Raw genomic sequence first — 144179 nt, 5'->3', positions numbered from 1 at the left:
GATCAGGAAGACCTATATTTTAAGAGGAATCATATCCGTAAGCTAACGGGACAAAACGTATCAGAGTGCTTTAGCCGTGAAGGGAGTATGCCGCCCAGTGGATATCAAGCGGTCAAGTTCTCACTGCTGAGGACATTTGTCAGAAAGATGGGGGTGGGGAGATGAACGCACAACTCTGTTTCAGAACTGTATCTTAAGCTTGTTAGATAGTCCAAGAGTAGTTGCCGGGTTTCTAAATCTAGCTATTTGTGCGATCCAAAAAAGTAAAGAAGTGACTTCCATTTTCAGCAAGATAATGAACATTATAATGGACATCTAAAAAGGCAGAATGAAATCTAGAGAATTTCCTTTTGAATAATGGATAAACCTACGAACTCTAGGGCTGGAAATAAAGGAGAGAGGCAGGTCATCACTGAAACTGGGAAGACCCTACTGATCTAGAACCGTGTGTGTGTGTGTGTGTGTGTGTGTGTGTGTGTGTGTGTGTGTGTGTGTGTGTGTGTGTGTGTGTGTGTGTGTGTGTGTGTGTGTGTGTGTGTGTGTGTGTGTGTGTGTGTGTGTGTGTGTGTGTGTGTGTGTAGGGGGGCAAGGGGAAATTGGAATGGAGAGCACACCTGAAAAAGTGGGGGCTCGGGAAGGGTTACACTCCTGGAAACGCACTCATCAGGGGCAATGACTTCTTTCCCAAGGCAAACAAGAAGGAGGTTTGTCTTTATCAGCAACATCCTTAGGCATCTGGAAGAAGAAACACATACCTTCCAGGAAGAGTGTTCCTTAACCTGGGCTTCTGATAATACTCACGGATAAAGTGACTGCAAATATGAATGCACAGGCACTTCCAAATAAACCATCATGATCATCTTTAGGAAAAGCAAATAATAGGACCAGACTGACCAAGACTTCAGAGACTGAATCAGACATAGATTATAAAATAAGAATGTTTAACATGTTAAAAGAAGTAGGAGGGCAAAAAAGAGAAAGGAGCAAGAAATGTCACAAAATGATAAGATAGAGTTGAAAAAGAATCAAACAGAACTTAGAGAAATTTAAAAAAAAATTAACAGTGTTTAAATCGTTTTGAACTTCCACATAAAAAAGATGTCCTGGATAGAAAAAACAAACCAAGGTATTCTCATGAACTCCAATACACAAGCATGTAGAGACAAAGCACCCTCAGCCACAAGATCTGTGTGGGTACCAATGTCGATACAGGAGGAAAAAGGAGGAGGTTATGGGTCAGTGGCTGATGACCTAAGAACAGACAATCCCTGAATAGCTAAGTTATTACCAGAACGCACAGCAGGGCCAATTTGAGAACAGCACCTGGGTTTTGCCCGATTCAATAGCATGTGAGTACAAGGGGCCTACAGTAAGAAGGGCTAAAGGGTACTGGAACAGTCTACACCCTGTGAATTCTCAAAACTGACCCACCTGAGTGCGTTTCTAGGCTAGGGTCCTACACTGAGGAGAAATTGCTGGGAGTGGAACCAAAATTGATTTAGACAGGCACAACAGAGACAAAAGAGACGGTCAAGATCAGGGATCCACAGATTCTTCTGTAAAGGACTAGACAGTAAAAATTTTAGGCTTTGAGGACCAGACAGTCTCTGTTACAACTACTCAGCTCTGCAGTTATAGTGCCAAAATAGCCACACATGATATGAATGGATGTGGCTGTGTCCGAATAAAACTTTATTTACAGACACTGAAATATAAACTTCATATAATGTTCATATGTCCAAAATATACTTTTGTTTTTGTTTTATTGCCTTTGATGTTTCAACCATTTATAAGTGTAAAAAACACTCTTAACTCACAGGACATACAAAAATTGGCAGTGGGCAAGATTTACTTTTCCAAGCCCTAGTATCAATCAAAGTAGGGTAGAGGAAAAGACACAAGGAAGTTCATATGCTCCACATGACTAGTCATCATGAAATGCAAATCAAATGTACAATGACATACCACCTCACACCTGATAGGATGGCCTTTACCAAAAAAGACAAAAGATAAAAAATGAGGCAAAGATGTGCAGAAAAGGGAACCCTTATACACCTTATTGGTCGGAATGTGGAATATAAAGTGGTGGAGCCACTATGGAAAACAGTATGGAGGTTCCTCAAAAAATTAAAAATTGACCTACCATATGATCCAGCAATCCCACTCCTGAGTGTATATAGTTGAAGGAGTGGAATCAGTATCTCAAAAAGATACCTGCACCACCATGTTCATTGCAACATTATTCACAATAGCCAATATATGGAAACAACCTCAGTGTTTGTGAGCAAATGAATGGATAAAGAAGATGTGGTATACACATACAATGGAATATTATTCAGCCAGGAGAAAGAAGGAAATCCGACCATTTGTGACAACATGGATGGGCCTTGAAGGTATTATGCTAAGTGAAATAAGTCAGAGAAAGAAATACTGTAAGATGTCCACTTATATGTGGAATCTAAAAAAATCAAACTTGTAAAAGTAAAGAGTAGAATAATGGTTACCAAGAGACAGGAGCTGGAAGAATTAGGGAGATGTTAAGGGTCCAACTTTGCAACTAGTAGATACATAAATTCTAGAGATCTAAGGCACAGCATAGTGATTACAGTCAACAATACTGTATTATATAATTCAAAGTCATAAAAAAACTAGATCTGAATTGTTCTCACCACAAAAAAGAAATGATAATTGTGTGAAATGATAGAGGTGTTAGCTAACACACATTGATCATCATATTGCAATATATAAATGTACCAAATCAACATGTGTACATCTTAAATTTACACAATGTTGTATGTCATTTATATCTCAAAAATAAATACATTTAAAAGAAAAAAAAAGCTCAGAAAGCAAGCCACCTTATTTTTGAAGACTACCAAAAAGCAGCAGTAGAGGGTTCATTTAGAAAAGCCACCTTAAGCCATGCTTCATCCTAAAAGTTCAAACTAATTTCACAAAGAAATAAGATATAGCCAACAGAAAACTAACAAGGTGAAATTCCATACAAAATTATTATAGGAAAAAAGAAGGAATAGTCCTGCACAGACAATAAAAGCATGAACAAAGACATGACCACAAAATAGATCAAGAACTATTATGACTTTAAGAAAATTATGTAAGACATAAAATAACACATAAGTGAGAATTAGAGAAACTCAAAAATGAGGCAACAGAATTCAGGAACGATTTAGAAATAAAGGAAATTAATTTCAGAAGCAAAGCCTAAACTAAAAGGAACACAATAATAAATACAAAAAAAGAAATGAAGAAATATTTTTAAATGTCAGAGAAAGTGACAAATATTAAAGATAGGCAAAGGAGATTAGACACAGGAGCTCTTGAAGAAAAAACAAAAAATCTGAATTAGTACTAAAAACTACAGTTCAAGAACCTTTCTTGAATTAAAAAAAAAAAGATCTGAAGCTATGTATTGAAAAAGTACAGAACATACCTGAGAATACTGACCCAAAATGGTAAAAGTATGAAAGTTTAAAGAAAAAGGAAAAGATCTGTTGGACATCCAAAGAAAAAGGGCATGGTGACTATTAAGAAAAAAGTAGGGCCTCCCTGGTGGCGCAGTGGTTGAGAGTCCGCCTGCCGGTGCAGGGGATACGGGTTCGTGCCCCGGTCTGGGAGGATCCCATATGCCGCGGAGCGGCTGGGCCCGTGAGCCGTGGCCGCTGGGCCTGCGCGTCCGGAGCCTGTGCTCCGCAACGGGAGAGGCCACAACAGTGAGAGGCCCGCATACCACAAAAAGAAAAAAAAAAAAAAAAAAAAAAAAAGAAAAAAGTAGATTATCAAACTTTTTGACAGCACTGCTTTAGGAAAAGAAAATGAAATAACATATTTAAGATACTCAAGGAAGAAATGTATAAGAATTTTATATCCAGCAAAACTGACTTAAGTATAAAAGGCACCAACTGTTACCAACATGCCAGAACTCAGAAAATATATTCATGAGTCTTTCCTGAGTAATCTATTAGAGATCAAGGCTCAGACAACCAAAATGACTAAAGAGATATTGAATTAAGTACAGGTGAGGTGTACATATATAATACACACATGCACACTTACATCACACACACACAAAAATGAAGCTTAAGAGAGAGACAGTATAATATCTACAAGCTCTGACAATGTAGCTATAGTACAACCATTTCAAAAATGGTAGAGGGAGAAAAAAAATGGAGGGAGAATGGGAGAACACATGCCAAAAAAAATGTGTTTTTAGGAATCATATTGGTGGTAGCATTGGTATTATTATTCTGAGACTCCTGTGTATATAATATGGCATAAAACCAGTGAGTTTTTATGGGATATTCTAAGTGTCATCTCCTGTGTCTTTGAGAACTAGGTTCTCAGGTATGAAAGAAAGCAGATACAGCTGTAATTGAGAAGATACTGATTAGAATTGGACTCCTGGGATATTTCACTTTTAATATATGTAGATATTTCTTAGTTCTGTTCACTAAACATCCCTTAGCAGCAAAACCGTGGCCTGGAAATATCATTTCACTTTAAGAAATCAAACCTTCCTGAAGAAATGGCTTATTTCCTGTCTATAAAAGGAAAAGAGTGTGGGACATCTTGTCATACAAAACTGCAAGGAAGACGTCCAAGACTGTTAAGGTGATCTCAAAAGGACCTAGAAGCCAACTAGAAGAGGCTCCCACTGGATGAAGTGAGACACACTGAACTTTAATGAGAATAACTGCAATGGATTAAAGCCCTTCAAAGATGTTTAAATCCATGGGTTCTTAATGCTCTGAAAAATGACAGGAATGAAAAAGAACAAATCTGTTATCTTGAAAACTGATCTTGAAGCAATCAAACATTTATTCTACCACTTCTTTATAAACTGTACCACTTGGTAAACAAAGAATTATGAGGGAAAGTGTATCTTTATAAATATATTCCAAATAATAAAAGAAAAAGTACTGATAGACTTAGAAACTGCCCTTTGCAAACCTCTACGAATGGAAATAGATATTAAGTATCAGTATCGCTGACTGCTAAGATCACAAAATAGACAACCAGGCATTATATTCTTCCAATTGGCTTAACGAAGGCATTGAGCCTGAGTGATCCAGTCAGTGGTTTCAGCTGCCAGTTTTCAGGACATGCACAGGACAGAGGAACATGCTGAATTGCACCATGAGTCTGCAACCACCAAAGTCCACATGGTGGGAAACGGTATATATCAAATGACCTGGGTTCTTCAAAAGAAACTGGCCAAACTGCAAGGGAGTAAAAGGAGGTAAAGGAGGAACATATGGATATTTAAAAGACTTAAAAGTGATGGTGAAAAAAATTAAATGACCAAGGGTAAGAAAAAAAATATTTAAAGGAAGTGTAGTTTTCAAATTAAACACAACTCATGAGAGAATTAGCAAACTGGAAAATAATGTCCAAAGAAATTGCTCAGAATGCCTCACACCATCTTTATCCACTGATGGGCACAAGTTATTTCCATATCTTGGTTACTGCAAATAATGCTGCAATGAATGTGAGGGTGCATATATCTTTTCAAATTAGCATTTCCTTTTGGGGGGGGGATAAGTACCCAGAAGTGGGATTGCTGGATCATATGGCAGTTCTATTTTTAATTTTTTGAGGGACCTCCATACTGTCTTCCATAGTGGCGGCACCAATTTACATTCTTATCAACATCCTCACCAACACATGTCATTTCTTGTCTTTTTCACCTACCATTCTGACAGGTGTGAGGTGATATCTCATGGTTTTGATTTGCATTTCCCTGATCATTAGTGATGTTGAGCATCTTTACATGTACCTGTTGGCCATGAGAACGTATCACAGAAGGACACGTAGAGCATATAAAAGAGAAGTTAGGAAAAAATGAGAAAGTCCAACATAGGTCAATTTCAAGTATCAGAACAAAATGTTACAGTGATGAGAGCACAGAGATATTTAAAGAATATTGAACATACTCCTTAAAAAAATAATGGCCAATCCGGCCAGGTGTCAGGCCTGAGCCTCTGAAGTGGGAGAACTGGGTTCAGGACATTGGTCCACCAGAGACCTCCTGGCCCCTTGTAATATCAAGCGGCAAGAGCTCTCCCAGAGATCTCCATCTTAACACTAAGACCCAGCTCCACTCAACGACCAGCAAGCTTCAGTGCTGGATGCCCCATGCCAAACAACTAGCAAGACAGGAACACAACCCCACCCATTAGCAGAGAGGCCGCCTAAAATCATAATAAGTTCACAGACACCCCAAAATACACCACCAGACAAGGTCCTGCCCACCAGAAAAACAAGATCCAGCCTCATCCATCAGAACACGGGCACCAGTCCCCTCCACCAGGAAGCCTCCCCAACCCACTGAACCAACAACCTTACCCACTGGGGGCAGACACCAAACACAATGGGAATTACGAACCTGCAGCCTGCAAAAAGGAGACCCCAAACACTGTAAGTTAAGCAAAATGAGAAGACAGAGAAACACAGAGCAGATGAAGGAGCAAGGTAAAAATCCAACAGACGAAACAAATGAAGAGGAAATAGGCAGTCTACCTGAAAAAGAATTCAGAATAATGATAGTAAAGATGATCCAAAACCTTGGAAAGAGGATTGAGAAAGTACAAGAAACGTTTAACAAGGACCTAGAAGAACTAAAGAGCAACAAACAATGATAAAAAACACAATAAATGAAATTAAAAGTTCTCTAGAAGTAATCAATAGCAGAATAACTGAGGCAGAAGAACGGATAAGTGACCTGGAAGATAAAATAGTGGAAATAACTACCACAGAGCAGAATAACGAAAAAAGAATGAAAAGAATTGAGGACAGTCTCAGAGACCTCTCGGACAACAGTAAATGCACCAACATTCCAATTATAGGGGTCCCAAAAGAAGAAGAGAGAAAGAAAGGGACTGAGAAAATATTTGAAGACATTATAGTTGAAAACTTCCCTAATATGGGAAAGGAAATAGTCAGTCAAGTCCAGGAAGCACAGAGTCCCATACAGGATAAATCCAAGGAGAAACACGCCAAGACACATATTAATCAAACTATCAAAAGTTAAATACAAAGAAAAAATATTAAAAACAGCAAGGGAAAGCCAACAAATAACATACAAGGGAATCCCCAAAAGGTTAACAGCTGATCTTTCAGCAGAAACTCTGCAAGCCTGAAAGGCGTGGCAGGACATATATAAAGTGATGAAAGGGAAAAACCTACAATCAAGATTACTCTACCCAGCAAGGATCTCATTCATATTCGATGGAAAAATTAAAACCTTTACAGACAAGCAAAAGCTAAGAGAATTCAACACCACCAAACCAGCTTTACAACAAATGCTAAAGGAACTTCTCTAGGCAGGAAACACAACAGAAGGAAAAGACCTACAATAACAAACCCAAAACAATTAAGAAAATGGGAATAGGAACATACATATCAATAATTACCTTAAATGCAAATGCATTAAATGCTCCCACCAAAAGACACAGACTGACTGAATGGATACAAAAACAAGACCCGTATATATGCTGCCTACAAGAGACCTACTTCGGACCTAGGGACACGTACAGACTGAAAGTGAGGGGATGGAAAAAGATATTCTATGCAAATGGAAATCAAAAGAAAGCTGGAGTAGCAATTCTAAAATCAGACAGAATAGACTTTGAAATAAAGACGATTACAAGAGACAAAGAAGGACACTACATAATGATCAAGGGATCAATCCAAGAAGAAGACATAACAATTGTGAATATGTATGCCCCCAACATAGGAGCACCTCAACATACAGGCAAATGCTAACAGCCATAAAAGGGGAAATCGACAGTAACACATGACAGTAGGGGACTTGAACACCCCTCTTTCACCAATGGACAGATCATCCAAAATGAAAATAATAAGGAAACACAAGATTTAAATGACACATTAAACAAGATGGATTTAAATGATATTTATAGGACATTCCATCCAAAAACAACAGAATACATTTTCTTCTCAAGTGCTCATGGAACAACCTCCAGGATAGATCATATCTTGGGTCACCAATCAAGCCTTGGTAAATTTAAGAAAACTGAAGTCGTATCAAGCATCTTTTCCGACCACAACACTATGAGACTAGATATCAATATCAATATTACGGGGAAAAAAACTGTAAAAAATACAAACACGTGGAGGCTAAAAAATATGCTACTGAATAACTAAGAGATCACTGAAGAAATCAAAGAGGAAATCAAAAAATACCTAGAAACAAATGACAATGAGAACACGATGACCCAAGATCTACGGGATGCAGCAAAAGCAGTTCTAAGGGGGAAGTTCAGAGTAATACAAACCTACCTCAAGAAACAAGAAAAATCTCAAATAAACAACCTAACCTTACATCTAAAGCAATCAGAGAAAGAAAAACTGAAAAAAAACCCAAAGTTAGCAGAAGGAAAGAAATCATAAAGATCAGATCAGATATAAACGAAAAAGAAATGAAGGAAACAATTGCAAAGGTCAATAAAACTAAAAGCTGGTTCTTTGAGAAGATAAACAAAGTTGATAAACCATTAGCCAGACTCATCCAGAAAAAGAGAGAAAAGACTTAAATCAATAGAATTAGAAATGAAAAGGGAGAAGTAACAACTGACAGTGCAGAAATACAAAAGATCATGAGAGATTACTACAAGCAACTATATGCCAATAAAATGGACAACCTGGAAGAAATGGACAAATTCTTAGAAAAGCACAACCTTCCAAGACTTAACCAGGAAGAAATATAAAATATAAACAGACCGATCACAAGCACTGAAATTGAAACTGTGATTAAAAATCTTCCAACAAACAAAAACCCAGGACCAGATGGCTTCACAGGTGAATTCTATCAAACATTTAGAGAAGAGCTAACACCTATCCTTCTCAGACTCTTCCAAAATATAGCGGAGGGAGGAACACTCCCAAACTCATTCTACGAGGCCACCATCACTGTGATACCTAAACCAGACAAAGATGTCACAAAAAAGAAAACTAGAGGCCAATATCACTGATGAACATAGATGCAAAAATCCTCAACAAAATACTAGCAAACAGAATCCAACAGCCCATTAAAAGGATCATACAACATGATCAAGTGGGGTTTATCCCAGGAATGCAAGGATTCTTCAATATACGGAAATCAATGTGATAAACCATATTAACAAAACTGAATAAAAACCATATGATCATCTCAATAGATGCAGAAAAAGCTTTCGACAAAATTCAACACCATTTATGATAAAAACCCTCCAGAAAGTAGGCATGGAGGGAACTTACCTCAACATAATAAAGTCCATATATGACAAACCCACAGCCAACATCATTCTCAATGGTGAAAAACTGAAACTATTTCCTCTAAGATCAGGAACAAGACAAGGTTGCCCACTCTCACCACTCTTATTCAACATAGTTTTGGAAGTTTTAGCCACAGCAAGCAGAGAAGAAAAAGAAATAAAAGGAATCCAAATAGGAAGAGAAGAAGTAAAATGGTCACTGTTTGCAGATGACATGATACTACACATAGAGAATCCTAAAGATGCTACCAGAAAGCTAATAGAGCTAGTCAATGAATTTGATAAAGTAGCAGAATACAAAATTAATTCACAGAAATCTCTTGCATACCTATACACTAATGATGAAAAATCTGAAAAAGAAATTAAGGAAACACTCCCATTTACCACTGCAACAAAAAGAATATAATACCTAGGAATAAACGTATCTAAGGAGACAAAATACCTGTATGTAGAAAACTATAAGACACTGATGAAAGAAATTAAAGATGATACAAATAGATGGAGAGATACACCGTGTTCTTGGATTGGAAGAATCAACACTGTGAAAATGACTAAAGTACCCAAAGCAATCTACAGATTCAATGCAATCCCTATGCAACTACCAATGGCATTTTTCACAGAACTAAAACAAAAAATTTCACCATTTGTATGGAAACACAAAAGGCCCTGAATAGCCAAAACAATCTTGAGAAAGAAACATAGAGCTGGAGCAATCAGGCTCCCTGACTTCAGAGTATACAACAAAGCTACAGTAACCAAGACAGTATGGTACTGGCACAAAAACAGAAATATAGATCAATGGAACAAGATAGAAAGCACAGAGATAAACCCACGCACCTATGGTTACCTTATCTTTGATAAAGGATGCAAAATATACAATGGAGAAAAGACAGCCTCTTCAATAAGTGGTGCTGGGAAAACTGGACAGCTACATGTAAAAGAATGAAATGAGAACACTCCCTAACACCATACACAAAAATAAAATCAAAATGGATTAAAGACCTAAATGTAAGGCCAGAAACTATAAAACTCTTAGAGGAAAACATAGGCAGAACACTCTATGACATAAATCACAGCAAGATCTTTTTTGATCCACCTCCTAGAGTAATGGAAATAAAAACAAAAATAAACAAATGGGACCTAATGAAACTTAAAAGCTTTTGCACAGCAAAGGAAACCTTAAACGACGAAAAGACAACCCTCAGAATGGGAGAAAATATTTGCAAATGAAGCAACTGACAAAGGATTAATCTCCAAAATTTACAAGCAGCTCATGCAGCTCAATATCAAAAAAACAAACAACCCAATCCAAAAATGGGCAGAAGACCTAAAGAGACATTTCGCCACAGAAGATAAACAGCTTGGCAACAAACACATGAAAGGATGCTCAACATCACTAATCATTAGAGAAATGCAAATCAAAACTACAATGAGGCGTTTTTTGCATTTTCATCTGGGAAAGAAAATTTATGTATCCATAAATATAAGAAAGATAAAGCAAACTTCAATTCTGACCAAACTAAAAGTGATCTGTGCAGTATATGAATGATGGAGCATGAAGAGTAGATTCCACATACTGTGAAGGTCTAAGGGCTGTAATGAGACCATAAGTAGTGTTTTCCCAGTACAGTATTTGCAAAAACAAACAAACAAACAAACAAACAAACGGGTGCATAGTGTTTCACAGTTAGTGGCACTGTGAGAGAGAAAACCAACACTCTGGTTTTGAACAATGGAATATGTTTACATGTGGAAGCAGGAACTTCACAGAACTCATTTATTATGAAGGAGAATCTACACATGAATGTTTGGATAAGCAATTTACACATGGGCAATGTTAAGAAGAAGCAGACAGTGAATAAGATCAGTGTATGGGGGAGAATCTTCATTGTGAGCACACTTGGAGTTAGTGATATGTGTTGGTTGTGAGAAAAAAATTTGCTTAAAAACTCCACACACAACCTGGTATCATAAAGAGACTATTTGTGTGTGTGTGTTGGGGGGGAGGAATCTTCCCAGCCCCTAGTCCATGTGAAATGCCTGCAAATTTCTAATTCAGGAAAACAAAACAAAACAACTCACACTTCATCCAAGAAAAATACTATACTAAAAAAAAAAAAAAATTCCTGAGACCTGGGCAAAACAGTACAAGAACAAATGAAAAAAGGAAATTTTACATACAAAGAATGTAATTAGTAAAGAAATCATTCATTAGCATGTCACTCATTTTATCTGAGAAAAAGGGATGTTTGGTGTTTTGTGCATGGCACAATGACCAGATGAGTATTGCAATGAAAATATCATTATGGATTCTCCCCCAATTTTAACTTGAAGTGTGTTAAATCTGTAGATATTTTATAAATGTAATAATGAGTCTTGCTTGCTCTTTTACTTAGAGTCACCTACTTTAATATATTCCATATTTAGATCCTCCCCACACACACACCCCGCCCCACCGTGTCTGTGGTGTCTGTCTGTATTTAGTATATATAAAGCATTTATATATACTGGGTTCAGTGGCCTTGTGGATGGGGTGGAGTGCATCAGAAATTGTGCAGGTAGAGGTCATGGGCAGAAGAGAAATTTGCTATTAACTGTATATTATCCAATACTATTAGATTTATTTATTTCCCGTATTTGAAATATTGAACAATTTCAAATATTCTTTTTAATGTGCACAGAAAATAAACTTCATTAAAAGAGGAAAAAAAAACTACAATGAGGTATCACCTCATGCCAGTCAGAATGGCCATCATCAAAAAGTCTACAAATAATAAATGCTGGAGAGGTGTGGAGGAAAGGGAACCCTCTTGCACTGTTGGTGGCAATGTAAATTGATACAGCCACTATGGAAGAACAGCATAGAGGTTCCTTAAAAATCTAAAAATAGAACTACCATATGACCCAGCAATCCCACTACTGGGCATATACCCTGAGGAAACCATAATTGAAAAGGAGTCATGTACCACAATGTTCATTGCAGCACTATTTACAATAGCCAGAACGTGGAAGCAACCTAAGTGTCCATCGACAGATGAATGGATAAAGAAGATGTGGCACATATATACAATGGAATATTACTCAGCCATAAAAAGGAACGAAATTGAGTTTATTGTAGTGAGGTGGATGGACCTAGAGTCAGTCATACAAAGTGAAGTAAGTCAGAAAGAGAAAAACAAATACCCTATGCTAACACATATATATGGAATCTAAAAAAAAAAAAAAAAAAAACGGTTCTGACGAACCTAGGGACAGGACAGGAATAAAGACACAGACGTAGAGAATGGACTTGAGGACACAGGAAGGGGGAAGGGTCAGCTGGGACGAAGTGAGAGAGTGGCATGGACATATATACACTACGAAATGTAAAATAGATAGCTAGTGGGAAGCAGCCCCATAGCACAGGGAGATCAGCTCGGTGCTTTGTGAGCACCTAGAGGGGTGGGATAGGGAGGGTGGGAGGAAGACGCAAGAGGGAGGGGATATGGGGTTATATGTATATGTATAGCTGATTCACTTTGTGATACAGCAGAAACTAACACACCATTGTAAAGCAATTATACTCCAATAAATATGTTAAATAAATAAATAAATAATGGCCAAGGATTTTCCAGAATTGAGGGAGCACCAAAGTATACAAAGCAAAATAAATTCATGCATAGATCTCTCTTAGTGACACTATATACCATCAAAGACAGAGACGAGATTACAAAATCAACCAGATTATCTACCAAAGAGTATCAATTAGGCTGACAACATTTTTTTTGTTTTGTTTGTTTGTTTGTTTTGCCTCTCACTGTTGTGGCCTCTCCCGCTGCAGAGCACAGGCTCTGGACGCGCAGGCTCAGCGGCCATGGCTCACGGGCCCAGCTGCTCCGCGGCATGTGGGATCTTCCCGGACCGGGGCACGAACCCGTGTCCCCTGCATCGGCAGGCGGACTCTCAACCACTGCGCCACCAGGGAAGCCCTGACAACAGTTTTTTTTAATAGCAACAATGGAAGCCAGAAGGAAGTAGAATATCTTCAGTGTGCTAGAAAATCATTATAGATCTAAAGACACTCTCAGAAATTGAGAACGTTTACCCCAAAAAACTCAGGGAAGGAACATACAAAGGTTGTACTTCAGGAAGAGCAAGACAATCCCAGGAAGAAAGTCTAAGATGAAAGATTTGGTAAGTAAACAAAATGGTAAACATATGGGTAAACTTCAACACACATTCAGTTAATGACCACAGTAACCTAGTCAGCAAGGTTAAAACCGGAGAAATATGAAAACATTCAAAACATGGTATCCCCATAGCATAAGGTGGAAGCAGTGGTCAGTGGAACCAAAGCATCTTCAAATCCTTGTACTACTCAGGATGATGGTAAAATAGCCATTAACTTTGGACTGTTAGGTATATATAAAACGTTTCAAAGGTATCCACTAAAAGAATAGAAAAATGCATCTATCTTCCAGAGATGTGAAGAGAAATAAATGAAATGCAAAAGCAGATGAAAAGCTAAAGCTGACAACTGCTTTGAGCAGAGAGAATTTAGAGTTAGTAAATCAACAAGCCTCAAGATTTTCCATGGGGGCTTAGGATAGTATGAGACTATCCAGAAAAAGCAAGTGGCTGCCTTTTTGATAGGCTATAGGGTAAAAAGGAAATGAAAGCAGTGATTCCTTATGCTTTCCTACCGGGAACTATAATTTATAACATTTGGTACATCCCGCATTATTAAAATATTTTAGGTTAATTTTAAAATCTGTACCCAATGTAAAAGCTCCAGCAGGGAAAATGGACTTTAGATGGTTACCTCCTTCTCTCCTTTCAGTCTCCTCAAAAGAGCAGCTGTATCTCCCTCCCTGCAATACCAACTGCGCCCTCACTGCCTGAGCAGCAGCTGTGTAAGGACCTGATGGTGCCCCTGTGCTGGGGAACAGGGGTGCTGGTTTGGCCCGGCTCTGGCATTCACTTCAGATACTGCAGGGAGACTGCTCAGATCTTTTAACAGCAAAAAAACACACAAAAAACAAAAAGATACTTTGTGATTGGACTTGAATGGAGATGATGCCAGAAAAGCATTCCTTCTTTCAGTTGGTAGCATGGGGCAACCCTTCAGCTCTCACAATGAAAACTTTCCTCAACCGTTTTCTCTCCATCCAGCCGGCTGATTCCTTTGTAACTGTTTTAAAATTTAAACCAAATCATCTGTTGTTTTATTCAATTTTACATTGTAATTTTGGCAGACAATTTGTTTTTAACTCCTGGACCAGTGGGTTTTACCACAAGGTTCTTATTTCATCGGTTCTAGAGAAAAACCACAAAACATGGTTGTAAATTTTCAAGTCTTACTGACCAAGCTGTATGCTATCCTTACTGACAGACAGTACCTCCAGACACCTTCTTGAAGTAAAAGCGACTCCGAAGAAATCACCTGAATTTGCATCTTACTAGTTACAAAACGCCAACGGTCCCCAAATTACAGTGTGTTATGAGTTTGTGAGTCAGGTGTTTGGAACTCTACAGAAACACTGTCTTAGCTGGTACTTGCTTCCTGGTCTTACCATTATAGAACTATTATCCATAGCATCATTGAGGTGTTATATATTTACAATAGGAAATGATGCTGTGGAGCATACACTTTTCTTAACCATATTACAATACAGACATAGTCCACAGGACCTGGTCACCTAACCCAGCCTTCAGTTCTGTCTCCTCCGTTCTTTTTTTGTTTTGTTTTTGGCCAGGCAATTTGGATTTTGTCTTCAACTGACCACTGGTCCAAGGAAAGGGTGTGGGAATTGTAGGACCTACTCCAAAAGGGGTGAGCAGTGTTCACAGCGCAGGGAAGGTCTGTGGTCTCCACCGAAGGAAGGGGGCCCTTATCTCTGGAGCTCTCCCCCAGCCTTTAAGAGTGGAAGAGGAAGAGAGCAAGGGGAGCCCCAGTGGCCTGCTGGGCAGTCAGCCAGTGGGCAGACAAAGACTGCCGTAGGGGGCCAGAGCCCTCCCTTCCTGGAGCAGGAAGGAGGCATGTCAATTCCCACGGGGCAATTCCTAGACCCTCCAAGGACATAAAGATTGGGAGCCACCGAACATCTGACTCAGCCCCAACCCTCTGGCCCCCTGTCCAGTGTTCAGAGTCCGCTCACAGTATTCAGTGTTAGCTGAAACCCTTCCTATGTCAGGTGGACTCCGGTTTGGGGCACCCCTGGGATGACACCCCCTATGGGGATTAAGACTTGGGGGGGGACTAAGAAATAGGCCCCTGAGGCTGTGGGAAGAGGAGAGAGCAGAAGAAACGCGTGTGGAGAGGAATGAGGACTTTTGCAGCCAAGTGAAGAGGAGGAAAGCCTTCCAGAGCTGGGGCATTCCTGGTGTCTGGGGGCCCACGGGCAGGCCGTGGACAAGGCGGCCATGGTCAGCCGGGGAGAGGTGTGGGCCTCGGGACCCAGGTAGGGTCTAGCCAGGACGGACGCCTTCACTGGGTTTTCAGGCTGGAGTGGGGGTGGCCCAGAGTTTCTCAGTGCCCCTTCTACAGCCTCCCCAGAGGTAAACTGAGGCTCACGTGGCATGTGAATTGTGCCTGGGCCGAGGGTTCCAGGAGCAGTGCAGCTGTGATGGGGAATGGGTGGGAACGCCAGCGACAGTGACAACTTCCGCCGAAGCAAAGACGACGGGACCACCACAGCCAGGACCTCCCCTCCCACGGCGGGGGGCCTGAGGCTACCAGGAGGCTCCCATGAGGGTACCGGTGACTCAGGCCTAGGAAGAGAAGTGAGAAGGCTGCTGGTCCAGAGCTTCTGCGAGTCCCCAAGTCTGGGCAACTACAGTAATATGGGGAGCCACCCATCAACTTGGCTTTGAGACCCTCCACGTTGCCTCCTCAGAAATGGGCTTTAGGACTTCTGGGGGTGCCCCCGGCGTGGTGGGGAAGCCAGGGAAGGAAAAGGAGTTCCCTGCTCCCAGGGAGGCCCAGAGAAGTAGTGAGGGGTCTGTTAACCCTAGACTCACAGAGTTGGGAGGGGATCTGAAGGTCTTAGTTGGGGCCTCTGTGCTACTCTCTGCATATTTATTTGTGCATGGGGTCCAAGCCTTGAGTGCATCTCTTCAGCTATGTTCATCCCATCTGCCAATGCTCATCAAGTCTAAAATAGTGGTGGGGGGCTCCACATCAGCTCAGAGACATTCTTTGCCTTTTTTTCCGAAGCTTAAATGGATGAAAGGTTATGATGTAAAGCATGTGTGTTTTTCATACACTGTGTCCTTGGTCCTGCATCCTGGCTTCCTAGCAACACCCGTCAGAGAGACAGGGAAGCCCTCGGTGCCTGGTGCACCAGAAGGCACCATACAGATAAAATGGGGAGGAGGGGGATTGAAGACCCAAGGGGAGACTTAGTTCTCCTCTTTCCTCATCTTCTCCCTCTATGGGAAGAAAGGCAAGCTTTGGATCAAGAAGACTAGAACAATCTAGGGAGGGGAACATGGGCTGAATGGAGATTGTAGGCTTGCAGCACTTACTGAACCTAACGATGCCACCTGCAAAGAGGCACCTGATCAAAACTGCAAAATCGGAGTCCTTTTCGGGCCGGCCCCAGTTCCCTTTGTGAGACCTCTCCCGCTGCCACCCCTGGGCAGCTCTGTGGGGACTAAAGTCACCACCCTACTCTGGTTGGCCTGCCATGGCCAGGTTTCTATTCCCTAATCAGATCTTGCATTCCTTGACCAGCTCCATCACTCGCCTGAGTAAAGTAATTCACAGCAAAGTTGAAAAGCCAACTGCTTTTTCAGAGATTGAGGACACAGATGAAAGGGACCCACGTCATAGAAGGAATGTCTGTCCTTGTGGGTGAAACCACCTCCCAAGGGTGCCCACGCCTCAGTGGCAGAAGGGAGATTCCAAAAGCCACATTCTTTCCAAACAAATTTCCAAAGACCAACGATGTGCGAGAACCCTTTCCTTAGGGGTGAAGGGGTCCTTCCCGAACCAGTTACTTCAGGTTCATGGTGCTTTGCCTCCTGTTTCCCCTCCTGCCCGTGAAATAAACGCATGGGATCTGTATTGCAGCCACAGGGCGCTCCCGAGCACCCCAAGGAAATCTCCGTAACAGAGGAATTGCTGGAGGAGGGAACATGGGTTAGCTCAAGAAAAGCACAATCGCAAATCACAAGAGTGCCAGCCCTAAGTGGTTGCTTCAGCAAGGCTGGTGTGCAAGTTCCTTCTTGCAGCGCCTACTTGAGACGCCTTACCAGCAGGCACCAGTTAAACCATGGTAACTAATAACGCTTCTGAAGGAAAAGGGAAAACGGGAGAATTTCAATCAATTCGATACATTCAGTTGTTGGAACGTGAATGTTCTCAAACCAAAATACTAATTTTGAGATGATTTAGAACTAATCAGATAATGCCACCTCTGCCAGACAAGATAAATGATCCCTTGAGGATTAAAAACAACAAAGACAAATAAGTTTATATGATTGCATACTTCCCGTGAAGTGCATGAGATTCTCAAACTCATGAGTATAGGCCAAAAAAAAAAAAAAATCAGACAAGAAAAGTTAAAATCATGTAAAGAAGTAAAGATCCCATCTACATTGAATTATGTTAATATAGTAAAACTAAGCTGTAGAGATTTGGTGAAGGAAGTCGAGTTTCGAATCTCACTTTCACAATTGTAACTCTACAGCCTGCTAAGAAATATGTCCCATTATTTACTGCTTTCAAATGTAATAAATCTTCAGCTAACAGTGATTTTCAGAGACAGGAATGTCATAGTTCTCTGAGTTCCCGGTTAAAGCGGTTAACCAGAAACCCTTTTTGAGTTCAATCCTTCCTCTTGAAAATCTTTCACGTTTTTTCCTCTGTTTTCTTGTCCTAATAAGTACAATGTACTCACCAGAGAATCTTTCTTCCAGAACCTCAGAATTATTGTACCATGCTGTGTTTGTGGAAAGTCTAAGAGACTGGGCTCAATTTGTAACCACCCTGGAAAACAGCCTGTTGCTTTTTTGATAAGTGTCTGGTAGGAATTCATTGAGTTGTGAGTAAACTCTTCCAAGTGACAAAAGTAGGAAGTAAAGCCAAGGGATCTATTTGAAGTTTCACTGAGTTCTGTCTCAACGAACAAAAGTCTCCTCCAGTTTCCCAGGCTGAGCAAACGCACACACGACACCTATTCGAGATGGAGTTTTCAAAAAATAGATAGAATCTTTGCATCGGAGGCAGTCATACACTAGGATAAATATTGATAGTTAAGTCTATCACATAGAGTTGTATTTAAAGTACAGTGAGGATAGGAATTAAGTGGATGCAGGAGGAGGGAGAGCGATAGGCCAGATGGCACTTGAATTAGCCTTGGAAAATGCAAATGGGATTTCTGGACAGAGGGGGGATGGTGTGGAGGCCATTCCAGAAGAAGGAAGCAGCATTGATAAAGGCGTATAGATGGAACTCCATGGCACTTACAGGACACAGTAATGTATCCATCTACATAGACTAGATTGCAGGGTTCAAGATGCAGAAAAGATGATTATGATGCCAGAAACGGAGACTAGATGGAATGAGTGAGTGATACCCTGGGTGTTTCGTGCTAAGTTTGTAATTTAGTAAAAGCACTGGAAAGTCGCCAGAAGTTTTAAAGCAGGAAAACAATGGTGTGATCAAATTTGTGTTTGGGGCAGGTCATTCTGATAGGAGAGTGTTGGATGGCTTGGGTGGGGCTAGACTGGAGGTGAAAACCTGAGAGGTTATTGCTGTGGAAAGATTAGGAGCATCTGAGCTGCTGCAGCGACAGAGAACAGAGAGGAAGGGTGAGATTAGTGAGTCATCTTGAAGGAGGATTGATTGATAGGACCTGTTGATTGCCTGATTTAGATAATCTGGATTCTCAGTGGATAGAAAGATAATTTAGTCCCATAAGCTAGGGAGGATACAAGGATAAAGAGGCTTAGAGGAAAGAACATGAATTTGAACACTAGGTAAATCTGAGGAGCCTGTAGGATGTCTGGATTAAAATCTCTAAGGACCCGTTGGATGGATCCTTACATGATTGAATCCCCCAAAGAGCATCTTAATATCCATGCAAAGTTTCATGACTAGGCAACCCTCGACAGCACAAATACTCGACATTAAACACATAGTCTGCAAACAGACACTGAAGGGCCACAAAACCCATTCACCAAGACCAAGCAAGAAGTCTAAAGATGGATGCTGTGCTGTGTTTGCTATATGGTGCTCAATTTCCCGACCATCCCATGGTGCCATTGAACCTTTAAGTTCGCCCCAGCAGGACCTCATGAAATAACTACCACTCCTGACTCCAAAGGATCGCCCAGGGGAGGCTTAAACTTGGGACTCAAACTCAACAAGGAATCCTTTCTGATTCTATGAAAAATATGGTAGACAAGTGATCATATTCTGTTTAGTGGACAACCTCTCTCTAGCCTCTGCTGACCACGTGCATTTCCCCAAGCGATTCAAGGCCTACAGCTGCATAGCCTCCAACCATGTTCCTTTGTATGACACATGCCTGAATATGGGAAGATTCCGTGTGCTGTGCAAACCACCCCTCTGTATGAGCTAAGACTTTGACTCCAACTCTAAGCCAGGCTTCCGCCATCACTACCCATGACATGTAGCTGTACTGGGTTGCTTGTTGACTCAAAACAAACAAAAAACTGCTTTCTTATCTGAGCACACAAAACAGTTTTGTCACAAATATTTAAGCACCGTGCATAATCAAATTTCCCATATAAAATTAGGGTAGTTTCGGCGCTTCCCTGGTGGCGCAGTGGTTGAGAATCTGCCTGCTAATGCAGGGGACACAGGTTCGAGCCCTGGGCTGGGAGGATCCCACATGCCACGGAGCAACTAGGCCCGTGAGCCACAACTACTGAGCCTGCGCGTCTGGAGCCTGTGCTGTGCAACAAGAGAGGCCGTGACAGTGAGAGGCCCGTGCACTGCGATGAAGAGTGGCCCCCGCTTGCCACAACTGGAGGAAGCCCTCGCACAGAAACGAAGACCCAACACAGCCAAAAATAAAATCATTAATTAATAAACTCCTACCCCCAACATCTTAAAAAAAAAAATTAGGGTAGTTTCATGATTGCTTCAGTGGTATTATTAAATCACTTTGATCTGAGGTACAGTATACAACGTGATGCCATCAAAATCTCTGCCAAAGCAGCCATCAGGGTAGAATACATGAAATATCTATCCAGCATGAAACAAGATTTGTTGGGAGGTTAAACAGAAATGAGGCCAAGGGCCGAAGACTGACAGCCGAATCATTTGTTATCTTGTCATAACGCTAAGGTAGTGAATTTCAACTCTGGCTGTGGCTTGGAGTTACCTGAGATGATTTCCCATCCTCACCCCCCAAAAATACTGGGCCTGGGCTCCAGTCCCAGAGATTCAGAAGCAACCCCCCTCCACCATGTGCACTTTTAAATGATTCCTTCTTGCGGTGTCTTTTATTCATGGTACAAGAAAACTGATGACCTTCCAGAAGAAACTGAAAATGACCATGAATGTGCATTCCCTCAGCCGACGTGCGATACCCAGAGGGTGTCAGGATTGGAGGAACTGGGGAATAAGGCCTGGATGACACGGGGTGTGCGTGTTTCTGAGAGACACCTGGACTCCTTGGGATTTCCCTGGGCGTTTCTGAAGCTGCGACTGGGATCAAGCCTTGGGAGTGCCCCCGTCCTCTCCCCGTCAAAATAATATTACCCAATGTACTCAAAGACACTCGTCAGCCTGCAGCAGGAGAGACGGGAGGTACACCCCCCGACCCTGGGCTAGGGGCCAAGGGAGCTGCTATATAGTAGGTTGGGGGGAGGGTGCGACAGTGCCCAGAGGGTGGCCATCGTCAGGAGGGGTCTGTTTGGTCCCCAGGTCTCTTTCCCCAAAGTTCTGTCATAGTAAATGAAGAATGAGGACCCAGGGACCTTGACTGGCAACGCTTGTAGCTGGGAACTGTGACCCCCAGGCCATCACCAGTGAGCACAGCTGGGATCCAGGTGGAAAGGCACGTGGCTCTCGGACCTCAGCTCGCAGGACCCCAGAACCCCCTCATGGCCCCAGGCCTGCCTTCCCACACCCCTCTGACTCCACCCATTGGCCACCTGGACGCCGCCCCACCGTGACCGAGAATCATCGTGACCAGCCCTGCAGAAGGCCAGCCTGCTCGTGCCGACAGGACGAGGCCGAGTCAAGCAGATGTGAGTGGCCGAGATTCAAGGACAAGGCACGTTATCACAGGCACGGCTCCGTCTACTGAGGATCTGCTCTGCGACGCCTCTGGGTGAGATGCTTTACGTGCATCTCGCATCCAAATACGGAAACAAGACTTAGGTTCAACGCATAGGAAGATCAGATCCTTGGCCCTTCAGGGACACTGCAGCTTCTAGGTGAGATCTTCCACTGGTTCATTAACCCACTTGGACCCTCTTACAATACTCTGATTTGGGGGTGGGCTTGTAGATTTTTTCCTGCACGACGGGTGGAAGGTGTAAGTCGGACGATCCACTGGTCCTCGGGGTTTAGTCCAGTCAAGCAGAGCGACTTCAGAGATGATCTGGCCCAAACCTTCATTTCAAACGAGAGGAAACAGACTTAGAGAGGTGAAAGGATTGTACAGAATCCCTTGGAATTTGATGGCAGAAAAGGGTGAGGACCCCAGGGCCCTGACTTGTCCCCCAGGTTCCCTCTGGTGAATGCAGCATATGTGGTTTCCAGGGAAATCAGTCAAGTCCTCAACAGCATATTATGAGGTTGCTGAGGCTGGGGTCCCAGAGGTGGACACAGAGGAACCACAGTGGCCGCAGGAGACAGATAGAAAGGACAGTGGCACCAGAGGTGGCATAAGGCAGCATGGGGTTAAGTGACAAGTGGACGGCTTAGCAACTACCGCTTTGGGAGTTGAAATTCGATGAGATCACGACGCAGGTGGATGAGAAAGAAGTTATTGGCTAGGTTTATCCTCCAGATGAAAAGGCGTGGATGCGTCAGGGTCCCAGGGAGGTGTTGGCCTTGCTCTTAGGTGATACCAGGATGCGCTGCCTGGGCAACAGGATGGACTTTGATAAAACGTGGCCACGGGAGATGAAATGCTTCCGTGCATTTTGGAAGCCCGATTTTTCTGTCTAAAGTGGTTGACACGAAAGCATATTGGGTTCTACAAAAGTCCTGCTTACAGGTTTGCATTAGGGATGATTAATAAATTCCCAGCTGGGTGGGATTTCGTGTGAGGCGTATGCAAAGGAAGTTGAGGCAGGAACACGACCTTGTTGTTTAGCCACCGCTGTATTAATTCGTTCTAAATTATCTCTAAGATTTGTATCCACAGCCAAAGGTCACATTATGATTGACACAAAGTTTTCCTTTTGGTTGGAAGTTCATTCTTAGCGCTCGAACACCTGGGCAAGGCCTCCCCCCTCAGGCTCCTGACCTGCCCTGGGCCACCCTCTCGTGAGCTCTGGACATTCCACTGCAATAACCTCCTAACTTGTCTTTTTCCTCCAGAAGAACATATTAGGAAAACAACCATCAAGCTCCTAAGGGTCAAGAGAATATACAGTTCATCTTGTGTATGTGCAGATCCTGTGTCACATATTCGAGGCCAGAGTTTGCTGTTACAGTCTGGTGGAATTTCCAGAAACTGGTATTCCTCAGAGGAGTGTTTCAAGTCTGCTGTTTGAAGCTTGGTAATTTTACCTGGCCTTCTTTTTTATTCAGATTAATCAACCAGTGTTGGGAATTCCTTCATAAGCCCACTCTCCTGCCTCCTCTACATTAGATAAGCCCACATACTACAGACAGAATCCAACTTGCACTAAACTAGAAAACACAAGAAAAGCAAATAAGAATCACTTACTCAGGAAAAACATCGCTCTTTTAGATTTAAACAGGTTTTTTTCTCCTTAGTCAAGATATATTTATTGTCATTTCTAGAATTACTCTTGTAAGTATCTGGTTATCATAACCACAAAAAGACAGCTGATTAGTTTCAACTGCTGGATAAAAGCATGCAGCATTTTCAAGATTTCTGGTTTCACCCTTTTAACCCAAAGAATAACTATAAATAGATGGTAGAGTCTGGGATTTCCACAGCTAAGTGCTGCTATAAATAGTTTTAAACATTTTCCCACTTCATGTTTTCTAAAAGAACATTCTCCACTTCCTTTCTTGGATAACCTCTGGGAATAAAGTGAAATCACATTCAGAATTTTATTGAGGGAGTTTAACAAAACTCTTAATGAACCTATTAGCAGTTCTAGACATTCCTCAGATATTGAAAGAACTGAAAATAAAATGATTCTACAAATTCATCAAATAGTCCTGAGGAATGTATTTTTAAAATAAGCTTTTAAATCCTAATCTCTTCTCTGTCGATACTGGGAATTTTCTTTCTAAAAAAAAATTAAGCCAAGACCTGGACCCCTCACTTACCGTTGTGATTTAACTTAAGTGAAATTTATTCTAATTTTCTTGAGAACTTAGCTAGATTGGGAACTGTGGAGGCTACAAAATGAAAATAATTTTTTTTCTTTCAACTTTCTTTACACATAAACATCCAGAAATAAAGATGTGAGTTCACTTCATCTGTTCAGGCATCCAGACTATTTGTCTTCTTGCTTCAAGAATATTCATAAGACACCCTACAGAACACACACACAGATTTTAAATTCTTTGAAAAATCTCTGCCATTAAACACTTTCCCATGGTGCATGTCCATGGCAGTGAGAGCAAAACCAGAGCATCATAGAAGTGCCTCTCCTGAGAGGGATCCCTGCATTCTAGCAGCCTCTGCTGGTGGTGATTTTTGACAGTGGAGAAAGCAAAATTAGCCAGTCTCCTAAATGGCAGGAAAATTAACAAAGAAAGGACAGCAATGAACACAGGTAATGTTAGTAAAACTTATGTTCCTGTTTTATATGTTGGTTAAAGTAAAAAGGGGGGGGGGAGAAATAAGATGCTATAAAATTGTTTTAGAGATTTACAAAAATTAAGACAATTTTTACTTTTAGATTTACAAAAAATATTGAGCAAAAAGTAGAGAGTTCTCATATACCCCCTCACACACCGCCCATTTTCCCCTATTTCTAACATCTTACATTAGTGTTGTACCTTTACGACAACTGATGAACCAATGTGAACATTAACTAAAGGCCACAGTTTATGTTACAGCTCACTTTTCTGCTGTACATTCTATGGGTTTTAACAATTGTATAATGACATGTATCCATCATTAGAGTATCATACAGGATAACAGTTTTACTGGCCTAAAATTTCTCTGTGCTCTCTGTATTCATCCCTTCCTCGCCCCAACCCTGGGCAAGTACTGATTTTTTACTCTCTCCGTAGTTTCGCCTTTTCCAGAATGTCATAAAGTTGGAATCATACAGTATGTAACCTTTTTCAGATTCGTTTCTTTTACTTTATAATATGCATTTAAGGTTCTTCTATGTCTTTTTGTGGATTAATAGCTCATTTCTTTTTATAACTGATTAATATTCCATTGCCTGGATGCAGCATAGTTTATTTATCCTTTTACTAACTGAAGTACATTTTAGTAGCTTCCAAGTGTTGGCAATTAGGAAATAAAAACATGCATGTGCAGGTTTTTTGTGTGGACATAAGTTTTCAGCTCCTTTGGGTAAATACCAAGGAGCGTAATTGCTGGATCACATGGTAAGAGTATGTTTACTGTAGTAAGAAACTACCCGCTGTCTTCCAAAGTGACTACCATTTTGTATTCCCACCAGCAATGAATGAGAGTTCCTATTACCCCACATTCTCACCAGCATTTGGTGGTGTCAGTGTTCCAGATTTTGGCCATTCTAATAGGTGTGTAGTGGTATCTCCTTGTTTGAACTTGCATTTCTCTGATGACATGTGATGTGGTGCGTCTTTTCTTATGCTTATTTGTCATCTGTATGTCTTCTTTGGCAAGGTGTCTATTAAGGTCTTTGGTCCATTTTTTTTAAACTGGGTTATCTGTTTTCTTACTTTTGAGACTTAAGAGTTCTTTGAATATTTTGGATAACAGTTCTTTACCTGATGTGTCTTTTGCAAATATTTTCTCTTAGTCTGTGCCTGGTCTTCGAATTTTCTTGATACTGTCTTTCACAGAGCAGAAGTTTTAAATTTCAGCGCAGGGCAGTTTCTCAATCATGTCTTTCATGGATTGTGTCTTTGGTGTTCTATCTAAAAAGACATCACCATACCCAAGGTCATGTAGGTCTCCTCCTGTTATCTTCTAGAAGTTTTCATAGTTTTACATTTTACATTTAGGTCTGTGATCCATATTGAGTTAATTTTTGTGAAAGGTGTAATTTCTGAGTCTGGGTTTATTTTATTCCAAGTGGATGTCCAGTTGTTCCAGCACCATTTCCCCCGGTTTTATTGGGATTTAATTGACAAATAACACCGTACAGGTTTAAGGTGTTCAATGTAGTGGTTTTATATATGTATCTAATCAGCACCATTTGTTGAAAAGACAATCTTTTCTCCATTGTTTGTCTTCGCTTGTTTGCAAATATCAGTTCCCTTCTGTTATAGGTTGAATTGTGTCCCCCTCAAAAGATATGTTTAAATACTCACCTTAAAAACCTATAAGTGTGACCTTATCTGGAAATAGGGTCTTTGCAGATTATCAAGTTAAGATGAACTCATTAGGGTGGGTCCTAATTCAGTATGGCTGATGTCTTTATGTCAGTACATTTGAGCTGCTATAACAAAAACACCATAGACTGGGTGGCTTAAACAACAGAAATTTATCACAGATCTGGAGGGTGTGTAGTCCAAGATCAAAATGCTGGCTGATTTGGTGCCTGGTCAGAGCCTGCTTCCTGGTTCATAGACAACTGTCTTCTTGCTGTGTCGCACTTGGCAGCAGGGGTCAGGGTGCTGTCTGGGGTCTCCTTTTTAAGGGCATAATTCCATTCATGAGGGCTCTGCCATCATGATCTAATCACCTCCCAAAGGCCCCCACCTCCAAATACCATCACGTTGGGCATCAGAATTTCAACGTATGAATTTTGGAGGGCCACAAATAGTCAGTCTATAGCATCTCACATAAAGGTGAAATTTGAACACAGACATATACAGAGGAAGAAAATATAGACGCACACAGGTAAAAGACAGCCACGTGAATGGACAGCTTTATCTACAAGCCAAAGAACAAGGATTGCCAGCAAACAGCAGAAGCTCGAAGAGGCAAGAAAGGACCCTTCCATAGAATGGTTAAGACTAGCCTCCAGAAGCATGAAGTAACAATTTCTGTTGCTTTACGCCACAAAGTGTTTGGTACTTTGTGCGGCAGTGTTAGAAAACGAATACACTGTCTATTCCTAGTTTGCTGGAAACGTTTGCTTCTGTTTTTTAAATCAGAAATGGATGCTGAACTTCACCAATGCTTTTTCTGCATATATTGATATTACAATATGGCTTTTATTTTTTCTATATGATGAATTACATTGATTTTTAATTTTTTTCCAAATGTTTGTCTTCATCTATTGAGATTACCATTTGGGTTTTCTTTTTTATTCTATTAGTAGGGTGAGTTATATTGACTTTTGAATGTTGAAGTAGTCTTGAGTTCCTAGAAATGAACCTCACTTGGTTGTGATATATTATCCTTTTGACATATTGCCAGATTTGATTTGCTAATATTTTGCTGAGAACTTCATGACTCTGTTCCTGAAGGATATTGGTCTCTCGTTTTCTTCTCTTGTTTTCTCCTTGTATGACTTTTTTTTTTTTTTCTGGACACACCACGCGTGGCATGTGGGATCCTAGCTCCCCAACCAGGGATCGCACCCTCGCACCCTGCATTGGAAGCGTGGAGTTTTAACCACTGAACCACCAGGGAAGTCCCTCTTTATATGACTTTTGCATCAGAATAATACCTTGTAAGATATGCTGGGAAGTTATCTTTCCTCTTCTGTATTCTGGAAGAGATTGATAAAATTCACCAGTAAATCAGGGCATTTAGGCTTGGAGTTCTCCAAATGGGAAATTTTTTTTTAAAGCTATATATCCAGTTTAATAAATATAGAACTATCCAGTTTCTACTTCTTCTAGAACAAGATTTGGTAGCTTGTGCCTTTCAAATAATTGGTCTGTTTAATCTAAATTGTTGAATTTATGAGACTGGAGCTCTTCATAGTGTTCCCTTGTTCTTTTAATGTTTATGGAATCAGTACTGGCATCCCGTCTTTCATTCCTGTTACTGGTAATCTGTGTGTTCTCTCATGTTTTTCTTGGTCAGCCTAGTTGGTTGTTCATTAATTTTACTGATCTTTTCAAAGAACTAGTTTGGGGTTAAATTTCTCTAATGTCTGTTTTGAATTTCATTTATTGTTATTATTTCTTCCTGCTTTGAGTTTGCTTGTTTTTTTTTTATATTCCACAAATATGCCATATTGCATTTTCATTTTTTTTTTTTTTTTTTCTTTTTGCGGTATGTGGGCCTCTCACTGCTGTGGCCTCTCCCGTTGCGGAGCACAGGCTCCGGACGCGCAGGCCCAGCGGCCATGGCTCACGGGCCCAGCCGCTCCGCGGCATGTGGGATCCTCCCAGACCGGGGCACGAACCCGCGTCCCCTGCATCGGCAGGCGGACTCTCAACCACTGCGCCACCAGGGAGGCCCGCATTTTCATTTTTATTCAGTTCAAACTTTATAATTACCCTAGAAAATTCCTCTTTGCCCCACTGACTATTTAGAAGTACACTGTTTAATTTACAAATATTTGGGAATTTTTCAGTTATTGATTTCCAATTTAATTCCATTAGGGTCAGAGAAAACAACTGGAATAATTTCCATTTATGCTTTTAAATTTGTGAAGGTATGTTTTATGGTCCAGAATATGATTTATCTTGGTAAATGTTTCCTATGCACTTGAAAAGAATATGTATTCTACTGTTTTGGGTGAAGTATTTTATAATTATCAATTTTATCACATTGATTGGTAATGTATTTCTGGTCTTCTACATCCTTGCTGATTTTTGGTCTATTTGTTCTATCAGTTACCAAGAGAGAGGTCTTGAGATCTCTAAGTATAATTGCAGACTTACCTCTTTTAAATTCTCGTATTTAAAAACATTTTTAATTGCTTAACGTGGTAAAAACACATATCATAAAGTTTAGCATTTTAACCACTTATAGGTGTACAGCTTAGTGGCATTAAAATATGTTCACAATGTTATCCAGCCATCACCACCATTCATTTCCAGAACTCTTTCATCATGGCAAACAGAAACTCTTTACCCACTAAACACTAACTCTGCAGGTCCCCCTCCCCACAGACCCTGGTAACCTCTGTTCTACTTTCTGTCTCTAGGAAACTGCTTACTCTGGGTACTTCATATTAATGGAATCATACAATATTTGCCATTTTGTGTCTGGCTTATTTCACCTAACATAATGTTTTCAAGGTTTATCTATGTTGTAGCATATATCAAAATTTCATTCCTTTTTAAGAATGAATAATATTCTAATATATATATATGCTATTAAAAAAATCTCTTCATATGTTGATGGATGTTTGGGTTGCTTCCACCTTTTGGCTATTGTGAATAATGCTGCTGTGAACATTGGTGTGCAAGTATTTGAGTCCCTGCTTTCAATTCTTTTGAATATATACCTGGAAGTAGAATTGCTGGATCATATCGTAATTCTGTTCAACTTTTGGAGGAATCAAACATTTTTCCACAGTGGCTACACATTTTACATTCTTATTGGCAGATACTTGTTCATTTTTTTCTTTTTTTTTTTTTTACATAGCCATCCCATTGTGTGTGAACTGGTATCTCACTGTGGTTTTGATTTGCATTTTCCTAATGACTTGTGATGTTGAGTACCATTTTGTGTGCGTTTTAGCCATTTATATACTTTCTTTGGAGAACTGTCTATTTAAGTATTTTGCCCATTTCTGAATTGTGTTGATTTTTGCTGTTGAATTGCAGGGGTTCTTTATATATTCTAACTTATTTTTTTGTTTGTTTGTTTGTTTGTTTTTTTGCGGTAGGCGGGCCTCTCACTGTTGTGGCCTCTCCCCTTGCAGAGCACAGGCTCCGGACGCGCAGGCTCAGCAGCCATGGCTCACGGGCCTAGCTGCTCTGCGGCATGTGGGATCTTCCCAGACCGGGGCACGAACCCGTGTCCCCTGCATCGGCAGGCGGACTCTCAACCACTGCGCCACCAGGGAAGCCCCTAACTTATTTTTTTATCAAATACATGATTTGAAAATATTTTCTCCCATTCTATGTCTATCTTTTCACTTTCTTGATAGTGTCCTTTGATGAATAAAATCTTTCAATTTTGATAAATTCCAATTAATGTATTTTTTTCTATTGCCAGTAGATTTGGGGAGGGATTTTATTGAACCTGTAGATAATGTTGGGGTAGTCTGTCATGTTAGCAATATTAAATCTTCCAATCTATGAACATGCATTCTCTCTCCATTTACTTACGTCTTTAATTTCAGAAATTTTTGTAGTTTTCAGTGTACAAGTCTTTTGTCTCCTTGGTTAAATTTATCCTTAAATATTTTACTCTTTCTGATTCTATCATAAATGATTTTTTCTCTTAATTTCCTTTTTGGATTGTCTGGTGTATTAAAATAAAACCCATTTTTGTGTGTTCATTTTTTATCCTGCAACTTTGAATTGTTTATTAGCTCTAGTAGGGTTTTTTTGGGTTGTTTTTGAAACTTTAGTGTAATTCTATCAGAATTTGCTCCATATATTTTGATACCCTGTAGTCAGGGGCATTCACATTTAAGATTGTTTTGTCTTCTTAATGAATTGACCCCTTTATCATTATGTATTTTGTTTGGGCCACTTCAGCTTTCTTTGGATTAGTGTTTGGATATTACTTTTCCCATAGTTTTACTTTTAAGCTATCACCATATATAAAGTGGGTTTCTTGTAATAATGGAGTCTTGTTTTTATCTAATATGAAAACCTCTGTCGTTTACTGGATGCATTTAGACTTGTCACATTCAATGTTATTGATGTGTTTGAATTTAGGCTGATCATTTTGTTTTCTGTTTGTCCTGGTTTTTGTTGTTGTTCCTATCCTCCCCCTTTCCTGCACTTTTTGAATGTATTATTTGAATGTATTTATTACTATTCCATTTAAATTTAAATTTATCTTTTTTTAAAAAAATACTCCTATTGCGTATTTTTTCCCTCTATTACAACATACATACTTTATAGTCCAGTTACAGTTAATTTCTCTTTTTAAGCAAGACATAGATGACTTACAAGCCTATCAGCCCCTTTAGCCTCATCCCTTTTATATCACTGTCATATGTATCACAACTATGTACATTGGCAGCCTCACTAAGCAAAGTTAGAGTGTTTGCTTTCCATCACACACATTTTAAGCAGCTTAAAGAAAAAAATACTTTATCCAGATATTTAGAATTTCTCTTGCTATTCCTTCATTCCTTAAGTTTCAAGTTTCCCTTAGCCAGGAGAACTTCCTTTAGCATTTCTTTTAGAGCAGAAGGGCTGGTGCCAAATGCTCCTAGCTTTTTTTCATTTGAAAATGTATTTTGTATTTCCAAAGGACATTTTTGGTACCTATAGGATTCTGGGTTGATAGCTTTTTTTTTTTTCTTTCAGCACTTTAAAGATGTTTGACAGTCTTCATGCCACCATGGTTTCAGATGAGAAATCTTCCATCATATGTAATTTTTATCTATTTGTAATGTGCTTTTATCTACTGCTTTCATAGTTTTTCATTTTTTCTTCTTCTCTCTCCCTGTGTTTCTCCTCCTTTTAGTCTCCTTTTCCGCTTCCCCCTTATCTGCTTTCCACTCTATCCTTCTTCCTTTTGCAGTTTGATTATGATGTGTCTTGGCATGGTTTTCTTCAAGTTTTTCCTGATTGAGGTTCGCTGAGGTTTATGTTTTCCCCCAAATTTGGTAAGTTTTAAGCATGCCAATTTTTTTCTAAATATCTTTTCTGCACCAATCTTTTTCTTCTCCTTCTGAGACTCCAATGATATAAATGTCAGATATTATTTTGATAGTGTCCCCACAGGTCCCTGAGGCTGTTAATTTTGTTTTACATCTTTATTTGCTGTGTACTTCAGATTGGATTATTTCAATTAATTATTTTCTAGTGTGTCTCTTTCTGATGTGTCCATTCTATTGAGTCCATCCAGTACATTTTTTAAAAATTTGTATTACATTGTATTTTTCAGTCCTAAAATATTCATCTTGTTCTTTTTAAAAATAGTTTCCCTCTCTGTCGAGAACTTATTTGTACCTTTTGTTTATCTCAAGCCTGGTTATAATAGCCGCTTAAAGACACTGTCCACAGATTCCAACATCTGAGTCATCTCACTGTTGGCATTTGATGGTCTTTTCCCTTGAGAAATGGTCATACTTTCCTTATTTTTTTGTATTAAGTAATTCTGCCTTATATCTTAGATATTAAGTATTTGTGATATGAGACTTGGGTCCTGTTTGAGTGCTTTGCAAATGCTCATTTTGTGTTGTCTGTTTGAGCAGGCCATCAGCCTGGTTAGGTTGAGACTTCAAGACCTTTTTGCCTTCAGTGGGCGGTGTTTTCTATCTCGGTTCAGTTTTCCAAGGCTTTCTATTCTTCACTGGGTCTGTTCTGTGCATTCACAGCTCTGGATGAGCATGGGGCTTGTGCAGATTCCTACACAGACTTGGGGGATGACCTTCTCAAACTCACTTCTCTCTGGGATTTCCCTGACAAAGTCTGACTCTCCAGGGCCTCTTTCCCCAGTTCCTCTGACCATAAAGATAGTTTTCCCTTGGGATTTTAGGTGCCTCTGCAAGATGAGTTAGCTTTATGGCTGAGCCAAGAGAGAAAAAAGGCAAAAAAAAAAAAAAAAAAGAAAAGAAAACAGCTTCGCCATCCCCCCTGCCCCCTTCAGCTCACAGGGTCCCCTTTTCTTAGTTCTCTGGCCAGAAAAATAGGGTTTCTGTTGGAGGTTTTGCTGTCTGCACCTGCTGTGTAGTTCTGCAACTCAGACTGCGCTCAGGTGAAAGTCAGGAGATAAAAGAAAAAAACTCCTGGACACTCACTGGTACTGGTCATTTTTCAAATTCTTATTTCCCCCTCAATGTGCCTGCTGTTGTTTACTTTTCAGTCCTCAGGTAGTTGCTATTGGTATCCTTTATAGAGGTGTTAGCTACAATCAACTAGAGAGTTAAGGAGTAACAAATGTTTGTTAAATGAAAAGGTCTCATCTATCTCTCTTACTGGGCTTTCAGCTCCAGGAAGGCATGGACTGTGTCTCTTCTCCAATGTGATGTGATGTGCCGGATCCAGTGTGGTACATGGTGAGATCAAAATAGGTTTTGAATTAAATAATATGGGGCAAAGATGAATGAGAAAATACTGAAATGGTTAAGAAAAAAGAAATTAACCAAGAACATGTATAGGGTGACTAAATATGAGATAATGATATAAGAATGATGGATCTTTTGCTTAAGACAGGAGATTAATGATTAAAACTGTAGACACACCAGGGTTTTGAAAGATATAAGTAGAGGAATTTTGCTGCTGTAATATTAAATAATCAATAAAGCTCTTGGCAGAGAAGGCAAACCTGAAAGTAATATATTGTTCGGTAAACAACAGAAATTGGCATGGACTTCCAAAAAAGAAAAACCAATCATTTAAAAATCTGGGGTTTAGGTTTTGATAAGAGAAAGAGTAATAGCATGAGGTATAGAAAATAAAGAGAGGAAGACTACTATCCATTCTGAACAATGCCTAATGAAAGGTTTGAAAGCCAGAGACAATGGGAGACGTCCTTTCTAACTGTTCTCTGAGGTGTCAGTGCTCGTCCAAGTGAAGCTTCAGAAAGACACTCAGATGCCGGATAACAAAATGGTCACAGGTCAAGGCAAGTGACCCATATCGAGGGTCATCAGTACAGAAGAAGTAACATTACACAGGATGGCTGCTGACATCCCTTGGCAGATGACAAGGGGAATTATCATGGGATTCTTTAGTAGAACAGAAGAGTGACTGATGTTTAGCCACACATAGCTGTAGGTCGTTCAAATGGGCTGTCTCCAGGGGTAGTGTTTTCTTTACAAAATGAAAGGGAGGGGGGAAAGGAACATTTCCAAAATACGTATCTTTCAACAGAAAAAGAACAATGTGTTTAAATCCCGTAAATTATTATTAGAATAGTACCGATTCAAGAAATGGTATGGTTGAATCTTAACAGTTATTTCTTTCAGAAAATTTGAAGCTATTTATAGGAAAAAAACTTTTAAAAAATAATTTAAATGATTTTCAATGCTTGTTTTAAAACATGAAAGGCCTTAAACACTGAATATAACAATATGGTCACCATTTCTAGGCAATGTGATCATTATTATTGGATTACAGACATACAGAAAAAGAGATTAGTCGGGGAGGTGAGGAAGGAGAAACAGCACTAGCGACACCAGTGATAAACTGTGAACGATGCCCAGTAACTTATGAGGAAAGCTGGGGAGAAACCTCCCGTGCTCTAGTGATCTGACTAATGGAATGACCTTTAAATTTATACTTTTTTGTTTGCAAGTTAATAATAACTTGTAATCAAGTCTAAGTGTGATTTTTGTCCTACTGGATGAGCTATAATAAAATTGAAGTTAAGCTGCAGAGAAAGAAATCAGACTGCTCACTCTAAAGTCCATTTTAGGGACTTCCCTGGGGACACAGTGGTTAAGAATCCACCTGCCAATGCAGGGGACACGGGCTCAACCCATGGTCCAAGAAGATCCCACATGCCTTGGAGCAACTAAGCCCAGGCACCACAACTACTGAGCCTGCGCTCTAGAGCCCGCGAGCCACAACTACTGAAGCCTGCGTGCCTAGAGCCCGTGCTCCACAACAAGAGAAGCCACCGCAACGAGAGGCCCGCGCAACTCAAAGAAGAGTAGCCCCTGCTCGTCGCAACTAGAGAAAGCCCGTGCGCAGCAATGAAGACCTAAAGCAGCCTAAATAAATAAATAAATAAATAATTTTAAAAAAAGACAAAAGCTCTGATAGGGTGTGTCTCTCTCAAGAAGAAAAAAATAAAGTCCATTTTATCTGCCGAGATAAACAGAAGCATATGAAGCCAAACTTAAATCTGCATGAAGAATATTCTTGATTGAGCATGTACATAAACACATAAGCCAAATGCAAATAAAGTATAAGAGTGGGGAGGAATGGGAAGCCCAGGTTATGTAGTGTAGCTTAGTCTCAGCATATACTAGCTGTGTGACCTGGGCAGGCTCAGGATTTCTTAGGCTCAATTTCCTCACCATTAAGATAATAGACACTTCCCTGGTGGTCCAGTGGGTAAGTCTCCATGCTCCCAATGCAGGATGCCTGGGTTCAACCCCTGGTCGGGGAACTAGATCCCACATGCATGCCACAGCTAAGACCTGGCACAGTAAATAAATAAATAAATATTTAAAAAAAAAATAGATAATAGACTAGCTCAACATTCCAGCAGTCCTTCCTGGCTCCTCTTATTGTAAATTTGGATGACTGGGATGCTTCCTCCTTCTAACATACAAAATAGGAGGATGCATATTCCCGACATGCAGATGACATTGTTTATATCACACACTTGGAGACTCCAAATAGATAACTGGCCCTGCAACCTAACTACCATTAGAAACAGAGACAGAGGTCAATTATCCTAAAACAAAACTTGTCATTTTTAGTAGGTACCTCCCAACTTGTAACTGGTTTTTAGGTAATAATAATTATTATTATTAGGTAAAAATAATTATTAGGTAAAAAAAATTATATTAGGTAAAAATAATAAGGCAACTTAATCTGTTATCCACGGATAAGGAACTAGCTCATTCCAGAAAGTATAATAAGTTAGTTTGTTCAAAGCTGAACATTCAAAAATAATTATGAGACTATGTAACTAAAAGCTAATAGAGAAAAATTGGGAAAATTTGGTTAATTAAAAAAAAAAAAGGGCAGGCAAATGCAATGTGGTACTCTGGATTGGACTGTGGAACAGAAAAAGGACATTACTGGAAAAACTGGTGAAATTCAAATAAAGCAAAAAGAGAAAAACAACTTGTTATATACAAAGAGATCCCCATAATCATATTTTTAAGCAGAAACTCTGCAGAATGGGAAGAAATAGCACAATAGATTCAAAGTGCTGAAAAGAAAAAAACTCCCAAACCAAGAATACTCTATCCATCAAAGTTATCATTTAGAATTAAAGGTGAGATAGAGTTTTCTTGACAAAAGTTAAAAGAGTCATCACCACTAAATTGCCCTTACAAGAAATGTTAAAGGGAATTCTTTAAGGGAAAAAGTAAAGGCACTAATTAGTAACAAGAAAACATATGAAAGTATAAATCTCACTGGTAAAGGTAAATATATAGTAAATGTAGTGAATTAATCACCTGTGAAGCTAGTATAAAGATAAAGGCAAAACTTGCAAAGATAACTATAACTACAATAATTAGTTAAGGGACACACAAGATAAAAAGATGTAAAATGTGAATCAGAAACATAAAACGTGGGAGAAGAAGAGTAAAAATGTAGAACTTGTGCATTCAAACTTGTTATCAGCTAAAAAAAAAGACTTATAAAGGTTATTATATGGCAGCCTGATGGTCATCACAAAGCAAAAACCTATAGTAGATATAGGTTTCTGTATATAGTAGATATACAAAAGATAATGGGAAAGGAATATAAGAATACCAATAAATAAAGTCTTCAAACCACAAAAGAATAGAGCAAGAAAGAAGGAACAAAGAGGAACTACAAAAACACCCAGAAAACAATAAAATAGCAATAACCATATACCTATCAATACTTACTTTAAATGTAAATGGACTAAATGCTCCAATCAAAAGAAAGAGTGGCTGAATGGATTAAAAAACAAAACAAACAAAAAAATAAAAAAAATAAGACCCATCTGTATGCTGCTAACGAGACTCACTTTCAGATCAGAGCAAAAATAGAGACTAAAAAACAATAGAAAAGATCGATGAAACTAAGCTGGTTCTTTGAAAAGATAATAGACAAACCTTTAAGCCAGACTCATCAAGAAAAAAGAAAGAGCATAAATGAATGAAATCAGAAATAAAAGAAATTACAAGTAACACAGAAATACAGAGGATCATAAGAGATTACTGTGCACAATTATTGTAGATGCCAACAAATTAGACAACCTAGAATAAATGGATAAATTCCTATGGTATACAACCTACAAAGATTAAATCATGAAATGAGATAGAAAATCTGAACAGACCAATTACTAATAAGGAGATTGAATCAGTAATCAAAAACTTCCCAACAGTGAAAAGTTCAAAACCAGATGGCTTTAATGGTGAATTCTACCAAATACTCAAAGAATATCAATCCTTCTCAAACTCTTCCCAAAAAATGGAAGAAGAGGGAACTCTCCCAAACTCATTTTATAGAGCGAGCATTACCCTGATACCAAAACCAGACAAGGACGACACAAGAAAATTACAGGCCAATGACCCTGGTGAACATAGACGTAAAAATCCTGAACTAAATATTACCAAACTGAATTCAACAATACATTAAGATCATACACATTGTCAAGTGGGATTTATTGCAGAGTTGCAAGGATGGTGTAATATCCACAACCGAGTCAATGTGATACACCACATTAACAAAATGAAGGGAAAAGAAAAACATATGATCATCTTAATAGATGCAGAAAAAGCATTTGAAAAAATACAAAGTCAGTTCATGATAAAAATCCTCAGGAAACTGAGTGTAGAGGGAACATACCTGAACATAACAAAAGCCATGTATGACAAGCTTAGAACTCATAGCATACTCAGTGGTGAAAAACATTTTACAGCTTTTCCTGTAAGATCAGGAACAAGACAAGAACACCCATTCCTGCCATTTTTATTCAACACTGTATTGGAAGTCCCAGCAACAGCAATTAGGTAAGGAAAAAGTGAAAGAAATCCAAATTGGAAAAGAGAAACTAAACTTCATTATTTGCAGATGACATATTATATATAGAAAATCCAAAGACTCCATCAAAAAACTATTAGAACTAAAAAATTCAGTAAAGTTGTGGGTTACAAAATACACAAAAATTTGTTGTTTTTTCTATACACTAATAACAAATATCAGAAATGGAAATTAAGAAAAAAATCCCATTTACAGTTGCAGCAAAAGAATAAAATACTGGGCTTCCCTGGTGGTGCAGTGGTTGAGAGTCCGCCTGCCGATGCAGGGGACATGGGTTCGTGCCCCGGTCTGGGAAGATCCCACATGCCGCGGAGCGGCTGGGCCCGTGAGCCATGGCCACTGAGCCTGCGTGTCTGGAGCCTGTGCTCTGCAATGGGAGAGGCCACAGCAGTGAGAGGCCCACGCACCAGAAAAAAAAAACAAAAAAACAACAAAAAAAAACAAAACAAAAACTTAGAAATAAATTTAACCAAGGAGGTGAATGATCTGTATATTGAAAACAAGACATTAAATAAATTGAAGATGACACAGATAAATGGACACTTCCACGTCCATGGAATGGAAGAATCAATATTGTTAGAATGTCCATACTCCCCAAAGCAATCTACAGATTCAATGCCCTTCCTATCAAAATTCCAATGGCATTTTTGCAGAAACAGAACAATCCTAAAATTTGTATGGAACCATAAAAGGCCCTGAATAGCCAAGCAATCTTGAGAAAGAAGAAGAAAATTGGAGTCATCATGCTCCCAAACTATATTACAAGGCTATAGTAGTTAAAAGAGTAGGTATTAGTAGTTATATAGTAGTTAAAAGAGTAGCCCAGAAATCAACTCACACATATATGGTCAATTAATTTATGACAAAGGAACCAGGAATATACAACAGGAAAAGAACAGTCTCTTCAGTAAATGATGTTGAGAAAACTGTTCAGCCACACGCAAAAGAATGAACTTTAACCACTATCTTACCTTAGACACAAAAATGAACTCAAAATTGATAAAAGACTGAATGTAAGACCTAAAACCATAAAACTCCTAGAAGAAAACATGGATGATAAGCTCCTTGCCATAGATCTTGGTTATGATTTTTCAAATCTGGCAACAAAAGCAACAAAAGTAAACAACTGAGACTACATTTTTCAATTTAAAAAGCTTCTGCACAGCAATGAAAACCATTAACAAAATGAAATGGCAACCTACTTAATGGGATAAAGTATTTGCAAATCATATACCTGACTAGGGGCTAAGGTACAAAATATATAAAGAACTGATAGAACTTAATAGCAAAAAACAGACAATGACTTAAAAATGAGCAAAGGATCTGAATAGACATTTTTCCAAAGAAGATACAAAGATGGCCGACAGGTACATGAAAAGATGCTCAGTAGGGCTTCCCTGGTGGCGCAGTGGTTGAGAGTCCACCTGCCGATGCAGGGGACGCGGGTTCGTGCCCCGGTCCGGGAAGATCCCACATGCCGCGGAGCGGCTGGGCCCGTGAGCCATGGCCGCTGAGCCTGCACGTCCGGAGCCCGTGCTCCGCAACAGGAGAGGCCACAACAGTGAGAGGCCCACAGACCGCAAAGAAAAAAAAAAAAAGAAAAGAAAAGATGCTCAGTATCACTGATTATCAAGGAAATACAAATCAAAACCACAATGAGATATCATCTCACACCTATCAGAATGCCCATTACGAAAAAGACAAAAATAACAAGTGTTGGTGAGGGTGTGGAGGAAAGGGAGCCCTCGCGCCCTCTACTGGTGGGTGTGTATATTGGTGCAGCCACTGTGGAAAACAGTATGGAAGGGCCTCAAAAAATTAAAATTAAAACTACCGTATGATCCAGCCATTTACTTCTGGATATTTATCCAAAGAATATGAAGATGCTAACTCAAAAATATATATGGACCCCCATGTTCATTGCAGCATTATTTACAATAGCCAGATATGGAAACAAAGTGTCCATCAACAGATAGATGGATAAAAGAGATGTGGTATACATACACACAATGGAATATTGTTCAGCCATAAAAAAGAATGAAATCTTGCCATTTGCAACAATACGGATAGACCTCGAGGGCATTATGCTAAGTGATGTAGACTCAGGGAAAGGCAAATACAGAAAGAGCTCTCTCACACGTGAAGTCTTAAAAAAGAAAAAAAAAAAAAGCTCATAGATACCGAGAACAGATTGGTAGTTGCTAGAGGTGGGGATGGCAGAAATGTTTTCTTTTTTAAGTTTAAATAAGTTGAAAAAATAACTTTAAAAAGCTAATCTATAATGTTAGAAGTTAGGATAGTAATTATTGGGTGGAGGCAGTGAATAAGAGGGGTTGGGTGCTGCTAATTCTGCCTTGTTATCTGGGTATTGATTACATGGAATGGGTTAGTTTGTAAAAACTTTCCAGCTGTATGTTTATGATATGTGTACTTTTCTGTATGCATATCATAACTCAATAAAAAAAACTTTGATGTTGAAACACTAGCAAGATCTTTTGGCTGGTGCCCCTAGAAAGGACGTGCTAACTCCACACTCCTTCCCCCATGCCTGGTTTCATGCATCGCTTCCTTATGGGTGCCCCTGAGTTGTATCCTTTGTATTAAGCTCATCCTCTAGCCCAGCTAGAGATACAGTAAGTTCAAGACGTTGCAGTCTAGGCTACCTCCCCTGCCAGGGCAGCACGGATGCTCAGATACAATAACGGGGCCATGAGGGACCTCCTCAGTGCTGGGGGTGCAAAGCCAACGTGAAGCACAGTGACAAAGAAAAAAATTCTCTTTCTCAAAAGCACAGTTTAAATGCTCTTTGCTGGCAAAGACAATAATACTCTTCCTAGAACCTTCTCCCCAGTTCTGGTGCCACTGCAAAGGGAAGTTAAAGAGCTTCAAAATCGCCTAGTAGAGATTTGATGATCCACATGTTTACTAGAAAAAGAAGAAGAAGAAGAAGACTGGTTATGGAGCTGGGAGACAAACCTGTCTGCATCTACAACCTCATGGTGGTGACCGTGAGGCACCAGTTTCAGGTACAAACTTGGACCTGGATGGCATCACCCAGTATCCAGGGAAACATTTTGGGTTCAAGATGGCAAGGTAGGGGGATTCTGAACCCCACTCCTCCCACAAACACACTGAACCTACAGCTACATATGGAACAACTTTTTTCTGTAAAAAAAAAAAAAAAACCCTAGAAAGTAGCTGAGCGATGACTACACATTAAGCAAATGATAAGAAAACCACAATGAAACTAGTAGGAGAGGCTGACACACAGTTACCACAAACCCACCACCAGGCCGGGCCACTGCCAGCTGGGAGGGAACTCACAACCCTGAGCTTCTCCTTGTGGAACAGAGGGTTTCATGCTCACATCAGGTGTTCCAACTTTTAAGACCTGCTCCCGAGAAATAAGCCCCCGAATATCCAGCTTTGAAAACCAAAGGGGCTCCTGTGCCTGAGACCCACAGGCTATAGCAACCTGAGAAACGGCCCTCACCCACTCAGACTCACCTGCCAAAGGGCTCAGCACAGAAGCAGCTAATCACACCCAGACTTCATGTGAAAGAGGCTCACTGGCTAGTCTTAAAGCACCGGCCCGAGTGGCAGGCTTCCAACTTAACATATACCTAGAGGCCTGCAGGGCTACTCACCGGGGGCAGAGGCTGCTAGGGACCACCTACCCCTGCCATCTGTTTTTTCCCCCTAAACCCAGGCCTTCTCCCCGCACCTGATGTTCCCCTCTGCCAAGCTCCAGCATGCTCCATTTTTTTTTTTTTTTTTTTAAACTCCAGGCCTTTGTTTTTGCTTCCCCCGCACCGGCAGCAAGCATCAAGCCCCCCCTCTCCACCTTGCCTGAGGCATCAGGCACCACCTGCTCTCTTCTCCCTGTGCAGCGCTCCAGAGCACAGGTATGTCCCCAGGGGTGGGGGGGACTGTCACCCACATCTGTGGCCCTGATTTTCATGTCTGGTGCTACAGCTTCTGTGGCTGCCACTAAGGAGAAGCGCCTCGACTGCCTGGCTAGGGAGGTCAGGGGGCCTCGCATTCCTGGCACCCAGTGGACTGTGACAATCAGGGAGACAGTTCTTGGCAGCCTACCGCCCCCAAGGGCACTGCACAGGCGGCAGACTGAAACACACCCCTCGTCTTTCTGAGAAAGAGGCCTATTTGTTTGTCTAGGAGCTTTGGGCTGGGGACAGGATTCTGGTTAGACACACATTTAGGGGCCTGTGGAGTTGCTCTTGGGAAATGGGGCCAGTGATGCAATCTTCATGCTCTCCCCTCCAACTTTCCGTATCTATCTCCCTGAAAGGAGCACGATTTTTGTAGCTACCACCAGGGGACACCTGGACATCACCTGGCCCCTGTGGCCAAGGGGCTCGTGCCTGCAAGGTCCCACAGGGCGTAACTGATGGAGAAAGAGTTCTTAAACAGCTACCAGGCTCAGGGCACAGCAAGAGGAAACAGACCCAGGAGTTCAATCTTTCTGTGAAAGAGACCAATTAGTTTACCATCATAGCTGCGGCCTGAGGTGCTGGCTTCTAATTAAACACACATCTAAGGCTGACTGTGACCCTTTCAAGAGACCTCAGCGGTGGCACTGTCTGCTCTCTCTCTACCATGCTCCAGAGCACCAGTATCTCTCAAAGGGGAGCTATTACAGGTTTCTGGTGCCCCAGTTTCTGCAGCTGCCCCCCAGGGGATGTCCCTCGATCGCCTGGTCCTGGTGGCCAGGGAGGTTTGCTCCCAGCTCCCATGAGACTGTAACAGTTGGAGAGACAGTTTTGGGCAGGTGACCACCCTGAGGGCAATGCACAGACAGCAGCAGACTGAAACACACTCCCAAGCTTTCTGTGAAAGAGGCTTATTTGCTTATTCTGGAGCTTCAGACTGAAGGACAGGCTTTAGCTTTAACACACATGCAGGGCCCTGTGAGGAGCTCTCAGGGAACATAGGTTGGTGGACGTCACCTTTGAGCTCTTCCTCTGCTTTGCTACAGCATAGCCCACCGCTATGTCCTAGAATGGAGCTTATACACACCTCTGGAGCCCTGATTTTTGCGACTGCTGCCCAAGGGACACCTCCAGATCACCTGGGTCTGATGACCAAGAGCACAAACACTTGCAGTCCCACAGGACTGTGGATATTTGCCCACTTGAAAAGCTGCTGCCTGTGGGTCTGGCTTCCAATCAGCCTGAATCTAAGTGCTGACTGCAATCTTCCCCTCTGGGACATGGACAGGTCTTCGCACACCCTCAACAAGTAGGAGCTATTACAAACAAAAGAGACCACTTCAACAATAAATAAGGTTTGAGAGACAACCAGGAGGTAGAACATGGTTGAACAAGAGGGTTCCTCTCCTACGTGAGGACACTCCTTCAAAACTGGGAGAGGTGTCTTTCATCTAATGCACAGAAACAAACACAGAGTGTCAAGCAAAATGAAGAAAGAGAAGAGTATGTTCCAAACAAAAGAACATAAAACCATGAAGAGAAAAAAAACCACTTAATGAAATGGAGATAAGTAATTTCCTTGATAAAGAGTTCAATGTCCTGGTCATAAAGGTGCTCAGTAAACTTGGGAGAAGACTGGATGAATAGAGGGAGAACTTCGACAGAGAGAAAATACAAGAATGAATCAAACAGAAGTCACAGAGATGTAAAATACAATAACTGAACTGAACAAAAAATGCCTTAGAGGGGCTTAACAGCAAACTCGATGAAGCAGAAAAAACAATCAGTCAACGTGAAGACAAGGCAGTGGAGCTCACCCAATCAGAGCAGGAAAAAGAATGAAAAAGAGTGAAGATAGAGGACAGTATCAAGCTTACTAACATTCCTATTACAGGGGTCCCAGAAGAAGAAGAGAGGAAAGGAGCAGAAATCTTTTTTGAAAAAATAATGGCTGAAAACTTGTCTAACCTGGGGAAGGGAATAGACATCCATAACCAGTAGGTCTAGAGAGTGGCAACTGAGAGGAACCCGAGGAGACCCACACAAAGACACATCGTAATGAATGTCACAAGTTAAAGACAAAGAGAGAATATTAAAAGTAGTAAGAGAAGAAAAACTTGCTATGCACAAGGAGGTGCCCATAGGACTATAAGCAGATTTTTCAAAAGAAACTTTGAATATATTCACTCCCTTATGGCCTGCAAAGTGCTGAAAGAAAAAAACTTCCAACCAAGAATAGTCTCTCCAGCAAAGGAATCACACATAATTGAAGGTGAGATAAAGGGTTTTCCACACAAGCAAAAGGTAAGAGTTGAACATCACTGGATTGGCCTTACAAGAAATGTTAAAGGACTTCTTTAAGCTAAAAAGAAAGGGCGTTAAAGAGTAACAAGAAAACACATGAATGTATAAATCTCACTGGTAATTGTAAGTATGTAAAGAGGTAGTGGGTTAATCACTTGTAAGGCTAGTCCAAAGATTAAAAGACAAAAGCAGAAAAATAATTTGTTAATGGGGTACACAAGATAAAAACGTAAAATGTGACATCAAAAACAAAATGGGGGATATAAATATAGAAGTATAGACTACATTTAAACGTATGTTGTTATCAACTTAAAATAGGCTCTTAAAAATGTAAGTTGTTATGCGTAAGCCTCATTATAACCACAGGCAAAAACCTATAGTAGATACACAAAAGATAATAAGTATCAATGCAAACCACTAAAGAAGGTCATCAAACCACAAAGGACAAGAGCCAAAGCAAGGAAGTACAAAACAGCCAGGAAAGAATCAAAATGCTGATAAAGTACCTATCAATAATTACTTTAAATGTAAATGGAGTAAATTCTTAGAAGCGTAGCTAAATGGTTAAAAAACAAGACCCATCTATATGCTGCCATCAAGAGATTTACTTTAGTTTTAAGTGTATACACAGAGAGAGAGAGAGAGTGAAGGGATGGGGAAAGGTATTTCATGCAAAGGGAAACCAAAGGAGAGCCGAGTAGCTTTACATATATCAGGCAAAATAGATATTAAAACAGACAGTAATAAGAGACAAAGAAGAGCGCTGCATAATGATAAAGGGATCAACCCAACAAGGGGATATAACATTTGTAAATATTTAGGCAGTCAACAAAGGAGCACCTAAATATATAAAGCCAATATTAACAGAAATAAGGAGAGAAATAGCAGTACAATAATAGTCAGGAGCTTTAATATTCCACATATGTTAATGGATAGATTTTCCAGACAGAAAATCAATAAGAAAGCACTGGCCTTAAATGCTGTGTTAGACCAGACACTGAAACAAAAATATACAGGACATTTCATCCAAAATCAACAGAATACACATTCTTCAAGTGCACATAGAACATTCCCCAGAATAGATCACATGTTCAGCCACAATACAAGTCTTAACAAATTTAAGTAGACTGAAATCATATCAAATATTTTTCTGACCACAACAGTATAAAACTAGAAATTACAATAAGAAAATTGGAAAATTCACAAATATGTGGAGATTACACATGTTATAAACAACCAATGGGTCAATGGAGAAACAAAGGAGAAGTTAAAACCTACCTTGAGACAAATGAAAACGGAAATAAATCATATTAAAACTGATGGGATGATGCTGAAGCAGTTTTAAGAGGAAGTTTATAGCAGTAAATGCTTATATCTAAAAACAAGAAATCTCTAATAAATAACTTAACTTTACAACTCAAAGATCTAGAAGAAGAATAACAAAGAAGGCCCAAAATTAGGAGAAGGGAGGAAATAAAGATAAGAGCATAAATAAATTTTAAAAAGACAAGAGGAAAGATCAATTAAACTAAGAACTTATTCTTTGAAAAGATAAACAAAATTGACAAATCTTTAGCAAGATTCACCAAGAGAAGGGACTCAAAATCAGACGTGAAAGAGGAAACGTTATAACTAATACCAAAGAAATAGAAAGGATTGTAAGAGACTACTATGAATCATTATATACCAATAAATCAGACTACCTAGAATAAATGCATAAATTCCTAGAAACATGAAGAAATTATGTGAATTTGGAGAAAATATAAAATTATGAATTATGAAGAATAGAAAATCTGAACAGACCAATTACAAGTTAGGAGATTCAAGCAGTAACGAAAAAACTCCCAAAAAACAAAAGTCAAGGCCCAAACGGCTTCACTGGTGAATTCTAACATTTAAAGAAGAATTAACACCAATCCTTCTCAGTCTCTTCTGAAATATTTAGGAGGAGGGAATGCTTCCAAACTCATTTTATGAGGCCAGCATTACCTTGATACCAAAACCAGATGAGACACCACTAGGAAAGAAAATTACAGGCCAATATTCCTGACAAACCTAGACCCAAAAATCAACAAAACAGGGCTTCCCTGGTGGCGCAGTGGGTGAGAGTCCGCCTGCCGATGCAGGGGACACGGGTTCGTGCCCCGGTCCGGGAAGATCCCACATGCCGTGGAGCGGCTGGGCCCGTGAGCCATGGCCGCTGAGCCTGCGCGTCCGGAGCCTGTGCTCCGCAACGGGAGAGGCCACAGCAGTGAGAGGCCCGCGTACCACAAAAAAAAAAAAAAAAAAAAATCAACAAAATATTATCAAACTGAATTAACATTAAAAGGATCATACACAATGATCAAGTGGGATTTCTTCCAGGGATTCAAGATGGTTCAACATCTACAAAAATCAATCAATGTGAGATGCCACGTATGACAAAGCCACCGTTATCATACTGAACAACGAAAAGCTGAAAGCTTTCCCTCTAAGATCAGGAACAAGTCGGGATGTCCACCCTTACTACTTTTATTCAACATAGTTGGAAGTCCTAGCAAGAAAAAATAGGTAAGAAAAGGAAATAAAGTCATTCAAATTGGAAAGAAGCAAAATTGTCACTAATTGCAGGTGACATGATGTTGTGTATATAAAACTCTAAAGACTCCACCAAATAACTGTTAGAATAAACAAATTCAGTACAACTGCAGAATACAAAATCAATATACAAATGTGTTGCATTTCAATACACTAATAACGATCAGAAAAGAAGAAAACAATTCCATTTATAATTGCATCAAATAAAATGCCTAGGAATAAATTTAACCAAGGCTGTGAAAGACCTGTACACTGATAAATAAGATATTAATGAAAGAAACTGAAGACACAAATCAATGGAAAGATATTCCTTACTCAGGGATTGGAAGAATATTGTTAGAATATCCATACTACTCAAAACAATAAACAAATATAAGGCTGTCCCTATCAAAATTACAAAGGCATTTCACAGAAATGAAACAAACAATTCTTAAATTTGTATAGAACCACAAAAGACCCCAAACAGCCAAAGCAATCTTGAGAAAGGAGAACAAAGATAGAGGAATCACAGTTCCTGGTTCCAAAGTATATTACAAAGCTAGAGTCATTGTATTGGCATAAAAATAGACACATAGATCAATGGAACCGAATATAGAGTCCAGAAATAAACCCATGCATCTGTGGTCAATTAATTTAAGACAAAAGAGCCGAGAATATCCACTGGGGAAAGGACAGTCTGTTCAATAAATAGTAATGGGAGAACTGGACAGCCACACGCAAAAGAATGAAACTCAATCATAATTTAAACAAACTTTAAACACAAAAATTAACTCAAGGACTTCCCTGGTGGCACAGTGGTTAAGAATCCTCCTGCCAATGCAGGGGACATGGGTTCGAGCTCTGGTCCAGGAAGGTCCCACATGCCGCAGAGCAACTAAGCCCGTGCGCCACAACTACTGAGCCTGCGCTCTAGAGCCCACGAGCCACAACTACTGAAGCCCGTGTGCCACAACTACTGAAGCCCTCGTGCCTAGAGCCCGTGCTCCACAACAAGAGAAGCCACCAGAATGTAAGCCTGTGCACCGCAATGAAGAGTAGCCCCTGCTCGCTGCAACTAGAGAAGCCCACGCGCAGCAACAAAGATCCAACGCAGCCAAAAATAAATGAATAAATAAATAATAATAATAAAAAGATTAACTCAAAATGGATTAATGACTTGAATGTAAGACTTGAAACCATAAAACTTGTAGAAGAAAACATAGGGGATAAGTTTCTTGACGTCAGTCTTGCTAATATTTTTTTTTAAATTGACCCCAAAAGCAAAGGCGACAAAAGCAAAAATAAACAAAAGGGACCACCTCAAACTAAAAAGCTTCTTCACAGCAAAAGAAGACAAGGAAAACAAACATAAACAAAAAGAATAGGCACTCCAAAGAATGGGAGAAAATATTTTCCAATTATATAGCTAATAAGATTAATATCTAAGGTTAATATCTAAGGTATATTAAGAACTCATACAACTCAATAGCAAATAAAAACCCTATTACTATCTATTTTTTAATATATTAAAAAAATGGGCAGAGCCTCATTTTTCTTAAAGATGTACTGATGGCCAAAAAGTAAATGAAAAGATCTTAAACATCATAATCACCAGGGAAATACAAATCAAAACCACCATAAGATATCGTCTGACATCTGTTAGAATGTCTATCATCCAAAAGACAGGAGATAACAAGTGTCGATGAGGAAGTGGAGAAAGGGGACCCCTTGTGCGCTGTTAGCGGGAAGGTAAGTTGGTGCAGCCACTGTGGAGAACAGCATGAAAGATCCTCAAAAAATTAAAAACTGAACTACCATATGATCCAGCAACTCTGGGTATTTATCTGAAGAAAACATCACTAACTGGAAAAGATATATGCACCCCGACATTCATTGTAGCATTATTTATAACAGCAAAGATATGGAAACAATCTTAAGTGTCCACTGACGGATGAAGTCATATATATACATACATACACACACACACACACACACACACACACACACTCAATGGAGTGCTATTCAGCCATAAAAAAGAATGAAATCTTGCCATTTGCAACAATACGGATGGACTTTGAGGGCATTATGCGCTAAGTGAAATAAATCAGGCAAATACCACATGATCTCACTGACTGTGGCAAAAACACTGAACTCATAGAGACAGAAAATAGATTGGTGGTTGCCAGAGGTGGGCGTGAGGCTGGGGTTTGGGAGAAATGGGTGAAGGTGGTCAAAAGGTACAAGCTTACAGTTAATAAACAAGTCATAGGGATGCAATATACAGCAAGGTGACTATTGTTAATAATAATGTATATTTGAAAGTTGCTGAGAGTGGCTCTTAAAAGTTCTCATCCAAAAAAAAAAATTTGTAACTGTATGGTGACAGGTGTTAACTAGACTTATCATGGTGATCATTTTGCAATATATACAAGTATCAAATCATTATATTGTACACCTGAAACTAGTATAAGGTTTTATGACAATTACACCTGAATGAAAAATAAAAGGGTGACTCCAGATTTCCTCTGTGGTGTGTCTCCAGGATGACTCGGGGACCAATGAATCTAGTGCCTTTTACATGTATCCCATCTTTTATTCCCTACTATTTCTTTTTTCAGGTAATCGTTTGTGCACTGGTGACTATGTTTTGTTGTTGTTGTTAAAGATTTTTTTCCCTTGAAAAAAAAATGCATTCTTCATTCTAATTACGTTTACAGCTTGTGCATATCCTCCCACCTCCAGCCCACACAGGTCTGAAGACATTCTCCACATGCACGTAAAGTCCTACTTTAAACATTTGTTAGGCAGTCAGAGCAATAAGTAGAATAACAGTCTCTGTGATTGATTTTAAGCAGAATGATTTAATTTTGAGCCTTATTAACCTCTAATGAACCCTCTATTAACCTATAATCTAAACCATGAACTTTGCTGATGTCCATCTTATAACTGAGCTTCATTCTCCCCTGCTGGGGGTAAATGTTTGCTTTATGTTGTGTTTTTCTGGTGATTTTATGGTATGTGGCAGAAAATCAATTTCCACCAGTGTACTTTGGGGCAAAGGTATCTATCTACACTGGGGGAGGGGAGGGAGACAAGGAATGACCCTTCAGTCGTGCCTTATTTTGAGCCAAGTCCAAATGCAAAAGGTTTTAAAAGGAATGTCAGATGACTCTCCGGGTAGTAAATAATCTATAAATAATGACAAATGGGAGAATGAAAGGAAAACCTTTCTGTGTAATCTGAGCCATCCACTGCAGAAGAAGATATCATGACTTAATATTAAATATTTTAATTTGTCAGTGAATTCAAAGCATAGAAAACATCTTCTATCCAGAAAGTGATGACTGATTTGTATGTCACAGGATACATTGTCACTTAGACTGACAGTCACCCAAGCCCAGGTACAGACCAGGGAATCAGAGAATCTCATTATCATTGTCCTGATATAACATTAACCCATGGCTGTTGGGCACACAGATTTTAAAGCAATGCCGTTACGTATTAAGTGGTAATTGAAAGTTAAAATTATAGATGCTCATTTTTCTAATTGTGATTTAGAGCTACTTGGTGTGTGTGTGTGTGTGTGTGTTCTTGTTGGAATTACTTGAGCCTTTTATCCATGCTATAAAGCCCAATCTGTTTCTAGAATCAAAGATTCCAAATAAATGGGAAATTTTTCTTCTAAAAAAATAGCAAGGTGGTAGACTAAACATCCCAATTAAAAGGGAATTGTCAGAGGGAATTGTTTTTAAAGGCTCAACCATGTACTATTTATAAGAGACCTACATACTCTAAATATAAGGACAGCTTGAAATGAAAAGGTAAGAAAATCAGCAAACATGAAGCAAAAGAAAACTGCTGGGTCTTCATGAATATCAGGTAAAGTATCAATATTTCTAGAGATAGATGTCCCAGTATTTAGAGGAATAAATTCAATGGGAAGATAAAACAGCTTGACTGCAACGAATACTATAACTTTAAGAGATATAAAGCAAAAAGTAATAGAATAAAAAAGAAACAGATACATCAGCAACCATAATTGGAGATTTTAAGACACATCTCTTAGGAAATCATGAATTGAGGAAACAAAAGAATCAGTACGGATATAGAATATTTGACCTGATACTCTAGTTAACCTCACTGACATATACAGAACATGATACCCAACAACCACAGAAAACATGCTATTTTTGCCATTACTTGGAACACTTATCTAAATAGATTACATGTTGCACCACAAAGCAAATCACAACAAATTCAAAAGATCACTATCATACAGAATAATTTACATGACAGTAATTAAATTTGAAATCAACAAAAGAAAATAGCTAGAAATTTTCTGAATGTATGGAAATTAAGTAATGCAATTCTTAATTACCCTTGGTGATGAGTGACGTCACCAAGGTGGCGGAGTAGGAGACCCCCGCCTGTCCTCCCCCAGCAAACTACAATTAGATGCTCTCCGCGAATGAACATGGCCTGGGGAGAGCTCAGGGCTTCACTTAAGAGGCTTCATCAATACAGTGGAGCAAACACCCTGAGAATAATGGCACAAAAAGGGTAAGAACAGTTTCATTAGCTGCATCATCCCCCGCCTCAGGCTGTCACTGCTCAGGGCCACGAGGGCTGCATCATCCCCCCCCTCCTCAGGCTGTCACTGCTCAGGGCCACGAGGGAGCTCACCGGCTGGAAAGGCTTCCCCTCTATGGGAAAGGGCAAGCTGGGTCGGGGACCAGCTTCCCCGCCTTTCAGGGCCCCTCACGAAGGACCTGGTTCAGTGTTGCCACCCAGAGACGGGCATGGCTGAGACGCCTAGAGATGGCTAGGAACAGGGAAAAAGGGCAGGGGTGTCCATTACCAGCCGTGTGGTGTACGTGATGGAGTCCCCAGTGCAGGGCTCTGCAGAAAACCCAGTAGCTTTCACCGCGGAGCAGACCAGGGGCCAGCATAACTGCAGTGGACCCTCTGCAGGGTCCGCTGCTGAGGGCCTCACAGCAGTGCACGTGTGTAGACTCCAGCTGCCTGAGCTGACCCAGCTCGCACCCAGGGGGGCCCCCTGGGTGCGAGGATCCAAGCCAGCAGGCAGCCCTGGCCTCTGGCGGAGTGGAGTGCATGCTTAACAGCGGTCTAGTCCCCTGTGGCTGCCTCACAGCGGTGCACGCACCCGCAGCTCAGCCCTGTGACTGCACGAGCGCACATCAACAGCCCAGGCTCCCGCAGCTGCTAGGGCACCCAGACTCAGCCCGCACCACCACTGGCACATGAACAGAGGCAGGCCCTGCAGTCGCCCGTTTGTAAGCAGCCGCCCTGACGCCTGGCACGGATACCCACAGCTAGCCCTGCAGCTGCTCAAGTGAACGGTCCCAGCAGCTGCCTGTGCACCTGAATCCAGCCCCAGTGACAATCCTGTCACTGGCCTACCCTGCCACGTGTGCCCACAGTTAGGACTTGCGTCTCTGTGCCTGCGGGCAGCAAGCCCCGATTCCCGTCACCACTTCGCACCGTCCCGCACACACCTACACCTAGCTCCTCCAGCTGTGTGAGCGCACACTCCCACAGCTGGCCCCAGGCCTCACCTCTGGACCTGGCCCTCACCACAGCCTGTGTGCCAGCAGCCCTTGCCATGACAAGTCACCTGCGACCTGTCCCCACAGCCGAGCACGTGCACGCTGCTGACTCTGGCCACCAGTGCTGCCTGCCCTGATCCCACACCACTGATCTGGAGGCATCCCTGAAAACCCCAACTGAAGTCACGGGCCCTGGTGGCCTGAGCCAACGCGACACCATGCCCACCCCCCAACGCAGCGCTGTCGCGTGCCCTCACGCTTGGGGTCCTGCACCACTAGACACAGGGCCACAGTATGCTAAAGCACGTCCCCACCCGCAGAAGAAGATCTTTCCTTACTAAACTCAGCCCATAAAGTCTGGAAGAGGTGACTGCTTCTTCAAATGCGCAGATACCCAGGGAGGGTTACAGGGCTCACAGGAGTCACGGAAACACACCACCAAAGAAACACAATAAACTACCAGTGACTGACCGCACCCCCCCCCCAAATGGAGTTGCACAAATTGCCTGATAAAGAGTTCAAAACAATTGATCTAATGAAGCTCAGACAGCTACAGATAACACAGATAAACAATCTAAGTTTTAAACATACAAGAACAAAATAAGTTTGACAAAGAGATAGGAAAAAAAATGACACAAACTTTGGAGACCAAGAAGGCTCCTATTAGAAGGATAAGAAGAGCAGCTACATCTGGACCACGATGCCCCTCCTCCAGGCCGTCGCAGCACTGCCCCGAGAGGGCATCCCTGGGCCTACAGGTTCCCAAGTGGGAAAAAGAAAGCCCAAGTTGGACACCCAGGGTTGTGAGTTGCTTCCCAGGAAGCCCATTCATGCCCACCTCTCAAGGGGAGTCCTGTGAGGCTTGGTGCCTGCAGATCGGATTGTGGTGGAAGGAGATGGGGCTTTACGGCAACTGGCCCTCAGATCTTGACGGAATGATTACCTACTCGCTGTGCCCAAGCAGCCGTGTGTACCAGCGGCTCCGCACATCTACACAGCCCAAGTGGTGCCTCAGTCTGACCAGGGAACTTCAGTCCTGCCTGGTTTAGGACCCCAAAGGGCTAGCCTTGCCAGCCTTGGAGGCTGTTCTGCGGACTTTCCCAGGTAGGGAATCTTAATTCATAGCCCCATCTACTGCTAAGTATATACTCCCTGTCCCACACAACCAGGAAGCCTGGTTGGAGCACCTGAGAAGCTGCGTAACCCAGCGTACTCAAGCTGAGAGCCCGGCCAGCTGTTCTGCAGGGCAGCAAAGCCAAGATGGTGGCCCTGTCTGGCAAGGGAACTCAGCGCACAGTTCTGCCTGATTGGAGACTTTAAACAATGAGCATTGCCAGCCCTGGAGCATGTTCATTGCCACTGCCGCCTTGGGGCCTGTTCTGCCGGCCCGCCCCAGGCAGGAAAGCTCATTCATAGCCCAACTGATTGCTTGCTGCTCTCCCCAGACCTGCCCGATAAGGAGACCTAACCAGTGCACCCAGGAAGCTGAGTCGCCCATCCTCAGCCCCACTTAAAGTGGCAAATGAGCAGGGAGACCAGCCAGCAGCTCTGTCTGTCTGCAGAGCAAAGTCGGTAGCCCCATCTGGCCAGGCAACTCAGTGTGCAGTTCTGCCGGATCTGAGTCCCCAGACAAGGAGCCATGCTGGCCTTAGGGCCCATTCTACCACCCTCCCCCAAACAGTGAGGCTAATTCATACCCACCCAACTGGGAAGCCTGACCAGAGAATCCAGACAATGGCAGGGCCCATCCACATCCTGTGTGTGGGCAGGGAACCAAGCCAGCAGTGCTATCTACCGGTTCTCAGTCAGCCCCATCCACCCCGGCCCCCAGACCTCAGAGCTCAGGCAGCAGCTTCACCTAAAAATAGGTCCCACCAGCAAACGCCACGTGCCCGAGGATGCTACCAGCTGCCCCATTCAAAAACCCAAGCAGAGTGGACTGGTGAAGAACTGTCTCTGCCAAAGTGAACCTGTGAAGTCTGGAAGAGGAGACTGCTTACTCAGATGCTTAGATACCAATGTAAGGAATCAAGAATCACACACACACACACACACACAAAATCAGGTAAAGATGACACCACCAAATGAAACTAACAAAGCTCCCATGACTGACCCTGAAGAAATTGAGATCTATGAACTGCCTAAGAACTCAAAATAATCTTCGTAGTTTAGTAAAATACAAGAACACAGAGACACACAAATAAAAGAAATTAAACAATGCATGAACAAAATGAGAAGTTCAACAAAGAAATAGAAACAAAATCAGAAATTATAGAGCTGAAGAATTCAGTGACTGAACTGAAGAATTCAACGGAGAGCTTCAAAAGAAGATTCAACCACGCAGAAAAAAGAATCAAACTCAGATATTGAATATGTCATGTAAAATTATTCAGTCAGAAGAGCAAAAAGAAAAAAAGAGTGAAGAAAGCCTATGGAACTTTCTGGACACCACACACACACTATATACATATAGTGCCAGTGTGCTGGACTGCAAAAGCCAAAGTAAACAAACAATTCCTTAATGAAGAAAAGTGTTTGCTACATCAAATGTGAAGGCAAAGGCACTATTTCATCAAACATTTTGAAAAATCATGGTATTATGGCATCATAAAAAGAAAATAATTCTACAGCAACTGAACTCAAAGGCACAGAACGTTGAGATCTAACAGATATTCAAAATACCTATCATAAAGAAATGCAACAAGCTACCAGAAACTCAGAAATGCAATTCAATGAACTCAAAAATAAATGTACAGAAGGAGTTCTTTACCAAAGACATTAAAATTATAAAAATAAACCAACAAATTCTGGAGCCGAAGAAATCAATGAATGAGAAGAAGAATTCATTAGACAGCATATGTAATAGGGCAGATCAGATGGAAAAAAGAATAAGAGACTTGGAGGATGTGAAGTTAGAAATGATTCAGCTGAAAGAGAAAAGAGAACTAAGATTTTTTTTAAAGTGAAGAAACCCTATGAGAGTGATGGGATTCAATCAGAAAAGCAAATCTAAGAATAACTGATGTACCAGAAGGAGAAGAGGGCAGAGAGTTTATTTAAAGAAATAATAGCTGAGAACTTCCCAAACCTGGGGAGGGAATTGGACATTCAAATCCACAAAGCTGGTAGAACATCTTATTATCTCCACATAAAAAAGATCATCTGGACAGGTCCAGTTCAAGATGGTGACGTAAGAGGATTCTGAACTCACCCCCTCTCACAAACACACAAAATCTATGGCTACATATTGAACAACTTCCTCTGAAAAAGCCTAACACCTGGCTGAGTGACTCCTACACACTGGACAAATGAGACAGCCCACCCTGAAGCAGGTGAGAGGGGCTGGGACACGATCTCGCCATAAAGCCCCACCTCCAGAGCCAAAACCCACGGTCAGGAGGGAACTCAGCAATCCCTGAGGAGTGGAGGGTTTAAACCCCACATCCGCACTCCAACTTTTAAGACCTGCCTCTGATAGGCAAGCCCCCAAACCCTCTAGCTTTCAAAACCAATGGGGCTTGTGTCCCCAACAAGGCTATAGACAACCTGAGAAACAGCTCTTAAAGGGCATACACACCTGGACTCATGTGCCCTAGGGCCCAGCGTGGAAGTGGCTGATCAAGGGGTGCCCAGACTTTGTGCTGGGGAGACCCATCTGCTTGTCTTGGAGCATCAGCCCAGGGCCGGCTTCTGATCTGACATACACTTGGGGGCTGCCTAAGGACAGAGGATTCTTGGGCGCCATCTCTGGCTCTCCCTCTGCCTTGCTATAGCTGTGGGTGCCATTGTCTTAACTCTAGGCTTTTCTTTCCTGGGGGCACCATCTCTATACTCTTTCTTTGACTTACTCCAGCCAGTGGGCACCATCTTCACAATCACCCTCCATCGTGCACTAGCACTTTTTTCTTTTTTTCATTTTTGTTTCCCAGCAGATGCCATCTTGTTGCTCACCCTCTGCCTTGCTCCACCCAGTGGTATCATCTTTGCACTCTTGCTCTGTTGCACTCCAGAGCACCAGTTACTCCCAGAGGGGACCTTTTACATGAATCTGGTGGACTGGTTTTATGCCTGGTGCCTAGTTTTTGCAGCTGCCACCATAGGACATCTCTATTTTGCCTGGCTCTGATTTGTCAACGGCGCTTACACTCAGGGGTCCCACAGAACTGTAACCAACAGAGAAAGGATTCTTTAAAGGCTACCACTTCTGTGGCATGGCAGGGGTGAATAGCCCCAGGAGCTCAGTTTTTCTGTGAAAGATTATTAGCTTATCATCATAGATGCATTAATTAAATTAATTAAACACACATCTAACTGTAATCCTTCCCAGAGACCAGGTGCTATCTTCACACTCTCTCTGCTGTGCTACAGAATACCAATATCTCCTAAAGAGAAGCATTTACACTAATATGGCGCCCTGGCTTTTACATCTGGTGCCTCAGTCTTTGCAGCTGCTACCCGAGGATGCCCCAGCATCTTTTGGCACTGGTGGCCAGGGAGCCTTGTGATCCTGGGTCCCATGGGACTGTAACAACCTGAAAGATAGTTCTTGGCATGCTACCACCACCAGGGCACTGTATAAAAACAAGACTGAAACACATCCTTGGTCTCTCTTTAAAAGAGGCCTATTTGCTTATCTTGGAGCTTCTGAATATGGGGCAGGCTTCCAGTTTAGCACACATCCAGGGGACTGCAAATGTGCTTTCAGGGGATGCAGACCAGTGCATGCCATCTGTGCACTCTCTCTCACTACAGCTCATTGGTATCCCCAACCAGAGCCCTGATTTTGTGACTGCTGCCCAGGGGACACTTCTAGTTCATCTGGCACTGGTGGCCAGAGTTGTGGTCCCATAGTACTGTATATATTGCATATTTAAAGAACTGCTGCCAGAGGGTCTGGCTTACAATCAGCCTGAATCTAGGTGCTGACTGAGATCCTGGGACACTGACAGGTCTTGGCATAGCCTCAAATAAAAATAAAATAGAGTGAACCATCAGAAATAAAAGAATGCTGGACACTCAAAAGGTTTGAGAGACAACCAAGTGTGAAGGTAGTGTTGAACTATAAGGTGTATCATCTATATGAAGCCACTCTTGCAAGACTGGGAGAGGGAGCTGTTTTATCTAATGCACAGAAACCAAAACAGAGAGTCAAGAAAAAATGAAGAAACACAGGGTGTGTTCCAAGCAAAAGAACATAATAAAATCTCACTTAAAAAAAAAAAAACCTTAATGAAATGGAGAGAAGTAATTTACCTGATAAAGAGTTCAAAGTAATGGTCACAGAGGTGCTCACCAAACTCAGGAGAAGAATGGAGAAACACCATGAGAACTTCAGCAAAGAGAGAGAAAATATAAGAAAGTACCAAATAGATGTCAAAGAGCTGAAGAACACAATAACTGCACTGAAAAATACACTACAGGGGTTTAACAGCAAACTACCCGAGGCAGAAAAAATGATCAGTGAACTCAAAGAGCAGTGGAACTCAGAGCAGCAAAAAGAAGAATGAAAAAAAGTGAGGATGGCTTAGAGGACTTTTGAGACAACATCATGTGGGTCAACATTAGCATCATTGCAGGGATCCCACAAGGAGAAGAGAGAAAGGGCAGAAAACTTATTTGAAAATATAGTTGGTGAAAACTTTCCTAACCTGGAAAAGGAAACATGCATCCAGATCCAGGAAGCCAATGGAATTGAAATAAGATAAACCCCAAGAGACCCACACCAAGACACATTAAAATTAAAATATACCAAAGTGAAAGACAAAGAGAGAATCAAGAAAACAACAGCGTGTCATGTACAAGAGAACGCCCCATAGGACTATCAGCAGGTTTTATAAAATAAACTCTACAGCCCAGAAGGGAGTGGCACAGTATGTTCAACCTGCCAAAAGGAAAAAACACAAAGAAAGAATGCTCTGTCTGAAGAAGTTATTCAGAATTGAAGGAGACAGCAAGTTTTCCAGTCAAGCAAAAGCTAAAGGAGTTCACCACCACTAGGACCAGCCTTGGAAGTTAAAGGGACTTCAAGCTGAATGGAAAGGGTGCTAATTAGTAACAGGAAAACATATGAAATTATAAATCTCACTGGTAAAGGTAAGTATAGTAAATATCAGAATAATCTAATGTAGTAAAGGTGGTAAATTAATGATTTATAAAGCTAGTATGAAGATTAAAAGACAAAAGTAGTAAAAATAACTATAACTACAATAATTTGTTATTGGATAAACAGGATAAAAAGACAAACTGTGACATAAACAAAAGGGGGGAGCGAATAAAAATGTAGAGCTTTACAGAGCATTAAAACTTAAGTTATTATCAACTTAAAATGTACGTTGTTATATGTAAGCCTCATGGTTACCACAAACGAATACCAACGTAGATACAAAAAAGATAAAGGAATTTAAGCATACCACTAAAGAAAATGATCAAATCACAAAGAGAGAGCAAGAGAAGGAGAAACTACAAAACAGCCAGAAAACAATAAAAATGGTAATCAGTACATAACTATGAATAATTACTTTATATGTAAATGGACTAAATTCTATCAATAGACAGAGAGTGGCTGAATGGATTAAAAATAAAAAACAAGACTCTATGCCGCCTACAAGAGACTCACTTCAGATGTAAGAACACACACAAACTGAACATGGAGGGACAGAAAAAGACAGTCCATTCAAATGGAAACCAAAAGAAAGCTGGAGTAGCTATACTTATATCAGACAAAATAGACTTTCAAATAAAGACTGTAATAAGAGACAAAAAAGGGCATTACAAAATAATACAAGGGTCAATCCAACAAGAGGATATAACTGTAAATACTTAGGCACCCAGCAGAGCAGCATCTAAATATATAAAGCAAACATTAACAGACCAGAAGGGAGAAACAGACAGCAACACAATATTAGGTGAGTTTAATGCCCCACTTTCATCAGTGGATAGATTATTCACACAGAATAAGGAAACATTAGCCTTAAATGACACAATAGACTAGACGTAACAGATAGATACAGAACAGTCCATCCAAAAGCAGCATACACATTCTTCTCAAGCGTACATGGAACATTCTCCAGGATAGATCATATATTTGGAGACAAGCCAGTCTTAATACATTTAAGAAGACATATCATATCAAGCATCTTGTCTAACTACAATGGTATAAAACTAGAAATCAATTACAGAAAGAAACAGGAAAATTCACAATATGTGATTATACAACAAGCTCCTTGAAAAATCAGTGGGTCAAAGAAGAAATCAAAAGAATAAAAAAAAATACCTTGGGACAAATGAAATTAGAAATACAGCATTTCGAAACTTTTGTGATGCAACAAAACAAGTTCTAAGATGGAAGTTCATAGCAAAAATACCTACGTCAAGAAACAATTTGAAATTAACTTTATACCTCAGGAACAAGACAAAAAGAAGATTAAACAAAGCCCCAAGTTATAAGGAAGGAAATAACAAAGATCAGAGAGGAAATAAATAAAACAGTGTTTTAAAAGACAATAGAAAAGTTCAATGAAACTGAGAACTGGTTCCTTGAAAAGATAAAATTGACAAATGAGTAGCTGGACTCGCCAAGAAAAATAGAGAGGACTTAAATTAAAAAAACAGACCTAAGAGAGGAGATGTTACTACTGATAACATAAAAATGCAAAAGATTAAGAGACTACTATAAAAAGCATTATACGCCAACAAATTTGGTATTTAGAAGAAATGGGAAAATTCCTAGAAACATATGACTTACAAAGACTGAATTAGAAAGAAATATAAAATATGAACAGGAAGATTACTGGTAAGGAGAATAGAATCAGTAACAAAACCTCCAAAGTTCGGCCTTTACTGGTGAATTCTACCAAACATTAAAAGGAGGATTAATACCAATCAATCCTCTAAAACTCATCCAAAAAATGGAAGAGGAAGGAACACTTCTAAACTCATCTTCAAGGCCAGAATCACCCTGATACCAAAACCAGACAAGGATGACACTAGCAAATTACAGGCCAATATCCCTGATAAACATAGTTGGTAAAATCCTCAACAAAATATTACCAAACTCAACAATACATTAAAAGGATCATACACCATGGTCAGTGTAATTTACTCAAGGGATACAATGATGGTTCAATATCTATGAAATCAAGGTGATATACTTCATTAAAAAAATGAAGGATAAAAATTATATGATCAATATGATTTACAAAATTAATGTAAAATTGGTGCAGTCACTATGGAAAACATAGGGAGTAGGGAGGCTCCTTAAAAAATTAAAAATAGAATTACCATATGATCCAGCAATTCCACTTCTGGATATTTTTCTGAAAAAAAAAACGCAAACACTAATTTGAAAAGGTACATGCACCATTAGGCTCATTGCAGCATTATTTATGATAGCCAAGATACAGAAACAATCTGAAGTGTCCATCAGCAGATGAATGGATAAAGAAGATATGATATATATATTTACGTATATACAATGGGATATTACTCAGCCATAAAAAGCCATTTGCAACAACATGGCTGAATCTGGATGGTATTATGTTAAGTGAAATAAGTCAGAGAGAGAAAGACAAATACTTTATGATTTCACTCACAAGTGGAAACTAAAAAACAAGTAAACAAACATAACAAAACAGAAACAGACTCATAGATACATAGAACAAACAGGCGGTTGCCAGAGGGGAGATGAATGAAATAAGTGAGGGAGATTAGAGATACAAAATAAACGAGTCATGGGGGTGTAATGTACAGTTGTAGGATACATTCAATGATAATGTAATATGTCTGTGTGGTGACAGATGGTAACTAGATTTATGGTGGTGATGATTTTGTAATGTATAGAGCTACCAAATCACTGTTGTGCACCAGAAAAAAAAATCACATGATCATTTTAATAGATGCAGAAAGTCATTTGACAAAATTCAACATACGTTTATAATAACAAGTCTCAACAAGCGGGTATTGAGGGAATGTACCTCGACATAATAAAACCATACATGACAACCCATAGCTAACACCATACTCAATGGAAGGCCGAAAGCTTTTCCTCTAAGATCAGGAACGTGACAATGATGCTCACCCCACCGCTCCTGTTCATTATAGTACCGGAAGCCCTAACCAGAGTAACGAGGTAAAAAAAAAAAAAGAAGAATAATGGGCTTCCCTGGTGGCGCAGTGGTTGAGAGTCCGCCTGCCGATGCAGTGGACATGGGTTCGTGCCCTGGTCCGGGAAGATCCCACATGCCGCGGAGCGGCTGGGCCCGTGAGCCATGGCCGCTGAGCTTGCGCGTCCGGAGCCTGTGCTCCGCAATGGGAGAGGCCACAGCAGTGAAAGGCCCGCGTACCGGGAAAAAAAAAAAAAAATGAAAGGCATAAGAATTGGAAAGAAATAATTTAAGTTTTCTATATTTGATAACATAATTTTATATACATATGCATATATATATATTCATATTCCTGAAGTCTCCAAATCAAAACCAGAATGAGACTTCACCTTCGACCTGCTGAATGACTATATTTTTTGTTTTCATTTTTGGTTTCACCACACGGCATGCAGGAACTCAATTTCCCAACCAGGAATCCAACCTGTGCCCCTGCAGTGGAAGTGCAGAGTCCTAACCACTGGACCGCCAGGGAATTTCCATGAGTGACTATCTTTAAAAAGGTAAAACATAAGAAACGCTAGTAAGGATGTGGAGAAAAGGGAACCCTCGTGCACTGTTTGGGGGGATGTAAATTGGTACAGCCACTATGGAAGACAATATGGAGTTTCCTTGAAAAATTAAGCATAGGTGGATTCTGGTTCAAGATGGTCACATAGGAGACTCCTGAACTCCCTTCCTCCCGGGGACACACTGAATCTACAGCTACAAATGAAAAGAATTTCCTCTGAAAGAAGTCCAGAAATCCCCTGGCACAGTGACATACATTCAGGAGGAACTCACAACTCCCAGCTCCTTTCTGAAGAGTGAAGGGCTCTGAGAGGGACGGAGTAAAGGGACGAAGTAGGTGATTAAATACTTAATCCCATGAGGGGATCATAAGTAGAGAGGGAACTTTGGGAGACCCTGTAATTTAATGATCACTCAAGAAAGCAGGCTTGCTTAACAACAAAACTAACAACAGAGCTGTAAATCAAGGCAATGACACCTGCACCCTGCTGGTTGAGGTCACTCTATGCACAAATAAAAATAAAAATACAGGGGAAAGGGGACATTATACTGAAACCTGAGATGATTTACCATATTTTAGTATACGTTACCACCTTTTTGCTTATTTCCATAGCACCATGAGAGTCCCGGTTGGGCCACATAGGGTCAAAAACTCCCCGACCCAAAGTGTAGGAGGAGTTAATGATGGAAGACTCAAAGAACAAGGAAGAAGGTGGTCTTTTCCCCCTCCCCACTTTTCCTTGGATTATAAAACTGTAGCCCACTAAGTTCTCAGGCCGGTACCCTCTTGCCTGCCCGCCTGTATCTCTCACAAGCATCCTATACTAATAAATGACTTCTGTTGGCTGTCAATTTGCCTCTTGGTGAATTCTTTCTGCACTGAGACAGAAGAACCTGGACTTCATTAAGTCCTGAGTTGAGTTCTGCGGTTTCAGACCAGGTGAATGGTTTTAATTAAAAGACAGTGGTTTTGGGCTTCCCTGGTGGCGCAGTGGTTGAGAGTCTGCCTGCCGATGCAGGGGACACGGGTTCGTGCCCCGGTCCGGGAAGATCCCACATGCCGCGGAGCGGCTGGGCCCGTGAGCCATGGCCGCTGAGCCTGCGCGTCCGGAGCCTGTGCTCCGCAACGGGAGAGGCCACAACAGTGAGAGGCCCACGTACCGCAAAAAAAAAAAAAAAAAAAGACAGTGGTTTTGAGTCCCCTCCTAAGTCAGGGATGGTGGGTTCAAGCCCCAATCTGAGGTGCGGCTGGGTTCAAGTCCCATCCAAGGAGGAGGGTGGGTTCAGTCTGAACTCAAAATTTAGCACCCCAGCTTTTAAATTTCCACCCAAGGAACAAGCCCCCAAATACCTGGCTCTGAAGGCCAATGGGGCTTTGCATCCACAAGACCCACAATGTATAGGAAACCAATGGGCTCGCAGGACTCAGTGGTGATTCCCCCAAATCTCAGCACAGAGGCCGCAGACTGGCACGTCCATCTCACGGTCTTTCCATGATCTAGGCCTATTTATGTATCTTAAAAGACGCAGTCTGATGGTCAGGCTTCTATTTAACACACATGTAGGGGCTGACTGGGACCTTCTCTGCAGACCAGCAAGGCTGACAGCACCATCTTGCTACTCTCCTTCTCCCAAATCCAGGTCCCCAGTGTCTCCCTGAAAGGAGCTTTTGCACATGTCTGATGCCCTGGCTTCTGCAGCTGCCACCCTGGGGTCACGCCCCCTGGCTGTGGTGGCCAAGAGAGCTTACGTTCACCAGTCCCACAGGACTGTAACAAACAACAAAGCAGTTCTTAACTGGGTATTCCCCAGGGCTCAGTCCAGAGGGAGGAGACAGAAAGGCCCACTTCCCGGTCTTTCCCTTAAAGAGGTCTATCTGCGTCCTTTAAAAGCTGCTGCTTGAGGGTCTGGCTTCTCCTTTGGGACGCTTACAGTTCTTCAAAAACCCTCAACTAGGGCTTCCCTGGTGGCGCAGTGGTTGAGAGTCCGCCTGCCGATGCAGGGGACATGGGTTCGTGCCCCGGTCCGGGAAGATCCCACATGCCGCGGAGCGGCTGGGCCCGTGAGCCATGGCCGCTGACCCTGAGCGTCCGGAGCCTGTGCTCCGCAACGGGAGAGGCCACAGCAGTGAGAGGCCCGCGTACCGCAAAAAAAAAAAAAAAAAACCCTCAACTACTGGGAGCCAGAAACAAGAAACAAAGAACGCCCTCTCCCCCCGTGCCCCCAAACACAAAGAAGTAAAGCTTGGTCACTCACACAGGTATGAAGGAATCAAGAGGTAGGGTTGGGAGGAAGGGTAAGTTTCATTTCTTACACAAGACCACTCCCTCAAGACTGAGAGAGGTGGCTGTTCGTCTAACGCACAGAGACTAAAACAGATGGTCAAGAAGGATGAAGAAACAGTGGACTATGTTCCAAACAAAAAGATGAAACTCCAGCACAGACCTTAATGAAACAGATAAGTCATGTACCTGGTAAACAGTTCAAAATTATTGTCCTCACCGAGGTCAGGAGGGGAAAAAATGCGTGAACAAAGTGAGTATTTCAACAAAGAGATAGAAAATACAAGAAAGTACCAAACAGAAATCACAGAATTGAAGAATTCAATAACTGCACTGAAAAATTCCAAAGAGGGATTCAATAGCAGAATAGATGAATCAAAGGAAGCATCAGCAAACTCCAAGAGAGGGCAGTAGAATTTGTCCAAAGAGCAAAAAAAAAAAAAAAAAAAGAAAAAGAAAAACAATGAAGACAGCTTATTCTTACAGGACTTCACCAAGGGCACCCACATTTGCGTTGCAGAGATACCAGAAGCGAAGAGAGAAAGGGATAGAAAGATTATTCTGAGAAATAATGGCTGAAAACTTCTCTAAACTGGGAAAAGAAACAGACATCTACATCCAGGAATTCTAGAGTTCCAAAGAAGATGAATCCAAAGAGACTCATACTGAGACACATTATAATTAAAATGTCAAAAGTTAAAGACAAGGAGAAAAATCTGAAAAGCAGGAAAACAACTTGTTACATATAAGGGGACCTCCGTAAGACCACGAGCAGATTTTTCAGGAGGAACTTTGCAGGCCAGAAGTGAGTGGCACGATGTATTTAAAGTGCTGAAAGAAAAATATTGCCAATCAAGAATACTCCACCTGGCAAAACTGTCCTTCAGAAATGGAGAGAGAAAGTGTTTTCCAGAAAAGCAAAAGCTGAAGGAGTTCATTGCCATTAGACCTGCCTTACAAGAAATGTTAAATGGATTTCTTCAAGCTGCAATTAAAGGTGCCAATTACTATGAAAGTATAAATCTCACAGGTAAAGGCAAATGTACAGTTAAATTCAGAATACTCTAATGTTTTAATGGTAGTAGGTAAATTACTCAAAGTGAGAATAAAAGTTAAAAGATAAAAATGTCTTAAAAATAACTATAAACAACTTGTTAAGGGATACACAATAAAATAAGAGGTAAATTGTGATATCAAAAAGAAAATGGATTAGAGTAAAAATGTAGAGCTCTCGTATGCATTCAAACTTAGGTTGTTAGCTGAAAATATACTATTATAGATATACAATATTTTAAATAAGCCTCATGGTAACCACAAAATAAAAATCCATAATAGATACACAAAAGCTGAACAGAAAGGAATCTAAGCATACCACTACAGAAAATCATCAAAAAGAAAAAGAGAAGGAACAAAGGAATTATAGAACAGCCAGAAAACAATGAACAAAATGGTATTGTATATGTCCACCAGAGGACAAGTATAAGACTGTTCAACTGTATTCATGACAGTTCAAATCTGGACTCAATACAAATGCCCATCCACACAATAGGTAAAAAAATTGTAGTCTATGCATATAATAAGTTACTACACCACAATTAAAAAGAAAGAACTACTGATCCGTAGAATGAGAATGTCCCTACCAGGAGAGCAGTAACATCTGTGTGAAGGGTACTTACTCTGGCCTCTCTCCATCTAATAGCTCTGAGGATGCAGAGAGTGGTTCTCCCCGAGATGTGTGACACCATCTCTCAGGAACCAAAAGACCTCTGATTTAGCCTAAACTTTTATAAAGTCTCTCACTAAAAAGGTTCTTCTAGCTTCTGAGAGAATTCTAACTTTGAGAACTCAACCTCCTCCAAGGTGCCAGGTGGGAAACGTGTCACATCATGCCCCTCCATTGACCGTCATCTTTCACAGTCGCCCACTGGGGGCCATGGACTCCAGCTTCCAGACAACATCCTCTTTTTCTCAGTTAAGATTAGCTTTAGCTGTAATTCTCATACACCCTCACACTCAGCAATGGCCCTAGAAGCTCCAAGATCCCAGCTCTTTCCATCTTACTCCTCTGCCACATGGCCCAAAGTAGCTCTTCAAGCTCCAGCCATCACTTGTTCATTCCACCACCCAGAAGAGAAAAGTGGGAGAGAAAGGAAACACCCCTTTTTTTCTAAGGCCATTTCCCAGTGGTCCCACAAGAACGATGCTTATGTCTCATTGACCAAAATGTAGTCAACGTGGCCACACTTGGCTACAAGTGGAAGTTAGGAAAGGCAGTCATCTAGCTGCATGGCAATCTTCCCAGATTGACTCTGGATTCTTTCTACAAAGAAGAGGAGAACTGATATCAGGGATCTCGGCTACTACCTCTAACCCAAAAATAATGTTTCCAAGCCTATCAGTAGATGCCAGCAATTGTTACTGCAGCTGTGTGTGTGTGTGTGTGTGTGTGTGTGTGTGTGAGAGAGAGAGAGAGAGAGAGAGTGTGTGTGTGTGTGTGTGTGTTTCCTCTTTCTGGGTGTGGGAGAAGAAAAATGGTTGTCTACCTTATCGATGTGTAAGTCACAGTTCAGCTGGCTCAGATGCCTAGTTACAGTAAGTCCCCTACATATGAACACCCTCTCAGAACAGAACTCATTTGTAAGTTCAATTTGTTTGTAAGTCCAACAAAGTTAACCTAGGTACCCAACTAACACAGTTGGATACACGATACGGTACTGTGATAGATTTGTAATACTTTTCACACCTATCATACATAAAAAAACAAACAAAAAATAAAGAAAACACTTTTAATCTAACAGTACAGTACCTTGAAAAGTACAGTAGTACAGTACAACAGCTGATACACAGGGGCTGGCACGCACGTTTGCATCTCTGAAAGTTTGCAACTTGAAGGTTCATCTGTAGGGGACTTACCGTATACCTGGATTTGGCAAGACCATTAAAGAGCCATCTACTCAGTCATCACCCTGTGCTGTGTGTGGTGACCATAAACTGTGTATATCAAGGGCAACTGTTGCTGTGTTACTTATTGCCTATTTATCATTGTCATTCTCTAGGGTTAAACGTAAAGACGACTTGTACTTCTCTGTACTCCTGGCTCCAAAGGCTGAGAGCCTGCTTCAGGATAAAGCTGTTGTCTCACCACGAAGAGGTGTGCAGGGCACCAACCTCATCTTGCTCTCAGGTACCCACCTCTCCTCAGTGTTCTCCTTTTAGTACTTGTTCTGCTTACAGGCATCATCGTAAGTTGCCGCACAGTTTATTTGTAACAGGCTGAAACGTACACACAACTAATGAAAACAAGTTATCACCATATGTCAAGTTTCAATATTTCACTAACAGACAAAATTAGAAAAGTCACGACGGCAGCGTCCCGCCAAAAGCATGAGTCATATCTGAAACGGGGTCCAGGAGAAGCAGGTGGCCGGACGTTAGCGTCTGCAGAAGGGTTGCTGCTAGCAGGGCAGCTGGAAGGTGGCTGTAAGTCAGGCCAGCGCTTGGGTGTAGAGCCAGCGACTTGCACGGTGCTTGGTACAGCTGCAGGGCCAGCGGGGCCAGACTGCGAACGGCCTAGGAGCCCATGAAGAGTGTGGTCTTAACCTCAGAAGAGAGGAGTCACTGAAGGCTTTCCAGAGGGTGAAGAGTGAGATCAGACTGCTTTAGCCAGGTGCCAGGGAGGCAGCACAGCAGTCCAGGTGCGAGGAGGTCAAGGGCTCAGCAAAGTCCCTGCTGCCGGAAGACAGGGGAAATCAAAAGGCACCTCCTGAAAAAGGAACTGGCATAAAGGAAGCCCGCCAGCCAGCTGGATAATATAGAGGGTAGGGTGTGCACGGGTGAAGCTGAGGGAAGATGGAAGGGTGACATCAGGTCTTTTAGCAGCAGACTGAGAGGATTCAGGGAAAAGAGTGGGGTGGTGGTGCTGGAGCTACTTTCTGCTAAGAACGTTTAAAATTCTTGTAGAATTTTTAGGCTCGGATGTCGAGAAAGCAGATTTTTTTTAAATTTTATTTTTGGTTGCGTTGGGTCTTCATTGCTGCGTGTGGGTTTTCTCTAGTTGCGGCGAGCGGGGTCTTCTCTTCATTGTGGTGCGCAGCCTTCTCCTTGCGTTGACTTCTCTCGTTGCAGAGAATGGGTTCTAGGCATGCGGGTTCAGTAGTTGTGGTGCATGGGCTCAGTCGTTGTGGCACACAGGCTCTAGAGCACAGGCTCAGTAGTTGGGGTGCACGGGCTTAGTTGCTCCGCGGCATGTGGGATCTTCCCGGACCAGGGCTTGAACCCGTGTCCCCTGCACTGGCAGGCGGATTCTTAACCACTGGGCTACCAGGGAAGTCCAAGAAAGCAGATTTTAAAAAAAAAAATGTTTGTAGCTCAGGAGAAGTAATCTGTGGATTTGGGGGCCATTAGCAAAGAGTGGATGAGCCAAACCCATAGATGGAAACTCAAGGACGTCTGGGGAACTAGAGTGGTTGAGTGCGGAGAGGCATTTTCAGTAGGCAAAGGCTGATCACAGACAGGCTTAAAAAGGTTGAGGGAAGGACTGAGCATCTGACATGGGGACAATGGTCTGGGTGGAGGCCACAAAGAGGAGGAAGAGATGGCGTCAAAAGCACCTTCTCGGGTAAGAGAAGCACCAATGGGTATTTTGACAAATTGCAATAACTTAGGGTAAGTTCTGTAATAGAAGCACCTTCAAGGGAGTGTTGAAGGTCAAGGGGCATTTACTACGGTCTGGGGGCTCTTTCAGCAGAAAGAAAACTTGAGCTAGGTCCGGATGGGCAAATTAGAGAGGAAGAACATTCCAGCAGAAACAATGGTGCTTACAAAAATGCTAAGATAGGGCTTCCCTGGTGGCGCAATGGTTGAGAGTCCGCCTGCCGATGCAGGGGACACGGGTTCATGCCCCGGTCTGGGAAGATCCCACATGCCATGGAGCGGCTGGGCCCGTGAGCCATGGCCACTGAGCCTGCGCATCCGGAGCCTGTGCTCCGCAACAGGAGAGGCCACAGCAGTGAGAGGCCCGCGTACCGCAAAAAAAAAAAAAAAAAGAATCCTAGGATACCGAACAGCATGGCTATTTTGAACCATGAAAGGGGTCTGTGGGAATGCAGCTTAGTTTAGAAGGCGGCAAGCAATGGTAAACATTGGCAGAAAGGCAGGTCTGGACCAGACTGGGAAGAGCTTTACAGGTGCCCTTAAGAGCACGTACCCCAAAGAGACGTAAGAAGTCTTAGCAGGATTGTTCCTAAACGAACACAAACCTACGCAGAGTGGATTAGGTAAAAGGGAATTTATCGTGAAGAATCAAGGACCTTGCATGAAGCCAGGTGCTGGAAGGCAGCTGGAAATCATAGGAGAGACAGCGGGCAGCTTGCCTTCCTTCTCTCCCCTTCCTTCAGGGCACATGAGCTGCGTGCAACCTGCACTCATATCTCTGCACGTTCATTTGTTCTTCTCCCAAAGCATCAGCATGTGTGTTTGGGGTTTCCATGGCACCAATTATGACTGCAATTCCTCATGACTTCTATGCTCTAGTGTTTAGTCCTGTCTGGCTCATAATCTGTACCTGATGGTCTGTGACTTCATTACCTAGACTCCAACACTGCAGGCTGGAGAGAGGGATTCCCTTGTACAAACCTGATTTTATACATCTGTCTCACTTAGTCGTGCCTCTGGGGAGCACTGCCAAAGAAGGGGGCATGGAGTAGGAAAGCACCCTCCACGTTTCTACGTAGCAGCAGTGTGCTGGGGGTATTCAGTAAATCCTAGAGAAAAAACAGGGCACATCTTCCTGGAGTGCAGATTTCCTGTTTAATTCATCAGCTTTTTATTAATTATTTCTATAGCCTGATCAATGCCTAGTGAATAAAGTAAAAACACAAAGTCCTACCTCTCCAGGAGCCTACCTTATTACAGCAAGGGGGAGACAGATAATGCATACTGTGTCACATAGAAATAAATGCAATATAATATCAAGCGGAGTAAGAAAGATTATATTAGGATCAGATTTGCTGCAAATAACAAAAACCTAAAACAAGCTTAAACAAGTTAAAAGGTTTTTGTTGTTTGGGGGTTTTTTTGCTTTCAAGACCAATGCTGGTATGATGCTCCATAGTGTTAGGAATTCAAGTTATTTTCATATGATTTTTCTGCCATGTGTGCCTGCCAACGTGGCTGACGCTCCAGCCATTACATCCGATTTTACCCAGTAAGAAAGAAGAGTGCACAACGCATCTTATACCTCACATACACCACTTCCTTTTACATTTCATTGGATAGTCAAACCATCTAGGTGGAAGAAAAGCTGGGAAACAGTCTTCATTTTAGGCAGCCATGTACCTAGGTAAAAATTAGGGATCTAACTATTATAAAATGGGAGGTGGATATTGGGGAAAAACTAGCAATGTCTGTTGCAAGGTAAACAAGTAATAACAAAAGGGCACACAGGGTTAAGAGACAGTTTCTTTGATGACATTTAACCGAGACCGGCAAAGAGAGGACAAGCACGTCCATATATGGGGAGGAAAATTCCAGGTTCTGGGAAGGCCTGTCCTGCTCGATGCACAGGAAGAACAGCAAGAGGTCAGGACGGCTGACGCTTTAAAATGACCAGAGGAACTCATGGATCCACTGAAGCCAGTTCCTTACTGCAGTAAAGAATGTCACCCAGATGGGAGAAGAGAGAGCATTTATGGGTGTGGGGGGTCTGGGTTTGAGGAGGGCTCTGTCCTGACGGCCACTGCACAGCTGAAGCTGGGAGTCCGAGGCACAGCTGTGGTGCACACGGTGGGGCGGGTGTTCATGGTAAGGCCTGGAGTCGGGGAAGCATCCCAGGCAGGACTTCATTTGGATTTGACTCCGAGATGGGAGTGCAGTTGACCCTTGAGCAACACAGGTTTGAACTGCAAGGGTCCACTTGTTCTTGGACTTCTTTCAATGGTAAACACTACAGTACTGGAGGAATCACCTTGACGTTATACTCGAAGTTTTGATGGTGTGGAGCCCCAGAGTCCCTAGCCCCAGGTGGTTTAAGGTCAACGACCTTGAGCAGAGAATTAACAGAAAGATGGCCTTGGCTGCTGTTTGTTCGCTCAGGTTGCTCTAACAAAGCTCCACAGACCGAGGGCTTAAACAACAGAAACTGTCCCTCAGTTCTGGGGGCTAGAAATCCAAAAGCAAGATGTTGGCAGGGTTGGTCCCCGCTGAGAGCTGGGAGGAAGGATCTGCCCCAGGCCTCTCTCCTGGGCTTGGAGACGGCCATCTCCTCCCTGGGTTCCATCCCATCATCTTCCCTTTGTGTGTCTGTGTCCCAATTTCCCCTTCTTCCAAGGACGCCAATCATGCTGGATTAAAGCCCACCCTCAGGGCTTCCCTGGTGGCGCAGTGGTTAAGAATCCGCCTGCCAATGCAAGGGACACAGGTTCAAGCCCTGGTCTGGGAAGATCCCACATGCCGCGGAGCAACTAAGCCCGTGAGCCACAACTACTGAAGCCCGCGTGCCTAGAGCCCTTGCTCTGCAACAAGAGAAGCCAGCGCAATGAGAAGCCCCTCTCGCTGCAACTAGAGAAAGCCTGCACACAGCAATGAAGACACAACGCAGCCAAAAAAAAAAAAAATGACTGAGGATTTTAGCCACCAGTAGATTAGAATTGCTGCTTACTGAGCTCCTTCCTTCCTGCCTCAGGACCTTTGCACTTATTTCCTCAGCCTGAAATGCTCTCATCTTCCTTCCTTCTGCTCATCATTCCAGGTTTTTTTTTTTTTTTTTTTTTTTTTGCGGTACGCAGGCCTCTCACTGTTGTGGCCTCTCCCACTGCGGAGCACAGGCTCCGGACGCGCAGGCTCAGAGGCCATGGCTCACAGGCCCAGCCGCTCCGCGGCATGTGGGATCTTCCCGGACCGGGGCACGAACCCGTGTCCCCTGCATTGGCAGGCGGACTCTCAACCACTGCGCCACCAGGGAAGCCCCAGTTTTAACTTAAATGTCTCCTCTGTACAGAGGCATTTCCTGACCTTATGATTTAAAGGAGCTACTTCACAACTCTCTCTCACACCTGCCTATTTTAATTCACTGCTTGCCCTTGTAACTGGATCCATCTCTCACTACTGACACTGAGACAGGGACCTTATCTGACTATATGACCAGGTCCTAGACCAGGGCCTGGTACATAACAAGCACTCAATAATTGATTGAATGAGTGAGCAAATGAATGAATGAACTAGTGCCAATGGGTGTAGCAGGAGAGGAGGAGGGAAACAGAATAACCTCTAGGTTTCCAGCATGGAGGACTGAGTAGATGAGAGATGAAACCACCTCAACCTGGCTTTAATAGAGGCTTCTTTGTTCGTTAACTAGAAGGCTGAGAGATGGGCTGTTGAATCAGGTCAGCTGTGAAACACACCCTAAGGATTTCAAAGCCCTCATGTCCTATTTCTTAGCTCTGCCTTCAGGTTGAAGCCGACTTCCTGGCTGTAGAGTTCCAAGTTTCACCCCAATATTAATTCATGAGCCCATAGACAGGAAGGAACGTTTCTGGTAGCATCTTTGGCAGAATCAACAAGCTTCATTTCCAGAACCCACAATAACCTCCACTTGAGTCTCAGAAGCCCTAAGGGGGTTAGTTCATCCCTAAACAATTTGTTTGTGGAAACAGAAGCAGGGCTACTTTGATTGTCCTGGAGGAGTGGTTCAGGAACCCGTTACCGTTTCTTACCTTGTTTTTTTAAACCCAGGTTATACTTACTGCTATTTACTATAATGGAAATTAAAGTGAAAAGTTTAAAATATTTAGTAAGTCCTTTTAGAGAACAGTAAAGTCCATTGTATGTTAGTATTTATGGAAAAAAATTCAAAGAATTTAGAAGAGTGGCATTGTTTTACATTTTTTGTTAAATCTCTTTAAGGTCTGGCTTAATTGAATACAGCTGGATTCTCTGCATTCAATCTGCTGCCATGATTTTTTGGTTGAGGCATCTGAAGAAAATCCAGCCTCAATCAGATACGTGATTAGAAAAGGGAAGGAGTTTAATAGCCTTCAGATAATGTGAATATTATTTCGTATTATACTAAAACTCAGGAACTGGTCATTTCTTAAAGGCTGTTAGCAATGTGGAATTTGACATATCAAATTTTTGTACCCTGTTACATTAAAATCCATTGGCCTGTCTTGCACTTTGAAATAACCATTTACCCACACATGATTTTTCGAGTCCAATCACTGATTTATAAAATATTGGTTGAGTTATGCAGATCTCCTAAATATTGACATACAATACTGAAAGCACAATAATTAATATCACCACAGAACTAAAGAAGTCCAATTATTGAGAACATGTCAAGTTCATGAGAGCAAATCTAGGTTTTCCAAAATTCTAATGTTCATTGAAAAGCTCGAGTTCATTATCAGCAATACTATCAGTTGTTTTTCCTTGAAAACAGAGCCGGTTTGTTCATTTTTGATAAAATATCTGCCAGAATAACCATAACTTATCTGTTATTCAAGTAGAATTATGTTCTATGAAAAAACTAGCTAGTTGAGCTCACAAATCAATGTTTTTCCTCTAGAGACCTACTGTACATTAGTCAGGGTGCAAACATGCTTCACGTATACTTACCTTTTACTCACACATGTTAAAAGGATGTGTACTCAAGGGTCAGGATTTAATAGAATTAATATTTATTGCTTTGTCAAAGATATTCTTAAGTGAAATGAGTGGTTTTTCACCGAGAGTCCATGGCCATGAACGCATGGCCACCATGCACTTTGGTATCACTGCCTTGATGCCAAGGTGCTAGCAGGTTTACCCACCAACATTACTCCCAATTCAATGCAAATAATGTTTCAGTGTCATTGTGAATATACTTTTGACTTTGGACCACCTGAAGAGGTCTTCAGGAGCTTCAAGGGTTCAATGTCCAGACTTCCAAATGAAAACAAGAAAACCCACAAGAAACCACTGCCTTACATGGATCATGGCCTCTCCTGAGACAGTGGATGGAATCAACTTTCCCCAAAGCACATGAGTTCTGTTGGGGAGCGGTGGATATCTGATCCAAGTGGAAATCTTAGGGCTCTCAAGAGGGGAACAGGGCAGGGCATGCACAAACATCCACTGACAGAAGCACAAGAAAATAACTAGAAAGTTATGTTTATTACAACCATAACCTCTAGGTGAGTAAGTCGGATTCAAGACAGCAGTAAGAACTTCATTTCATTCAATATTCAAAACAGTGTTTAAATCTTTTAGAACAAGAATGCCTTCTCTTGGGCTTCCCTGGTGGCGCAGTGGTTGAGAGTCCGCCTGCCGATGCAGGGGACACGGGTTCGTGCCCCGGTCCGGGAAGATCCCACATGCCGCGGAGCGTCTGGGCCCGTGAGCCATGGCCGCTGAGCCTGCGTGTCCGGAGCCTGTGCTCTGCAACGGGAGAGGCCACGACAGTGAGAGGCCCGCGTACGGCAAAAAAAAAAAAAAAAAAAAAAGAATGCCTTCTTGTTTTAGTTTTACAGATAAAAATAAATGAAAGCTCGAATGGAGGCTGAACAAATACAGGCGGTACTGGGCTACATTCTAAGTTGTTAGTGAAGAGAAGGTACTCTTGTTCCCGTGGTTCCGTTCCTTCACACCGAGACAAGCTTCCCTTTGCTTCTACACTCAGATAGCACCCTGCTGTTCCCACTTAACGGTAGTCAGTTTACAGTACAGCTGATCATGTTACAGCTTTCTTTAATTACATTCCACACCTGAGTTCAGGTAGGATCAATTTGGGTGTTCCAAGGCCCTCAGACACGCTAAGACCTCACAGCATTCAGGGTGAACGTTCGGGGTTTAGAGAGACACAGGTGTATTCAATTCTGCTGTCAGATTGCTCCGTGGAGACGCCAAGATCACGTGAGACTCAATAGTTTGTCTTAGTATCAGGCCAAGTAAAAATCTCCTCCACGTGAAGTTTATAAAACGATTACCCTGTATCTTTTCTAGTATGTTTTTTACTTTTTATTTTAAATTTTTATTTATTTATTTTTGGCTGCGTTGGGTCTTCGTCGCTGCGCGAGGTCTTTCTCTAGTTGCGGCGAGCGGGGGCTACCGTTCGTTGCGGTGCGTGGGCTTCTCACTGCGGTGGCTTCTCTTGTTGCGGAGCACGGGCTCTAGGCGCGTGGGCTTCAGGAGCTGTGGCTCGTGGGCTCTAGAGCGCAGGCTCAGTAGCTGGGGCGCATGGGCTTAGCTGCTCCGCGGCACGGGGGATCTTCCCAGACCAGGGCTCGAACCCGTGTCCCCCGCATTGGCAGGCGGCTTCTTAACCACTGCGCCACCAGGGAAGCCCGTTTTTTTACTTTTTAGATGAATTTTTATGTTTCAATCCTCCCGTCTGGCTTTTATTTGGGTGTAGGTTGTCGAGTTTGTTTATATAACATTTTCCCCAAATGTACAGAGGTACTGGCATTTTTTGACTAATTCATTCTTTTCCCTCAGATTTTAAACGCCACTTTCATGAGACACAATACAAAACACACATACACAGCAGCACCTGTGTCTCCAGACTCGTCCTTTGGCCCCACTGAGCCGTCCGCTTCCTCAATAGCAAGACACTATTACTGTAGCGTTACACTAGGTGCCGGTACCTACCGGAAAAATCCCTCCCCCGGTGCACCCCCTTCCTACTGTTGCTATCAAAAATCACCACCTACTCAGAAACTTAAATAAAACCAACGTATCTTACGGTTTTGAGGTCAGAAGCTCAAAGCAGGCGTCACTGGAGTCGGCAAGGTACCGAGCAGGGCCGTGTCCTCCTGGGGCTCCGGGGGACCGTCCGCACCCGCGTCCCTTCCAGGCTCTGGAGCCCGCCTTCCCTCCCCGGCCCCCTTCCTCCGTCTAGGAAGCCAGCGAGGGCGGGCGAGCCCTGCCCCCAGCACGTTGCTCCGAGCTCCTGAACTGCCCCTCCCACTTTTAAGGCCCCTCGTGACTACATTGGGCCCACCTGGATAACCCGGGATTCGCTCCGTAAGGTCATGCACTGGCAATCCTAAATCCATCTGTGCCCTGAATTCTCCTTTGCCGAGCAAATTCACGTATTCACGGGTTCCAGAAATAACACGGACGTCTCGGGATGGCCACCACTCCGACCGCCATGCTCAGTGGTCCTCCCCTGCAAAGATTTTTGAGTTGTTTCCCTACATGAATTTTCCAATGCGTTTGTCAAGTTCCCACGATATTCTTCTCCTTCGCACCTCCCCCTCTTCACGAAATAAACCTAGTTTTACTGAAAAGGTACTAACGTCATAGTATGAGGTTGAATATCATGCATCCTGACAATGAATGATAAAAACCAAGTTTACGTTTATATTACAAAGGCAATTACTATTCTGTAGAGAAAAGTGCAAAATGGTTTTCACAATCAAAAGAAAGGCATACTTTATCACTGATCTGTGATACAGTTACATAATAAGTTATTTTTCTGAATATTTTATTTTTGTGATGTCAGCTTGTAAAAATTTATATACTTAAAAATTATTTTTCTCATTCGAAATAAATATCCATGTTCAAATCCAATTTTGTATTTGTACACTTGGGTTCTTTTCCTTGAAGTGCTCTCCGCAGCACGGGCTGAGGAAGCTCTATGCTCCGCAGAACCTGTTTCCACTCCTCGTAGGTGAAAGCAGATGCCACCCGGTTACTCAAGCCTTCACCCTCCCTGCCCCTCCTTATCACCAAGGTCAAGACTCCCGTGGATCCCACCTTCTAGTTATCTCCTGCAAAAGTCATCTCTTATTTTTCTCCTTTATTTTTATTCGCCTCTGAAATAAATTAATCCCACGGCCCCACCCCAGGCCGCAAGGGTCATGGCCTCAGGGCCTTTATCTGTTCTCTCTCTTCACCTCTGACACCCAGCATGAAGTGGGATATGGAACACTGGATACATATTTGTTGAATCAATATTTCTTTGTAAAAACTTGAAACAATACAGGAAGTCCAGCTGAACTTCATCTAATCTTACTTCCGCTCCCCTGAGAAAACCACCATCGTCAGTTTTTAGACATTTGCATCTAGAAATATAGTTTTATTTTTTACAGAAATGGGGTAGTAGTGCATGTATTATCCAGCAACTTGCTTTTTGCACTGAATGTGCAGATCATTTGGGTACATTTGGGTCTACTTGGTCTTTTTCTAACTGCTGCATAACATTTCATGTGTCATCTTTGTGTATTCATGCAACCACTCTACTACTGACTGTTCATTTAAGTAGATTTCTTGATTCCAAAGTATCTGTCCATTTGATGTGCCTGAGAAGATTCCCGGAGTACAGACCGCCTTGCATTTCACAACCGTCCTGCCCACTGGCTCCCCAGCCCCCAACCTTACCACACTGTTCTGCAGTGAGGTGGGAAAGGTAATAACTTTAGGACACCAGAGGAGAATTTGCCAATTTCTTTTAATTAAGGTACCATTAAGACAAGCATTTCCAATCAAACTTTACCTTTATTTACAATAATTATCAGATTTTGTGATATACATTAAATTGTATATTGCTAACAACAGCCATAGCTCAATCCAGAAGAAATTTTAACTCTTAGGACCCTGATGACATAGTCTGATCAATAAAGACTTGGAAGCATAGAATATATTCCGTTAAGATAAAATTATGTGGCAGAAGTGGAATGAAAATGTTTTCAAGGAGACAAAGGATCAATGTAAAATTCTAATCGGTAAAAATCTTTTTTACATGGAGAATGGTGGTATTAAATCACTACGGTATTTATAACCCATGGGGTCCACTTAAAAGATTTCTGTAATTTTATTTTAACTAGTTTTTAATTTTGTAATTAATTTTAAAATTTCACTTACAACTCATCAGAACTTATTTCTTTTGTAACTAATTAAACTTATGACAAAAATAGTTTTAGATATTAACTTACAAATGTGTGAGGGAAATACACAGCATACTTCTAGGGGGCATCTGAATTAAAAAAAAGAGAATTACCATGCTGCACACGGGTCTCTTCAGCCTTGAGAAACTGTGGGCTCTTCGCTTCAGTCCTTGAGACTCACTGTCCTCACTTGGAAGGCTCTTTGTCTTCCTTCCCTTCTCTAGCTCTCACCTAACTCCACCCTCAAACTTCATCTCAAATCTCTATCTGAGAAGCCTTCTATGTGCCCCGACTAAATGAGATCTCTTTGGTATACGTCCCCATAGTATCCTGAATATCCCCCTTTACGTAAAGCTCACCCCACACCTAAGTCCCTGCTAAATGCAATCAGTCTTTTCAGTGTTTCAGTGTTGTATCCCAGAGCCACTGTATGCAGGCTGGGTTAGACGCGCTCTTTACAAGGAACCGTTTCAGTAGAGTGGTGGAAAAGAAGTCAGACTGCAAGGGGTTAAAAAATGTACACCGTAAGGAATTAGAGGCAGAGGGTGTGCGCTGAGTACAGCTTAAGAGAGGGGAAGGCAGAAAGGCGGGTAAATCTGTGACCAGAAGGGAGAGAGGAGGCTGAAAAGCACAGGGGATAAGTGAGTGTGTCGGGCTGGGTTTGGATATAAACAGGGGACCAGAGAGGCTCACGTTCTCAGTGTCCCCATGTCAGAACCTGGCACAAAACTCTACAACCAGGTGACTAACAGTAACATGGGGGTAATTCACAGGAAGTAACATACTTACATATCACAACATTTACTGACTGCATGTGTACAGATTGTAACATTAACACTGAACCAGCTTTATCTCTTCATACATTTTCCTAATTGTAGGGATGTCTGGTCTCAGTTAGTTAAAGGAAGCGTGAGCAGCACTGGCTGTGCACAGTATCCATACCCATGACTTTTTCCCTCCGGAATGAGTCTAGTTCTCACAGGGCATTACTTTCCACAGAAAGAGGGGAAACCGCGTTGAAAATCTTTTTAGTGTTTAATGCTTCCTGTTGGCAATATACCTGTCCAAATAATTGTTCCTTGAGCAATCTCTATTCACCTGGATTTGTCCCTCAAGGTCACCATTTACCAATCACGTTACATGATGTCAATCATGTAGAGATAGTCAAATCAAGTAGCCACCGTCCTGGCCCTGATTAGAATTTTCCGTTAAAATGCCTTCCTGCATAAAACTACACCACAGGCTCGCATTCAGGCAAAAAAAAAATTTTTTTTTCACTTAAAGCATTCGGCATTCTTCTGAAGTGCAACTATCCCTGGAAAGGATTACACAGTAAACCACACTCACTGTAGCCAAAGGGCAGTAGAAGGATTCAGAAGGCCTCAGAGTCTGTTTTTACACCACTAAAACGGCTGCCCTGATTTCCTAGATTTTTGTGAAGGTCACAGAAGTATGTTAGTACTTTAGCCCACATATGCACTCAAGTACCTTCAAGAACTACTCAAAAACTGAGGCTCATCATAAACTATCAGAAGTTAAAGAGCCAGGCCTGGGGAAGTGAAGCAAGAGTGAATTTGATAAGGCCTGATAAAATAAAACAGTGTGTCAAGAACCTTGTAAAAAGGCTGTCCAGCTGTGCGTAAACTTGTAGTGATGGGAAGGCAGGGGCCTGACTCAGAAACATGCTGGTGGGCGAGTGATGGGCAGGAGGGCGGGTCCTGTGCACCCGGCTGGGAGAAGAGGAAGAAGCCAGGAAGGCGGAGGGGGTGAGAGCCACCGTGAAGAGGAAGGTGAGCCTGGCCCGATAACCCAGGGATGAAGCCTTGACAGCGCTTATCGCACTGCTGTTACTGCGGGCCTTCCCACAGCAGGCCTGACAAGTCTCTGTTGGCTGCAGGAGTCCTCTTAGACGCCCGAAGCCAAGGTCTGCAGCACCTGCGAGGTACCGCGGGTCACTGGTGCGTCCCTCGGAAGGGGACATCCCGGCTTAAGGGTGCATCCCGGGGTCCAGGGGCCCTCACGTGTGCAAGCAGGAGGTGGGGCGTTCCCTCAAGCCAATCTGCGCCCAGAGCCGGACCAAGGGGCACAAGGCCACCCGGGTCCCTCCTCGGCCGACACGCACCTTCAACCAGCTCCGCCCGGAAGTCGCTGCTTTCCTTTGGGGGGTGGGGGAAAGCAAGCTTTGGAGCATGCGCAGTAGCCAGAGCGGGCAGTCCACGCGTCCGGACGGCAGTAGCGTGTCAACTGTCAGCAGCACTTGGCCAATCGAGAGATGAGTTCTTGCTGCTGAGCCCCGCCCCCGGTGGGGGACTATGGTAACGGGAGGCCAATCAGGAGTCGTGTTGTTGGCGCGGAGCCCCGCCCCCGGCAGGGGCATAGGGTGACGGGCTAGGGTCATGGGGTGTGAGTGATCGTGAGCTCTCGAGCCCCCGAGGGCCGCGGCTTCCCCTTGTCCCGCGGCCGGGAGCAGCGCGCCGGGCCCCTCACTCGCCAGCCCGCCCACCGTCCAGCGGCGGCGCGGCCCATGCGGCTGGGGGCGGAGGCCGGATCCGGCGCGGGCTGGGCGTCTCAGGGGCGGCCGGCGGCCCAGCTAGGTGAGGGGGCGGCGGCGGGGCCCGGCCCAGCCCGGTGATTGGCCGCTGATTGAGGGCCGCCGGGCGGCCGGCGGCGGCGGGGCGGGGAAGAGCCGGCGGAGCCTTCCGCGTGCGGAGCCGGAAAGATGCTGCTGTCCCTGGTGCTCCACATGTACTCGATGTGCTGCGTGCTGCCGGCCGCCGTGCTCCTGGGCACGGCTCCCACCTACGTGCTGGCCTGGGGGGCCTGGCGGCTGCTCTCCGCCTTCCTGCCCTCGCGCTTCTACCAGGCGGTGGACGATCGGCTCTACTGCATCTATCAGAGCATGGTGCTCTTCTTCTTCGAGAACTGCACCGGCGTGCAGGTGAGGCCCCGCCCGCCCTCCGGGCCCGCCCGCCGCACCTGCAGCCCCTCCCTGTGTCTGGGGCCCTGGGGGGTCGCAGGCGCATCCCCCAGCTGCCACCCACCCAGCGTCTGTCCACCTAGGGTAGGCTCGCTCCGCCCTGGCGGGCAGATCCGGCCCCGGGAACACGTGCCATGACGCCGTCCTCCCACCGTGGGGGCAGTTTCAAGTTCTCGCTTAGGGTTTGGCCAGGTGCTTCCTTGCGGGTACTCCAGGATTACTAGGTAGCTGCGGTAACGCTGCTCTGCGGCCCCAAGCGGGATCCACCGCCCGCCCTCCCTCCCCCTCTCTTGCAACTGTCTGTCTTGGTGCTGGGAGAAGTAGGTGCAGATGAACGTTTAAATAGGGCAAGCAGTTGACAGCTTCTGGCGTTTGGTCTAAGAAGATGGTAATGGTGGAAGTCAACAGTGCGCTTCTAAAAATCGAAGACCTTGTCTTGAAACAGATTGATGTTACTGTTTGGGCGAGAAGTACAACTTTGTTTTGCATTCTTCCGCAGTACAAGTGAAAGCTGGGCAAGGAAATTAATCCATGTGTTACTGTAGAAGCCTTACCGGAGATAAAATTCTTGCCAACTTTGACTAGGCTTACATGTGTGGCTAATCTTTTGTCTGCTTACTTTCTGTTATTTTCTTTCTCTGTAGAGATTGGATTTGTAGATTAAATTTGTAAAACAAACAAAAGTAGAAGGCCCTTTTAACTCCATTTAATTATTTGAAGTCTCCTACACAGAAATAACAGTTGTGTTTTCCTTCTGTTCCCCAATTTGAAAAAAAAAAAAAAAAGGAGAGAGCTTAATTCTTGGTTTTCCTTATATTCAGTTAGTCCTCTTCTTTTCTTTTCTTGGTGAGGATGGGTTGGAGTGAATGGGATGGCATTATTTTGTCTTTTCGTCTTTTTTTTTTTTTTTTTCCCCTAGAGTAGCTGCTTTCACCCTTTTGTCCACCAGCTACTATTTTGAATTTGTAGTTGCATTGCTGTTGATTCCTGATGACTCTATGAGTTTGCCCCAGTTGGAGGTTTGGGGGAAGGGAACTAGAAGCCAGGGACTTTGTTTAAATCAGTATCTATAAGTGTTTCCTAGGAAAGAAAGGAAGATCGCTTTTCCAGATACTGGTTTCCTGATAATAGACTTTTTCAATGGGCCACATTTAAAATTTTCACTAATTCAGACCAGTCATTTCCCCACTCTGTTCTTACCTCACCACATTTGTCTAAATGTATGGTTTTATCATGATAAGTATTTAATTTCACATCATATGACAACTGGCCTGGGCTAGGATACAGGATCAGAATATACGACAGTCATTTACTTCTTAGAAAAGTAATTCTACCTATGGCGGGTTTTCAAATTTTCGTTGAAAGCATATAATATGTCCCATGCAATGTAACATATACCATTGAAGTAATTTGTGTTTAGCAAGTTTCTTATTTTAAAAAAATGGCTGTAAAATTTCACAGTATTTCTCAAATTGTATATCTTACCTTATATTTGTTCAGTATAGACCTCCAATTTATTGTTTGAGTTCTCAGCACATGGTTTTTAAAAAGTTTAATCTGATGATGATCAACGGACACTCAGTTCTAGGATTCCTAACAAACTTCATCAAGGGACCTGCGTGAAATAAAATTTTGAATTATAATTGAGGGCCATCAGACATCCTTTTATAAATACATGAAGAACCAGTATTCAGTTATAATCTTCTAAATGTCAGAATTCATTTTTCTTCGTTAATTAAAAAAATGTTTTTTTGTTGCTCTTTCCCCTCCTTCTACTGGAATACACCAAAAGCTGATCATTGATATTTGCAGGCCAGAATATCTAGTGATATTTATTTCTAGGCATATGCAACATGCCTCGTCATTAACACCCTCTAAATATTTTAGTCACCATTTTCTTCCTGCTGAAATCAGTACTTTAAAATATATTTTACACTGATGGCTTCTGTCTGCTAATCCCCACTTCCCCAAGTGCTAACATGATACATTATAACAATCAAAAGTAAAATTTGATATAAAATAAATTTAGTTTTTCAGCTGACGTGCTTCAAGTATAAATTAGTTCAAATAACACTGGAAGAAAAACATATAATTTAAGTCTAAGATTTTAACGTTTTATATATATAATGTGTTCAGCTAGAATACCCTTGACTTCTCTAATAATTCATACATTTACTTGAAAGATTGTTTCAATTTCCTCAGAAACCCTCAAGGCCTTTGTGTCTAGAGGCCATTTATAACTAGTTCTTTCTTTTGGTAGCACTGTGGCCTCAAAAATAGTCCTAAACTCTTAATGAATTAAATTTGTATTCTGTATCTTGTTGTAAAAGCAGCTAAACTATTGTATTTGAATGAAACATGTTTATTTAGGATCAGAGATATTTAGAATCAGAGAAGGGACCTCACAAGTCCAACACTTTTTTTTTTCAAGTCTGGATTCTTTCTGCATTTCTGCTAAAATGTTGCCCAGATTCTCCTCAAATATCAGTAGTTCTAGATAGAATGTAAATTGTTGCTTGTATCCTTAATTTTTTTTTCTCTACCTATTTATCATTCATGTTAAGACCTTTAAAGACCTTCGTACAGTTTAACTGGGAGTAACAGAGCCAGGAAGATCTGGATGTGCTTCTGGGTTTGCTTAAGTAGAATGACACAAACCTTTAAGAGGAAATTAAACATTTCTCAATCAGATATGATTCCAGTCTAACACAATTTAAGTCTGGCCAGGGAATAGACTTACAAGAAAATCTTAGAGAAATGTAATTTGAACCTTGTTTTTATACTTTCTATAAATATAAATCCTGAACTGTGAGCAAGACAGTTATTTTAGTTTGCATTTGTGCACATTTTTTAAAAATACCTTATTTTTCTGTTATGAGTCACAGGTACAATAAAATATTCAAACTGCAAAAATATTTTGAGAAAGTTAAAGTTCCCCTTACCTGCACACACCTTTCCTAGGCCTGCAACAGTTTGGTGTGTAACTTTGGATTTCTGCCAAGAGCTTTTATATAAATGTATGAATTGTGGGAAGACTTCTTCTCCATTAAATTAACTTCTTGGATGGGTTTTATAGTAACCTAAATATACCATAACCTATGGGGACACCTCTGTGCCATTGTTATGAAAAGCAAAAGAAAATATGACTCTATACACAGTTTACTTTCCCTCTTTCGTAAATTTGTCTAATTTTGTAGAACTGAATACACTGAGAGTGGGCTCTTCTTAAATGGAATTATAAGCTAATTTTTCCTTTAATATTTTCTCATTTTATTATGTTTTTTTTTTTTTTCTTTTCTTCTTGTGGTATGCGGGCCTCTCACTGTTGTGGCCTCTCCCGTTGCAGAGCACAGGCTCCGGACGCGCAGGCTCAGCGGCCATGGCTCACGGGCCCAGCCGCTCCGCAGCTTGTGGGATCCTCCCGGACCGGGGCACGAACCCGTGTCCCCTGCATCGGCAGGCGGACTCCCAACCACTGCGCCACCAGAAGCCTTATTATGGTTTTTTAAACAGAGGTTAATATTAGTAGTTAGACAATCCAAAACTAAGTAGTAACGTCTCAGAACCCACTCTTTATTCATTCATCTGATATTGGAGTGTGCCCTGAATTCCAGGTCCTGTGCTGGACTATATGGGATGGAATGAAGAAAAACATAGACAAGATCCCTGCCCTCATGGAACTCACATTCTAGTGGGACACAAAAAATAAGAAGAAAGTTAAAATGCACTGTACTCGGTGACTTTGTTAACCTAGTGCGTAGAGGTTGGGGGTTTGGGAAAATGTCCCTGAGCAAGTCACATATGCGCTGAGCTCTGAAAAGGGCCAGTTTGGGAAGTGTTGTAGTAATCTAGGTGAGAGATTATGGTCCGAGTCGTGGGAAGAGTGGGCACGGAGAGAAAGCAAAGAATCCCGGAAGTATTTGAAGGTAGCTGATGGGGCTTTGTAACTGGATACGGAGTGGAAAGGAGAGGACTGTGTTAGCAGCACACCTAGCATTTAGTGAGCGCCGACTGTGTGCCAGGTACTGGTGTCTTATGTGGGTCATCTCAGCCTTACCAGATAGGCCCTGTTTTCCCCATTTTACAGATGAGAAAACTAAGGCACACAGAGTTCACACTTGCAATGGTCAAGCTAGGATTTAGTCCAAGGCAGCCTAGCTTCAGGGTCCATTTTCCAAAGATGCTTTGCTAGGTGGTGTGGTTATATTTGTTGAGAGAACAGCCCCACTCTCAAGGTGTGCCTTCTAGGAGAAGCACTGGCAAACAGTTACAGGAGAGGATAATACTGAAAGTGGAGTTTTTGTGTTTATGAGCTTTGTGCTACAAAGGGAATGTGACTCTGCTGGGTGATTCAAGGCCATATCAATTGTTACGAACCGCTGTGAGTTTTTACTTCAAGCAGGAGTAGCACGGTGTGTTAAGGGAAAAGAGGTTCTCAGCTGGTAACTGAAGGACACTGAAGACTCCTGAGCACGGCATTCAAGGCTGGCTGAATTCTGCCCTGGCAGCTTTCCCATCCATTGATCTCACTGTAGCCCAGCTACTGCTTCCTCACCAGTCCCTCCCCTAAATGACCAGTGCATGTGCTTTGGGACTCCTCTTCTCTGTACACTTCCTTCCAACTCGGGCAACTTTTCCTCATCTGTCATGATCTCACCCCATCCCCATGTCAGGATCACTTATATGTAATATTAACATAGCATTAGCATATTTTAAGATATATATATTATCCCCTTTACAAGATTGTAGCCCCATGGAGATGGCAGTAAAGTGGAGAGTGACTTGACTTGATTGTGCCCTTTTCACAAAAGGACCAGTGATCTGCGTTTCGGTGGAAATGTGGATGAGAATCTCACGTTTAAGGCATGGGGGCTCTAGACTGGCCCTCTAGTTGACAAGTTTTGATCGAACAGGGTCAGCAGGTGGAGTGAGTCAATTTGCTTTCTTTACTTAATAGATGGGGGAGAAAACATGCGCTCTACCCACAGAAGTAAGACTGAGAATAAGGTCAGAGACCTTATCAAAGAGGGGATTCTGGAACAGCTATAGCAGTGCAGAGAAGCCTTTGTTTACTTGTCAGTAAAAACCTGTACTTTTTGCAATTTTTAAAGGTAAGCAATTCTGTAAGGTTTATTTTGTTTCCTCTGCTTCTTTGCACGGACTAGCAGTGAAAACCCCAAATAAGCAAGTGTTGCAGGGCATTTAGAGGGCTGTATGTGTGTGTAAGTGTAAGTGATAATTGGAAGCAGAAAGAAATGAGGCGGGTGGTACCTGGAAAGGGGAGTTAGCTTAAGTGCTAACCACATGTGAGGCACGAGCGTTTCCATTGATAAATTAGTCTCTACTCTCAGCACACAATTTAGCGGTTAGAAAGAGGTCAGGTTTTTTTTTTTTTAATATTTATTTATTTATTTATTTGGTTGTGCCAGGTCTTAGTTGCGGCAGGTGGGTTCCTTTAGTTGCGGCTCGTGGGCCCCTTTAGTTGTGGCTCGCAGAGCTCCTTAGTTGCGGCACATGGGCTCCTTAGTTGCGGCATGCATGTGGGATCTAGTTCCCTAGCCAGGGATCGAACCCGGGCCCCCGGCATTGGGAGCGCTGAGTCTTAACCATTGTGCCACCAGGGAAGTACCCTTTTTTTTTTTTTTAAACTGAAGGTATAATGAGATGTTAGAAAATGACAAAATGAGCAAAGAGCTGAGGAAGTACAGGAGTACTACAACTGAATGCAAGTTGTTGCTTAACTGAGGGGAGGTGTGTGAATATAAGGAAATGATTCTTCCACGTTAGATGCGATGCACTGAATGCCAGCTCTTTGTGTGGTTACATGTTGCTTTGCTCTCATAATTTGTATTTTTCTGTAGGAAAGTATTTTATGTCAGTTTTTCTCGAGTTTCTTATCTCCTTGTGGTTAATGTTCAAAGTGAAAGAATTACACAAGCTTCTAATTTATGGGAAGCCTCATTTGACATTTTTTATTAGGAACTTTTGCAGATAATAATTTTGTTGTAGTCAAAAGATTTTTGGATCTTGGGTGAGAAACCTGGGTGTAATTCCTAGTTCTTTGCTATTCTCTGTCAGCTTGAATAAATCAACTTTTCAACTCAGCATTCTCATTATTAAATGGAATACTATTGTCATGTTATTTTGTGAAGACTAAATGAGATAATATGTGAAACTGCTGAGCTCAGTGACATCATAGATGCTCAGGAAAAACACACCCTGTAAATGAGGACAATACAGAGAGACAGATATGACGAATGTATAAAAAGAGGTTTGTGATTTGTAAGGTTCCATTTAAATGTTGCATAATAATTATTTTTGTGTACTGATTATTAGACAAATGACTATGTTTATATTTTAACATTGTTTCAGAGGGGTGTCATACTTTTCCTATTCAGGGAAAGGTTTCAAATTGGGCAGAAAAAGACCTTAGTTTTGTGTGTATTACGGTAGAAGTCTTGTACTTGATCTTGAAATGATATATTTCATTGACACAGAAATACATTTAAAAATCATTTCAAATAATTATAAACGTCATAGAGTGTAAATTATATCTGCAAACTTATTTATGCTGCAATTCTTTATGGCTGCATTTGTACGTAATCAGAGCCCTTTTTTTAAGGAAGAGAAATTATATAGGTGTTTCTCCTATCCATTCATCATTTAACACGATTTTGAGTAAACAATCTGACTTTGTTGGATAATGATAATAATTAGAGCAACAGCTAACATTTTGGGGGACAGTTCCTATGATCCAGGAGTTGTGGCAGGTAGCTTACATGGTCTCGTTTATCTCACCACACCTGTGGTGAGCAGTTACCATGATTCCATTCACTCTACAGGTAAGGAAACATAGGCATGGGGAGGTTAGGGACTTGTGCTGCAGTTCACGTAGTTGGTAAGGCGATGGGCTACGGCTCAGGTCCGAGGCTCGGTTTAAGCCCAGTGTTTCTGCCCGGGCCCTTAGTGACTGGTGTGCTGTACACAGAGGAGACAGATCTGTCTGTAGCTGGGCCCGCAGCTCAAAGCGACGCGGCCAGAACCGCAGAAGAGGCACACAGATGTAACGGGCGTTGATGCGTTACACGTAGGTTAATCTTTTACACGCTAGGGTTTTTACCGGCCCCTCTCAGATAAGGGGAAACTAAAAGAGGCAGTTAGAGTCAGCCCAAGGCAGTAACCTGTGGAGGCACAGCTAGGTGTGGGAAAGGTGGGTTTGGGCTCCTAGGGCTGGTAAACTGTGGGGAGGTCCCTAGGAAATGTACGGTAGATAAGGACTGTTAATTAAGTAAGGTTTGCTGACTCATCTCTGTGCTGTCTCTGACCTTCCTGGTCCTCTAGGAAGGAACACCTTTTCGAGTGTTTTTAATGTCACCTGTACAAAAGGAAGTTTAGGCCTCCTTCAGGCGGAAAAGGGGAGGGTAGAGGGCTGTGCGTGCTGCTTCTCAGTGGCCCTCCGCTCAAAATAATCCTCATGTCAAAGCGGCATGTTTTGGGGCGGCGTGTTCTGATCCCCGTCTACAGCATCATCTGTATCTAAGGACAGTGAAAGACGTTTTTTTTAAAAATGGCATTTCAATGTGCATGTGGAAAGGAAATGAATATTATTGAGATAAATAATATCTCAGTTTTTTTTTCTCTTTTTGAAGAGGAAGAATGCTGTCCCTTATGTACCCATGGTGGTGTTGGTTAGGTAGTCCACTGTGTTAGACATGTGATTACTTTAGATGACATTTTACCGCCTCTTTTCAGGATACAAAAGAGGGAGTCTTCAAGTAGTTTATCAAATCATGGGAGCAAATTAAAAACAAGGTGAAGATGAGATCCAGGTGAGAGGACAGTGTCTACATTTAAATCCAAGTCTTCTGAAAGGCGCTTTGTGCAAGATAAACAAGCTTGTTTGACTAAAGCAGAATTGTAACTAGTGTGTCAGTCGCATTGAAGATAATCATTCAAAGAGCATTTTTACTGAATTAATAAAATGAAGAGAGAACACTGTTATTTTTCTCTAGAGGGACTTTACATGAGTGTTTAAAAAATGGAGGAACCCCAACTTGAACAATTATGATGACTTAAAATTACTTAGAGAATGAGGAAGAACCAAAAAGCCATGTTTTTCACATGCCTTGTTTGAAGGCACAAATTACCTGCCGAAAAGTGATTGTAATTTGAAATCCATGTACTAGAAGATTCACAGAATGATGCCTTTAAAAAGTCACTGGTGCATTTAAAGTATTTGTTTATTCCCCGCCTCTTTACTGTTGAAAATGAGGTATAGCTTTATCCACTTGTGAAAAATAAACGTGCAGCTTTTTTTTTTTTTTGCGGTACCCGGGCCTCTCCCTGTTGTGGCCTCTCCCGTTGCGGAGCACAGGCTCCGGATGCGCAGGCTCAGCGGCCATGGCTCACGGGCCCAGCCGCTCCGCGGCATATGGGATCTTCCCGGACCGGGACACGAACCCGTGTCCCCTGCATCGGCAGGCGGACTCCCAACCACTGCGCCACCAGGGAAGCCCACGTGCAGCTCCTTGATTCAGTGAACATTGGTTGAAAAGCATCTGAGTGCTGGGCTCTGGCTAGAACAAGGATGCAGTCCGTGCCCCTGAGGGGCCTGTGGGCCTTGAGGGGGATGTGATGTGAGTCGGAAATAGGGATGCACAGCGTGACCGGCTTCGTTGTCACGCAGAAGGGGGAGAGATGAATTCTGGGGTCTGAGTTAGAAGGCGGGAGGGCTTCGTGAGGAGGTAGACAAGCGGAAAAGCTGATCTAAGACGACTACAGTGAGAGAGCGCAGGGGGCTCTTAGGTCATCAGAGAGTCGTTTAGTCATTTATTTGTGGGGGCATTTTGTAAGTTATTATGAAACTTTAAATTCGGAAAACACTACAGGTATCTTATTAATTATATACTTGTTTGTAAGATAGTGGTAACTGTCTTATTAAGTATTTTGAGAATCTGTACTCTTAAATGAAAACTTTTACTTGCCCTCCATGTTAGTAAATTTAAAAGCAAATAACCTTTTCACTTCAATGAACAGAAGTGTGATAATTTTAAGTTGGAATGAAGTGCTTTTTCTTTGAAGCCTGGGAAATAAATTAAGTGAAGGGCCTTAAAAACTGCATATATGTGGTACATAAACATTGTAATCATGCATTCCTTTCTTTGGATGATCAACATTTATTTGGAGTACTTAATAATTTGCGTCTATTGCAATAAGATTTGCAGTTCATCATTTCACTTACTTTGCTTTTAGAGCTTGTAAATTTTTAAATATGAGGGGCTATTCTTTGTAACTTTTTATTTCTGTTGAATTCCAAACAAGTGACAATGACAAATAAAAAAGAAACAACTTAAGAGGCAATCAATCCAAATATCCACTTTGAGATCCTAAATTATGTTATGTCAGAGGCTTACCATCTTCTTTCACATCTTAATTGGAAATAGCTTTTATTTCAGTGATATGCATACTGAAAAATAAACTTTAATAAGTATGAACTATGTATTTATTATTTTCCCTCCAATGGCTAGGAGTTAAGATTTTGTTCCTTTCACATTTCGCCCATCTGTTTTGCCCGCCAGAATTCATTACTTATCTTACTTTCTCTAGATAACCACTGAAGATCTATTTTTCAACACTGGGCATGTTTAACTTTGTTACTGAGATAAGCTAAATATAGAAAATGTCGATTGTTTGGAAACCATTTAGGGATGGGGAAAATTAGTGAGTCTTACAGGGATTGCAGAGATGGCTTTCCTGCAAAGCTTTTCAGTTCATGTTTGTGTCTATAAACAAAGTGCAAAACTGTGGCATTTTAAGGCCAGCGTGGTATATAGTATAAGGACTAAGCCCAAGTAGTGGAGGTGTGGCATCTTAAACTGGTGGTGCCCGGTAACTGATCATGGGTCACTGAACAAGACAACTTGGCTGTTCTGTGCCTCCGCCTGCTACAGTGTGAACTCAGAGAGCTGGACCAGACAGTGGCCAAACGTTGTTCTGGTGGCAATGGTGTACTGATGATATGCACTGTTGGGAATTGTTGGTCATGACATTAGATGACTGCTTATTTTTGTGGTTTCCTTTTCACCCTCGAGATGCTTGTTTTATTTTAAAGTGGGATATATTGGGTTTTATAGGAGATAAAGTTTGAAGCGCTATGTTTTCTGTATGATTGACACTGTAAATCCTGTGAAACATGCCCATTATTTAAATTTTTTTTAAAATAGATCTTTATTGGAGTAGAATTGCTTCACAGTACTGTGTTAGTTTCTGTTGCACAACAAAGCGAATCAGCCATATGCATACATATGTCCCCATATCCCCTCCCTCTTGAGCCTCCCTCCCATTCTCCATTTCCCACCGTGTAGGTCATCACAAAGCACCGAGCTGATCTCCCTGTGCTATGCGGCTGCTTCCCACCAGCCAAGTATTTTACATTCGGTAGCGTATTTATGTCGATGCTACTCTTGCTTCTCCCCAGCTTCGCCCTCCCACCCCATGTCATCAAGTCCATTTTCTATGTCTACCTCTTTATTCCAGCCCTGCAAGTAGGTTCATCAATACCATCTTTTTTTAGATTCCATATATATGTGTTGGCAGAGGGTATTTGTTTTTCTCTTTCTGACTTGCTTCGCTCTGTATGACAGACTCCGGGTCCATCCACCTCACTACAAATAACTCAATTTCGTTTCTTTTTATGGCTGAGTAATATTCCATTGTATATATGTGCCACATCTTCTTTATCCATTCATCTATCGATGGACACTTAGTTTGTTTCCATGTCCTGGCTGTTGTAAATAGTGCTGCAGTGAACATTGTGGAACATGACTCTTTTTGAATTATGGTTTTCTCAGGGTGTATGCCCAGTAGTGGGATCGCTGGGTCATATGGTAGTTCTATTTTTAGTTTTTTAAGGAACCTCCATACTGTTCTCCATAGTGGCTGTATCAATTTACATTCTCACCAACAGTGCAAGAGGGTTCCCTTTTCTCCACTGTATGTTCTTGCCTCCTTTGTTGTAAATTAGGTGCCCATGTGCGCGTGGGTTTATCTCTGGCCATTCTATCCTGTACCACTGATCTTTATTTCTGTTTTTGTGCTGATATTGTACTGTCTTGATTGCTGTAGCTTTCTGGTATAGTCTGAAGTTGGGGAGCCTGATTCCTCCAGCTCCCTTTTTCTTTCTCAAAATTGCTTTGGCTATTCGGGGCCTTTTGTGTTTCCGTACGAATTGTTAAATTTTTTGTTCTAATTCTGTGAAGAATGCCATTGGTAGTTTGATAGGGATTGCATTGAACCTGTAGATTGCTTTGGGTAGTACAGTCATTTTCACTATATTGATTCTTCCAATCCAAGAGCATGATAAATTTTTCCATCTGTTTATGTCATCTTTGATTTCTTTCATCAGTGTTTTATAGTTTTCTGGCTACAAGTCTTTCGCCTCCTTAGGCAGGTTTATTCCTAGGTATTTTATTCTTTTTGTTGCAGTGGTAAATGGGAGTGTTTCCTTAATTTCTCCTTCTGATTTTTCATTGTTGGTGTATAGGAATGCTAGAGATTTCTGTGCATTAATTTTGTATCCTGCAACCTTACCAAATTCATTGATTAGTTCTAGTAGTTTTCTGGTGGCATCTTTAGGATTTTCTATGTATAGTATCATGTCATAGGCAAACAGTACAGTTTTACTTCTTCTTTTCCAATTTGTATTCCTTTTATTTCTTTTTCTCCTCTGATTGCTGTGGCTAGGACTTCCAGAACTATGTTGAATTAAGTGTGGTGAGAATGGACATCCTTGTCTTGTTCCTGATCTTAGCGGAAATGTTTTCAGTTTTTCACCATTGAGTATGATGCTTGCTGTGGGTTTGTCATATATGGCCTTTATTATTTTGAGGTAGGTTCCCTCTATGCCCATTTTCTGGAGAGTTTGTTTCATAAATGGGTGTTGAATTTTGTCAGAAGTTTTTTTGGGGTTTTTTTTTTTTTGCGGTACGAGGGCCTCTCACTGTTGTGGCCTCTCCCTTTGTGGAGTGCAGGCTCAGTGGCCACGGCTCATGGACCCAGCCGCTCCGCGGCACATGGGATCTTCCCGGACCGGGGCACGAACCCGTGTCCCCTGCATCGGCAGGCGGACTCTCAACCACTGCGCCACCAGGGAAGCCCTGTCAGAAGTTTTTTCTGCATCTATTGAGATGATCATATGGTTTTTATTCCTTAATTTGTTAATATGGTGTATCACATTGATTGATTTGCATATATTGAAGAATCCTTGCATCCCTGGGATAAATCCCACTTGGTCATGGTGTATGATCCTTACAGTGTGCTGCTGATTCTGTTTGCTAGTATTTTGTTCAGGATTTTTGCATCTATGTTCATCAGTGATATTGGTCTATAATTTTCTTTTTTTGTGATATCTTTTCTGGTTTTGGTAGCAGGGTGATGGTGGCTTCGTAAAATGAATTTGGGAGTGTTTCTCCCTTTGCAATTTTTTGGAAGAGTTTGAGAAGGATTGGTGTTAGCTCTTATCTAAATGTTTGATAGAATTCACCTGTGAAGCCATCTGGTCCTGGACTTCTGTTTGTTGGAAGATTTTTAATTACGGTTTCAATTTCATCACTTGTGATAGGTCTGTTTATATTTTCTAATTCTTCCTGGTTCAGTCTTGGAAAGTTGTACCTTTCCAAGAATTTGTCCATTTCTTCGTGGTTGTCCATTTTATTGGCATATAGTCGTTTGTAGTAGTCTCTTATAATCCTTTGTATTTCTGCAGTGTCAGGTGTGATTTCTCTGTTTTCATTTCTAATTTGATTGATTTGCATCCTCTCCCTTTTTTTCTTGATGAGTCTGGCTTTATCTTCTCAAAGAACCAGCTTTTAGTTTTATTGATCATTGCTATTGTTTTCTTCATTTCTATTTCATTTATTTCCGCTCTGATCTTTATGATTTCTTTCCTTCTACTGACTTTGGGTTTTCTTTGTTCTTCTTTTTCTAGTTGTTTTGAGTGTAGGGTTAGATTGTTTCTTTGAGACTTTTCTTGTTTCTTGAGGTGAGATTGTATCGCTATAAACTTCCCTCTTAGAACTGCTTTTGCTGTGTCCCATCAGTTTTGGGTTGTCATGGATTTGTTATTTGTTTCTATGTATTTTTAAATTTCTTCTTTGATTTCTTCAGTGATCTCTCAGTTATTTAGTAGTGCACTGTTTAGCCTCCATGTATTTGTGTTTTTTTACAGTTTTTTCCATGTAATTGATTTCCAGTCTCATAGCCTTGTGGTCAGAAAAGATGCTGGATATGATTTCAATTTTCTTAAATTTTCTGAGGCTTGATTTGTGACCCAGGATGTGATCTATCCTGGAGAATGTTCCATGTGCACTTGAGAAGAAAGTGTATTCTGCCACTTTTGGGTGGAATGTTCTATAAATATCAATTAGATCTATTTGGTCTATTGTGTCATTTAAAGCTTGTGTTTCTTTATTTATTTTCTGTTTGGATGATCTGTCCATTGGTATAAGTGGGGTGTTAAAGTCCCCTACTATTATTGTGTTACTGTCGATTTCTTCTTTCATGGTTGTTAGCACTCGCCTTATGTATTGAGGTGCTCCTATGTTGGGTGCATAAACATTTATAATTGTTATATCTTCTTCTTGGGTTGATCCTTTGATCATTATATAGTGTCCCTCCTTATCTCTTGTAACAGTCTTTATTTTAAAGTCTGTTTTATCTGATATGGCTATTGCTATTCCAGTTTTCTTTTGATTTCCATTTGCATGGAATGTCTTTTTCCATCTCCTCACTTTCAGTCTGTGTGTGTCCCTAGGTCTGAAGTGGGTCTCTTGTACACAGCATATAGATGGGTCTTGTTTTTGTAATCATTCAGCCAGTCTGTGTCTTTTGGTTGGGGCATTTAGTCCATTTACATTCAAGGTTATTTTTGATATGTGTGTTCCTACTACCATTTTCTTAGTTGTTTTGGGTTTGTTTTTGTGGGTCTTTTTCTTCTCTTGTGTTTCCTGCTTAGAGAAGTTTCTTTAGCATTTCTCGTAAAGCTGGTTTGGTGGTGCCGAATTCTCTTAGCTTTTGCTTGTCTGAAAAGCTTTTGACTCCTTCATCGAATCTGAATGAGATCCTTGCTCGGTAGAGTAATCTTGGTTGTAGGTTTTTCTCTTTCATCACTTTAAGTATATCCTGCCAGTCCCTTCTGGCCTGCAGAGTTTGCATTGAAAAATCAGCTGATAACCTTATGGAGATTCCTTTGTATGTTATTTTTTGTCTTTCCCTTGCTGCTTTTAATATTTTTTCTTTGAATTTAATTTTGTTATTTTGATTAATATGTGTCTTGGTGTGTTTTTCCTAGGGTTTATCCTGTATGGGACTTTCTGTGCTTCCTGGACTTGGGTGACTATTTCCTTTCTCACAATAGGGACATTTTCAACTATAATGTCTTCAAATATTTTCTCAGATCCTTTCTTTTTCTCTTCTTCTTTTGGGACCCCTATAATTCGAATGTTGACACATTTAGTGTTGTCCCAGAGGTCTCTGAGATAGTCTTCAATTCTCTTCATTCTTTTTTGTTTATTCTGCTCCTCGGCAGTTATTTCCACCATTTTGTCTTCCAGCTCACTTATTTGTCTTCTGTTTCAGTTATTCTGTTATTGATTCTTTCTAGTGTATTTTTCATTTCAGTTATTGTGTTCTTCATATCTGTTTGTTTGTTCTTTAGTTCTTCTAGATCTTTGTTAAACATTTCTTATATTTTCTCAATCCATGCCTCCGTTCTGTTTTGGAGATTCTGGATCATCTTTACTATCATTACTCTGAATTCTTTTTCAGGCAGACTGCCTATTTCCTCTTCATTTATTTGGTCTTGTAGGTTTTTACCCTGCTCCTTCACCTGTGACATATTTTTTTGCCATCTCTTTTTTTTTTTTTTTTTTGAGTGGGGCTGTGTTCCTGTCTTACTGGTTTTGGGGCCTGAGGTTTCCAACACTGGGGCTTGTAGGCTGTTGGGTAGGGCTGGGTCTTCGTGCTGAGATGAGGACCTCCATGAGACCTCACTCTGATGAATATTCCCTGGGGTCTGAGGTTCTCTGTTAGTCCAGTGGTTCAGACTCAGAGCTCCCACCACAGGAGCTTCGGCCCAACAAGGGGCTCGTGAACCAAGATCCCGCAAGGCATCTGAGGCAGCAAAAACAAACAAAAAACAAAAAAAACAATAAAACAATAGCAAAGTAAAAAATAAAATTAGACTAGGAAACTAACAGATATGTTAGGAAGAATATAAAAATAAAAATATAGATGAATCAACAACCAGAAGGTACATTAGTACCACAATAGTAAAAAAAAAAAAAGAGGAGGAGGGAAATGAAAAAAAGGGGGCGGGGGGAGGCCTTGGCTGTGGAGGGCGGGGCCTAAGCAGGGGCAAGGTTTGGGTGGTGGGCGGGGTCAGTGCTCAGGACCCACAGGGCTGGAAAAGGCCCCTGGGGGCTGTGGGCAGTGGGGCTTAAGCTCAAGGAACAAAGGGGCCCAGGCGTGCACCCCATCCCTGGTCTCAGAGGGCAGGGGACCTCACCTGGGAGCCCAGCAGGCTTCCTGGGCTCCAGTGGACAGGGCAAACGCTCTCCTCTCCTCTCCTGCTCCTCCAGTCTGGGAGGGCCCCTTCCGCCTGCCTCTCCTGATCTGCCCGGCCTCCCTCCTATGCCCCCAAGGACCTACGCAGCCTGGAGGGGGCTTTGGAGGACAGGGGATCGGCCTGGGAGCTCACCCATTGTTTAAATTTTTAGTTTATTTTTCAAAAATATAAAATTATACATATTTAAGGTGTTCAATGTGATGTTTTGATATATGTATGCATTATGAAATGATTACCACAATGAAACTAAAAAAAATACCTTTTAATAGCTTGTATGCCATCTACCTTCAAAGGCTGTGGTCTCTAAATGAAGCTCAGAGCAAGAAAAGGGAAGGAGAGTCTCCTAGTGGTTCAAGTTCTGTCTTCAGCCTGGGGGCAGGCAGGTCTCCAAAGAGTGGTATTCAGATTGAATCAGTTAAACCACAGCCTTTCACTGTGAATGTCTCATCCACGGAAGTCAAGCCAGAAATACCCTGTCGTGTAGCTGCAGTACTTGAAACCCAGTGCGTCCCACCCAGTGGTCTCAAAGCAATTCTGGCTCGTTGTTAGGAAGAGGGATTGCTCACAGACCAGGACTCCACTTTTTAACCCTGCATACATCAAGTTATTGATTTCATTCTTTTGTTTTGACACTGATAAGCTTTCTTAGTAAAAAATTATTGAGGAGAAATTTAAACTCATATTACCTGCATAGCACTGTATAGTTTTCTGAGGAAGATATAGGAAATCTCAGTCTGAGTCCCTGGTCTCCAGAGCTTTGTCATCTAGCTCCATTTATCTACAGAGAGGTTGGCTTAATGTCTTTTTCTTTGTTCTGTTGTTAGATATAAATGAGTAGTGGTGTGATCAAAAGATAATCTCTGTGGCTATGTAAAAAGATAGATCTGTGGCTAATTCATAATCTTGAATAATCTGTGATGACAAGATACAGAAACAAAAACGCCCTGAATAAAAAAATAACCAGTGTTAGGAGTCATTTCCTTTGAAGTCTTTAAAAATATACTTCCAATTTCTTTAAATAATTTATTATGAAACATTTGAGACATAGAGAACTACAGAAAGACTCATATAAGGAACACCTGTGTACCCACCACCCAGCTAAAGAAAGGAAGCACGCACGACAGCTGGAGTTGAAGGCTGCTGTGTACCCCACCCTGTCGTGCAGTTTCCCCTTCCTACAAGTCACTGATCCTGCACTCCCTGTGCTCTGTATAGAGATGTAAAGAGTCCCAATCAGGAGACCAAGTTTCCCCATTACTTACAGAATCAAGTTTTCATCTTTAGCTTGGTATTCAGAAGACTGTACGTTCTGGTTCAGATCTCCTCCGGCCTGCCTGCACCAGCTCACCGTCTCTAGGTGCAGCCTGGGTGTGCCGGCACCCTGCCAGGTGCACCATTACTGGCCTCAGACGCTGCCACTTATGTTCCTTTGTTCCTCTCTTCATAAACATTCCTTCCTTCACCTTCTCTGCTGAAACCGCACCTAATGAATGCTACTACTGCCTGCAGTTGACAGTTCTTTAATCGAGACTGTATTTTCATAATATTTGCATATGTCTCATCACAGTTATTGTATGCGCGCCTGTCTCTTCCACTACACTGTAGGCTCTTGGAAGGACGCTGTACCTTATGAACAGTGTTTCAGATGTTGTGAGCAGTCAGTAAAAACTCAGGAGGATACTGATCATTGCTTTACTTTATGACCATTAACCTGCCCTGCGCTCAACTGCTTTATAGACACGTGCTGTTTATGGTCTCTGAGGCTCCTAAGAGAAGTCTAATAGTTATTAGTCATGGATGGGACTATTCATGACATTGCGTATTTGTCAATTTTTTGACATTGTCATATTTTGTATGTTACAGTAGTACATGTTTTAAAATATCAAAGTAATGTTTCTCTTTATTTTATCTTTTAGATATTGCTATATGGAGATTTGCCAAAAAACAAAGAAAATATAATATATTTAGCAAATCATCAAAGCACAGGTTTGTATTTCATTTGCATGAAACAGGTTTCTCTACGCACAGTAGGGAAGTAATTCAAAGTAATGTTCTGATATTTTTTAATGGATTTGTTGTTGTTGGTAAAACATGAATTTTCAATGCAGATATTATATGTGACCTCGTATTTTTGTGATTTTAGTTTTTTGGAAAATCAGGAATGTGAAAGCTATGAATTTTCCTTCTGCTGGGTGTATATAAGCTATTTTCTTTCCTTTTTTTCTCTTTGAATATCTCTGTAAATAGTCTATGTATTCTTCCTTTTTAAGTTTTGTTTTTGGAAGTGGAATTTGTGGATCATACTGTATAAACATTTTATATTTTTATTGTTAAGCTGCAGAAAGGTTGTACTGATTTGTGAGTGCTCATTTCCTTAAACACAGTATTAATTACTAATGTCTGCAGTTCCTTTTGCTTCTTCAAGTGTTTGGGTTTAATTATAGCTTGCTCTTCTATCAGGAATCACAGAAGACTCTGGTCTCCAGTATAGTGCAGTATATACGTTAAATTAGCTCAAGGTACTTAAAAAAAAACTTTTTGTATTGAAATAATTGTAGATTCACAAGGATTTACAAAAATAGTATGTAGAGTCCATTGACCCCTTCACCAACTTTGTCCCAATGATGGCATCTTATACAGTAACCAAACTAAGAAATTAACAGTGGTTAAGGTACTTTTTAGTTCTCCAGATAATTCAGTCCAAGAAACATCCCACTTCATATTTTTTCAAAGCTGTAACTGCTTTTGATGCACACTTCCTAAATTCTATTTTTATTACTTTAAAAAGTGTAGTACCCAGAAGTTCAAAGCTAAAAACAAGCTGATGAATGAAACACCTGATTGGGAAATGACTAATGCCTGTGGCTGTCCTTTATCTTCCTCCTGTCAGCTGTGTTTCTTCATGGTTACTTTTATTACTACGTATACCTTCTGGAAGGTAAAGAAAGGTAAAGAAGTTGAGGTGCATCTTTCTCAACTTATCTTGTTACTGACTACACTCAGTTTTCTAGGTCAAGAGCTGATGCTCTGAAGGGTGAATAGGAATTTGATGTACCTGTATTTCCCTGGCTTTATTACCATGACTGCTAAGACTATTTGATTTAATTACATTTGACTTTAGCAAAGCAACCAGCCCTGTGGTCAGGGTCTACTTCTAACTCTGGCCTATAAGGCAGCCTGACTTCCTCCTTTATTTTGACTGTTTCTCCAGTCATATCGGGCTTTTTACTGCTAACACAGTCTTGCTATTCCTGTACTGCTGCTGATGGCATATGTCTACCAGGGTTCCAATATCCAAATAAAAAGGATTTGTGGGTCTAGGGCAGGGAGTGGCTCATGATAGCCCAATTTCCTTTATACTGAGCCCCTGGTTAATTTCATTTAGAGTTTTCTTTCTGTTTAAAGAATTCTTTCTTAAAATTCCTCGTTCAGGGGCTTCCCTGGTGGCGCAGTGGTTGGGAGTCTGCCTGCTGATGCAGGGGACACGGGTTCGTGCCCCGGTCCGGGAAGATTCCACGTGCCGTGGAGCGGCTGGGCCCGTGAGCCATGGCCGCTGAGCCTGCGCGTCCGGAGCCTGTGCTCCGCGATGGGAGAGGCCACAGCAGTGAGAGGCCCGCGTACCTCACACACACACACACAAATTCCTTGTTCAGGTTCCATGCCAACTTCCCTTTTTCCAGGTTTCAATGGAAATAGTGTTCTGCCAACAGAGCTTTGGTACCAGCACAAACCTGTGGAATAAGTACTCCCTGAACATTCCTGGAGGTGGGAGGAGTAGTAATAAAAATAATAGCACAAAAATTATAGCCACTGCTGTCATCTGTCTGCTTACTGTGTGTTGGCCTTTATATCCAATACTTCAGAGTGAGGACTTCTGGGAAAACATTTGGGAGGACACAGATTTTTCACGATTCTTCTGTGTTTGGACCTGGAAGGGTAAAGTGGGGAGTGTGAGCTCCTTAGGCAGCCCGCGGCTGACGTGAAAACGTCACGTGTCTCATCACAGAGAACCAGTCTGCATTCCCGTCCTCTCACCTGACCTCTGAGGGCCTGGACTTTTAGTACCGGGCCCATACCAGTCCGTCGTTCGGAGTTGAGAAGGTTGCTTTTTGAATGCTTTAAAAAATCCATAATTTAGGAACATAACTAGATAGTGACTTTAAATTACTTTAGAATTATAGGCTTCAGTTAGAATGTGACAGAAGATACGTAGCCTTTTCCCAGAAAAATGGGCACATAAAACTTTGCCTAGAGTTTGAGGTTCCAGAGGCCCCTAAAGCTTATCCAGGGACATGGCTCGTTGGCCTGTTATGTCTAGGTACCCCTTTTTTTTTTTTTTTTTTCTTTTTGCGGTATGCGGGCCTCTCACTGCTGTGGCCTCTCCCGTTGCGGAGCACAGGCTCCGGATGCGCAGGCCCAGCGGCCATGGCTCACGGGCCCAGCCGCTCCGCGGCATATGGGATCCTCCCAGACCGGGGCACGAACCCGTATCCCCTGCATCGGCAGGCGGACTCTCAACCACTGCGCCACCAGGGAGGCCCTAGGTACCCCTTTTAAAACCCCTTTGAGGTATTAAAAACCACAGCCGAGTAATCTGAAAATGTCAGTAGCAGAAAGAACATGTCAAGGACTGCTGTTCAGCTTAGGCTTCCTTGCTCACCCTCTACAAGGCCTGCCAGAATACAAGAGTCTTTTCTTGGCCTGGCATGCCAGAGAATTGGCATTTTAATTCGTCCCTCTGGTCCCCTGTTTTCACTTGATGTGCCCTTGCTGTCTCTGCTTTCTTAGTCTCTGTGAACTTATTTCCCTCCAGAGTCAGCAAGGCTGCAGTGACCACTAGTCCTTCCTCTTGGCCTTCTTTAGCTCTCTGCTTTGGACACTCTGTACCTTTTTAATCTCATGAAGGTTCCCTTTTCTTGGTTTAGGTGACATTTGTCTTGACTAACAACATGTATGGTGAGGCCTGGGCTGTGGAGTCAGACCCCGATTCATAAGCTATTCTGCAATAGGCTGTGTGACTGTGGGCAAATGACTTAGCCTCTCTGAGCCTTATTGGTCAGGTGTGAGTCATGTCTACCGGTCGGGGCTTTTAGGCAGTTTCCATAGGCCAGCTCGTAATCTCACAGAGAGCTCGGCTCACACGGGCAGCGAACAATAGGGGTGGTGATGATGACAGCTAATCCCGAGGGCACGCCGGATCCGTGCTAGGCGAGTGCTCACATGCAGGATCTCCTTCAGCCCGCGCTGTGCCGTTATGAGTTGGGCGCTGTTGTTACCTGATAACACAGGTGAGAAAGCTGGCATCTTCTCGCTGCCTCTCCTCACTGCCCTCCCCTCCTCTCTTCCCAGTTAATGGGAGCAACGGCTTGGGCCGGATCACCATGGAAGAATTCTCACACAGCTGCGTTTCTTGATCTCATGCCAGAACACAAAATGTGAATAGTTATAAAGGTAGTACGTTAGCATCTCAGCCGTCAGTAACTCAGCTGTAGTCTAGTGTCTCCTATCTGAAACCTAGTTGAGAATTTAAAAAAGTAAAAAAGATAATTGAGTAGCAAAAATTGATGGCACAAAGCTTGTGTCTTTTGACTACTAAATTAGTTCTTAAAACTTTTCCACTAAATATTTCAGAAGTCTAAGGGTATAGCCAGGACAGTTCGTTACAACATGACATACTCTGTAAATTTTACACTTTCTCTTAAAAGTTATTGGAAGATGTATCCTAGGCTACCATATAACCATGTGTGTTTTAATATAAAAATGCATTTTCAGATTCTTCCACATTTTAAAAAATGATTGTTCCAGGAAAAGATACCAAATCTTGTTTTTAGCCTTGTATCCCAAATATGTTCCAGAATATACTGTAGCCTGGAAACCATACGCTAAGTTCTCAGAATTTATTCTGAGTCTGTTTACTTTTACATTAGGTATAGTTATAACATTAGCTTGATTATTTAGTTTCCAAGACATGGTTAGAAAGAAATGTGTTTATCAGTGACTGTTTAATTGATCTGAATTACAGGGAAGGGGATAGGGAGAGGGCTTCTATAGGGAGGTACATACCTTAGAGAAAAGTGATAATTGATAGTTCCATAGAGTAGGCGTCGCCAACTGATAGACACCACTGCTGGGGATCATTTACTACAGGGGAAAATCTTTGCATCACTCTATTTAAAGGAGCCATAATAGGAATTATAGATGTAATCATTGTACCTCTTAAATCATCAAGAAAGAGTTAATTATGAATGATAAAAAAGATTAAGAAGAAGGATTTATAATAATTGATAAAACATTTTTCCAAAAGGATAATTTTTAACGTTTAACTTGGCTAATATACTTCTTTAGGATATTCTGTCCAGTATGGTGCATTGCCTAAAGAATTTCACATAGCTAAGAGTTAATCTTCCTGTAATCCTGTGGAAAACTGTCCCTTTTGGTTGAAATTTTATTGTTACTCCGTTATTTTCTTGGTTTTTATTTCCTACAGGGTTTTTATTAAAAAAAAAAAAAAATTTCCTCTCGAATTTGCTCCTTTTGTTTTCATTTCCCTGGACCTGAATACACTTGTGATCCTAGGACTGAATCCTTTCACAGATTCTTGTTAATTTTTTTTCAAGTATCCCATCTTCCAATTCATCTGTAGATACGAGAAAAGTCTCCCTCACATTTCATTTTTATCATTTTCATTCTTATGAAGAAATAAGGTAGTTTTCAGCCATTTATTTTCAAATCCAGATCTCTCGGGTCCTCCAGACCCTTCACCATTTGCTGCCTTAACTTCATTTTATTTCCTCTTGATCTCTTTAAAGCATCTCTTGTGTTTGCCGTCTTCTGTACAGTTTGCTGGTCTCCGGTTCTTCGCTTTGGTAGGAAGGCTAGTCCCAAGGAAGGGCTACTTCTGTTCGGAATTTGCTCTGCTTGAAAGATCAGTTAACAACCTGTTTCTTCCTATAGGTTTTTTGAGTTTTTTGTCGGCGCCTCACTCGTGCCTTCTTCTTTTTGTTGTTTTTGAACTTTTAGTCATACATAACATATCTATGGAATTAGAGTTATTAGCGGCCTGGCTACATGTCCTTTGATTATGTAAAGAACACATATGTGCCCAACATAGTTGTAAGCTTTGAGAGATCTTTGTTTTGAATTCCATTAGAACCTACTATTGTGTCCTGAACGTCATTGGTCAGGATAAAGTGTCCTTGCCTCTTGTTGCACATATTGGTGTATACAGAATAGTTACTTGCACATGACAGTTTCACTTAGCCATTTTTTTGCTTATAATTTCATGTTTTCTAGATGTCAGGAAGGAGAGAAGCCTATTTTATTTTGTTCATGCTGCTTTTGGATTACTCTGATGGTTTGTGACTTTTGCATTTTATCCCTGAGACGAGAAGCTTTTCAAGAACTGTAAGAACAAAAAAAACAAAAAACAAATCTAAAAAACTCCACAGAATTTATATTTTGCAAATGTCTGGGGTTGTTTTAAAGTAATTTAAAAATTCTAACCCTAATATTTTTCAAAGCATATCCTCATACAGTCTTGTGAAGAGGCATTTTGTGTTTCTGTGGAGGGGATGCTGGAGTTCACCCAGGGTCACTTACGCACTAATTGATTCTGTCTTTGCAGTTGACTGGATAGTTGCTGATATTTTGGCCATCAGGCAGAACGCTCTCGGACACGTGCGTTATGTGCTGAAAGATGGGCTCAAATGGCTTCCACTGTATGGGTGTTATTTTTCTCAGGTAACTTTCCCATGCTTCTTTCTTTATATATATGTGGCTTATGAAAATTTTAGATTTTAAAATTTAACATACATTTAATATGAATGTATGAGTTTTTTTGGTTTATTTTTATGGGTTTAATAGTTTATTCTAAATTAACATGATTTTGTCTGACATTTTTAATGGTGTGTGTTTATATATATATATCTGGTTACACAGATTGTTAAATTAAATGGAAAAAAATGCAAATGTACAAAAACCAAACAAATAGAAAAATGTAAAGACCTAGAACTTGATGGACACTTACCTTAAGAAACTAAAAAGTAATTATCTGTAGGATATAAAAAAACAGCTATATATGTAAAGTGCCTAGCATGAGTGTCAGGTACATAATAAATATTCAATATATGTTATTTTATGCAAATCCTTTAAAATTACATAATAACCATCAGGTCATGGAACTATATAACAGGCTCTTTGTTATTCAGAAGGGGATTACTAGCATTTTTCTATGCCTTTTCTGAATAAATTATTTGATATGTAATTTTTTAAATATTAAGAATGAAATGTGTTTGGAAGACAGACTTGTTAATAAGACTTTAATAATCGATTAAAGAAGAAAAGCTAAAGTTATGGTGAGCTCTGAAAATATATAAATCTGAAAGTCATCCGCTGGACACAAGACAGTGGTACCACCCATCCGTGCTGCCCCAAGTCCCATGATCAGTGTCCCTGTGGTGTTGGAGGTTAGTGTACTTACTGCCCGTCTCCTTTCCTCTTTTCCTGAGTCTTTTAAAGGGAAATAAAATCCATATATATTTTGATGAAAAGTATTTTAAACTACTGGGTGCATGTATGAACGGGAATAGATTAATAAGTAGTGGACTTTATGCCACGAAGTAAAATTTTATTTTAAAAGGATTTGCTTTTTACAGTTTGTATGAAACAGAAATAATGCTATTCAAAAATAGTTATTTACAAGCAAAATACGAGGAAACAGACTCTCCAGTTTTATATTTCTTATAATTATTGTATTTATAAAATACTAAGTATTTTATATGTGTAGAAAAATGCATATTAATATATAGACATTCAGAAAACGAAATATTTCCAAACTGCCAGCTTGTGAACATTATAAGGTGCAGATTAACTGTAGAATTCAGAACAGAGATCTCTTTGCTCCCTCATCCCAACCAAAAGCAGGTGTTTTGGGAACCTTACTGTTGGGTTAAATTAAAAAATAAATAAATAAAAAGGGCAATAGCGAGCTTTTGCTCATTTAAGCCCTGTGATTGACCTCCACTCAGTACTGTCTTTCCTCCACTCTGCTTTTGTTTCCGGCTATCTTTATTATAACACTTATCAATTCTCTTTATATCACACACGTATACATATTTTGCTTCCTCACTAATCAGGGAGTTCCTAAGGAAAGATACCTGGTCTTCACTTCTGTAGCTTCCATATATATGGGAAAGAACTCAGATGTTTTTTAATTAAAATAGACTTTAAGGGACTTCCCTGGTGGTGCAGTGGTTGGGAATCCGCCTGCCAGTGCAGGGGACATGGGTTCGATCTCTGGTCTGGGAAGATCCCACATGCCCCGGAGCAACTAAGCCCGTGTGCCACAACTACTGAGCCCGCGTGCCACAACTACTGAAGCCTGTGTGCCTAGAGCCTGTGCTCCGCAACAAGAGAAGGCACTGCAGTGAGAAGCCCGCACACCGCAATGAAGAGTAGCCCCCGCTCACCGCAACTAGAGAAAGCCTGCGTGCAGCAATGAAGATCCAACACAGCCAAAAATAAATAAATAAATTTATATATTTTTAAAAAAGAACAAAAGATGCTCCTAGTTCTCTAAAAAAAAAAATAGACTTTAATAAGCAAATTAAATGATGGGGAGGAAATAGTATGTGAAGAATAGACATCATGTCATTGAAAGCTTGGGAAAGTTTCACACTGCAATATATGCATTCTTTGGCTTTAATTCTAAAGAGTTAGTGAAGAATGAATTTATTCTCATCAGTCCTCTCAGTTTGGGTAAATAGTGACATACATTCTGTCGAGCACTTTGAGTTTCTTCTCTGTACTCAGGCAAGCCAGTTCATATGTGGAAGGAACCATGACCAGAATCTAAGACCACCCTTCCTCTCCTCTTTATCCTGTCCCCTCCTTGCTTCTCTTTATTTCCTTTTACGCATATTCTGGATTAAGACAAAATCAAATTCATCCAGTCGGTTAATTTTACAGATGCGTTCAAATTAGTATAAAGGAGTACAAAAAAATAGCTGACCTGATGCAACGTTTCAATGAAGTGCACTTATGAGGTTTAATTAAGGCTACCTTAATTTTTATGAAGGTGCCTGTATTAGCCTGCTAGGGCTCTCATAATAAAGTATCACACTGTGTGGCTTAAACAACAGAAATTTATTTGCTCACAGTTCTGGAGGCTGGAAGTCCAAGATCAAGGTGTCAGCGGGGTTGGTTTCTCTTGAGGTCTCTTTCTTTGGCTTGTAGACAGCTGCCTTCTCCCTGTGTCTCTCCTTTGCATGCACTTGTCTGTGTCCTAATCTCTCCCTACAAGGCTCCATTCCTATTGGATCAGGGCCCACTCTTATGACCTCATTTATTTTCCTAAAAGCCCCATCTCCAAATACAGTCACATAAGAATCTCGGGGAGAGAACAGAATTCAGTCAACAACAGTGCGACATAAATATGTAGCAGAGTCAGTTTCTAAAATTTCAAAAGATAGTGCTTGTTGAAAGGAGAATTTTTAGTGATTCCATAATAAGTCATTGGAGAAATTGAGAGCTAAGATCCATCTGATTGAATTTTTTATTTAAAAAAATGTATTTTTAATAAAGAAAGCATTTTTAACTGCCAGCAGAACTAAATATTCATGTATTTTCCAGTAAAATGTCACACACAGTTTTATTTGAATTGTATTGAAAACATAGGAGAATTTTCAGCTAGTGTTCTCTAGATGCTAACATATGAATGTATTAAATATAATTTAATTCCTAAAATGTAATTTTATTCTTCACTTTTTGGGAATAAAGTTAACCCTTTTGATGACTGGCCATTGGATATTTTAATAGTAAATACTTTTTTCCCCTCTTTTTTTTTCTTTTTTTTCTTTTTTTATGTGGCAGCATGGAGGGATCTATGTAAAGAGAAGTGCCAAATTCAATGAAAAGGAAATGAGAAAAAAGCTGCAGAGCTACATCAATGCAGGAACTCCAGTAAGATTACGCTCATTTTCATTATTTTTCTTATCAACTCTCATTTTTTAATTTAAACATTAAATTAGCATTTAAGAATTGTTTTGAAACTATAGTAGCCCGTGTGTAATAAATAATTCAGAGTTTTCGAGGCAACAAAAACCCTCTATAGGTAAGCAGTTATTTTTGGCCACCAGAAAGATTGCGGCAGGGGATTCAATCCTTTGCTGGTAGCTGTCAGTATTGACCTTAAAGAGGAATGACAAGAACATTCGCTGTCTTCAGTCTATAAATAGAAAACAGAACTGCGCTCCTAACCTTACGCTTCAGCCACTTCAGAGCTCCTCTAACTCCGCTTCTTCAGTCACATGGAGTTTTAGAACAGCTGTTTTCTGTCAGTATAAATTTGGATTTCTTGTATCTGTTGAGTTATTTGAAAAGTCAGGAGAAGTATGAATATCTACAAATGAAGAATCATTGAGTGTAAATGTTATTTATAAAACCTTGCTCCCCCCGGAAGAAATCTCAATGTTCTCTTTGAAGAATGCTGATCGCTGCCCTGTGGCTTTTCCCTGGCCCTCTCCGAGGACAGAGCAACATGATTCCAGTGACTGCCTGAGCTTTATTCCCCAGCGCATGGCATGGTTTTCTGTCCTGGTGCTCAGAAACGTAGCTCACGGTTACCAGTTCTTTTCTTCTTTCTTTTCTCATCCCCTCTCCCCTCCTCCTCCCCGCCCAGTTGCCCCCTCTTTCCACCGTCCGCTTCTTCTCTTCCTGCTCATGGTGCCTTCTTGCCTTGTGTGCTTGGTGATCTTTGTCTGCTCTTGATTGTATCTGGAAAATTATTTGCAGAAATCAGCTTAAGAGTAAGATGAAAGCGCCTTCCCCCGGAGAACAGTGGCATTTGTTTTAGCTGGGCCCCTTGAGGCTCCTCTCGTCTGGGCCCACCCAAACCAAGTGCTGAGCTTGAGGCTAACTGGACCACCCAGGCGACGCAACCAAGGTGGCAAGTCCACGTGAGGCCTGGATTGCCTGCTTTACTTTTATACCAGGAATGAAGCCTTTGGTGCTCCCTCCACTTCTGGTTCACTCTCACTGTTTCCAGCAGAAGGTCTGTGGCCTTCCATTTCGATTCCCCTCACCTTTCGAATCTCTTAGAACGAACGTTCTTTTCTAGGCTTACTTCTGCTTTACTGTGTTTGCTTTAATTTTGGTCTTACCATCTTGTCAGCTCTTGGATACTGTTAAGATGATGTTATATCCAGCTTTTTAAGTTGTTTTCAGTAGGAAAGTCAGTTCAAATAACCTAATCTTGGGCTACCGGAGAACTTTTCTGTTTTTCAAGGGCAAGAGTCTAGTGTTTCGATGTTCATGCAGTGGTGCTGAATGGCAGGCTTGTGAGGCAGTGCTGTGAGCCACTGTCACTTTAGGTCACTATAGGTCTGAGGCCGGTTTCTTAGAATCTGGATGAATCTTCTTTTTTTTTTTTTTTTTTTTTTTTGCGGTACACGGGCCTCTCACTGTCGTGGTCTCTCCCGTTGCGGAGCACAGGCTCCGGACGCGCAGGCTCAGCGGCCATGGCTCACGGGCCCAGCCGCTCCACGGCACGTGGGATCCTCCCGGACCGGGGCACGAACCCGCGTCCCCTGCATCGGCAGGCGGACTCTCAACCACTGCGCCACCAGGGAAGCCCTTCATTTTTTAATATTAAAGGCTATGAAACAGATACATAATCTCAGACTCTTCATTATACTCTTTTGTTTCTGAAAGTTAATCACATAATTGACAGGGTGGAATATATTTATCAAGTCAACTTCCATATGGCTTAATTTTCCTCACAGAAATCTATGGTTAATCATTAAATCAGCTCTTATTATTCACTACTAGTATTATTTGAGAGACTGCAGAATTTTGTTTCCAAAAATATCTCTGAACTATAAATTACTAAGAAATACATCATCTCAGTAAATATTGCTGGGACAATATTTTTATAAGGTACTTATCAGTTGGGGGTGCAAATGAAACATTTATGATAAAAATGACTACTTCATCTATAGAAGTCACTTAGCATTGGAGCCATGTAGTTTACAGCACAAATATGGAATCTTGTGCTTTGTTCTTCCCAAATTTAACTCAAGTTCCTTTTCAAATGTGAGGCCAACCTAGTGCATAAGAGTATTGGCTTTGAAATCAGATTTGAGTTTAAATTCCAGATCTGCCATTTAAACTTTGTTACTTTGTACATCACTTAACTTCTCTAAACTTTAGTTTCCTTATATGTTAAATTTGTTAATAATTACTTTATTTGGTAGATAGGATTAAATAACATGTTTGAAAATTATGCTTATTGTATTTTCCTATTGCTGCTGTAACAAAGTACCACAAACTTACCAGCTTAAAATAACACAAATATTGGATATAACAGCAAAAGCACAGGTAACAAAAACAAAGGTAAACAAATGGGACTACATCAAACTAAAAAATTTCTGCACAGCAAAGGAAATAATCAACAAAATGAAAAAGCAGCCTACGGAATGGGAGAGAATACTTACAAACCACATATCCTATCCAATAAGGTGTTAATTTCCAAAATATTTGAGGAACTCATGCAACTCACTAGCAAAAAAACAAATAACTCAATTGAAAATGGGCAAGGGACTTGAAGAGACATTTCTCCAAAGAAGACATACAAATAGCCAACAGGTGCATGAAAGGTGCTCAGCATCACTTATCATCAGGAAAATGCCAGTCACAACCACGGTGAGATATCACCTCACACCTGTTAGGATGGCTATTATGAAAAAGTCAGAAGATGAAAGTGTAAGGATATAGAAAAGTTAGCCAATGTTGGTGGGAATATAAGAATTCCATAGTGGTACAGCCATTACGGAAAACAGAATGGAGGTACCTCAAAAGATTAAAAAAAGAACTACCGTATGATCGACCAATTCCACTCCTGGGTATATATCCAAAAAAATAAAATTACTATCTTGAGACATCTGCATTCCCATGTTCATTCACAGCAGCCAAGATATGGAAACAACCTAAGTGTACATTGACAGATGAATAGATAAAGAAAATGTGGTGTACACAGACGCACACACACAAAATGGAATTTTTTCAGCCTTAAAAAAGAAGGAAATCCTGTTCTTTGCAACAACATGGATGAACCTCAAGGGCATTATGCTAAGTGAAATACGCTTGACACAGAAAGACAAACACTGCATGGTCTCACTTACATGTGGAATCTAAAAAAGCTGAACTCATAGAACCAGAGGGTCGAATGGTAGTTCCCAGGGCTGGGAGTTGGGGGAAATGGGGAGATTCAGTTACAAGATGAATAAATTCTGGAGATGTAATGTACAGTATGGTGACTATACTTAATAATAACATATTACGTACTTGAAATTTGCTGAAAGAGTAGATTTTAAGTGTTCCTACCATAAAAAAATACGGTAACTATGTGGTGTACATGTATAGTAAGGCGTCGTGTTGTTCACCTTAAATATATACAATTTTTATTTGTCAATCATACCTCAATAAAGCCAAAAAAATAATAACACTAATTTATTATCTAAATCATTCTGGAGGCCAGCAGTTCAAAATGGGTCTCACTGGACTAAAATCAGGGTGTCAGTGCACTGAGGTCCTTAGGGAGATTCTGAGGGAGAATCCATTTCCTTGCCTTTTCCAGTTTCTGGAGGTTGCCTGCCCTCCTAGCTCATGACTTCTTTCTGTCTGCAAAGCCAGCAGTGGCCGGTCTGTCTCCTTCGTGCTGGCCGTGTCTGTGGTTCTGACTCTTCTGCCTCCCTCTTTCCTGTCCTTGTGATCACGTGATCGCATTGCCCCCCCACCCCGGCATTCTACCATCAGCCCTTACCCTGAGGTCCAGTGGCTGGTAGTCTTAAATCCCCCTTTGCCGTAACCTGCCCTATTCACAGGTTCTGAGCCTTAGGAGCTGGACATTTGGGGGAGGGGCCGTTATTCTGCCTGCCACGTCCGTGTGCATCTGTGTGATTTTATCACTGTTTTCTGATCATACATAGGGCACTTGCATAATTAAATAATACACTCTTTGAGGAAAGAGATAGATACTTTGTGTCCTCCACATTTTTGTATTCTTTCCTCTGTAAATGTGCAATGGAATTTTTAATGGGTTGAATGTTTCTGATTATAAATGTAGAAAACTTTGTAAAGAAGCTATGCTGTGCTAGATTGGTTTAATTTGAGAGACAGAAGGCAGAGAGGAACCATCTTATTTATATTCTGTGCATCTCAGTATGAAATAGCTTTTTTTTTATTATTTTTTTTTTTTTGCTGTACGCGGGCCTCTCACTGCTGTGGCCTCTCCCGTTGCGGAGCACAGGCTCTGGACACACAGGCTCAGCGGCCATGGCTCGCGGGCCCAGCCGCTGCGCGGCACGTGGGATCCTCCGGGATAGGGGCACGAACCCGCGTCCCCTGCATCGGCAGGCGGACTCTCAACCACTGCGCCACCAGGGAAGCCCTGAAATAGCTTTTTATTTAAAAAGAAAGCAAGTAATTAAACGATGTCTAGCTAATCAAAACTTACTACATTCTGAGATATTATTTCTGTATAAATGCGCCTGCTTTGGAACTCTTTAGTAAACTAGTAGAATTTTTAAAAACGAGAGGGGAAGGAAAGAGTATGTTTTAAGAGCCTGCCACACAGGGCTTGATATTTTCACATATTTCCTTTAATCCTCACAGCAACCCTGAGTCTTCATTTGGGAGTGAGAAACGGAGGTTCACTTAAAAAGTAAATTAACTTTTCCAAAGCATGGGGAAAAGGCTGTTTTTAGTAGAAAATCATCAGTTCAATAGTTGGTTACAATTTGAATATATTTTAAACTCTTAAATAGCTCTTTTCTTTTCGAATAGACTGTTAATGTGAAGTAACCTGCTAATTTTCCGTTAGGGGCCAAAGTACGTGTGTTTAAAGTGGTATATCACATCTTGAATATAGATTTTTCTTACGTGGAAGGTCATCACTAAAGAAGAACAGACTCTCTGGTTCCTTCTAAATGAAAATTTAGCAGATATAGAAGAGTTATATGGGGCTTCTCTGGTGGCGCAGTGGTTGAGAGCCCGCCTGCTGATGCAGGGGACACGGGTTCGTGCCCTGGTCCGGGAGGATCCCACATGCCGCGGAGTGGCTGGGCCCGTGAGCCATGGCCGCTGAGCCTGTGCGTCCGGAGCCTGTGCTCCGCAACGAGAGAGGCCACAGCGGTGAGAGGCCCGCGTACCAAAAAAAAAAAAAAAAAGAGAGAGTTATATGAACAGTAGCAAAAATCTTGTACATGATTTGATTGGTTTGGGACAGTGGGTCAGTGTTCTCCTGTCCTCATTGCTTCCCTGTCCTTGAGCAGGGGTTTCACTTACACTTTCCTTAATTGAGAAGCGGGTCCAGAAATGTCAGACCCTGTGGCCGTCCTTCTCTTGCCCTGGTGCGTCCACTTCCCCTGCTGCCACCGTCTCTGTTTCCAGGAGAGCTACAGAAGGGAGCAGCCTTTTGGTCAGCAGTGTGAAAGCCGTAGCAAGGAAGTCATCAGACGAGAACACCTCTGTCGTGCTGGGCTCTCCTTCCTGAGAGAAGCAGAACTGCTTTGTCTCATGGCCTTTGGAGGTAGTTATCAAGAAGGCAGCACACAAAGCGGGCGGCAGGGAAGGCAGGGCCCCTCGGTCAGGGTGATGAGCTACTCATGTCACGTTGTTCTTCTTCCCACCAGATGCACCATCGCAGATGTCTAAGCAGATCTGTTTTCACTGTAACAGCAAATTGCGACGTTATTTTGCACCAGGCACTGGACTGAGTAGATTATAGGATTTACCACCTTTTCTGTTTTGTGTGTTTTTTTTAAGCAGCAATATGAGTTTAATTACTCTGGAAACAATCACCCCCCAAATGATGCCTGAACCTAAAAGGTACATAAAAATGACCAAAAATATCTTAAAATAATAGAGCTGAAGGTTAATTGTCATTTTTCCCTCAGAGCAAGTGTGTGTTCAGCTGGACAGTGAATTACAAACTATGTCAAACCACGTTAAGGCAGATGATAAATCTGGTTGCGTTTGTTACGACTCCCGGGAAAGTGACCCTGTGGGAGCGGGGTGTTCTTCCTCCCAGCTGTGTGGTCGGTCGGCCCAGGAAGGGGCAGCCCTGGAGGCAGCAGGTGGCGACCAGGCCCTGCCTGTCTGGCCACTGCTCGTCCTGCTGACCCTCTGTGACTGAAGTGGACACAGCACCCTGGCCCTGTTGACATCCCTGATGCACACCCACCGCCCGTCGACCGACCCCTTCCACAGGGTCACGCTGTTTTCTCCCCCTGAGGCGGCCAGGATGTTGGCTGCGATGGGCCGGCTCCCATGCCATACAACACCACTGAACTTGTGCAGAGTTTGGGGGCCCACGCACTGCCCGAGGCACCATCACAGGCCCAGACGAACACTGGACCATCCTGGGAGCAGCTGGCAGTGGTGCTGGTGGGCAGGCCGACGGAGGGGGCCCAGGCCACGTTTCAGACCCAGTCACTGTGCGCTTCCGACTTCTGCTCTTCCTCCCACTGGCCGTCCTCCTCCTCCTCCGTCCACAGTGTGATGAGGTTGTCACAGCCACAGCGAATGCAAACTTCTTGATGTAGTTGGGCTCCTGCCCAGATGGCTGGTCTATGAGGCTTCCAGGGCCGACAGCAGGGGCCCAGCTGACGGCATTGCAGCCAAGAGTGTGAGCACTGTTGGTCTTCTTCACTTCCCACTGGCCCGACCTGGTGTAAGTCAGCAGAGAAATGGCCCCATCCGAGCTCCCACAGGCTAGGATCCGGCCGTAGTCACGGGGGGCCCAGCACACAGAGTTCACTGAGGAGTCGTGTCCTGTGTGCTCATGCGTCTTCTCCCAGGTGCCATTTTCCTCTTTCCAGATAATGACTTTCCGGCTGTAGGAGCAGGATGCCAGGACATTGCCATGCATGGGGTGGGCCCAGGCCACTTGCCACACAGGACCCTCATGACCCCTGAGGTCAGCGATGAGGATCTGCCCTCCGCTGAGCACGTCGAAGATCTTGACGGACCTGTTCTCTGATGAGCAGGTTGCCCGGCGGGTGCCGCAGTGGTGCACCTGGCATCACGCTGCAGAGGGAGGGCTGCTCGGGAAGCCTGCAGGAATCACGTCCTCATGGGGAATATCCGCGGTGGTCATTACTGACGCCGTGGTCACGGCAGCTCCGGGCCTTGGACATGGCAGGTCCCGGCGGCGCGTCGATCTATCACCTTCTGTCGGGGTAATATCCCAGTGGGGCGTAGGTGCCACTGTCACTGCATTTCATAGATGAGGAAACTTAAGGTGCAGCGAGGAGGAGGAGGTCGTCCAGGGTCTCGGGGCCTGTAAGGGGGGAGTCCGGGCTTGGAGTCAGTTATTCATACTGCTCTGTGCTTCCTCTAGGGACAGTCTCTGTAAATACAACTTCCTATAGAAGACCACCTACTGTGTGGCGTAATGGCCACAAAATAACTTTATTTATTGTTTAGCCAGTGACCTTAATAATTTAATAATAACTCATTGTGTGACTGTCATATTTTACTTTTTTAATGTAACTTTTATTCTGTGTAATGATTAGTTTCTTCTCAAGTTTGGAACCCATTCACTGATTTGTGGAAGATAGTAATGGGCTTTGGCCTGTTTATTTGTTTATTGAGATGTAATTCACATACTGTGAAATTCACCATCCTAAAGCATATAATTCAATGGTTTTCCATGTATTTGCCAAGCTGTGCCACCATCACCGTTAAGTAATTCCAGAACATCTTCATCACCCCCAAAAGGAGCCCCGTACCTCTCAGCAGTCACTCCCTGCTTGCCCCTCTTCCCATCCTGCGCCTAGAAAATCTGTACGATTTGTGTGGTCTAATTTTGTTTCATGCCATTCTTCCACTTCCACATGGAGTTACATTGGCTTTCTCTTAGTCCTGCGATGGCCCAGCTCTTCCCCACCTGAGAGTCTGCACACAGCGCGTCTTCTATCTGGTGGCTCCCTCTCCCTTTTTCACTGAAGTACTGTTGGTGAGGTGTGATTGACGTGCAGTAGGCTGCAGACGGTGACTGGGTAGAATTTGATGAGTTTTGGTGTCTGTATACAAACCGTTGCCACAATCAAGGTACTGCACACGTCCACCGGCCCCACAAGTGTCCTCATGCCTCTATGTGCCTGTTCCGTCTCAAGGCAGTCACTGAGCTGCTTTCTGTCACTGTGGATTAGTTTGTACTTTGGAGAATTTTATATAAATGGAATCACACAGTTTGTACTCTTTGTTTGGGAGTGAGTTTGGCTTCTTGCACTTAGCATAATCATTTGGAGATCCCTCCGGTCATTGTATGTATCAATAGCTTGTTTCTTTTTACTGCTGCCGAGCAGCCTTGAATAGCACTGGTGAGGGTGGGCGTCCTTGCCTTGCTCCTTGTCTGCTGGGGAAAGCACCTGTTCTTTTATCATTCTTTAGGCCTTAGACCCATCATCCATTCTAGTTTCCCTCATGGCATTTTCTTTCATATCACCTTGTTCTTTTTCTTCGTAGTCACATAGTGTGTAATTATATATTTTTCTTTGTTTAGTGTACTTTTTTCTCACTTGTCTCCAAAGACCATATTGTTTTGTTACTCTGTATATAGCACCTGGCACATAATAGGTGTACAAAAAATATTTCTTGAATGAACCCTGCATGAATAGTTCTTTCTTACTTTCTTGCTAGCCGTCAGTGTTTTTTAAGTAAAACATCTGAGAGACAGAAAATAATACCACATGATTTATTAACCATTCCAATCATGAATTGTTTTATTTATAAATGATTGAGTGAAAAGCTAATAACCTTCAGTAATTGCTTTCATGGCTTTGAATACAAACTTTACTAATTTAACATGTTTTCTCATGAGAAGGAATTTGTGGTTTTGGGAACTAATTTTAGTATTTTTCTTCTGGTTTTTCCTTCTGGCTCCTGGAACATAATAAGGAATTCTTAATTTAAAAAAATTTTTTACCCAGTTTTCTACATTTTTTGACCATTCTGAAAGGATAACCGAACACAATCTATTAATTTCTAAGTTAGGCAAAGATAGTAGCTTCTAAAAATTATATATATGGATGGATAAAAAGCTTCTGCATTTGCATGGAAGCTGAAAATGCAAAATTGCAGAGCCACCATTATACCAGCTTTTCAGATGAAACTTTGGAAGAGAATGATCATATGTTTATCTAATGAAAAAATTCAGATTTTCACGTAGGTTCATTTAGATCTATGTGAAAATCATAGATCATTCAGATAAAAGAATACTTCTGTGCTGGACATCTAGGTAGATGGTCTTACCTGGGATCTGGTAAGGATGGATAAAATGAGCATACTTTTCTCTCATGAGCTCCTTAAGTTTAAACTAATTGATTACTTAGTAAACATCCAGCTTGATTTATAACTTCATTTATAATTGCATTGTTTTAATTTATGAGGCCACTTGTAAATTGAGTCATTTAAAATGCATTAAGGGAGTCTTATAAAATAAGAATACTGTATGAACCTTTTGAAATACGAACATCTATTACCTTTTATATTGTGGAAATTTATATAGTTATGTATATAACTATATATCTCATCCCTCAAATGAGATGTACTTAGGGACCCTGATGTCTAAATTTACACGTTTTCTTTTTATTTATTTATTTATTTATTTTATTGATTTTGGCTGCTCTGGGTCTCCGTTGCCACGTGTGGGTTTTTCTCTAGTTGCGGCGAGCAGGGGCTACTCTTCGTTGCGGTGCGCAAGCTTCTCATCGCGGTGGCTTCTCTTGTTGCAGAGCACGGGCTCTAGGCGCATGGTCTTCAGTAGTTGTGGTGCACAGTCTCAGTAGTTGCGGCTCGTGGGCTTTAGAGCGCAGGCTCAGTAGTTGTTGCTTGTGGCTCTAGAGCGCAGGTTCAGTAGTTGTGGTGCATGGGCTTAGTTGCTCTGCAGCATGTGGGATCTTCCCGGACCAAGGCTTGAACCCATGTCCCGTGCTTTGGCAGGTGGATTCTTTTTTTTTTTTTTTTTTTTTTTGCGGTACGCGGGCCTCTCACTGTTGTGGCCTCTCCCATTGCGGAGCACAGGCTCCGGACGCACAGGCTCAGCGGCCATGGCTCATGGGCCTAGCCGCTCCGCGGCATGTAGGATCTTCCCAGACTGGGGCATGAACCCGTGTCCCCTGCATCGGCAGGCGGACTCTCAACCACTGCGCCACCAGGGAAGCCTCAGCAGGCGGATTCTTAACCACTGCACCACCAAGGAAGCCCTAAAATGTACACCTTTTCAAAAGTCATTTTGCAGAATCTTAGGGGGATAAAAACCTCTTTCATTGATGAATTGAGGCTTTGTGTGAGTCATTTATGGCCAGTTTTTAAATTAGTGAATATTTGCATGTAATTAGAAATGTTGGATTCTTAATGACTGACCTACAGATGAATGTAGGACTGTATTTCACATCTAGTCTATGTTATATTAAGACTTAATTGAATTTGTGCATTTTGGTGGTTCTGCTTGAAATGAAGGTCATAGGTAATGGAATAGACATTTTTTTTCCCCACCATGGGAAATACTCTTAGGATTAATAGGGTTAGCATTGATAAGTTAACAGCAACAATAAAGACACTCACATAAAACAAACCAAATTTTCTTTATGGCTTCACAGATGTATCTTGTGATTTTTCCAGAGGGAACAAGGTATAATCCAGAGCTAACAAAAGTCATTTCAGCTAGTCAAACATTTGCTGCTCAAGAAGGTAAGTAAAAAATGACCTATATTTGAACATAAAAGTTTTAAAGATAATGACCTTTTAAATTTTTGTTCCTAGAGAAGATATTTATATTTTACAACAGATGAAATGAATGAATGTTTCTATTCCTTGAATGAATATCTGTATTATTTCTTAGGAAATGAAGTTTCTTCTCATTAATTCATATGTATGTTATTACATATGTCTGAGAGATTAAATTCAAGGGCTTCCTACAGTACATATTTTGGTACCGTGGATTCAGGCAAAATCTATCTGGGCACATGATTATCTAGATGGAACCTTTTTCTGCAGTATGGGTTCTGTGCGATGGACAGAGTTTCTGTTTTGTGGGTTGACAGACCTAGATTGGAATCCAGATTCTGACATTTATTAGCAGGATGGTTGCAAGCTGCCTGGTGTTACAGAGCATCAGTTTGCTCATCTCGTAAAAAAAGATCTGTGGATTCTGCATCCATGGATTCAATCAACCACAGATGGAAAATATTTAAAATAAATTTTTTTCAGGAAGTTCCAAAAATCAAAACTTGAAATTGCCATGCTGGCAACTATTTACATCGCATTTACATAGCACTTACAACTATTTACATAGCATTTGTGTTGTCTCAGTTATTATAAGAAATCTAGAGTTGATTTAAAACATACAGGAGGATATGTGTGGGTTATATGCAAATACTAGGCCATTTTCTATAAGGGACTTGAGCATCTGTGGATTTTGGTATCCAAGGGGTGGAGTTGGGATTGGGGTAGTCTTAGAAGCAATCCCCTGTGGATACCAAGGGGTGTGCCTAAGTCTGTGTAAGAATTAAAGTAGAAGCTATGGGAAGTTCCTATTGGAGACTATTGCACACAGTTAGTTCACAGTTCTTAAAAGCTATTGATGTCCCCAATAATGAGAATGCTCTTAACTTCATATTTTAGAAAATTGGGTAACTGATACACCAATAAGCTACACAATTTAACCAAATTGGCTGTGTTCTCAAAGGTGTCTCTACAGATTGACCGTGTATTAGCATGTGATCTGCCCGCTTTGAGCAGCAGTGCTACCTGAGCAGACGCCTTGTTGCAGCGCCCTGCCGGGCCTCCGAGGTTATGAGAGCCTGCTGCAAGGGTGGTGCTGTTCTGTGTCTGCTCTGACCCACATGGTAGTGATCATTCAAAATGTGGCTGGTGCATCAGAGGAAATGCATGTTTAATTCTAGCTGGTTTGAGTCAACTCATCATGATCTGAGACGGAATTCTCCCCCTAGACTTCCATCTGGCTAGGCTCCACCTTCCTCCTACCCTTCTGGTGCTTCCCGCCTGGTCTCCTTTCTAGCCTCCTCTTCTGCTTTATTCTTTCCTGTTTCATGTTATTTCTGGTGTCTGACTTGGGTCTTTTTCATTTATTTCACTTTCTGTGTTTTTCATGGTGGCCTTCATCTAAATCCAGAGCTGTTGCCACCATTTATTTCACTGCTGATGACTCACAAAAAGCTTTCTCCCATCCGCACCTCTCTGCCTGACTCAAGACCTGTATTCACAGTTGCCCAGCAGAGAGCTTCACCTGACTGACTCAAAGGCATGTCCCAAACTTGGTGTGTCAAATACAGTACTTACCTTTCCACTCATACGCTGTATCAGTTGGGCCTCTCTCTTCAAGGTTCCTTCAGCTTTTCTTTACAGAATATACAAGTATCCCTCTTGAACTAGTATTTAGTCTTAGATGAACGTTACCACTAGCTTTGGGCTGCATTCCCAAGCATATATTGATTCATATAACCTTAGACAGGTTACTTTATTTCTTTTGGTCTGTTTCCTTATCTGTAAGTCAGGAATCATAATATCTCCTTCATAGGGCTTTTGTGAGATTCAGTGACATAATGTTTATAGAAAGCCTGGTATGTAATATATATTTACTAAGTCATTACTGCTAACTTAGAAGTGGAGGAGAGGTACCACCACAGGTAAATCTATTAATAATGGCAAAAATTGATAGCCGATCCTGAGGGATAAAACAGAAGGGCTAATAAAATTGGACGTAAGAACTCAAATCATTACCATTTGGAGCTATTATGTAAAAGGCAAGCAAGGCTTATGTCTTGTAACCACATTCCTTTAAGAAATATTTATTACAAAGCAGATATGAGTCCTTATCCAATAGAGGATAGATAAGAACACACGTATATGATGTACAAAGAGATAAGATGTGAGAAGTACAGATAACGCTCCGTGGGAGTTGAAGGAAAAGAGAACTAGTGATGCGCAGGGTGTCTGGATGACTGCCAAGAGGAGGTGACGTCGGAAATGTCGAATTAGGGCCGACACGTGTGGGGAAGGGAGGGAATTCTAGGTATAAGAAATAACAATAGCAAAGACGTGGAGTTACGAGCAAAGAGTTTGATGTCTTCAAGCAAAAGATGAGTGAAGGAGAGCTGTGTGAGTTCAGTGCGTCAAGTTGGCATGAGTATCGGTCACGGAAGGCAGCGAATTTTAGGCTTAGTGGTTTGGACGTCACTGCAGGGTTGAATGGAAGTCATTGAACAGTATTCTTTTTAATTAGTTCATTATGTTTTATTTAAGAAGTCAGTCTTAATTCCATTTTTCTAATAGCATGTTCTATAACTGAGCCCACAAGATACTTTGGGGAAAAAAAGGGTTTCATGTCCAAACAGGTTTAGAAAATGTTGCATTTTATATCCTTTCCTTAGGGAGTTATAGTTCACATTCGTGTATTAGTCTCAGAAAAGTACTATTGTAAAAATGTCTTATTTTGTTTAAGGAACCGTTTTCTAGATTTGTATAAGAAAACAATGATGTAAAATGGTTACACAAAATTTGGGGTTTTCATGAAGTAAATTTTTATGGTTTCAGAAAATTGCGGCTCTCCTGAATTATTCCTTCTCTAATTCTAGATTGCTGAGCCCTGAATTTAACGAAATATATATTTTACTCTTTGAAGCTTAAAATAGTTTATAGATGAATTAGTTTGAGACTCTTCATAAAAACTTGAGTTATGAAAGCCATAAACTATATAAATTTTCAGTTACACTTGTGTGTCACCTCTTATATCCACTTTAATTCTGTTTAGGAATTACAATTTTATGTTAGATGAGATGAAAGGGAAACAATAAACTTAATTTTGGGGAATCTTTTTCCTGTTACTTTTCACGTGTCTTGTAAAATCTCATGCATTTTGTTGTCATTAAATAATCAACTACATCTTGGAACACGTGTTTTCAATGAGTTGCACAGAGAGCTGAACTCTGGAGAGGCTGACCTAGAGTGCTTTAAGTCCTCACAGGCTGTGCTGATTTCATGTTTGATTTCTAACATGTAACACATTCTGCTGAGGTGGTACAACTAGGCGTAATGTCTTCTAGGAGTTTATAACTTAATAGGAGAGATAAAACATGACTGTGTTTGTTATCTATTGAGGTGTAACATATTATTCCATACCTTAATGGCATAAAATGACAAACGTTTATTATCTCACGGTCTCTGCGGGTCAGATGTGTTTGTTCAGCTGGTGGCTTCGTGCTCAGGGTCGGTCTGAGACTGCACTCAAGGTGTCCGCCGGGGCGTGGTCCCATCCTGGCTCCCCTGGGTGCGCTCATCACACGGCTGTCAACAGGCCTCGGGTCCTCTGTGGCTGTTGGCTGCAGAGTCCTCTTCTTGACACTTGAGCCTCTTCACAGAGCTCCTCACAGCAGGACAGCTTGCTGCCCTCCAGCGATGGATCAGGGAGGGGCGGGGACGGGACGAGGGAGAGGTAGTGACAGTGACAGTGCATAGGGGAGGGTGAGCGCGAGACAAGCACGGTCCTCTCAGAACCTAACCTCAGAAGCGACACCCCGTCGCTTTTGCCATATTCCCTTCGTGGAAACAGTTCACTGGGTCCAGCCCACACCCCAGGGGAGACTGTACAGGGGTGTGACTACAAAGAGGGCCGTGCTAGAGGCTGCCGACCTCAGTGGTGCTCAAGTAAGAGTTTTGCGTAAATAGTGGCATCGCGCTGGACTGTGATGAGACACGGGTGAGCAGAGTGCGCTTGAGGTTAACTCAGTTCCAGATGCGGGGTCGGTGAGGCTTCCTGGGAGAGGAAGCCCTGGGCGGCTGTAAAGAGCGTCGCTGGAAGAGGCGTTGGTCGTGGGGAGGCTGCCTTCCAGTAGGAAAGGGTGGCGGGAGCCCAGGAGCGCCGAGAGCTGTCTGCTGTCCCAAAGCACAGTCAGTGTGTGGGGCGTGGGGCGGAGTGAGAGCCTGGGGGGTTCCCGCTACTGGCAGGAAGGCCTGAGCGCGGCTGCGCAGGGGCAGTTGAGGTCTTCACAGTAGTGATCAGATGTCCAGAAACTAGTACGTTGTTTGCAACACCTTCGCCTCTTGCAACCCTTTTATAATGTGTGCTGGACTAATTCATTAAATATATTAAGCAAGTCAGAATTAGCCCTGGACATTTTATTGTATCTTGTCACTGGTCAGATCACTAGTTATTGTTGAGGTATAATAAGTTTACATGATGGAATGAGTATAATCCCGGATTATTGTCTGTGTGGAGAATAACAGAGAATTATTGTGTGTTTTGGCTTTGAAGGACTAATGATTTCTTTTGTACAATTTACGTGTGTGTATGTGTGTGTGTGTGTATTCCTATTTAAATATTGGTGTACTTTTTCCAGTTGGGTAAGACAAATGGTTATTTGCACATAGATTTATTTACTGTGTTATGTTTACGCAGATTTGTCGTTTCAGTCCAGGTTTTAGGGCCTGTGTTAGTCGCCTCAGGCTGCCGTAACGAGCCACCACAGACTGAGTGGCTTAAACAGCAGACATTTATTTTCTCCCAGTTCTGGAGGCTGGACGTCCAAGGTCAAGGTGCCAGCAGGGTTGGTCTCTCTTGAGGCCTCTCTTCCTGGCTTGTAGGCGGCCACCTTCTTGCTGTGTCCTCACATGACCTGTCCTCTGTGGGCTCGCTCACAGAGTGAGGTCTCGGGCACCTCTTCCTCTTTTTATAAGGACATCAGTCCTGTTGGACTAGAGCCCCAGCTTTATAACCTTCTTTAACCTGAATTACCTCCCTAAAGACCCTTTGGGGTTAGAACTTCAAAATGAATTAGTGGGTCAGGGGCAGGGTGGGGACAGGGAGAGACACTTCAGTCCATAACAGGGCCTTAAATTATTTTTCTGTATGTAATTACATTTAATACTAATATTTCTTAATTTATCATTTTAAAAACAATGTAAGATGACTATCTTATATGAATACATTATATAAATACTATTACCCTATAAATTTAATAGCTTATATATAGCTACTAAAAGTTACTTATTTTTAAAAATCCACACTAATTTTGTAAAGCTAAAACAAGTACTTTTTTTTTTTTTTGCGGTACGCGGGCCTCTCACTGTTGTGGCCTCTCCCGTTGCGGAGCACAGGCTCCGGACGCGCAGGCTTAGCGGCCATGGCTCACGGGCCCAGCCGCTCCGCGGTATGTGGGATCCTCCCGGACCGGGGCACGAACCCGTGTCCCCTGCATCGGCAGGCGGACTCTCAACCACTGTGCCACCAGGGAAGCTCTAAAACGAGTACTTTTAAGTAATTCTTAAAATAGCGTAATAATGATATATACTATAGTACTAATAGTACCCTAGTCACCAATAACTGACCATTATTGGTCTGTCATTTTTCTATGAGTTGTAGATCTTTCTCAAAGTTACCAAAAGGGGCAAAAAAATGAATAATTTGTCTCATGGATATAATTTTTAACTGCTAAGTATTCTTTCTTTAAATTCGATAACTGGGAAAACTTGCTATCTATTAGAAATATATTTTCTTGTAACTGTAAAGGTAATTATTTCCCACCACACATAAAGGAAATTGATTTCTGAACAGTATAGGTAGAAAAAGTGTTTCCTGTTTTCTTTCCTCTTAGGTCACAAGTAAATGACATTGCTTGAAAATAAAAACAAATGAACTTGTTTTTCCAGCTGTTAAGCTAATTTTTCTTCAGGAAAATTGAAACTTAGTAGGACTTGTCTGTGATATGTTTTGCTTCAAAACATTATTAATTTTGCTCCTAAAGTATACCTTGATGTGAATCTGACTTGATAAACAAATAGAAAAACAAACCAAAACGAACCTTTTTAATTTAGATTTTTAAAATTTGACACTTGTTTACATGTTTAAGTCATTATACCATATACCACTGATGGTGGTGATGGCTGGTTTAAGAGGGAGGAGTGGTGGGTGTGGGTGTGTCTGTTTGTCTGTCTTATAAACCCTAAATATTTCAAGCCCCTGAATAACACTATTTCCTAGAAGTATATGTTGCTTCAAAGAAATATTAGCCACAAAATATGTTCATTTATTATTAGAGTTGTTATTTAAGGTATGTCTGTGTTAGAGCGTCATGAATTCTTAATATTGTCCACTTCAAAGGTTGTCAGATTAATGATCTCTAAATTCCATTCTTACTTGAAACTAAACGTTAGTCATTCCTTTAAAAAAGACTTACTCATATTTCCAAATAAATTAGTCAAGATTTTGTTTAACTACAACCTCTCCAGGACAAAAATTAAGATTTTGAGAAGTCTGAAATATCGGTAGAATCTTCAAGAAACTACTAAGCAAGGTATATATTGAAGGCTGCTCAATTTTGGGAATTGAGCAATTGCCTCAATTCCCTACATTTAGGGAAAAGAGAATTGTTTTTTCAGAAATGCTAACATAGAGCTTGTCATTTCAGAAAACTATGGTAAAGCATTTAGTAAGGAACGCTTCAACATAATATGTAAATATAATAGAATTATATGGCATAATAGTATTATAGAAATGTAAATAAAGTAGTATAAATATAAGAGTACTATACAGTATAATAGTATTAAATAAATATAAAGAAAATAACATGGCAGGTAAAAATGATCTTTTTGTGTTTCTAAATTGTTTATTTTGTTAAGTAACCAATTAGATTATTTTAATTTAAATCCAACAGCCTATCACACAGTGACCTCTCCCTCTTCTGACTTCCCGAGGAAGTTCATTTTCAGCCCGCTGTTGAGCAGTTATTGCCGTTTTGTGTCATCACGCGTCTGTTAATGTTTGCAGCGATTTGTAGATTGCTCTTGTTCCTAGAAAGGCCACAAAGTAAATCTCTTGGATCTCAGTTACTATTGAGTCAGAGATCATAGATGGTTTGGGATATACAAACAGAAAAGAATTATATTGGAAAACCACACTCGAACCTTATATTCCCAGTCTAGAATGTTTTGTTCTTGTATGCTAGTCATTTCTGAAAAAGAACAGGAATGGGAGTGCAGGGTCAGGAGGCACTTTTCAGTCTTAACTCCTTACTGGCTCTGGACATGTGCTCCACAGACCTTCCACATCCTGCCTCTCTTCCTTCATTCATCCGCTAGGCTTTCCGCCACTTTCTACCCTACTAGCCTCCATCCTGGCCTTGCTCCAACGTGCTGTTTTTCCTGAAGCCTTTACCACCAGTAAGTTATGAGTGAGTGACAGTATCTTTAAGTGTGAGTAATATTTTTATATTCTGAGGATATTTTTAATCTCTTTTAAGACATCCTACCATGTACTATAGCTATTTATTTTATTGTCTCATTAACCTCTAACCTACATGTTTATAGTTTCAGAGTAGTATCTTGTTAATAATTACTGAATAAGAAAGTACTGAACAAGACATTATGAAGTCTTGTGAGCTGTGTGACTTTGAGCAAATGATTTTATCTCTCTGAACCTTGGTTACTTAATGTGTGGGAGTAAAGTGAGATGACAATATGTATGTGTGTGTGCATGTATATATATATTATATATATATAAAATGTAGAATCTCCTGCATGGATCATTAAAGATTTTCTGTCCAATGAGTATCATTTATTTATGTTTCCAGTATATAATACTAACAACAAAATTTCAGTTATACCAAGCATCATTATAATGGCCCTCAGGGAGAAGCTTGGTCAAAAGGTAAGGTAAAAAAAAAAAAAAAAAAGGTAAGGTAGAGTATCGTTATACCAACCAGAAGTGCAGGAGATCTGGAGATGGAAACAAGGCACAGCAGATACTAAGACAGACTAGATATTGACCAGAAAGAATTAATTTAATGAGCTACCATTTTCCTGTTTAGGGCTCAGGTGTTTTCTGTTCCATAGAGGCAGAGGCAGTTCTCAGTATGATGGGCTCAAGCTCGAGCAGTTAATTATAAATGCCTGTTATTTGGCTCTCTCCGTATTGAAATTCTAATTGGTCTCTATAGTGTTATTGTGAAATTGGTTTTATTTTTTATTTTTTATTTATTTATTTATTTATTTTTGGCCACGTTGGGTCTTCGTTGCTATGCGCGGATTTTCTCTAGCTGCGGCGAGCGGGGCCTACTCTTCGTTGCGGCGCGCAGGCTTCTCACTGCGGTGGCTTCTCTTGCTGCGGAGCACGGGCTCTAGGCGTGTGGGCTTCAGTAGTTGTGGCACGCGGGCTCAGTAGTTGTGGCTCACATGCTTTAGGGCGCAGGCTCAGTAGTTGTGGCGCACGGGCTTAGTTGTTCCTTGGCATGTGGGATTTTCCCGGACCAGGGCTGGAACCCGTGTCCCCTGCATTGGCAGGCTGATTCTTAACCACTGCGCCACCAGGGAAGTCCCTGTGAAATTGGTTTTATAATAATGACCCAAGGTTTGCAGATAGTGGAGCGGCCCCTAGAACATTCCTCAGTGAGAAGACTTTGCCTTCACTTTGTCTACATACTAGTGATAGTTATTTCTTATTCATCTGCCACAAAGTTGCTTTTTCCAAACCTTCACTATAACTCATTTTTGGGGAAGTATTACTTTTCTGTCTTCTTATCTTCTTACTGACTTAACTTAGATTCTAATAATTGTTCTTACTGGATACCACAGAGTGATTCTGTAGAGCTATGCACGTAATAAAACTGGGCGAGTTCCAATAGCAAAGAAGGAAGTATTAACTAATTTAATTGACAAACCAGTGTTTCCCAGCCTGGTATACTATTCAGATTTTTGTTATAAGTTTGTGAATAAATTAAACTGTTTCTGCCCTAGGGACTCAAGTCAGACATGTGGTTGTGGGAATCTTTGTCTTTCCCACACCACTCTGCATTTTAAAAATTCTTCTGCAGGAAGATCCCAACATACTATAGCTGTTCTTTCTTATGCAGCTAATTTTCCCTGGAGAGAAGCCGTAGAAAATCCAAATCGAGTTTTTTTCTAGTCTATTTTCATGTCACTTCTTCGGAGAGCTACACTTTTCTGTTAAATTGTCAATAAATATTCTAATCCAGGAAAAGGGGGACAGTAGGAAGTAGGAAGGGGAAAGGAACACATTCTTAGCATGAGCAGGCACACCAGTGAATGTGTGGTTCATTATTCTATGTAAATCGCAATATTTTCTCACTTAAGCTTTTGAAAGTATACGTGTGGTATATAACTGATTCCGTTTGCTGTACCCCTGAAACTGACACAACATTGTGAATCAACTATACTCCAGTAAAAATTTTAAAACCTAAAAGTATATGTGTGTGTATGTATATAAATAATATACCCAAGAGAATTGAAATTGTATGTTCATACCAGGACTTGTTCATGTGCAGCATTCATATGCAATTTATATGAATGTTCATAGCCGCATTGTTCATAACAGCCAGAGGGTGAAAACAACCCACATGTCTGTCAGCTAGTCAATGGATTTACAAAGTGTGGCATATCCATACAATGGAACATTATTCAGCCATAAAAAGTAATTAAGTACTGATGTATGTGCCAGTCACAAACGTCCACATGCTGTGATTTCATTTACGTGAAATGTTCATAAACGGGAAATCCATCGAGACTGAAAGTAGATTTGTGGTAGTGGGGTTGGGGGTGTGCCGTGGGTGAAAGGTGTCTGCAGTGGTGAAGTGGTCTGGGATTCGATAGTGGTGAGGCTTTGAATAAACTAAAAACCATTGAATTGTATACTTTACAATGGTGAATTTTATGGTATGTGAATTAGAGTTCAGATTTTTTTAAAAGTTTACAGAGGAACTAGATTCTTTGGTTCCCCTAAAAGTATCAGGCCAGTGTTTCATGTTACATAGACCACATCAGCTCTTAGTTCACATATTGTGCACAGTGGGGGGTCATTTAGGTAATCCCACCGCATCTCTATTTGAGCAGAAATAGAACTGAAAGAATCAGGGACTTGGAGTCAGGAATTAGGGAATTGTTCCTGAATCTTGAGGGACCATGGGCAAGGTGCTACCACCTTCATTCTGTTGCCAGAAATGAGGATCACATGTTTACTCTTGTCAGAGTTTTCCAGATCAAAGGGTTTCTGAGAGGCCATAAGCTTCTTGAGGGCAGGTTTTCCAACAGCTTCCCACCGGGTCTTATACATGTAGATGTTTAATAAATGTGTAGTAAATGAATGTTGATTTAAATTGAGAAAGTCATGTGAGAGTGCTGTCTAAACTTTCTTAATGTCCTACAGGTATGAGATGTAACCAAAAGTATATACTGGTCTATTAGTGGAAACTTAAAAACATTTGAGATGTTATCTTCTACTTCCAAGGTGTTTTGGAACTAATTTATGGCCACACTGAATCAACTTCTTTTCTAGGCCTTCCAGTATTAAAACATGTGCTGACTCCAAGAATAAAGGCAACTCATGTTGCCTTTGATTCTATGAAGAATTACTTAGATGCGATTTATGATGTTACAGTGGCTTTCGAGGGGACTGTGGATGATAAAGGGCAGCGGAAGGGAGCGCCGTCCATGGCTGGTAAGTGGTTTTGAGTGAGTCATATGTGTTTACCCAGGTAGAGTTTATGTTTTAAAAAAGGTAGGTGTATTCTACTATACTACATTGATATGGTTTCCAAGTATATGTACTTGTCTTTCTCGCATATTTTTTACTAATCTGTAACAGTGGACATTTCATTAGTCCTGCTAAGTTTGGTACTTCTTGGCTGTCCTGTGAGTCCTTGAACTTGCCCAGTATCGTGAACTCAGCCTCTTTCCTCCCAAGGTTTACACAAAGAAATGGAAAAGTTACATAAATCTAAGGAAGGAGTCAGGCAGGAGAGTGCTAACCCAGCAACACTGAGGTGTGCACTGATGCTCAGTGTCCATCTTTGTATGTGTTTTTCATATAATATTGGTGAAATCTAGTATCACTGACAGTTATGTGACTTTTTCAGCCATGTGCTAGGTATTAGGGACCTTTGAGCTATTGTTTACGTCAGAATAACCAGAAAAAACGAGAATCTTAAGCGAGCAGAATGTTTTAGTTAGACATACCCACAGACACTCGAGATTGCTGTCGACGTTTGAACGTGGGGTGGGCACAGGAGGCGCGTGGAGCTGCCGTCCCCTCCTCAGGGTGTCAGTTGCTGGGGGCCTCCTGCTTCGCCTTGGCAGCTGCTGGCCATGGGACCAGCTTGCTTGTCAGGGTGCTTCTCTCCATAGCAGCTCTCGAAGGCGGCTGTTCAGCACGTGTTCAGGGGCACAGAGGGTAACTCCCAGAGGTTGGGAGAGAGGACCGAGGGCTGAGGCAGGAAGAGACTAAAAGGTGGCAGATTTGATGGTGGCGGGAGGAGGTCAGACCTGGGGCAGCTGCACCTAAAGCAAGACCGACCGACCGCTCTCGTGACCGCCTTCAACTCCGAGTAAAGCGGGAAGCTCATGCTTTTTACATTTTATTTTAAGTGTAATTCTTTGGCATATGTTATACATCATACAGTTTAAAAATCAAACGTGTATAAAGTATACAGTGAAACGGCATGTTTCCACCCTGTCCGCATCCACCTGGTCTCCCCCCTTCCCCTCCGCAGAGGTAACCACTTTTCTTCCTTTCTTGTGTATCGTGTGTACAAATTTACTGTCCAACCCTCTTACAGAAAAGGCAACATATAATACTTTCTTTTCTTTTTTAACCATGGAAGGAGTCATTCTCCCAGTTCTGCATTTGAGGACAGTGCATTTAGTTGTTCAGCAGTATTGCCATCCGTTTATCAAACGTTGTTCAAAAAGTAAGATTAAACACATTTTTATTGTTTATGAACACCAGGTCTAATTCCCATAATAACCTTTTAAAAATGCTGCTTTATCATGTCACCGTCCAGTCCTAGGAACTCGTGGGCTGGGCCGCGCCCACGGGATCAGTGCTGGCGTCCTGGGACTCACCATCCTGGCCCCTAAGCCCCTCCTTCACATCGTTTCCTCCTACTCTGTGCTGCTCGCTGGGTGGGGCCGCTTTCCTCGCTGTCACAGAAACCCTCCTGCACCTCCACGCGGGTCCTGACCGAGGGCCGTGTGTGCGCCAGGCCACCTTCCCCTCCGTCGCTGTCATCCGGGTCTGCAGCCTTGTCCCCGTGAGGGCTTCCCTCGCCCCTCTGCTCCCTCGCTCACGAGGCTTCCTCTTGCCTTCCGCTCCCGTGGCACAAGGTGCACGTACGGTTATAGCACCTGGCATGTGGCCACTCTGCCCCCTCCCCGGTAGATCAGAAGAGCCCTTGGAGGCAAACCAGTTTCGGCTGCGTCTCCCGGGCTCCAGACCCAGCGCCCCCTCTCGTTGCTCCACTTGTTCTGCACCGTAGCCGTTGGGGCTTTGTGTATACGTGACGGAGCGTCTCTTCTGTCTTTGAAAAGGCTGGCTTTCGTAGCTGTCACACTCAGAAGCCACGTGGAAAACAAAATGTGTCAGTTCAGTCCATTAAGAGTAAATATTTCCACAAGGAAAACTACAGCAGAGTAAAACCAAAAGACAAGCGGAGGGTCGCAGAGAAAAAGGCTGATTTCCTTAATGTACAAAGAGTTCCTATAAATTGATATGATCAGTAGTAACTCAAGGGCAAGAACAGACAGTTCACAGGAAAAAATTGTTCAACCTCATTCATAATAAGAAACATTCAAATTAAAACGTATAGTGAGATACCATTTTTTTACTATCAGACTGGCAAAAATCCCCATTAACAGGTTAGATGACAGGCCCTGTAGGTGAGATTAAAGTATCGCAGAGACTTTCATACTTTGCTGATAGGAGTGCAATACAGTACAACCTCTGTAGAAGTTGTCCAGACAATGTCTATCAAATTTCCAAAAGCATTTACTTTCCCACTGCTGAGACATTATTCTACAAATATACCTGTGCACGTAAGAGATGACATCTGTTGTGTGTTGATTTTGATTGTGAGTTGAGACCTGTAGCTTGAAAAACTCTCATTATTACATAAATTGATTGATACGCAGCTCTACTTAGTGTCGTATAAATTAAGATTCACTTTAAATTTAAATTATGATGTAAGTCGGGTTAAGTATAAAATTCCATAACTTGGAATATTGTAAGTACCTTGTGGCTGAGTTTAATAAGTATTAAATGTTATCTCCATACACAGTGGGCTGTGATTTAATATTCATATTTTATAGCCCAATTAAAAATTTTTTTTCCATTAAGTTGCTAGATTGTTCATAGATAAAACATAGACCAGTGTTCCTCAAAGCCCTGTAGGAGGATCGTGGTTCCATCAGAGTTACCTGGGTGGCCTCAGCTGCACTGCAGACTGCTAATGGGCTCACTGCAGTGGGGGTGAAGCTGCGTGCTGGTGACCCTGCGGGGGTTCTCGCGGTGGCCAGCGTCCAGTGGCGTGGGTCTCGTGAAGCCTCGTGTCAGAGAAGGCGATGGCAGGTAGTGAACCGAGTCCTTCCCATTTCTCGGTCTGTTTCATTAGAATGTGGGTGTGGCTCAGAGCCGTCTGGGCGTCCTCTTGTGGTTCATCTGGTCTTTTTAGCAGAGTCTGAGCGCTTTCGTGGACAGCGTCCATTGGGCAGAGGTGAGTCAGGGCAGTTTGATTGTAATTGATTTATAAATCCTGTTTTTAAAATGGGTGGTATACCAGAAGAAATTGTGAGCTAAAGGACAACAGTTGATATTCTGTTTAAGCGTTTTATATGGTTCTAGGTAACTTTTTTGTCTTTATATTTTCTTATACGAAAAGAAAACATATTCGGAGGGAAAATTACAGGTAACTCTGAAGAAGGGAAAAAACTCTACAAACTCACCTGTCCAGATGCAGCCCCAGATAACAGTTCAGATGTTTCCCTCAAAGTCTACTTTTCTATAATGTCTGTATGTTGGCGTGTGTATGTGCCTTTATGTATCTTTTAAATGAGATTTTATATATGTATATATATCTTCATATCCTGCTTTTTTTTCCCCTTAATAGTGTGTCATGAACATCTTTACATGTCAGTACATACACTTATGTCATTTTTTTGTAAGACTACGTAGTGTTCATTGGTGTGAATATACAACAATGTATCTATCCAGTTTTTGTTGGATTTAGGTCATATTGTGTTTCTGTTTTTGTTTTCAGAGGGAAGGGGGCAGGTTGTAAGGCGGACAGTAAGCAGTATGGGCACCACCCGAGGCCCTAGCGTGCAGAGGCGCACGGCTCAGCCCGCAGACATCCTGGGCCCCGCTGCCTGTGCTCTGCCTTTCTCGCCAGGCTCCCCAGGCACCGAGCACTCGGGACTCGGTCTCCAGAGACTAGACCTTGAGGCATGTGTGGATACTTGGAAGACTTTCTGTTTGGCCCTAGTGTATCAATATACTCTAGGGACCTGCTGGAAAAGCTATAGTTAGAAAACAATTACACCTTAATTTGAGTACTTTTCCCTACATTCCCTAAATATTATGGATAATTTTTGCTCATGCCCTATGAAATATGCCCCAACTAAAAGGGTTTTTACTAATACAGACACAGAAGCTTTATTGACTGTTGAGGAAAGCATTTGTTACTCATTTCTTATCTTTGGTGGGAGAACCTCCTGGATGCGCTGAGAGTTGATCTGGTGCTTGGATGGCCTGTATCTGGATGCCTGACCACAGGGGCTGGGCCAACCTGTTTCCACTACTGACGACACTGGGCCTGGGTTCGTTCATCCCCACGAGGAGACAACAGCCCTTGCCTAGAGAGGTGCGCGAAGGTCCAGTGAAGTGACGTGCACGAAATCGTGGTGTAAGTACCACAGTACCGTGTACATTTCAGGCGGGAAAACCTAAAAGCACCCATGCGAACTTCAGGGCCCTTTTCTCACGCCAGCATCTTACTAGAGGCCTTGCTGACACGTCCCAAGCACTTGAGTTCACAAGCGTTCGTTCCTGACACTGGAAGTGCGGTCGGTTTCGTTTCTTTGTGGACTCTGTCTGTGCGCGGGACTTGGGATATCAGGGATAAACGCAGTGTCAGTTGGATGACCACTTAATGAACAGAAGTGTTGAGGGGCAGGCGTAGGTGATTAAGTGAAGGTAGGAAAGTGGTGTCGGCATCTGCGCTTTTACGTATCAGAAATAGAAATAGGAGGGTGAGGTGAGAAGTCACGCGCAGCCAACAGATTCCGGTCAGCCACCTGCAGCGCACGCGTGTGCGGGGTCCCGTCCACGTGCTCCCAGCACCCCCACGTTGCAAAGGGGGATCAGAGGAGGTGGCTGTCCACGGTCGGCTACGTCTTGCTTCCCTTCATAATGACGTAGCTCATGACACCCTCCCAGTCAGGGGCGGCTGTGTCACCTCCCTCGCACGGACGTGGAAACAGGCCCAGAGAGGCTGACAGGTGCGCTCAGGGCTGGGGAGGGCTCAGAACCCGGGCCGCTGGCTCACTGGCTGTGCTCTTGGCCCGGGCCCAGTTCTGCTCCTGGAAGCACTTCTTAAGCCGGTCTTTGATTTAAAGGGAAATGGAACTTGAGGAAAATAAAGAGAAAAATACTGAAAAAGTAACATCTTCCCCGTGGCAGTGTTTTTGCCCATTTATCATCAAAGCCCATTCACTCCTAAAAGTGTAGAAAAAATGGGAGAAGTTTTGATGCCCTAAGTGCAGCGTGTTACTAGAGCAGCTGTAGCGAGCCCTTAGCAGGAAGAGGTGTGTGTGGTCCAGGGGCGGAACCTGCTTTAAGGGTTCAAGTCTTCCTCAGACTCTGCAGCACACTAGTCCCCACTTCTCAGAACACATCTTTGGACACATATCGGCTTGAGGTAAAAGGTCTCGGCCTCCTACTTGCGTACCCACCCAGGGAACATAGTCTTCTCTTAAATCTCGTAGCAGTGTTTCCTTGTTCTCCAGGAAGTTAAGTATGTTCCTATGCTCATGTCTCCACGAAAGCCACCTGCAGAAAAGGGTATTTCGGACTCAGAGTTCTGCCTTATCTTGGAATAAATCCTGACCTTATCCCTTGTGCCACGTGGGCTGAAAAAAGGACCATCTGCTTTTTTCAAATTAGCATGTTTTGGGAGCTGTAGTTATTGAAGGGCTCATAGCTATTCCATGGAAAGAAATTTGGTTCCCGAACCAAGTAGAATATGTTAAAATACAGCAAGGATCAGGAAAGCAAGGAGTGCCAGTGAGTAGAAACCACTGGCAAGTCACAGAGGAGTGGGGGGACTGTGCAGTCGTGGAGGGAGGGCCGGGCCGGCCCAGCACTAGGACGGAGGGGTTAAGTGCCCCTGTGTGCCCAGTGCTGCCAGCGACACCCATCCCTGTCCTGTGGGGCCCACCGCCCAGTGGGAGCAGCAGGGACATGCGACCAGCACTAGGCTTGGCCCCGGAGGCTGGTGGCCCGGGGTTGGTGGGTCTGATGGTGGTTGGCATCTGGGGATCCCTTCGGAGGGTGGGTCCATGCTTCTGGTGGAGGCCAGCCTCCTGACCCTGGGCTGCCTGTCGAATCTATTAAAGGTTGTTGTATGGAAAGTCACATTTGGTTGATTTAACTCATGACCTAGGTAACTGTGGAAGACTTGGAAATTATACTACCTCAACTTGAAACCCAAAACCACCAGTTTATGATCTTTGTTTTCTTCTTCTTCTTCTTTTTTTTTTTTTTTTTTGGCTAAAGAAAGAATCTGTTCTTCATTGTTTTTAAACTTTTTTAAAGTTCATTTTCATCGTTTTATGTAACTGCGAATTCTAAAATAATAAAAATGAAATATTTTTGTTTCTTGTTAGAATTTCTCTGCAAAGAATGTCCAAAAATTCATATTCACATCGATCGTATAGACAAAAAAGATGTCCCAGAAGAACAAGTATACATGAAAAGATGGCTTCATGAACGTTTTGAAATAAAAGATAAGTGAGTAACGACAGTTCTAGCCCTTCAGAAACGGTGGCTCAACACAGTCACTACAGTAAACAGTGTGTAAACAGATTTATTATCTTAAGAATGCCTTTTATCAACTCAAGTCAGATCTCATTCCATGCCTCCTCTGTCCATGTTTTAAACTTGACTGTTATAAGTCACTGTGAAAGATCTTGTTATGGGGGCTTTGTTATTTACCGCATTTCAATAATTTGTGTATAAAGATATAAAATTTTTTAAAGAAGAGAGAGACACACAGAAAGCTTTGCACTGTTGAGATACCCCAGGCCCGCCCTCCCGGGTCCAGGGGAGTGTGTGCGTGCTGAGGGCAGGCCGTCAGGCTGGCGGTGTGTAGAGAATCAGGCTGTGGGGTGGAGGACGGTGTCTCACGTGTATGTGGAACTGACCCCGGTGTATTTGTTGTCCTTTTGCTATTAGTATTTGGGGGCCTAAACCGTTTCTGGGGTTGTGTTTCTCCCACCAATACCATGACTTGGGAGCTAGTGCAGTGTTGGCCCCTGGCTGAGGGTTGCTGTGAGTTAAGTTCCAGGCAGGGCCTCTGGATGCCTCTGGGGAAGGCAGAGCTCAAGGTCAGATGAGGGTGAGCCTGTTAGTCTCCCTGTGATGTACACAGATTTCTAAAGGTAGAAATTTTAGAATTTTCTTCTCTTTTCAGGAAGATAAAAACTGGGTTCTTCAGGTTCAGATATAATACTTAGAAATTGAATTTCTGTGGATGAAAATTTCAGGATATATTATTTATTTACTATTCATTTTGTTTTCAGTGGAAATTTTATCCTTTTTGTTTTTTGAAAGATGTGTTTTAAACATCTATACTTTTTTTCCTCTTTCTGAAAAAAATGGATCTGTGAGCTATGGGATGCACCATTTAAATTTATAAAGACCACATTGAAAAGTATGGTTTTTTAAAGGCTTTAGAAAATACTTCCAGGGCTTCCCTGGTGGCGCAGTGCTTAAGAATCCGCCTGCTAATGCAGGGGACTCGGGTTCGAGCCCTGTTCTGAGAAGATCCCACATGCCGCAGAGCATCTAAGCCCGTGCACCACAACTACTGAGCCTGAGCTCTAGAGCCCACGAGCCACAACTGCTGAGCCCGTGCTCTAGATCCCGCAAGCCACAACTACTGAGCCCATGAGCCACAACTACTGAAGCCCACACACCTAGAGCCCGTGCTCCCCGAGAAGCCACCGCAATGAGAAGCCCATGCACCGCAACGAAGAGTAGCCCCCGCTCGCTGCAACTAGAGAAAGCCCGCACGCAGCTACAAAGACCCAATGCAGCCACAAGAAAAAAATACTTCCAAAATTCTGTTTATGTTCAGAAATTTTACCTGTGTTTTAGTCTCCTAAAATGCTTCTTCTCAGGTGACTGCCATTGTTTCTCCTCTCCTTGTTGTACGGCAGTAAAATATTTCCTAATTAACCCTCCTAGATTAACTTTAACAAGTGAAAGCTATTAAAAATGTACTGTGGGGCTTCCCTGGTGGTGCAGTGGTTGAGAGTCCGCCTGCCAATGCAGGGGACACGGGTTCGTGCCCCGGTCCGGGAGGATCCCACATGCCGCGGAGCAGCTGGGCCCATGAGCCATGGCCGCTGAGCCTGCGCGTCCGGAGCCTGTGCTCCGCAACGGGAGAGGCCACAGCAGTGAGAGGCCCGCATACCGCAAAAAAAAAAAAATGTACTATGTTGAAAATGAAACTATATGAAGTTTATAAACAAATTTCTGTATTTCATTGACTCTCAATTGTGCATGACAATGTGTTAAACCAATTATTCAGCGCCACCCACTTTGGATATGGAAGAAATTTTAAAAGTAAGATTTATGTGTTTTGACATGAAAATCTGTTATCAGAAAAAAACCCTGAACAATATGATTAATATCCTGTGTATTTTGTGTTATAGGTGTTTATATGTATATTTAGAATGAGTCTGGACGTTTTAAAACAGTGATTTTCTCTAGAGAATGTGAGTTGTAAGGCAATAGAAAGACTTTCCCTTTTTGTACTTTGTGTTTCAGATTTTTTTTTTTTTTTTTTTTTTTTTTTTTTTGCGGTAGGCGGGCCTCTCACTGTTGTGGCCTCTCCCCTTGCAGAGCACAGGCTCCGGACGCGCAGGCTCAGCAGCCATGGCTCACGGGCCTAGCCGCTCTGCGGCATGTGGGATCTTCCCAGACCGGGGCACGAACCCGTGTCCCCTGCATCGGCAGGCGGACTCTCAACCACTGCGCCACCAGGGAAGCCCTGTGTTTCAGATTTTTATGTTGAGTATATTCTGCTATTATAACTTTACATTTTTAAAATAAGGAAACTGCATTAACTATGCTATTTTTCCTTCTTTTACCTGCTTTTTTAATTCCCTGTGAATAGGAGCATTGGGGGGAACTCTCCATTTATAAGAGCTGCTGATCTTTTCTCTGGCTTCTGGTACAACAGGAGCTGCGAGGAGGAGTGTCTGGAGGGGTGAAGATTGGGGGAGGCAGAGAAAAAGCCCACATGCGTGTCAGGTCCCTGTGAAGTTTTAAAGATCTAAAGTTTAAAAAACACAAACATCCCCATAAAATTACTTGAAACCATCTTTTTTTTTTTTTTTAATGTTGAGCCTTCTTTTAATTTATTTATTTTTATTTTTGGCTGTGTTGGGTCTTCGTTTCTGTGCGAGGGATTTCTCTAGTTGTGGAAAGCAGGGGCCACTCTTCATCGCAGTGCACGGGCCTCTCACTGTCGTGGCCTCTCTTGTTGCAGAGCACAGGCTCCAGACGCGCAGGCTCAGTAATTGTGGCTCACGGGTCCAGTTGCTCCGCAGCATGTGGGATCCTCCCAGACCAGGGCTCGAACCCCTGTCCCCTGCATTAGCAGGCAGATTCCCAACCACTGCGCCACCAGGGAAGCCCGAAACCATCTGTTTTTACATATTACATATAATTCATATACATGAATCAAAGAGCATATTAAAGATATTTTTAATGTCTAGAAACTCCAATTAAACCAACTCTCTGGGTGTTTCCTATAAGGACCTATAATTTCTCCAGCATATAATAGGCAGCCAATAAATATTTGTTGAATTAAAATATTGAAATGGCTAAACCTGAAAGTTAACGCTTTTTTTTTTCATTCTGGCCATAGATTGCTTATAGAATTCTATGATTCACTGGATCCAGAAAGAAGAAACAAATTTCCCGGAGAAAGTGTTAATTCTAAACTAAGTCTCAAGAAGACCTTACCCTCATTCTTGATCTTAAGTGGTGTGACTGCTGGGATGCTTATGACCGAGGCTGGAAGGAAACTCTATGTAAAAACGTGGATTTATGGAACCTTAATTGGCTGCTTGTGGGTTAGTATTAAAGCCTAAACGCGTAGTTGTCTCCAGGCAGTGGGATGTGCTACGTTGTTTATTACTGGCGGCTGCACATGACATCCGATTGTTCCTGAATTTAATAAGAAGTGTAAATAAAGCCCTGTTGATTGAATGTTGGATGAAATAGAATTTCTGACTAAAGCCAATATGCAGTTGGTCTTGGGCAAACATACATGGTTTTACAACTTGAGTCCAGAAGCTGCTGGAAGGGGAAAAGATAAACAGAGCTTATGTTATAGTTGGCATTTCCTATGAACTAATGTCAACTTCAGAAGACTGTTAGGATTATATATTTTGTTACTGTTTTGTAATTCCGATAGCTGCATTCATGAACATTAATTTGCAGTATATTTCACTGTATTTGTTATCTTCAATTTTTTACAACTTGACTGGTCCAAACTCTTATCACTGAAATATTTAGTATCTTGCAGCTGTGTAATATTTTGCCTTGTGTTTAATTTCTCCAAGTCAATGAAAGAAATTGTAGTTAAGTATGGAGAAGGACACGAGGAGAGGCTGAGGCATGCTGGTGAGGGGAGCTCTGGTTAGGGAGGACTTTTATTGTATTGTGTTGTTAGCTGATTTCACTTTATATTGGCAAAGTGATAAGCATCTCTGATATTTACTGAAACAGCTTCATTTGCACACCCTGTACTCTATACGAAGGAATAATGTATAAAAATACAAGAATTAAGTTTAAGTTAAAATTGTGATCCTGATTCATTGTAGCAGAACTTTAAATTGCTCAGCTTTTTGAAGATTTAAGCTAAGCTCCTAGCACTTCATGACATTTGTGCCATAAGTACTTGAAAACCTTAAGATTTCCTGTTATTTTTTATATCGAAATAATCAGTGTGAACCTTTGTTGGACCCGAGTCCATAGATATTTGAGATGGTGGGAGCTCTCAAACACCTGACTAGGTTTATTAGCATGTGCCTTTTGCCTGTTACTCTTGGGTTTAGCAAACTATTTAATCCCCAAATCATTTTTTTTATGTCGTCATGGTCGGTTTCCACTGTATTCGAGTTCTTTTCCTTTGGATCACCGGTAGGGGTGCTGCTCGGGGCTGGCACAGGGGCTCACGGGAAAGCGCTGTGTCGCCAGCCAGCGTTGGTCCTGATGCGGAGTTGAGCCATTTAAGCTCTCGTGAGCAGCCCACCATCCACAGCAAAGGCATTTTGCATTCGTCTTATGTCAAGAAATCACCTTCCTCAAGCCAGTGAAGTACAGACTTAATCCATCAGGACGGAGTGAATTTGTTTCATTCTCATTGGTGTTAATGGGGCCACACAATTCATCTGTATCACCTGAAAAGAAGAGCTTTGTTTCAGGAACCAAATCACACAATTTTCAGTCATGGAACAATAAATCCCCTAGAAGAGGACCTTTTTTAAAGTGTGATCTGCTCTATTTTTAATGTTACAATTCAAGCTTGATTGCCTGCTGGTCATTTAAGATACCAATTCTGCTTCCGAGTAATGGATTTTTATCACCATTTAAATCATGATAAACAAAATGGGAACAAAAATTAAGGGAAATTTGGTCTGATTTTCCAGAATCAGAGTAAGCCATTTCAAGTAACCCCTCTGAAGAGTTGGGTGGTATGAATTGGCTTGTGTATGTTAGTGTGTGTATGTATCGATACACACATTCCCACAGGATACAGCTGGCCTCGTTATGAATGGTGCAGGTAAAACTTTTGTTCTCATGCCAAATTGCGATTTTCTCTTACCCTGTAAAGTGCAATTTAGATCAATCCCATGTCTTCGTTAAATACTCTTTTTAACAGTCCTAAACTTAGAAACTATTTCTAATTAGATCACAATAAATGTAAGTTGTGTAACTTACTTTGAATGTCATGGATGTGTTCTCAATTTAAATTTTAAGAAGCAATACCATTGGAATCATGTTGATTATAACGGATTTGAAGAAGGCCAAGTGAACTGCATAAGGTCACTTGAACAGCATGTTTCTTGTAACTATCCTTTTATTCTTCTCACAAAAGGTCTATAAAGTATTTGTTTAAAAATTTTTTGTATCAAAATATTTGGAAAATTAGAAGCTTCTTTTTAACATGTATTGATATGAACTTGAATTATTTTATGAAATTAAGAGCCCTGTATACCTGTAAATCTTTTCACATAATATCATTTAAGCTTTTGTTTGTGTTACTTTTGATTTACAGCTTAGTTGGTATTTCATTCATCTTTTAAAAGAATGCAATCAATGTGCATGCTTTTATGTTTTTCGCAGAAGGGTATGTTTGGATGAAAGTAAAAGAAAAAATAAAATCTTTCACTGTCTCTAATGTCTGTGCTATTTTGTGACCCAAAAATTCACCAACAGTCTCTTATTCCATAAAATAGGCTTCATGGCTGGCCTTGTGTTCTGAATATATAAAACTATCATAATTTTTCTTAAGTATTGGGCAAGGTTTTTTTAATACATTAAAATCTTCAAAATAGTGAAGCAGTATATTTGCTTAACTCATCCATATACTTTATAAGATGTATGGCAAATATTAATTACTTAACAATTCTGTAATAATTAGGCTACCTCACTGAAACATGTCAGATGCCTAAAATTAGCCAGGTTGGTGAGTCAAGTGTGAATCTGACTAATCCTTACATCACAAATACCAGTGATTTCTTTCATATGTATCATTTCCGTGTGATTTTTTTTTTCATTTAGAGTGGTACAGTTCTCCTTTATATCCAGATTATGTAAACTTTATCGTTTCCTTCGTAATATTATGTGGTTTATACTTAACGTTCACTGAATAGGTCCATGTCAATAAAATGATCTGAATAAATTGACCATTAAAGCAAAGAAATAATATATAAAATTTGCCCATCGAGTATAGGCACAAAGTAACTACCAGATATATATCAGACTCCCATTTGAGAAGATAGAGAAATGTCTATCATAGGATTTCGTGTGTACAATTGCAAATTTATATAGTAAAATTAAACTGTAACCCTAATCATATTTGTTCTTGAAGTGTCAGATGAGGAAGAGGTTTCCTTGGCCCCTATTCCAGATGTCCTCTTTGCTTATAAGTAGGTTTTCTTTTTTGGGTAGGGGCGTGTTTTTATTATGAATTACACATATTTTTAGATTAAAGATTGGCTAACTTGGAATATTATGTTACCATTTAGTGTAACTGGCATTATAAACACACTAACTTAACCTAACACCTAAGCATTAGACTGAAAATCGGTACTTGGCCAAACTGATAATTGGAAATATTCAGGTATTTGATGTTATACAGGTAAAATCTGCATTGACAGAATCCAAAACTTTTCATTCAGATATTTTGGAGTGCCATGTTTGCAGTCACTAATTTATGTCAGTTTAGAGTAGTTATGATTTGACATTATCCCTAAGATTTCATTGACACCTTTTCCAATTTGTGGATGATAAAGTAAATCCATTACTTCTACCAACTGGGGGGTCATTTTTTACCTCATTCATGCCTGAGGCCAAAGAGACAGATTCCTGGTTTTTATCCTGAGCAGAAAGGAAAACAAAACAAAAAAAGGCTGTTTTTCAGAAGGCCACTCTAAATAGAAAGCTCAGTACCTTCTGTGTGGGAGAAAATCTGATATGGGCTGCAAACTCTCAATAAATGTTTACTGATGGGGACGAGACAGGTCAGTCATTCATCCAAATTAGTGACAATTGATGATCTTATATGTGAATGTGTAAGAAAGACATGTTCTACAATTTTATTTTTATAAATCTTTACATCTGAAAAAAAAGTGGAAGAAGATGCTATTGATGTTCCCTGTGTGTCCAGCAGGAGAGCATATTTACTGAGTCTTGTCTCCTTATGGTATGTTCAGAATAAATTCTGACTTATATTCTTGGGCTTATTGGTGTTTCCTTATTTCAACAAAAAGGAAAATATAAATCTCAGAAGTTATTCGGTGATATATGGGATAGTAAAGGATATATTTGGTTACAGTTCCTTCATATATATGTGATACGTAGGTATGTTTTATTGACAACTGTAGCGATAGAGTACTATATATTGTTTTAAAAACTCATTTTGCTTTTATAGTTGCCAAGACTTGTTGCGTGCTTACTATGCGTTGGGCACTGTGCTTACCCACAGGCATGGTCTCTAATCCTCACAATAGATCCCGTGCAGTGGGGATCTGTTGGCCTTTGAGAGTAACAGGTCTGTAGGCGGACTGCCAGGTTTTGGGTCCTGGTTTTACCACTTGATATCTGACCTTGGGCGAGTTAAAGTTTAAAGTGTCTGTGACCCAATTTTTTCATCTGTAAAACAGCGATACTAATCGTGTTTACCTCCAAGAGTTGCTGAGGACTCAGTAAGTCAGTGCATCTGAAGCACGATATGTTGTGCATGGAATGTAGCCGGTGCTAAATAAGTCTTGTTCTTGGAAGGTTCCTCCCGCCCCCAGTTTTACAGATGAGGAAACTGAGGCTCAGAGTTTGAATAAAATAATACGAAGTCACATAACTAATACTTGAGGCAGAAAAACGTACTCCCATTCTTTTCTGCTTGATGAAGATGCAACAGTACTTGAAGCTACTTAAGTACCTTTAAAGGTGGGTGATCGTAACTATGATCATAGTTATTTAAAGATTACAGGTTTTCTTTTAAATCTAGATCAAATAATCCAGAGGTCACAAAAGGAAAGATTCTCCATATTTTCATAGGAAAGTCTCATGGTCTCTCCAAACTGACTCCACGTTGGTCCTGAGAGCCAAGGAGGTGCCTGTCCTTCAAGTTGGTAGCACAGCATCCTTCCCACGTTGGGAAAGGTGAGGTGTAACAGCAGGTTCAGAGGGCTTTCCTTACAGTGGCACAAAGAAGCGTACTGTTTGAAATTATCCCACCTAAGGCCCCTTACAAAGGGAAATCGCAAACTGTACCATAATCTGTGCTTTATCACTACATGTTTATAATCTTAGAAAAATCACCTTCCCTGTTCGAGCCCTCCTTTATCTATAAAATGAAGAGAATACTTATTTACCTCACAGAGTTTAGTAAGAGTCAAATGGGATAATAGTTGTAAAAATGCATTCTTACAGGGACTTCCCTGGCGGTTCAGTGGTTATGACTCTGTGCTTCCACTACAGGGGGCCCGGGTTCAATCCCTGGTCAGGGAACTAAGATCCCGCATGCTGCACAGGGCAGCCAAGAAAAATACATTCTTACATAAAGTTCATGAGTGAGAGATTCTTATAATTCTTCCTAACTTATTTCAGCTTTACTTACTGTATAATGTGTGAATAAATAATTATTTTCTGATGCACATAGGAAGATTTATCATCAAACAGTTTTGGGTCATTCAGGATCATATTTATGTTGTGTTCATGCATCCTGGAGTTACTTTCCATCTGCATCACAGGACAATTAGCCCGTTTTCATTTGTTCACGACTGTGTTCATTCTTTTCTCTCTCTTGCACCCATCTTTTACGAGGTCTTTGGAAGTTCGTTTCAGGGAAGGTGGCAGAGAAAGTTGTGGTTTTCCCACTCCCCACCCCATCCCAGTGTCTTATCACTGCCCAGCGTGGGAAATACCAGCAAGCTCATTTGGAGATCATTGCTTGCTGTCTAACGGAAACCAGGATGAAGAAAGAAAGAACCCAACTTAGAAGGAAGAGCAGTTTCAAACTGAGGACCCGCTGAAGAGAACTAGACGTAAAGGAGCATTTCCCTGTCGAGCTGCTGTCTATGGGGTGTGGGGAGCTGACGGAGAACATGCTGGAACCCTGGAAGGTGTCTGAAAACTACGGGGCTTTGTCCTGTGCCTGCTTTGGCTGACTTGATTTTATTCTTGGTGGTGCTGGTTACAGTTTGACCTTCTAGCTGAAAGGCGATCTCAAGAGCAAGCAGCACAGTTACTGTCA

At 41.6% G+C, this 144179-nt stretch overlaps 1 protein-coding gene and 1 pseudogene across 3 annotated transcripts; one reads left to right on the top strand and one right to left on the bottom strand.

Annotated features, from left to right (window-relative positions):
• The first annotated feature begins 79805 nt into the window (after positions 1–79805).
• AGPAT5 (1-acylglycerol-3-phosphate O-acyltransferase 5) lies at positions 79806–140585 on the top strand. 2 transcript variants are annotated; one of them, XM_081221228.1, is made up of 8 exons: positions 79806–80381; positions 97959–98028; positions 103667–103782; positions 106912–107001; positions 117705–117795; positions 128408–128569; positions 134788–134911; positions 138060–140585. In XM_081221228.1, the coding sequence occupies exons 1-8, from the start codon at positions 80163–80165 to the stop codon at positions 138283–138285; spliced, it is 1098 nt and encodes a 365-aa protein (XP_081077354.1). In that variant the 5' UTR covers positions 79806–80162; the 3' UTR covers positions 138286–140585. The 2 variants fall into 2 exon arrangements, with proteins under 2 accessions (XP_081077354.1, XP_081077355.1); XM_081221229.1 differs by lacking the exon at positions 106912–107001.
• On the bottom strand, positions 112663–115190 carry LOC308608106 (protein SEC13 homolog; annotated as a pseudogene). The gene is made up of 3 exons: positions 115137–115190; positions 114989–115051; positions 112663–114115 (listed from the first exon to the last, which is right to left on the bottom strand). The product of its transcript is annotated as a protein SEC13 homolog (transcript).
• Positions 140586–144179: the final 3594 nt, after the last annotated feature.

The sequence above is a fragment of the Mesoplodon bidens genome (assembly GCF_964165515.1).
Source record: "Mesoplodon bidens genome assembly, chromosome: 20".
NCBI lineage: Eukaryota > Metazoa > Chordata > Mammalia > Artiodactyla > Ziphiidae > Mesoplodon > Mesoplodon bidens.
This window is presented reverse-complemented; position numbering and strand designations above follow the sequence as displayed.

Bases quoted from the DNA above. Each gene is read 5' to 3' on its own strand.
- AGPAT5 (XM_081221228.1), top strand. From the start codon at position 80,163: ATGCTGCTGTCCCTGGTGCTCCACATGTACTCGATGTGCTGCGTGCTG. The intron at 98,029-103,666 runs GTTTGTATTTCA...CTGTCTTTGCAG, and splicing joins AGCAAATCATCAAAGCACAG to TTGACTGGATAGTTGCTGAT. The intron at 117,796-128,407 runs GTAAGTAAAAAA...CTTCTTTTCTAG, and splicing joins AACATTTGCTGCTCAAGAAG to GCCTTCCAGTATTAAAACAT.